Source organism: Gossypium hirsutum, chromosome D02, assembly GCF_007990345.1.
Source record: "Gossypium hirsutum isolate 1008001.06 chromosome D02, Gossypium_hirsutum_v2.1, whole genome shotgun sequence".
NCBI classification, from domain to species: Eukaryota; Viridiplantae; Streptophyta; class Magnoliopsida; order Malvales; family Malvaceae; genus Gossypium; species Gossypium hirsutum.
The window spans coordinates 5,275,082-5,419,260 of NC_053438.1; the positions used below are offsets into that span (position 1 = coordinate 5,275,082).

Here is a 144,179-nt window from a genome sequence, read left to right on the forward strand (position 1 = left end):
TGAACAAACAAGTGATGTTCACCAAGCAATAAGAAAATGTCTTCTGGGAGAAGAAAACTCTTCATTGTGCATGAGCATTTGGTATGACACCTTGGGAATGGGGTAAAGGACCAAAGAGCTTCACATTCTGTATCATTGAATTGTGATAGCAGAGGATCGAGAAAAGGCCAGATCTTCCTACCTTTGGGTTACAGCGGGAGAAAGATGGTTCAAATTTTGCATCCAGTGGATTGAACCTGGAGGTTTACAGTGGGGGGGCAGTCTGGTTAAGTTTTTCTTTGGATTTGCCAGTCGAGCAAGAAGGCGTTGTAGCACGTCAGCGATAAACCTTAATAAGCTTTTGCGTGATGATAACCTAAGCATCAAGAAATCACTTTCATGACATTTCGACATTCATTCAAATATCATTCATACACGTCTAGTTAGGACCATTTGATTCATTCTGGTCATCCTAATTACTAGACATAAATAGGTCCATCAAATGGATTATACAGGTCATGTTCCCCAGAGAACAGATCAATGAAGATAGCAGATCTTGCCTTCCTATATTGACAGCGAAGCAGATCGAATAAACCATAGTTTGCAATTTAAAAGATCAAAGCCACAACGGCGAATCTTACTTCCAGGCGATGCAGTGGAACAGATTGAAGCTACAACAGCGAATCTCACTTCCCCGACATTGCAATTTAAAAGATCGAAGCCACAATGACGAATCTTACTTCCAGGCGATGCAGTGGAACAGATTGAAGCTACAACAGCGAATCTCACTTCCCCGACATCGCAATTTAAAAGATCGAAGCCACAACGGCGAATCTTACTTCCAGGCGATGCAGTGGAACAGATTGAAGCTACAACAGCGAATATCACTTCCCCGACATTGCAATTTAAAAGATCGAAGCCACAACGGCGAATCTTACTTCCAGGCGATGCAGTGGAACAGATTGAAGCTACAACAGCGAATCTCACTTCCCCGACATTGCAATTTAAAAGATCGAAGCCACAACGGCGAATCTTACTTCCAGGCGATGCAGCGGAGCAGATTGAAGCTACAACAGTGAATCTCACTTCCCCGACATTGCAATTTAAAAGATCGAAGCCACAACAGTGAATCTTACTTCTGGCAATGCAGTGGAACAGATTAAAGCTACAACGGCGAATCTCACTTCCCCGACATTGCAATTTAAAAGATCGAAGCCACAACGGCGAATCTTATTTCCTCGGCAAGACTAGGCAAAAATTGGTCTTTCTTAGTCTTTGCTCTGTTATCGTTACAAGACAACGAGCAAAGAAGGGCAGCTGTACAGCCCAATTATTGCCCGGGCCCAATTAACAGAGCCCAAACACCAACCCACAAGCCCAATTACAACCCAAACCCGAGGCCCAAATTCGGAGCCCAATTCCCCCCTCAAAAAAAATCCAACTAGGGTTTCAGAAAAATGAAACCCTAGCCAAACCTAGCGCCGCACCCATCCCTCTGCCGTTCGCCTTGTCCCATCGCCACCCACCGTGCCTAGCTTCATCAACACCTGCAAAATGGCAGAAAAAGCCGGAGCACGCAACAGATAGTGCAAGGCAATAGAATACAACCAAAAAATACAATGTAAATTGGCTATAAAAGCCAAACAATATCTCTGTACATTTTTTAGAGACAGCATTTTGAATTCAAGAAAAAGAAAAAGCAAATCAAAAAAGGTTGACTCCAGTTATTTCTACTCTGTTCTCGTGTTCTTATTCATTTTATTTCTTTTATTTTTGTTTATTTTTCTGCAATCGTTTAATAAATAAAGCGGGACTAAAAGGGAAAGGGGAAGATACCTTACTGCTTCGGTGGGCTGGTGTCGGAACTCCGCCTTTGCTGTCGTCGGAGTCGAGCAAAAGGGGCGTTTCATCCCTTTTCCTTTTGGTCTCGCGGTTGAGAAGGCTTAGCCTTCGGGGACGCCGCAAAAGGGGGAGGCCTAAGGGCCGTTCTCGCGCAGCTCCGGCCACTGGCCATGGAGGCGGAGATGGTGGCCTGAGCTTTAAGGCCGAGAGGGGCACAGAGAGGAGAGCATTCGAGTTCTCTGTTCTCTTTTCCTGTTTCTTTTTTTTTTTCTTATTTTTTTCTCTTCTCATTAGAAAATGAAATGGAGGCTACCAGATTAGGGTTCTTTTTGGCCCTTACATGATGTGTGAAACGACGCCGTTTGGAGTTTGATCAGTGGCTCCAAAACGGCGTCGTATTGAGCTCTGACCCGCGCGGTGACCCGACCCAGGGGAAGGATCCGCGTGTTTTCTTTAAATGGGATATTTGTGCGCGTAGTCCCTCCGACTTTGTAGCGCGTTGCAATTTGGTCCTGTTTCGCTATTTCCTATTTTTCAATTTCGCCCCAGAATTCTGTTTTTGTTCTATTTTGACCCTCTGCTGCACTGCGTTTTGGGGCTTCGGGGTATTTATGATTTTGGTCCCCCCCTTTTTCGCGCATATTACATTTTGATCCTTTATTCCGTTTTATTTTTTATTTCAGCCCTGAGATTTCGTTCCCGTTTTGAATTAGTCCTATTATTATTATTATTATTATTATTATTACTACTACTATTATTATTACCTATTTATTTATATTAATTTTATTTAAACTTCTGGTACATATATATATTTATATATTTTACAACTTATGTACCTATCTATATATCTATATACATATTTTCATTTTCATAAATACATACATATTTATATATAATCTTTATAGTCCAAAATACACCTTTTTTTATATTTTTTTAAATCCGCATATACATACACATTTTCAATATATTTTTAGTATGTATATAAATTAACATATTTATTTGTATACATATGTATATTTTCATTAGTTTTAAACTTTAGTTTGTACATATATACTTTTTCTTTTATTTTACAATATATATACACTTACTTTTTATATGTATTTTTTTTATCTTCGTATTCCATAGTTTTATACACCTATATATGTACATATTTTTTTTATACATACGCGTATTTATTTATTTTATATAAAATATACTTTATATATTTTGTTAATTCATGTATACACATATTTTAGTTCATGTCTATATATATCTTTTTATACTTAATTGTATTTGCTATTTATTTATTTCATTTTGTTATTATTTTGAATGAATGATTTAACTTTATTCATTTTTTTATTTTGTTATTTTGTATGTTGTAAGTTTGATCGTTCATATTGATTGCTATAGCTTGCATCGTTTTTATATTTTCATGTTCATTATGATTTTGCCATGCATAAATAATGTAATTTGCTTTCACTATAATTTTGTGCTTTATTTTTACTCGATATAACAAAATTTATTTTTTAAAAATGGCATTTCGTGTTTGGATTCGAGAAAATCGTGCCCTAACTTACTGGGTTTCGATTTTCTCGATAAATCTAAATGTACGAATCTTTCCAAACTCAAATTTTAGATGACCTCGGGATTAAAAAATCACGTCCTAACTTACTGGTCGTGATCTCATTTTTAAATCCGAGATGGCTGGAATATCTTTTAAATAAGCATTTTTCATTCGCGTATCGAGAATTTGAGATATTGTATTCTAACTTACTGGATATGATTCTCTTTCTCGATTAACGTGAAATATATTTCTTTTTCCAAAAATTTTCATTTTAATACAAGGATCGTATTTTTAATTCTTTCAAGTTCTCAATTTTCGACATCAAGACATTAGATAATCAACTAGGTACCAATTTCTGGGCGTTACGAGGGTGCTAATCCTTCATCGTACGTAACCGACTCCCGAACCCATTTTCTAAATTTCGTAGACCAAAACCGTTGTTTTAATAAAATCAAATTATTTATTAAAAACAACCTTTTTCCAAGGTGACCCAATCACACCTCAAAAAGGATTGGTGGCGACTCCCTTTTTCATTTTCAAAACCCAAGTCGACCCCGTTTTTCAATCAAAAAAATGGTGTCAACAAAAAGCATTATTGGAAGTTTGGGATTTTCGAGGGAAATTGAGCCCTAACGTATTGGGTTCCGATTTTCTTTGTCAATCTTAAATGACCGAGAATATTTTTTATTCAAGATGCATAAAAATCATTTTTGGGAACTTAACTTGTTGTGCCCTAACGTATTGGGTGTGGCATGTTACTTTCTCGAAATGAAAATTTTTCGTATAAAATAAAAGTGATATTCAAGTTTGGGGATTATGAGGAATTGTACCCTAACGTATTGGGACTCGATTTCTTTACATGACTTGAACAATTGATTATCCTTTTACAAATTTCATCATTCAAGCTTATTTTAAAATCTTTTTTTAACTTTCGACACTAAGACATCAAATAGTCAATTCGGTACCGATTTTTGGGCGTTACGAGGGTGCTAACCCTTCCTCGTGCGTAACTGACTCCCGAACTTGTTTTCAAAATTCGCAGACCAAAATAATTTTTAGGGTGGGCCGGTCACACCTAAATAAAGGATCGGTGGCGACTCCAGTTTTGTTTTTAAAAAAGTCGACAACTAAATTTTTGTTTTCAAAAAAACGGTTTCGACAATGGGTAAATTATATTTTGGGGCAAAATTATAAAATAAACATTTGAAGATTAAACTATACTTCAAGTTTTTGTACTCTTCGTACATTTGAAATTTAACTTTTATATTTTTATTTTTAGGAATTTGGTACCTCTATTTTTCGAATTAAAAAATTCAAACCAATTGTTAACATCATTAAATTTTTTTTGTTAAATACGTTGGTGTGATATTTTTAAATAAAAAAAAATACTTATTTGGTAATCATATAACAAAAAATGGCATTGCAATGGACTTGAATTTAATAAATAAATTTAATGGTATTAACAACTCTTAAAATTTACATCTACATTTTGATCAAAGTAAAGTGTTTGAGCTAATAAATACATTGCAAAAGTTGAGATACCAAATTATATCAAAAAGTTAAAGTATAAAGATTAAATCTTAAATTCGAGTATATCAGAAGGATTAAAATTGAAAATTGATAATATTCTTATATAATGCAAAATAAAAGAGAGAGTACGGCATGTGTTTAATATAGGAATGCTTCAAAGAGCAAAAATTTAAAAGGTCGCAATATGTTCTAAGTTTTTGTATTCTCTTTATATTTGGAATTTAGTCATCATGTTTTTATTTTCAAGAATCTAGTTCCTTTACTTTTCGAATTGTGTCTTGATGCATTAAATGTTACGCTTTGACATAGCTTGATTGTGTTTATAGGTGTTCAAATAATGTTTTGTATTGGCGAAATGTTTGAGTATATTTTAGGTACCATTAGAGATGGTTTATATGCTTGAAAACGATGCATTTTTGGTTATTTACCATTTAGTATTGAGACATGAAGAACATGTCTCGAGACCCTTAGAATAAATTTTGTCATTTGAGACATTGTTTCTCAAGACAACTTGGCTTAAGTCTCGAGACATGAACACATAGAAGTTGAATTCATTTTGTCCTGTTTCAGGTCTCAAGACAAGGACCCCCTGTCTCAAGAATCCAAACATCAAAGCAAAAATAGTAAAATAAAGGAGGTCTGTCTCGAAATCTAGTCTCGGGACTTAGGAGCCTTGTCTCGATACATGGATTTCAATGTCCCAATACATGATAACATCAAAGTAAAATTTCTAAAAATATAAACTAGCCTGTCTCAAGACATCAATATGAAATTTGATGAATAGAATTTGGTGTCAAATCCTAACTCCGTTTTTAAACTAGCTTAAACTTGGGACCCTATTTAAGGAATCATCTAACATTGAATCATCATGTTTATATTGATAATGGTGATTGGTTGGTGATTATATGAATTATTGTCAAATTTTTTTTATTAAATTATATGAAATAGTCTGAATTTCTTCAGTAATCTAAAATAACGCCACACATTCAGATCCGGTGATCAGATCAGATGTGAAGTGTAACACGGACCTTCATTTGGAGTCTGAAGATGAACTTCAACATTGGCTTCATCTCCTAAAACAAGGTGACTTGGATTCTCAAACTCGTCACCAACAACAGTGGGGTATCTATAAAGAGGACAAGTGGAGTGTGATTGAAACCATATATGAATACAATCAACGTGGTAACCATGGTTATATTTTGGAAGCAACCTAGCTTTCTCTCCTTCTATAAGCTCAGACAAACAAATCTCACATTCAAGCCTTTCTTTGAACTCGTCTTGACAGAAAATTAACATTGAAGAGTGAAGCGAGACTTGTTGATTCGAGACCTTTAGTTGCATGTTGAGGGTGAGCAGTGTCTTGCCCTAGAGCAAACACGAAACATGTCAACCTTCCCAGTTCCTTCCTCTTCATTGCTACGTTAGAAACTCACACAAGAGACCCAAAAAATGCAAATGTCTCAAAATATTTTGGGTTACTTCATTTAAAATAAATTAAAAATGTCATATCAAAATTTCATTTAATATTTTACTATAAGTGATTAAAATAAATTAATTATATAACGTGAATATTTAAATTATAATTTTTATATTTTGGGTACTTCAATAAAATTCTTTTTATAGTTAAATGTTATCTGTATAATTTATTTAATCGGGTAAAACGAAATGATTGAGGACAACCACTCTTAATCCCTAGTATGGAGAAATATAAAGTATGGCAAATGGGTGTTTGGTTCACATCCACCTCCAAACCCAATGGGCTATCAACGATACCACCCTCGTTAGTAAAATTGTGAACACCCATCCTTTCAACTTTCCATTAGTATAGCCGAATCCATCCAACCCAAGGCCGACAAGAACCCTATCCATCTCACTTCCACCTTGAAGGTTCCCTTCCGTAGAGGTGATCAGTTTAGCTGGATCGAACTATTCATTATAATTTAATCTGGTCCTCAATTTTTTCATTTTTGTTTCTTGATCCTCGGTTTTCCACAAACAAACTAACCATTGAGTTAGATATATACAATTTAAAAATAAAATTTAAAATTTTATGTGATGGCTTGATAATCAAGGGTGTTGATTGCTTTAGGTATAATCTAGGTTCGAGTCGTGCTAGTCACGTTTGTTTATTCGGACTTTACCAATAGATATCTAAATAATAATTAAACAAATGAAGTTTCCTTGAAATATTTCTAAAATTTTAATTTGTATTATTCCTACTTGATTTTATTTATTATTTATACATTAAATAAAGGAAAACCCCAGACTAAGCAAACTGTGTAGTGAAGAGTGAAACGTTTTTACCAATCAAAATCGTGCGCAAATCTTAGTACGCGACGCGAGTAGGACGCACCGTCCACCAGCCGAAAGAATCACCAACCAAATTTTATGGTGAAGACGAGATTCTTGAAAAGTCTAAAATTTCTTGCGCAGCATAAACTCGGTCAAAAATCACCGACAATTTTAAAAGAATATTTAAAAGATTTTCTTTTTGGCACCTTTACCTTTTATGTAGACAAAAAGGGTATGATTTTGTTGCAAGTGACTGGATTTCATAAACAATATCATCATCTGACTTGTTTGAATCAAATTCTAATTTCTCCAACTATTTTAATGTTTATTATTCAGGATTTATCATATTATTATAATTTATTAAAATAATAGTTTTTCTCACCGCAAAATAATAGAACAATACATTTCAACTCACTCGAACTTATATCTCTTACCTTGATAATAATATCTTTATTAATCTTTAACATTATTATTGTTATCCCACCTTCACCTCACACGTTTATCTTTTATATAAAACCAAAAAGAGTCTACAATTAATTAAATATGGTTGTGTCTGGCTTTTCAAGTGACATCGATCACTATAGCAAAGGAGTGTGTTGGTAGTCGTAGTAGAAGAAGAAAACCTTCTGTTTTAGATGTTCTGATTTGACAAATTCTTTTGGTCACGATTTGTCAATAATTAGCATGGTTCTAGAAGCAAAGTACAGCAAACAATAAGTATCATTCGCTTTGCATTCCATTTCAATTTGAATTTCTTGATTATAAGTTAATATTTCCAAGTCAAATTGAGATTTCGGGAATTTCAAGATTTTATATTCAGTTTCGTCTTAAGAAATGATGGGTATCGTTCCTAATATTTATATCAAGGATTTTTAATATTATATCTCTTGAATTGAATAAAAAAACGAATATTTTATTTAAAAAATTAAGTAAAATTTTGAATCTCAGTATTTAAATACCAAAATTTGATCAATGTTTAGCTAGACAATAATTTAATCTTGGTTTTTTAGGAGTACTTAAAAAATTATGAAAATAATTTAACTTTAAAATTAATTATGAGAATGACTTGATTTTTACAATAGAGTTGGGCGTTGCCACTTTCTCAGGTGGCACCACCCTAAAATCCCCTCCCAAAAAATAATTTTTTTGGTGCTGCCTAACAATTTGGCGGCATCAGATTGAAATGTGTAGAAGCAAAACGTTGAGGAACCTGATGAAGAAGTAATTACCCTTTTTAATTGGCTGAAAGAAAGAGTGACGCAGGAGAGTATGTCAGCACACAATTAAACTTTTGGTTTATTTGCATGTTAGGTCTATCCCATTTTGAAATTAAATTTAAATAGCCTTAAAAGATATAAGAATAATAAAAATAAACCCTTCTCATTTAAAAAAATTTAAAAAATATATAAAATTCTCATTTAAATTACCCAATATGTCTCTCAAAAAATTTCCTCAAGTTTATCTAAATTCAAATATACTAGGGAATGAAGTGAAAATGTTTAAATTTACATAAACTTGAGGAAATTTTTTGAGGGATATATTGGATAATTTAAATAAGAATTTTATATAGTTTTTTAAGTTTATTGTTTTTTAAAAAATGAGAAGAGTTTATTTTTGTTATTATTATATCTTTTAAAGGGTTATTTAAATTTAGTTTCAAAGTTCAATTAGGTGCAACCATACTTTCATGAGGCACATTTTTTTAGCAAATTTAAAAAAGATAATTACTTCATTAGGTCTCTAAACGTTTCGCCTCTATATGCTTCAGTCTTATGCTACTAATTTATTAGGTGGCACCAAAAAAATTGTTTTTATGAACGAGATTTTAGGGTGGTGCCGCCTGGAAAAATGATGACACCAACTCTACTGTAGAAATTAAATCATTCCCATAATTAATTTTGAAATTGAAACATTTTCATAACTCTTTAAAGAATAATATTCCTAAAAAAGCATATAACCTTTAACGTCATGCTCCCTCTCTATCTATGTATATATGTCAAAAAATGAGGAGTTTGACAATTACTCTGTGTATAGATATAGCTTTCCCATAAAGATGTGTATGACATTTCAAGTCACATAAATTATAGCAAAGGCAGCAAAAGTACAAGAAAAAGAGTGTTGGTAAAATAATAGAAAAACAATGGTTGGATTCTGTATGAGTTGTCAATTAGTAGTATGGTACAAGAAGCAAAGTACATTAGCCAAAGAGAATCTTTTCATTTTAAATTCATAGCCACCAAGATGGCTAGCTACCTCCCATCTCTATATAAACACACTTAATTTGTGCTCTCCTATATCCCATATAGTTGATTGTTTTCTTGTCCAAACATTACTTAAACTTGCTTTCTTTCCAATAAAAATGGAGGGCAGAAAATTTGTTAGGATTGTTGAAGTTATAATGGTGGTGATAATGGTGGTTTTGAGTGGAATTTTGACTACAAACCCGATGATGTTGGCACTAGCAAGGCGGTTGAATGAAGAGGTGGTGGCCGTAGGTGGTGTTGGTCCGGATGACCATTCGCCTATTCCCCCGATCAGGTCATCTTGCAAATCCCATATTCCGAGTCCCACATGCCCTCCCTATTCTTCAAAGCATAGGTGAGTCCTCTATCTATATAAATAACTATTAATATGATATAATTTCGATTTAATTTTTATATATCACTAACATTATAGTACGTACCATTACATATATATATAATTTATTTGTTTCTTGGTTGGGACGCAGGTAAAATGGCAAATTGGGGTAGCAGAAAAGATCAAAAGATAACTAAAGTAAACAAGGTTGATGCAGAGTTGTGATAGAATCAGCTTGTTTCTTGATTATGTTTAAAGTTGAACATGTAGTTAAAGGATTAATGTTTGTTTGTCTGATATTTTTGAATCGTTGTAATTGTAGTGATTACGATTTAGTTGAAATAAAAACCCTTGATTTAAGAAAATAAATGAAAGGATTATTGTGTAAATTAAATTAAATTAAATTAAATTATTATATTATTTTGTTTCTTTAATTTTTGCCCATATATTTTGAGTGGAAAATAAAAAGCCAATTTTTATAGAAGGTTTATGTAACTTTTTTTAATTCTTTTATTATAATGTATTTTTAAGTGCTATTTGATAAACTAAAAAAATTAAGTGTTAAAAAATTAATATTAAATTCAATAAGTATTAAATTTTAATTATAACAATTTCTTTGAATATAAATATATTGTTTCATAAAGATAAATTTCAAATTTTGACAATAAAACATATAAAAAATTAAATATTAAATAACAAATCATAAAAATAAAAAATTTAGCAAAATCCAAACTAATAATCTTTATTTAAATTGTTATGATTTAATTTTTTATTTTAAAGAACAATATAATGTTAAGATAAAAAATTTAATGATTAATTGAATACATTCTCTAATCTCTATTAAGTGGTAAGTAATTTCCATAATTTATTTATCTTAATATTATAAGAAGCAATTTGATTATCGAATCAATTAAGTTATCAATTATAAATTTAACCGGTACAAAAACTTGAATTTTAAATATCATACATAACATTAAATAGAAATTATAATAGACCCCAATGTCAAGAAAATCAAGGAAAATACAATAGATAATACATTGACATATAAAGGAATGCGACCCTTATCCTTCCTTAATACCATCCCTTCAATTACTACATAATTCATGACGATAATGTAAAAAGATAGCATAATTCGAGACTTGTTGAACCGAGACCTTTAGTTGCATGTTGAGGGTGGGCAGTGTCTTGTCCTAGAGCAAACACGAAATATGTCAACCTTCCCAATTCCTTCCTCTTCGTTGCTGCGTTAGAAACTCACTCAAGAGTCAAGAGGCCCAAAAAATGCAAATGTCTCAACATATTTTGGGTTACTTTATTTAAATTAAATTAAAAGTTTTGACAACTAAAATGATAAATTTTTTAATGGATTACAATGGCATAGATAAAACGACAATTACGTAGAAAATTAAGATTAAAAATAAAAATGTCATGTTAGATTTTCATTTGATATTTTAACGCGAGTGATCAAAATGAACTAATTATATAATGTGAATGTCTAAATTATAAAATTTTTTATTTTAAGTACTTCAAATAAATTTTTTTATAGTTAAATCACTATCTATGTAATTTATTTAAACGAATAAAACGAAATGATGGAAGAGAACCACTCTTAATCCCTAGTATGGAGAAATAAGAAGTATGGCAAATGGGTGTTTGGTTCACTTCCATCTCCAAACCCAATGGGCTATCAACGATACCAACTTCGATAGTAAAATTGTGAACACCCATCCTTTCAACTTTCCATTAGTCTAGCCAAATCCATCCAACCCATGGCCGACAAGAACCCTATCCATCTCACTTCCACCTTGACGGGAACCTTCAGTAGAGGTGATTAGTTTAGCTGGATCGAACTATTCATTATAATTTAATCTGGTCCTCAATTTTTTCATTTTTGTTTCTTGGTCCTCGGTTTTCCACAAACAAATTAACCCTTGAGTTAGATATATACAATTTAAAAAAACTTGAAACTCTATGTGATGGTTTGATGGCCAAGGGTGTTTACTGTCCAAGGTGTAGACTGGATTTGAGTCACGCTAGTTGTGTTTGTTTGTTCGAGCTTTGCCTTGTTATTGTAATTTACCAAAAAAACTTGAATTCAAATCGATAATATCGTGGATAAAATTAAAATCAGTTCAGATAATAGATATCTAAATATTAACATCACATTCACTATTTAGAATGTAAAATTACCCTAGTAAAGGAAAGAGATTGTATGAAACAAAAATGTTACAATTATTTAATGCTATTTTGGTATTCTTTTTTCTGTGTCATTGACACATTATTTTGGTAAAATTTTTAACTTGAACTCCGGATTCTAGACCCTAGACCTTGCACCTTGGATCTAGGGTACAGGTCGAGAGTTCAGGTTAAAAAATTTATCAAAATGATATGCCAATAACATGGAAAAATAGATTAAAATAATATTAAATAATTGGTAAGAGATATGAAATGGTGTTACGTTTTTATTTTATATAATCCTTTCCCCCTAGTAAAATACGAGTTACATAACTAAACTTTTAAGTGAAATGCTCTTAGAAACGAGTCAATTCTAATGGGTAAGCTGAATTTTGGACTATTATGTATGCCTTTTGAACATATACTAATTACATGTTATGATAGTGATTATAATTATAATTATTCAAAAATATTTATTGTAATTGTAATTATGGATGGATGATAACAGGGGTGAGGGGCCAAAGGCCACAATTTTAAAAGAATCATATGTTGTGATGACTGAAGCAGATTAAAAAGATGTTCTTATCGGCACCTTTACTTTTTATATAGATATTGGATTTCATAAACAATTATATGACCTAACCTGCAGTTTGAATCAAATCCTAATTTCTCCAACTACTTTCAGCATTAGTGCATGGCAAAGCAATTTGTATTAACTATACTTAGTAATAACTTCACCTCACAATTAATTAATGCCCTAAAGTTGTGCCCGGCTTTTCGAGTCACATCAATCACTATACCAAAGGAGTGTGTTGGTAGAATAATAATACATAATAAAACCTTCTGATTTGACAAATTCCTTTTGGTCACGATTTGTCAATACTTAGCATGGTACGAGAAGCAAAATACACCAGACAAGAAGAATCTTTCCAACCTGCATCCCATTTCACTTTGAATTTCTTTCAAGGTTTTATTATTATTATTCACACTTTGTTAATAGTAACTTGTTCTCGTATACCTAAAAGATGACTCTATATTTTCACTTGTTGTTCATACTTTAGAGTTTCACTCTACCTACATAAATTTAAGTAATAAACACTAACATTAGTATTATTGTGCCCGAAAATTTATCGAAATAAAATATATAAATATGTTAATTTAGTACACTCAAATTCCCCTTACTTAACCTATACTTGTCCTCACATATATTCCATCATTCAATTCAGTCATATTTTTCTCAAAAAGATTATCATTTTATTGTCTCACACAAATTAAATAAACATATAAAAGATTGAAACATTTTAAAATAAAAAAATTGAAACATTGAATTTATTCATTAAATTTGTTATAAAAAGCAGATTAGAAAAAAAATAAAGGTTGATGGTAAAATGAAAAACTCAAAAATATAGATAAGACCATTTTGATAAAACATGCAAATGTTAATGATCAAATTTATAATTAAACCTTTATTAATTTTATATGGTGAGATTCCTTAAAAATGTCTAATAATCTTTAACGTCATGCGCTCTATCTCTATCTTTGTATCTATGGAGTCTGACATATGACTTTTAAAGTCACATAAACGACAACAAATGCAGCTAAAGGACAAGAAATAAATGTGCTAGTGAAATAATAAAAAGGTTAAATTATAAAAATAGTCACTTATTATGTTTTAATTACTTACATTATTATTTTGTTATGAAGTAGTCACTCTTTTGTTAAGCTCCATTACCTCATTAACGGTAATTCTATGTGGTAGTCTAAATGGGTTTTAAATGTCAATTTGAATGTCCAACTGGGATGAGAATAGTTTTTCAGTCAAAATAGGAAAGAAAATTAAAAGAATGAGGAGGCGAACAGTTTTTCTTTTCCAATTTAAGGTGTAATTAATTTATAATTTATAATTAATTAAATTTATTTAATTAAAAACCTATTCTCATCCCAATTAGACATTCAAGTTGGCATTTAAAACCTATTTGGATTGCTATATAGGACTACTGTTAGGGACGTAATGGAGCTTAACGGCAGAGTGACCACATCATAACAAAACGATAATGTAAGTGACTAAAACGTAACATTTCAAATATAAGTGACTAAAATGTAATATGAAGCAAACAAAAATAACTATTTTTGTAATTTAACCAATTAGAAAAATAATAGTTGGATTTTGTGGGTTGTCAGTAGAGGTGATCATGGGTTGGGCCGGGTTCGGGTCTGGCCCGGCCCGAAATATGAGCCTAAAAATTTGTCCAAGCCCGACCCAAGAGAAAATTGCTAAGCCCGAGCCGGCCCATATTAAATATATATATTTAATATATATAAAATATATGTTTGATTAAAAATAAAAAATATATTTTGATTAAAAATAATATATATATTTGAATAAAAAATATGTATTTAATATATAATTCGGGCTGGGCCCAGGCCAAAAAATTTTACCCGAGCCCGGCCCGTTTTTTAACGGACCTCATTTTTTTACCCAAACCCATATTTCGGGCCTATACTTTTACCCGAACCCTCCCATTTTTCGGGCGGGCTATCAGGCTGGGCCGGGTAGCCCAACCCATGATTACCTCTAGTTGTCAGCAAGTAGTATCGTAAAAGAAGAAAAGTACACCGGACAGAATATTTTCACTTTAAATTCTTAGCTACCAAGATGGCTAGCTACCTCCCATGTCTATAAATAACACCACTTTTTGCTGTCTATATCTCATGTAGTCAAAAGAAATTTCCAATATAGTTGATTGTTTTCTTGTCCAAACATTAATTAAACTTGTTTTCTTTCTAATAAAAATGGAGGGCAGAAAATTTGTTAGGATTGCTGAAGTTATAATGATGGTGATGATGGTGGTTTTGAGTGGAATTTTGACTACAAATCCGATGATGATAGCACTGGCAAGACGATTGAATGAAGAGGTGGTGGTCGTAGGTGGTGTTGTGCGGGATGACCATTCGCCTATTCCCCCGATCAGGTCATCTTGCAAATCCCATATTCCGAGTCCCACATGCCCTTCCTATTCTTCAATGCATAGGTGAGTCCTCTATCAATATAAAAGTATATAAATAACTATAAATGTTTAATATGATATACAATATACTTGAGAATTTGATTTCAATTTTATTTTCATATATATATAAATAATTTATTTGTTTCTTGGTTGGGACGCAGGTAAAATGGCAAATTGGGATAGCAGAAAAGATCAAAAGATAACTAAAGTAGAAAAAGGTTAACGCAAAGTTGTGATAGAAACAGCTTGTTTCTTGATTATGTTTAAAGTTGAACATGTCGTCAAAAGGATTAATGTTTGTTTGTCTGATGCTTTCGAATCGTTGTAATTGTAGTGACTACGATTTAGTTGAAACAAAAACCCTTGATTTAAGAAAATAAATGAAAGTATTATTGTGTAAATTAAATTATATTGTTGTTGTTGTTATTATTATTATTCTTTAATTTTGCCAAAAGGAATTATGTTTGTTATATAAAGAATATAGAGCACGTCACATAGCTGACCCGAAAGCACGTTATATATATTTAACTCGATATCCGACATTTCACCCGTTCTCCAGCTTTTCTATCAAGGACGCGTGTGTTCGCCACTCACTCCAGCCCGTGAGATATAGTCTAGCTAGTCATGGTTTTGCTTGTCCCCGTTCGCCCATATTTTCTGGAGAGTGTTTGAAGACACATGTAATCTCTAGAGAAGTAACGTGTCGCCATGTATGACGCCTAATTACCGTTAGCACGTCACGTTAATGGATTGTAACTTTTATATATATATATATATATATATGAAGATGAGCCTCTCTTAGAAATAAGCACCCAACAATGTTAATTAATTAGGGTAGGTGGTTTAGAAGGGCTGAATTCTCTTTATGAATGTGGTTTATATATATGAATGTGGGTAAGTAATTCCCATAATCTATTTATTTTAATATTATAAGAAGCGATTCGATTATCGAATCAATTAAGCTATCAATTATCAATTTAATCGGTACAAAAACTTGAATTTTAAATATGATACATAACATTAAATAGAAATTATAATAGACCCCAATGACAAAAAAAATCAAGGAAAATACAATAGAGAGTATAATATTGACATATAAAGGAATGCGACCCTTATCCTTCCTTAATACCATCCCTTCAATTACTACATAATCCATGACGATAATGTAAAACGATAGCATAATTTGAGACTTGTTATCGAGACCTTTAGTTGCATGTTGAGGGTGGGCAGTGTCTTGCCCTAGAGCAAACACGAAACATGTCAACCTTCCCAATTCCTTCCTCTTCGTTGCTGCGTTAGAAACTCACTCAAGAGGCCCAAAAAATGCAAATGTCTCAACATATTTTGGGTTACTTTATTTAAATTAAATTAAAAGTTTTGACAACTAAAATGATAATTTTTTTAATGGATTACAATGGCATAGATAAAACGACAATTACGTAGAAAATTAAGATTAAAAATAAAAATGTCATGTTAGATTTTTATTTGATATTTTAACACGAGTGATCAAAATGAACTAATTATGTAATGTGAATGTCTAAATTATAATTTTTTTTTATTTTAAGTACTTCAAATAAATTTTTTTATAGTTAAATCACTATCTATGTAATTTATTTAAACGAATAAAACGAAATGATGGAAGAGAACCACTCTTAATCCCTAGTATGGAGAAATAAGAAGTACGGCAAATGGGTGTTTGGTTCACTTCCATCTCCAAACCCAATGGGCTATCAACGATACCACCTTCGTTAGTAAAATTGTGAACACCCATCCTTTCAACTTTCCATTAGTCTAGCCGAATCCATCCAACCCAAGGCCGACAAGAACCCTATCCATCTCACTTCCACCTTGAAGGGAACCTTCAGTAGAGGTGATTAGTTTAGTTGGATCGAACTATTGGTCCTCAATTTTTTCATTTTTGTTTCTTGGTCCTCGGTTTTCCACACCCTTGAGTTAGATATATACAATTAGAAAAAAACTTGAAACTTTATGTGATGGTTTGATGGTCAAGAGTGTTCACCGCCCTAGGTGTAGACTGGATTTGAGTCACGCTAGTCGTGTTTGTTTGTTCGGGCTTTGTCTTGTTATTGTAATTTACCAAAAAAAACTTGAATTCAAGTCGATAATATCGTGGATAAAATTAAAATCAGTTCAAACAATAGGTATCTAAATATTAACATCACATTCACTATTTAGAATGTAAAATTACCCTAGTAAAGGAAAGAGACTGTATGAAACAAAAATGTCATAATTATTTAATGCTATTTAGGTATTCTTTTTTCCATGTCATTGACACATTATTTTGATAATTTTTTTAACTTGAACCCCGGATCCTAAACCTTAAAATCTTGGATCCTAGACCCTAGACCTTGGACCTAGGGTACAGGGTCGAGAGTTCAGGTTAAAAAATTATCAAAATGATGTGGCAATAACATGAAAAAAGAGATTAAAATAATATTACATAATTGATAAGAGATATGGGGTGATGTTACGTTTCTATTTTATATAATCCTTTCCCCCTAGTAAAATACAAGTTACATAACTAAGCTTTTAAGTTAAATGCTCTTAGAAACGAGTCAATTCTAGTGGGTAAGCTGAATTTATTCAGATGATTAACTTGGACTATCATGTCTATCTTGATCACAAATTTTTGTGCACACCTTGTGACACAAACGCCTTTTGAATATATACTAATTACATGTTATGATAGTGATTATAATTATAATTATTCAAAAATATTTATTGTCAGTGTAATTATAGATGGATGACAACAGGGTGAGGGGCCAAAGGCCACAATTCTAAAAGAATCATATGTTGTGATGACTAAAGCAGATTAAAAAGATGTTCTTATCGGCACCTTTACTTATATATAGATATTCTTGTGATTTAGTTGCAAGTGACTGGATTTCATAAACAATTCATAGATGACCTAACCTAATCACAAATAATACAAATTTGATTAACTATAATTAGAAAGTTTACAATTAATTAATGGCCTTAAAGTTGTGTTGGTAGAATAATAATAATCATAAAACCTTCTGATTTGAGAAATTCTATTTGTTAATAGTAACGCGTTCTCGTATGCCTAAAAGATAGACTCTATTTTTTCACTTCTTGTTCATACTTTAGACTTTCACTCTACCTACATAAATTTAAGTCATAAACACTAACATTAGCAGTATTGTGCCCGAAAATTTATCAAAATAAAACATATAAATATGTTAATTTAGTACACTCTCAAATTCCCCTTACTTAATCTATCTTTGTCTTCAAATATATTCCATCATTCAATTCAGTCATATTTTTCTCAAAAAGATTATCATTTTATTGTCTCACACAAATTAAATAAACATATAAAAGATTGAAACATTTTGAAAGAAAAAAATTGAAACGTTGAATTTATTCATTAAATTTGTTAAAAAAATCAGATTAGAAAAAAAAAAGGTTGATGGTAAAATAAAAAACTCAAAAATATAATTAAGACCGTTTTGATAAAACATGCAAATGTTAATGATCAAATTTATAATTAAACCTTTTTTAAATTCCTTAAAATTGTCATATCATCTTTAACGTCTATGGAGTTCTGACAATTAATCCGTCTCTACATTGACTTTAAAGTCACATAAACGACAAGAAATAAATGTGTTAGTAGAATAATAGAAAGGGTAAATTACAAAATAGTCACTTTTATTTACCTTAGATTACATTTTAGTCACTTATGTTTGAAATATTATGTTTTAATCACTTACGTTATCGTTTTGTTATGAAGTAATCACTCTTCTGTTAAGCTCCATTACCTCCTTAACGGCAATCTTACGTGGTAGTCTAAATGGGTTTTAAATGCCAATTTGGATGTCCAACTAGGATGAGAATAGTTTTTCAGTCAAAATAGAAAAGAAAACTAAAAGAAAGAGAAGGCGAACAGTTTTTTTCCCAATTTAAGGTCTAATTAATTTACAATTTTCAATTAATTAGATTTATTTAATTAAAAATCTATTCTCGTCCCAATTGGACATCCAAGTTGGCATTTAAAACCCATTTGGATTGCCACGTAGGATTGCCGTTAGGGACGTAATGCAGCTTAACGGCAGAGTGACCACTTTGTAACAAGAGGATAACATAACATTTCAAATATAAGTTATAAGTGACTAAAATGAAATATGAAGCAAACAAAAGTGACTGTCTTTGTAATTTAACCTATTAGAAAAATAATAGTTGGAGTTTGTGGGTTATGAGCTAAGTAGTATCGTAAAAGAAGAAAAGTACACCAGACAGAGAATACTTTCACTTTAAGAATATGGCTAGCTACCTCCCATGTCTATAAATAACACCACTTTGCGCTCTCTATATCCCATATAGTCAAAAGAAATTTCCAATATAGTTAATTGTTTTCTTGTCCAAATTAAACATTAATTAAACTTGTTTTCTTTCTAATAAAAATGGAGGGCACAAAATTTGTTAGGATTGAAGTTATAATGGTGGTGATGATAATGGTGGTTTTGAGTGGAATTTTGACTACAAACCCGATGATGATGGCACTAGCAAGGCGGTTGAATGAAGAGGTGGTGGCCGTAGGTGGTGTTGGTCCGGATGACCATTCGCCTATTCCCCCGATCAGGTCATCATGCAAATCCCATATTCCGAGTCCCACATGCCCTCCCTATTCTTCAAAGCATAGGTGAGTCCTCTATCTATATAAATAACTATTAATATGATATAATTTCGATTTAATTTTTATATCTCACTAACACTATAGTACGTACCATTATATATATATAATTTATTTGTTTCTTGGTTGGGACGCAGGTAAAATGGCAAATTGGGATAGCAGAAAAGATCAAAAGAAAATTAAAGTAAACAAGGTTGATGCAGAGTTGTGATAGAATCAGCTTGTTTCTTGATTATGTTTAAAGTTGAACATGTAGTCAAAGGATTAACGTTTGTTTGTCTGATGTTTTCGAATCGTTGTAATTGTAGTGACTATGATTTAGTTGAAATAAAAACCCTTGATTTAAGAAAATAAATGAAAGGATTATTGTGTAAATTAAATTATATTGTTGTTGTTATTATTATTATTATTATTCTTTAATTTTGCCAAAAGGAATTATGTTTGTTATATAAAGAATATAGAGCACGTCACATAGCTGACCCGAAAGCACTTTATATATATATAACTTGTAATAGCTCGATTTCGATCCTAATCGGAATAGTGGTTTCGAAACCACAAATCTGAGTCAGAAAAATTTTTAAATATTATTTTCTGTGTTTATAATTTTTGAATTAATATGTGTGAAAATTTCGTGATTTAATTTTACTGTTTGTGTGCTTAATTTGATAAAAGGACTAAACCGCATAAAGTGTGAAAGTTCTATTTTACAAGCTAAAGGTGTCTAAAAGCTATAGAATATTAATTGGAGGTCCCTAATGTGCAATTAGGCCTTGTTTAGGGACAAAGAAAAGATTTGGTCAATTGGTTAGGTAAAAATTTGGTGACTAAATTGATTTTTTTTATCATAAAATAAAGAAAATAGTGATATCATCTTTTCTTCTCCACCTTCACCACTGAAAATTAGCAGCAAAATAGGGGTTTGAGAGCTCAAAATTTTCAGCAAGCTTTTCTCCTTACAAGTAAGTGTTTTGATGATCATTCTTTGATAATTTTTGTACTTTTGGAACCCTTGTAGCTTGAGCTAGCTAATGAGGGGACTATTTTGCAAAATGGTTGGAAGTTTAGGGTTTTGCCATGTAAGCCTTTATGTTGGTTGCTGCATTTTTATGGAAGAAAATGAGTCTTAGTTGTTAAGTAAACAACTTTTGTGAAAGGTGTTACCATGAAAACACCTAAAAGAACCTTTTTTGTAAAGGTTATAAAATAGGTGTTAAATATGTGAAATAAATGACATGTATGGACTTATATGAGTCTAGAGAATATTCGGCCAAGCTATAGTGTGGTCAGATTTGGAATGTTTTGTATTTTGTGAAATAGGGACTAAATTGTAAAAAGTGTGAAATGTCAAGGGCAAAAGTGAAATTTACTTATTTATGCGTTTTTGACTGAATTGAATGAAATTATGTTTGAATAAGTTTATTTGAATATGTTTAGATCAAGAATTAAAGAAATCAGACTTGGATCGGGGGAAAACAAAAGTCATCAATTAATCGTTCCGTTCCGGTTTATCATTGTCCGAGGTAAGTTTATAAGAAAATAGATTATATAAATTCTAAATAAATGTTAGTTATGTATATGCTGAAATGAAAAAATGCAAATATATATATGTAGCCGAATGTGTTTAAGTTCGGGTAACAGAAATAGACGTGGATGTGATTTACCGATATTTAGCATTGAGAGTGCGAGTATGGAATATCTATGGCTATACGAATGGCACTAAGTGTGCGAAACTAAAATGACGATGTTGAATAACGGGCACTAAGTGTGCGAAACAAAAATGACGATGTCGAATAACGGGCACTAAGTGTGCGATACCAAGATCAATTTGGTTAAATAAGAGAGAGCACTAATTGTGCAACGTCATTATAGCTTCGACAAATTATTTAGCCCAAATTGTGCGGATCCAATGAATGATGAATGTGACATACAAGTACATGATATTACAAGTATGTAATAGTTAAATAGTATATGATATCAAGGTAAGTTGGTTATTTCATTTGTGATACAAATTAGATGATGCAAATGAAAGTATGTGTGTGTGTATTAAAGACTATATTTGGCCAAATGGTAAGTGTATGTGATATCACAATTATGTTTTTTTTATGCTTATATATATATGAATATGAATTGAATAATTCGGTTATGTGATATTGAACTATTAATAACATTGAATTGTTTATTTGCTTATGACTTACTAAGGTTTGATAGCTTACCGTGCATACGTGTTTGCCTCGGTTTTATAGATTTTGGAAGTTAGTTGCGGGATCGGGGATCGTCAACGAAATCAATCACACTATCGTCCGTTATCGATATCTATAAAAGTTAAACTTAAACTTATGGCATGTATAGTCTATTCTACTTTTTGGAATATATTTTGAACGATGTATTTATATATAATAAGCCATGCGAAAATGGCTTGTTTATTTTGATATGTATGGTTTCATGCTTGATTAAATAACATGGTTAATTGTTTGGATTGTGTTTCGAAAAAGGTTGAAATAAGGTAGTAAAGTTATTTGATATTGATTAGCTATTGAGATGGCTAATTAAGAATATGTTTAGTGTTATGTATGCCTAAATGTTAGTTAATACAAAGAAATTACGAAAGAGTAAAAAAAAATTTGCAATGGAACAAATTTTTTTTTTGGATAACAACAGTGATGTGATTTTGAAAAATTCACCGAGCATATTAGAAATGGAATTAGAGAGTGAATGAGGTATATAATTAAATCTTATTGAGTCTATTTTCTTATGAAAGAAACGATATAGGCAAATGAATTTTATATTATGAGATATTTGAATTTTAGTGAGACAGGGTCAAAATGATTTTAGAATCCCCTGTCCTGAATTTTGAAAATTATTAAAAATTGTAAAAAAATATTTATTGGTTGGAATTTATATTTTTAAAATTCTGAATGAGTCTATTTTCAAGAGAAACAAACGAGAACATCATCTGAATTCTGTACGATAAGATAATTAATTTTTAGTGTAGAAAGATCGAAGCTGTCAGATAGCAGAATAGGGGAACTTTAAAGAATAAACTGTACTTATTGGCTAAACCAAAAATTCTAAAAATTTTATGGTAAGAATATATATGAGTCTAGTTTCAGGAAAAATTTACAGATCTGAATTTCAAGTTTCGTAACTCAAGTTATAAATAAATTAGTGATTGTAATGCAAGCGGACAGTTTTATTGTGGATAGTGAAATAAATTGTTTTGATTGTTTAAGTATTCAGAATTTTTTTTTATGCTCCGAACTAGTAATTTAAGTCAGGTAATGTCTCGTACTCGACTTCGACGATGGTCTTGGGTAAGGAGTGTTACATAACTCGATATCCGACTTTTCACCCGTTCTTCAGGTTTTCTATTAAGGACACGTGTGTTCGCCACTTACCCCAGCCCGTGAGATATAGTCTAACTAGTCATGTTCTTGCTTGTCCCCGTTCGCCCATATTCTCTAGAGAGTGTTTGAAGACACGTGTAATCTCTAGGGAAGTAACGTGTCACCATGCATGGCACCTAATTTCCCTTAGCACGTCACGTTAATGGATCGTAACTTTTATATATATATATATATATATGAAGATGAGCCTCTTTTAGAAATAAACACCCAACAATGTTAATTAATTAGGGTAGGTGGTTTAGAAGGGCTGAATTCTCTTTATGAATGTGGTTTATATATATATATGCATGTGTAACAACTCGTTTTCAATGATGCCAAAAATAATGGTTTCAAGACCATAATTTCAACGAGTAAATTATTATTTTATTATTAATTTAAGGTCTTTGGGATTATATTAATGTCATATTAAGATTTTGTTAAGAAATTTTTATGTTTAAATGCCTAATTAAGTAAAAAGGACTAAACTGTAAAAAGTGAAAAAGTTGAGTTTTATTAGCTAAAGGGGTTAAATGACTTTGGAAATGAAGGTTAATGGACTTGAATGGTAATTATACCATATCTGTTGATAGTGGATGTACATAGATAGGTTTTAATGTAATTATGATAGTTTTTAAAGGTTAATTTAGTAATTTGGTAATTAAAAGAAAATTTAATAACAAAAGATGAACCAAATGTTGTCATCTTCATCTTTTTGTTGTTTTGAACCTTAAAATAGTCATTGGAGAAGAAGAAAATTCGGTCAAGCTTAGTGTTGTTGCATGGTGAGTTTTCAAGCCCCGTTTTTAATGATTTTTATGTTTTTGAGTCCGTTTTAGCTTAATCTAGCTAGCCCAAGGGTTAATTTGTAAAAATGTTAAAGGTTGAGGATTATACCATGAATGCTTTTGAATGTTTTTTGACGTTAATTGATAGATTATGAAATTTTATTGAAAAATAAACAAGGTTTGTTAAGTGATTTTTAATGAATATTGGAATTAGGACTAAATTGTTAAAGGTTTAAATCTATGGTTTTATTATGAGAAATGATGGTAATTATGAGTTGTATCAAGGTCCCTTGCCTCTATCGTTAACATGGATTTAGGTTAAAATGGTTAAATTTTAAGTTATGAGCTTAAGAATTAAATTGTAAAAAGTTAAAATATTAGGGGCAAATTGATAATTTTGTATAAATATGAAAGATGGACTAAATTGAATTCTAGAAGTACTTAATTAACTAAAATCATCTATTTAGATCAAGATAAATCACGTTCAAATTTAGATCGAGGAAAAACTAAAGCTTTGAACTAGTTCGATTAAACTACTATGCCCTGATTATCAAGGTAAGTTCGTATGAACTAAAATAGTTTCAATGTTGTTTAAATTGAATGTTAATTATGTTGTTTTAATGTAATTGAATCAATATACAATGTATCAATGCTATGATGAATTGACGGAAATCGAGTCTCAGTTGAACCTTAGGAATTCTTAGGATACAAATGACATGTCATTAGGGATTTCATGTTTCGGGTGTTGGTCTTGAATGTCCTATCGATGGCTGAGGTCTTGTATTTGTTTCGGATTCTCCACAACTCGTGTGAGCAACATCATGTGGCTTACATTTCAACCCACAGCTCGTGTGAGCATTAATGTAAAGGAAATGTTAAAGTTATATGTAAAGGCACACTTCGTATGAGCTTCTCGAGTATCCTATGTAATTCTAGATGGTTCAATGGGTAAAAAGAGAACGAAATGGTAAGTATGAAATTGCAATGAATCATGACATTATGGTAACATTAATGATGCAAAATGTTATGTTTATACATGGTAAACCACATATCTTATGGTTGATTTCATATATATATCATGAACAAGGATACTAACTTGTGAGTTTTATGATGTTATGGGCAAATTGGTAATCCAGTTCTGCCTCACGAATACGGTATTGCAGGAGGAATTGATGGAGAAGACCTCATTCGTCTTATAGAAAAGGTTAGAAACTCTTTATGCGACTAAGTCTCTAGCTAACCGTTTAGTGTTAAAACAACGTCTATTTACGTTTTGCATGAATGAAAGTGAGCTTCTTAGATATCACATCAGTCAATTCATTACTCTTTTAAATTATTTAAAGAACGTTGAGGTTCATATTGACGATGAAGATCAGTCTATGCTATTATTATACTTTTTACCCCCTTCATATAAGTCTTTCAGGGAGACCCTGATTTATGGCAGAGACAAACTCTCGTTCGAAGATGTGAAGGGTCATTTGTTAAGTAGAGACAAACTTGACAATGAGTTTGGTTTTAATAACAAGGCAAATAGGCAAGCTTCCGTTTTGGTAGCATCAAATAAACGAGACAAAAGGTGTCGCTATTGTAAAAATTTAGGTCACGTCAAAGCAGATTGTTATAAACTGCGAAATAAAAGAGCTACTGGAAGTAACAAGGGAGATGTAGTTGGTGCTAATTTGACCGATGAAAGCGGTGATGATTTCTTGTTAGTGTCAACAAACAATAACTCCAAGCTCATGTTTGAGTGGATTTTATATTCGGGATGTTCTTTCCACATGTGTCTCAATAGAGAATGGTTCTTTACATACAATTCGAAGGCTAGAAGTCTTCCAGTTTCTAAGCACAGATTCGACTCAGTTAATTCCCTGCATGGTTCAAGATAGGCCCGTGGCGGGCTTTGACAAAGTTGACATTGTGGAAATATGAGTCAATGTGGAGTTTTGTTGAGTATGACTCTTATTTTAGTCAAATTTGAGAAATAATATTTTAGTTAAACTTTGTTTATTTGTTTCAATCAAACTCTGATTAGTCTAGATTATTTTATTTTTATTTGACCTATGAATTTAGCCTATAAATAGACTCTTTTACAACCTTAGAAAATACACCTACTAGAGATTAGAACTCATAACACATTTAGAAAATTTTGTGTTTATGTTTTGAGGGTTCTTTATTTTAGGGTTTTTGGGGTTTAATTTTTATCTTCATCTTTTGTACTTTTCGTTCTTTTTCCATTATAGTAAAATTTTCTTTGCCCGTGATTTTTTATTCTCTTTGGAGCAGTTTTTCCACGTTAAATTTGTGTGTTCAATTTCTCAATTTATTCCGCTATTTTTTTACTTGTTGCTTAATCAGGTCGATCCCAACACTATTAGTTCTTGAAACTTCAAGTTTTAATTATACATATACATATAGATATATATATATCAAGCTTAGGATGTAACTTATAGTTTTGATACTAAAATATTATCTATATATTTCAGGGTTTGCATTATACCTTGTACTGCTTACATATGGATTCCACAAATATATCAAAGGATCAAGACCATTGGAGGCTGCTAAAGAGAAGAAATCTATATAAAGCTTCGTATAGTTAGGATTTTGTATATAAACTCATAATTGCATTATTTAGTGGTAATTTTGTATTAATATTTAATTAACTATTAAATTAATATCAATCTCAAACTTGTCCAAATCCAACACATACAAAGTTGCTATATTTCGACAAAATAGACTCTTTAAAAATCGGGGAAAAAAGTTGTAAAAAACATGAGACCTGAATCAATTATTTAAGGTGTTGGAATAAACTTTGTCTAAAAGTCGCCTTAGACAAAGTTTATTCTAAGCTTTTTAAGGTTGCCTTAGACGGGTTTATCCTAACCTTTTTTAAAGGTCGGCCTTGATTAGATCTTTGTCAACTCTTCAATAAAGGTTGCCTTATGTTGACTTATTTTCAAAAGTGTCGCGGCAGCTATGCCAATTGTATTAAAGACAACCTTTTCAGAAGTGTCGAGACACCTATGCCAACCTTTTTTGCGTCGTCTTAGGTCAAAAAAAATGTCACAGTAGGCCTATTTTGTTGTAGTGGATCTATTTATCTTGATATTATAAGAATCGATTCGATTATCGAATCAATTAAGTTATCAATTATCAATTTAATCGGTACAAAGAATTGAATTTCAAATATGATAAATAACATTAATTAGAGATTATAATAGACCCCAATGACAAGAAAATCAAGGAAAATACAATAGATAATACATTGACATATAAAGGAATGCGGCCCTTATCCTTCCTTAATACCATCCCTTCAATTACTACATAATTCATGACGATAATGTAAAACGATAGCAAAACTTGCCCAAACATTTTTCTCCAATCGGTTCCCGTGAACATGATTCTATAAACTCCACCAACAATGGATGCCAAATTCACTAACATTACTGTAACCAATGGTGCAACGAAAATGGTCGATGTCCGGAAATCGAATTTACCTCCCCGGTATAGCTTGATTTGTTCGTTGTCGGCGACTTTATTGGTGGTCAAGAAACTGGCTTTCCTCAAGTCAAATTTTTTCAATATAGCATCCAAGCTTCCATATAAATGGCATGTAACTGATTTTATCATCCATATCCTTTGTTCATTTATCCATTTGCTAATTGGCCTTCCGGTTACGACAACCTCATGTAAATGCTTAGATAGGGATGATAGGAAAATGAACAAGAATATACTAAAATATGGATCTGAAACCTATACGAATATATAAATGTGTCAAAATTTATATAAAACAAATTGTTTATGAAAAAGACATGAATGGTCGGTTATTCTCACCTCGGGATATAAAGGGATGCCATTGAGGAGATAAAGAGGAGGGATGGTGGCAAAGCACCAAAGGGGGAGGCAATAAAGAAGAGGGAACAATGAAAGCTCCGCATAGCCCATGCTGTGAAGGAAAGATGTCCTCGATGATCCATAAAAGAGTGGGCTAAACCTTGAGAGTGCTACATCGACCAACCCTGAACCCCATCTTGTTCCTTGTGTCAATAGGTCATTTAAATTGGTAGTTGAAGTTCCTAAGAATTGGGGCCTTGATGAAGATGATGGAGCAACATAGGATGATATCCAGCCTTTGCATTGCATGACGAACCCTGTAAGGAAATCTTCGGCTACTGAATCGTACAGAAAACCTACCTGATATCATACAAATTTTTACCCCATGTCATTGTCATTGTTGCAAGATTCAAAGAGTTTGAGATAATGAAGGGGGTTGTCGATTATGACACCTGAATTTATATAGGGAACTCAAATTGATCCAATCTGATTTTATCATAAAAAATAACGACTCAAATCCGTTCAATTCAGATTGGAATTAACTCAACTCAGAACAACCCGAACCTTAAACAACCCAAACTCAAAATAATTCGACTTAAAGAACCCCAGCTTCAAACCTAAATGAACTGAAGCCAAAACAATATGAACTTGAAATGACACATACAAACTTGTCCCGCTCTAAATGATATGAAAATTTTAGACCCTGAATTGACCAAAATTAACTTCACAGTTCACACATCCCATTCTACTAGTAAGATGTTTTTTAGAAGAAAAACTGGAAAACATTTCAGAGGTTGGATGCGAGACTCCACTCAACTGTTGGGATTCGAATCTTGAACTTGTTGAATTTTGTGTCAGAAATATTTTTTTCTTTGCTTGTGATCTATAGAGCAAAATATATAAACTTACCTCTTTACCCCATTTTGTATGATCTTCGTAAGAACAAGAAGCCAAAACTTTGGCCTCTTCCAGCAACATGTTTGAAGCTTCTCCATTATCATTTAAATTAGGCTTCTTATAGTCTTGACGAAGGGATTTGATGAACTCGTTGGATGGGCCGAAAGAATCCTTAAGTTCTCTAAGGTCAATATCTGTTAATTTTGCCCCCCAAAAAAGAACAATTTAATTACATGGTCCGTGAAAGATGTAAAAACAATGGATACCTTGAGTATAAAGAGTGAGCAAAGTGACCTTTTTTAATAGAATGGCAGCACAAGGCCTCCCTTTTAATATAGAAATTAGTACCAGAAAGTACTGGTCCTTTCAATCCATCCAAGCCAGGCCATAAAATCTGCAATATGCATTAAACGTTTTAATTTCATCATCATTTTAAGTTCAATCTAGATTTTGTGAATATCCGAGATTGTCGACATCCGTACCGTGTATGCTGATCGAACTTCACTGTCGTAGATATCGTTTTCGCTTATGTCACGGAATGCCTGAGGGAATTGCACAAATGCAAGGGAGGGAGACATCTCAGGATCAAAGTGGAAGCACATTGCTTGCCTAGCCGAGGTTGGGTCACTGCAGTACATGTCACAATCGAGCATTAGAATGTAAGGAGAGTTGCTCAACATTGCTGAGACCCGAAGCTGCATGTTAAGAAACAAGTCATTCGTCTACTCGTACTATCTTGCTCCGATTTTAATGCATATATGACCCTCCAAATATATGCAAAAACACCCGTATCAACACAAGTGCATAATGACACTCATGCTCAAATCCGAACATTATAAATAGAGAGATAGAGAGTGAATAGTACAAGGACATTGACGGCTCCAGCCTTAAAGTGGTGGAATTGAGAAGTACTTTTCTCACGAGAAACATAGACAAGGAGAGGCATCTCAATTGTTTGATCTTCCAACAATCCCTCTTTGGAATTTTCTTCCATTACCTGGAAAAATAACACTGACAACATTTCATATAATTTTAAAACTTATTTGTTCTCGGCCAAAATAGTATTATTGATATTAAAACTCATAACTCAAAATATTACAGGACCAAACATTAGGTAAAAACACTCCTCGTAGAATCCAAACCTTAATCATCAATCAAGCAATTCAAGCCACAAACATTCCAGACCTAAAATTTCTTGGTATTATGATTGTTTTACTCAGGTCAATACTAAAATTTATATTTATAGGTTAAATTTACGCTAAGATGATTCATATAATCACATTTATGAGATAACATTAAGAAAATATAAAATTCGAATCCTAACATCTATATTCTTTTTGTTATCTCGAACCGTCACTTATTTTGTACTAAAAAAAATCTACATTTCACATTAATAACCTTTCTCAAATTGTGACTTCCTTTGTACCAAAAAGAAAGTCTACATAAGTTAATTTATTTGAAACATAGTCAAGCAAAAAGCTATCCCTATAACTTGAGGTGGTCAATGAACCACTTGGGCAGCCCCCATTGGGTTAGCATAACATTGAGGTGCAATAAATTGCAGCCACAACTGTCTATACATACCAGTTTCCTTATCTAAAGAGGTTGAATCAATGTCATTTTCATTCTTTGCTTAAAGTCTTACAATGTTCAATCATTAAACTCAATCATGCCATATATTTTATGTACTGTACACGTGGGGTCAAATATACCTCAATGCAAGAAGGGTGATCGGTTGCAGTGTAAACACCTTTGTCCTTGAATTTACTTTCTTGTCCAGCTCTCCTCACACGTTCCTTGAACAACACGTATTGTTCCTACAATATTGTTTTATCGTAATTGATTACAATAACATCTGTTACATCAACAACAAATTAAAGATATTCGATTGTCAACATACCTTGATTTTTTCCCTTTCTACCATGAAATTATCGGGATATTTCGAGTCAGAATCGTGATTTTCGGTTCTCGAAAAATAAGCCTCGGGACACCTAGTCTTGATACCAAACCTCCTACAAAATGGAAGCCACCACCTTGCAAAACTCCAGGATTCCCTCATGGCATGCAAAGTTATAGCATAACCACCATCATCAGAAAGATAAACATGGAGCTTATCTGGTGGATAATCAAGCGCCATAGCTGATAATAAAGTGTTCATAACACCAATAGTAGGCTCCTTATCAGGTCCCGTTGTACAAATGAAAACATCGATGGCTGGAAGTTTGTCATCATTTGGCAACCTCTCCGGAAACACAGTCCGATAAACAGGACGCCAAATGTAAGCTCTTCCGAGAAACCATATGAAAGAAAGGAGCAATTCAGAGATAAAAAGTAGAAGCCAAGGGATAATTATGGGTGTGGGTTGATGGAACAAGAAAAAAGCCCTATAGTATATCAAGAAAGATATGGCGATTGAATGGAGGACTGCATGTGACCTGTTGATGATCATGGTGAGCTTGTTGCCATGGCAGATATGGAGTGGAAGAGAGGTTGAGCTTGAGCATGCCATGGGTTCTCAGCTCTTTTTGTTGCCTTTTAGGTGTGCAGTAGTGTGCTGGCTTTTGTTGCTTCATTTATAAACTGACTTGCGTGAGGAGAAAGTAACATAAAGTAACATCTGATAGTGTTTCTCTTGTCAGTTAATTGGCCTCCTAAGTTGACTAGATGTGGACATGGAGAGATAAGATTCATCTGTAACAAGTCAATCGGCCTCCTAAGTTGACTAGATGAAGAAAGGAGGGTACATCAAAGCCGGCTGCTAAGACATTGAAGCGTTAGAAACATGAGTGGGAGAGGCATTGAATCTATAAGCCAGAGGGAACAAAGATGCCCCTGACGAATCTTAGTAATCATCTTTTTGCTTTGAATGAAACTTTTGTATGGAAAAAAATAGTATAAGAATTAAAGGTTTTACTGGTTTTTATTTCTTTTTATTTATAATTATTTTAATCCTTACCTTTCAAATTTTAGTTAAATTATTTTTTTATAGAAAAAAACTTCATATTTTAATGATATTAACATGACAGTTCACGTAAAAATTTATGTATACTTTATTGTTAACGTTAATAAAATTTTCTATATCTTTATATGAAAATTGTTGAATTTTTAAATATTTTTAATAATTTTTTTATGAATTATACATGAGCTGCCATGCGAGTGACCACGTCAATGTTGTTAAAATTTTAACAATTTAGTCCTTTTTTTATAGAATTAAACTATTACAACCGCCGCAATGACGGAAAATTAAAATTGATTTGGACTAAAACTCACATGTGCAAAATGGCATGAAGAAAGACGTACATATGCAATTATGTATAAGGGTAAACTATACATATAGTCATTCAATTGTTAATTTTTTTTATTTTAGGCACCTAAAATAAAAAGCTTGTAAGTTAAGTACATATGTTACATAGTTTGATCATTTTGGTCACTACCATTAAAATCCAAACGTCAAGTTGATGTGGCAGTTAAAAAATTGATATAATAACAAATTTAGCCCTCAAATTTTACATGTTATATCAATTTAGTTTTAATTTTTAAAAATTAACCCTTAAAATTTACAAACGGTCTCAATTTGATCCTAATTCTAAAAAATTTCAAAAAATATATAAAAATAAATAAATATTTTCAAAAAATATAATAATAAATTTAAACATAATATTAATATTAAATAAAGGATAAATCACACCAACAGTCACTTAACTTTGAGTTAGCTGACAAAACAGTTACTCATGTTTCAATTCAGTCACTCAACTTTTTAAAAATAACAAAATAGTATCACCACTAACAATTTTCAGTTATAGACGTAACGGAACTACCATTTTTCGTTACAAACTTAACGGAGTTGCCATTTTTCATCCCCCTATCACTGCTATGTCATCCCTCTCCCTCTTCCATCCAATAATGTCTCAAGAGTCGGCAAGTGATACTCATTAGGGAACACCTGAACTACACAATCCATCAAATAATATTGGGGAAGATCATCTTTGCAATTGTCAACCTGTAAAAGAACCTGTAAAATCCTTTAATGCTACAGACCTCTCAATTTTATATTAAAGAGAGAGAGAAAAAACAGAGCAAAAAGAAGTAAAATTACCTGCTCTAAGACTCTTGGAAGAACTGTTTCTTTGTAAATCTCAAGGTCCACCCCTTCTATCTAATGAGAAAGTTCAATACAGAAGCATGAATTCCCCTTGAATGTGCATCAAGTACACTGATGTAGAGTTTATCCAATTGAAAATTTTAGATTATTGATATTACAAATTCTTGCTTAACAGAAATTGGAATTGAAGTCTTCAACTTAGGATGACCAAAGAGTATGAATAAATCACAAGCACCATGACACCTGCATGGCCAAAATTTATGCTCTCATGATATATTTTCACTTCTAGGCATGCATTTACTTTGGTGCATTGCATATTTGAAAAAATCTTGATAACATACATTCAACAAGCCTCAAGTTGCATTTGCACCCAAAGTTTATTCATCTCGGTGAAATTTTCCAGTATAAATTCCACAACATTCATCAGTGTCAGCTTCCATTAATTGGGGAGAGGGAAAGGGACGGAGGGAGAGGGTTAGCAAAGGGACGATAGGGGAGCGAATCAGAGTAGGAGGAGAGATGGTGGGGAAGAAGGGGAAAGGGAGAGAGAATCAGGGGAGGGGGAGAGGGAGGGATGGTGGGGAAGAGGGAAAGGGATGGGAGAGCAGTGATAGGGAGATGGAAAATGACAGCTCCGTTAAGTCTGTAACAAAAAATGGTAGCTCTGTTACGTCTGTAACAGAAAATAGTTAGTGGTGATTGTTTTGTTATTTTTTAAAAGTTGAGTAACTGAATTGAAATATGAGTGATTGTTTTGTCAGCTACTTTAAAGTTGAGTGACTGTTGGTGTAATTTACCCTTAAATAAAATAAAAATCCCCCAACCCCGTCCCTCTTCCCCTCCCCACCACCGTCACTCTCCCTTGCAATGATCGGACGATCGGAGCTGACCATTGTACAGCCCTTTCGGGACCACTTTTGGCCAAAAAATAATACCATGGAACTCAATATCCATTGAAATAAAAGGGTATTCATCGATCACTTGAGTGATTAACTCGAACTCTGATTCCAAATTATTTGATCATACTTCCCTTATCATTATAGGTTTCTAATCTGAATTTTCAAATTTTAATTTTATTATTATATTTTTTGAAAATATTTATTATATATATTGAATTTTTTAGAATTAAGATCAAATTGAGACCTTTTTTAATTTTAAGGGTTAATTTTTAAATTATGACTAAATTGATATAATACGTAAAAGTTGAGGGCTAAATTTGTTATTATACTGATTTTTTTAATTATCACGTCAACTTGCCGTTTGTGATTTTAAGATGAGTAATCAAAATGAGCGAACTATGTGATGTAAATGCTTAAATTGTATTTTTTTATTTTAAATGCCTAAAATAAAAAAATTTAATAATTCAATGCTATTTATATAGTTTACCCTTAAGCTAATAAGACTCAAACTTGAATACTAAATACCCAAAGCCTCAACTTATGAATAAATATTAAAATTTTATTTAAATATAATTAAAAATTAATTCAACTTTATTTATTTACACTCAAATTCTTTTTTGTCTCAATTTTTATTTATTTATATTTTCATTCAAACTTCATTATTGAAATGCTTTTCTAGATTTCGCCCTGTTTTGTCTCGAAATTTTAAATAATTTTTTTATAATATATTAGTTTTATAATTAATCTAAATACATAATTATAAAATTTAATAAAAGTAAGAAAAGTATAAAAATATTTGTAAAATTAAAATACATGCCACAAATTATTGTAAAATTAATAAATTATAATTAAAAAAAGAATATATATATTTATAATTGGGAGAAGAGAAGGATTGGAGCAGAATGAATATCATCTAAACCCCACTCCATCCAACCTGAAAATCTTATTAAAGAAAATTGACTTGTCTCACCTCAAAACTTAAATTTCGAGAAAAAGATTCTTATAAAATTGGGATGTATGGGGTATGAGGAATTCAGCATTTCTCACCACACCATAATTTCATTCCACCGTGACCATTATTTTTACATTGAAACTAAATCTATCTATAAGCCAACCAAAGTCGCACCTCATACCAAGAACTATTTTTCATATGGATGAAACCGAGCCCACAAGAATTATTGAAAATCTTGACCAAGTAACATGTGCCAAAACTTTAGGCTTTAGCTTTTCTGCATGTGACCAAAACAACAAAGCATTACATGCATTACAAAACCTCTAAGCACTCGAGCAAACCAAATACGAAAGCATAGAAATGACAAGAATTTAAATTGCAATCTCAAATGTGTTTAGACTTTAGAGTCTCATTTCATTTATCATAACTGCAAACCTATCAAATGTTAACTACACAGTTGAAACCATTCACCAACAACATGTGGTTAGAAGAAGTAAAAATAGATTTCTTCTCTATATATTTGGACTAAGTTCGAATCTTGAAGTCAACATTATTGGAAGGGTTTTACACGAATACCACCTCAACCTGAACAAGATTAGACTCAGATAATATCTGCGATTTAAATCCCATGTTACACAATATATAATAATATCAGGGTCCACGAAATTACAACCATGTTTCAACCGTAGCAATCCAAAGTTCTCTAGGTTAAATTTGTACAAATTTTGATGGATTTAAAAGCACCCTTAGGTTTTGGTAAAGGTTTCATTTAGAACTAATATCCCAGAATTGCAGTTGCAATGAACTTTTGATTAGCAAATTTGCAGGTTGAATATAAAGCAGTTACCAGAATCTTCTAGTCATTAGCTCTATGAACTTGGTCCGATGGAAGAACTCTGAGACGATTTTATCGGAGCCAATCTTCCAAAAATCAGGAACAGAGCTACAAATAACAATTACAAGAACTCTCAATAAAAGCAACAAAAAGAACTTGTGAGATGATATGACTAAGAACAAAAAGGAATGACAAAGATTTTCATCCAACAGGATATGGAATTCAAGTTACTAAGACGAGACATTGTTGTCATAGTGGAAAGTTGATGAAGACTTAAAGTTTCTGACATTTAGAAATGCAAGCAGCATAAGCATAAACACTAAAGATCATACCAAAAATACATATCAGCAACAAGATTCAAACTACGGCTAAACAATTGATCACATTATAACTTGGTCACTAAATACAACACACAACAAAGTGCTCGATACCTACCTCTAAGTCTAACCCACAGCAGCTTTACCCTTTTTCTTCTGCTCCACCATATACTCTTGAACCTTCTGAGCTTTCTTCCTCATACCTTCAATCATCTCCTCTGTTGCCTCGAGTATCTGCTTGGGCAAATGAGCCTCCAAGTAATCAAACCACTGCCTTAATGTCATCTTCTCCAAATCCACTTCTACCCTTTCATCACAACTTTCCCTAACTTCATTCTCCATTTCATCACAGCTCTCCTTAACCCCAATCTTAGAATGTTCTACGTTCTCTTCATCGTTTCTTACTTGAAATTCTTCGTTTTGCAATGGATTCAGTGCCTCCTCCTCCTTATCCACTTCTTCTTTTATGATAAGAGTGTCATCGTTCTCTGTCAATTTTGTTTCTTTTTGCTCTAATTTTTCTTCCTGCTCGTTCTTTTTCCTCCCACCACGGCGGCCTTTTCCTCGTTTCGCCGCAGCTTCCCGATTTTCAGGAACCTTTGGAATATCTAACCTGCAATTCTGGGAATCCTCATTCTTCCTACTCCTAGTAACCCTAACATTTTCCTTCTTTTCTAACTCCAAATTCTCTAATTCTTTATTAGAACTCCCTGTTTCGTTCTTCGCAGCCTTACCTCTCCTCGGCGGATTCTTCCTCCGGCTCTCGACTACCACCGCCACCTCCTCTCCGCTACCTCCACTGCCTTCGATTTTGATCAAGATCGACGTAGTCTCTCCCAGCTTCACCGTATCGCCGTCGTGGAGATCAAATGCAGTTTCCGTGGGGAGCACATTGGAATTAAGAGTAGTGCCGTTAGAGGATCCGAGATCTCGAAGGATCCATTTACCGGATACGGATTCGATTGTGAGGTGCTTAGAAGAAATGCCGGCGTCTTTGATAGGGAGGTTGTTGCCACGCATTACCCGGCCGATTCGGATGGCGGAACCGGGGTGGAATACGAAAGTTTCGTCTTTTCGTGGGCCCTGAACCATCAGTAAAGTAATCGGCGGTGGATCCATTTTTGAGGCTCCGGCCAGAGAAAGAGAGTGAGAAGTGGAATAAATTTGAATTGGGCTAAGGCGGTCTAATTTTTTGAATTTCCTTTTTATCTATCCTCTCTCCTTGTTATCCGGTTAGATGTGAACCCGGTTGAGACATCGGTTTAAAGTATTTTATAAAGAAAAAAAGAAGACGAATCAAATTTGGACACTTGTATTTATCATGATATTTGAGTTTTAATAAACAATATTTTTAAAGAACAAATAAAAAATTATTTAACATATATATATTTATCATTTTTCCATCAAACCTCTCGCCCTCCCATCATCTTTACAACTGCTCATAGTTCCAGCCAGTTGCTCAGGTATAATGGTTTGTCTGAAAATTAAAAGGGTTTAGACAAAAATACGAAGCCCGAAAAATGAGTTTAAGTAAAATTTAAGACCCATTTCTTATATGGATTGGGCCTTAGGTAAGAAAAATTTTTACCCGAGCTTGACCCGGCTTGAATATATTATATTATAAAAATAATTATATTAATTATATATATTAAATAATTATTATATATATTTATATTAAATTACTAACCTAATAACAATTAAACTCATCATCTAAAACATAAAAAAATGAACCTTATACAACTAAATAATTCAACAAAAAATATAAATTTTAAAAATTATATTTAATACAATAAAATATTATCATATTTATAATAGTGTTTTTAATATAAATACCTTTTAATATGCTAAAAAAATTTTATTTTAACGCTTTTTTAGTGCATTTAGTGTATTATATTTAAAAAATATATTTTTAAATAAAAATTAATATAAAAAATCAAATATGGACAGATCGAGTCAAACTCGAGTTTAGTTTTTTTAAATTGGGCCGGGCTTAGACAAAAAAGTAAGCACATTTTTCGCAACCTCATCTACTACACAATTCTCTTCCCGTGGTATGTGTCGAACTATGACCTCCCAAGGTCGCCGAATACCAACCTGAATGAGCTGTACCAGCGAACACTACGCTCCTAGTAGCGACATTAGTAACAAGCTTGACCTCCTTGTTGCAATCACTATTTATGATAAGTTTCTTATAGTTACCACGTCAAGCCTCCTCAATACCATCTACAATTGCCTAGAGTTCACAAAGCAGTACCAAAGCTCGCCCAATCCACTTGTTGAAACCAAGCAACCACCTCCCTTGTGAGTCCCGAATAACACCACCTAGTGCCACAACACTCGTGGCCCTGTCTACAACCGTATCAACATTAATTTTGACCACCCTAGATATGGTAACTGCCAGCTAAAGTCCCTTTCCAACTACAACCATCACCATACTTCAAGGTTGCAACATCTTTTTTTGCCCAGCTCCTACAGTGAGCGACCATGGCAGCCGTGTTACAACTCGACTGTAGCAAAACAATTGATTCGTCTGCTTCCATATTTTCCAACATACAATACCAAATAAAGATGACCACGACCCGTCATCTACGCGCAATCATAAACATTCAAAACATTACTAATAATCCACTTCTGCAAGCTACCTGAATAAAACCAAGTACGATGCACGAGGGGGACTAGCCTCAACCAGCATGCTCTCGTCAAGGAGCAATCACGCAACACATGCAACACCAACTCCACCAGGCTTCCACAAACACAACAATTAGGATCGTCAGCCATCTGCCGCTTGCACCGCTCCTCATTCGTTAATAACTTATCATGAAGCACCAGCCATAGAAAGTAGAAATTGTATCACCCTTTTTAGGTCCTGCAACTACCATACAAGCGGCCAAAACCCTTTTCGTGAGTCCTAACCCTAACCAATAATCAGCTTGTAAGATCTTGCAACAAAAAGGTTGCCCGATGCATTACCACGCCTCATGTACGTATCAGGCTCAAGATTCACATTTGGCACCAGCGTTGCAACAAAATAGTCCAGCATCACCGGGAACAACTGCCAATCAAGCTCATCCCATTTCCAGTGCTCGTCCTTATCCACCATCTCAACAACTGTAACATGCTCATAATTAGCCAGAAGGTTAACACAATGCATCAGAAGGGGTCCAATACCAGGCAGGTAGGCGCTCATTCATCATACCAAAACTTTATTGTTCATCCGTCAGCAATCGACCATACCAGCAGGCTCCGGAACTCACTCCATATTCTCATCAAACGGCGTTATAGATAGGAGACTTCAACTCGGCCAATGATCATCGAAAAAAAGCTCACACAACTTGTATTTCGCCCATAGGATCTGCAACCAGTAAACCTCCGGTTGAGAAATTAAAGCAAAGGCAACCTTGAAGAGAAATGCCTTATTCTGACTAGCCAACACCCTAAATCCAAGCCCCCTACTTCCTTTAGGTTGGTAGCAAGTTTCCCCCACTTTACAAGTGTCAGCTTGCGGTATCCTCCAATCGCCCCCAAAATAAATCCGTAGGCCATTTTCTTGATCTCCCTTCACACTCCAATAGACATAATCATAGTTTGCATAAAAAAAAGTTAAAGATAGCCATCAAAACAAACTTAGCTAGCGTGACCCTTTCCGCTAGGGAGAGCAAATGCACATTATAGTCGTTCAATTTCTTTGGAACCTTATCGAGCACAAATTGATAAGTAGACCGAGTAACTGAACTATGTAGAAGAGGCATGCCCAATTGTTACGAGGCTAGACCTTTTGTCTCGCAATTCGTGCGGCTTTAGGCGATCCATTTGCTCCAAACTCGCCTAAGTCAGCCTTTACGCCCAAGAGTGGGGATTCTTTTAGAACTCCTCTAAGGCACCAATTTGTATAGCAGAAGCGATTGTGCCAAAATAAGCTACAAATGAACAACAGAAAGCCAAAGAAAGAATACACACAAAGTGTTTGAGTAAATGCTCAAAGAATTCTATTACTCTTAAGAATTTAGCTTACAATGGATGAGTACAAATGAGGGGGAGGCTCTCTATTTATAGTTGAGCTCCCCCAAAACCGATGGTCAAGATACATTTACATCGACGGACCAAATTAACCATATCCCTTGATTTTAGGGATTTACAAGATATGCCATATCAAATCTAATCTAATATTTACAAGATATGATTCCATCTATCTTCTAAGATTAGTTACCAAAATTAGCCTAAGTTGCCATGTCTTCATTATCGGGCCAATCAGGCTTCAATCTGATAGGCATCTCCAATAGTTATTTGAATCGAGCCAGTTCTCGTGGGCTAAATATACCCCATCTAATCGATAAACCTCTATGGGGCGCATCTTATGCCATGGTCACGGGCTTTGTACTTTGGCTCGTGACATTTTCCCCCATCCATTCTCACAACGTCCTCGTTGCGACTTCTGAATGACACTGACTTGATTCACCTTGGAACTTTCTCATTGCCTTGGCTTTTTCCCAACTTGTCTTTTGATCGGGTTGTCCTTTGCTTCAGAACCTCTACCTCGACTTCCGTCGCCTCTTAACTTGAACCGTTGCACTCGTTGGTACTTCCCGTTGGCAAGAAGTATTCGCTTTAAATTGCCTTAATTTTGACTTGTTCTTACTGGAATCCCCTGGATTCTCACATCTTGGCTTCGTACCACCCATAGTCCCTTTGCCTCCTAGCTTATGAACTTTCAAAGGGCCCCTACGATCCTTCCAAGCCAACAAACCAGAATTCAAAACACTATCAGAGTGTTTGGAATGTACCTTACTCACAGCATTTAGTCATCCTGACTGTTTTTGCATCGCTCATTTTCCCTCGAAGCCCGATGCACAACCCACATTTCCCAACGGTGTCGGCTCCACAATTGAATCTGCAGGCTTCATATCGATCTCTTGTGCCACTAACACTTCCGAAGGGACTTTTGTAGCATTCCGTTCTGACAAGTTAATGTTTCTCCTATACGAAACATCTTCAACTAGTTGGATTGACGATAACACCTTAGTCTCAACTAGACGTGATCATGGGCTGGGCCGGGCCAAGAAAAAAATTGTGGCCCACGTCCTAGGCCCGAGCCTGGCCTGAAATTTTATCCAAGCTCGGCCCGAAAAAAATTCCTAAGCCCGGCCCAGCCCGGCCCCTTTTTTTAGTAAACACCAAAATTGTATAAAAAACCTACCAACAAGAATATCCATACATTAACCAATCAACATATTTAATTTTATAACAAAATATAAATTGTAAGCTAAATTAAATTTTCAAAAATTATAAAGGAAGTATCCAAAAAAGCAACCAAAGAAACATCATCCTCATCGTCCTTTTTGCAACCAATTTATTATATTCAGAAATGTATTTTAAAAATAAAAAAAATAAAAAAGTATTTTAAAATACTTTAAAATAAAAAATAAAAAATAAAAATATTTATTATATATTTATTATATAAATACTAAATGTCTAATGAGAAATGGGGAAATGGGAAATGTATTTTAAAAATAAAAATATATATATATTATAATTCGGGCCGAGCCGGGCCCGGGCCAAAAAAGTTTTGCCCGAGGCCTAGCCCGTTTTCTAAATAGGCCTTGTTTTTTACCCAAACCAATATTTCGAGCCTATATTTTTACCCGAACCCTCTCATATTTCGTACGGACTGTCGAGCCGAGCCGGGCTGCCCAACCCATGATCACCTCTAGTCCCAACCTTCATATCCCGATGCACCGGCACAATAATTTTTGTTGACGGACCGGTGACAATATGGATTTGATCGACCCATGGTTGCAAAGTTGCCTGAATCCTGTCAAGGAAGTTGAAGTCAAGCACATAATCGTAATAATCTAATTGGATTACCTCGAATTCTTCATTGCTCTTCCATTCACCGATTTGTAGTTTCACATCACGAACTACTCCCACAGTTAGGGCTTTCTCGAAAGTTGTTATCTTGATATTCTTATTCGATTTTCTAATCGACAGACCAAGCTTTTTCGCAGCCTTTTTCGATATGAATAAGTTTGATGCTCCAGTATCAATACGAGCACTCTACTTCTGACCCGCAATATTGATGTCCACAAACATCAACCATTTTTCACCATTCCTCTTCTTAGGAATGAGCACCATTGAATTGACCCTCGATGTCTTCCCCTCAATAGGCTTCGCCTCTTTTTTTGGCTTATATTTCTTCTTGATCGCCAAAATCATCGATTTATTCAGACATTTTCGCGCCATGTGTGGTCCTTGACAAAGGAAGCATTTTATTCTTTTTCCCTTGTCCCTCGGGTTGTTGGATCCCTGCTTTACATCTCGTGGTTTCCCATTGCCACTTGTGTTATCGGTACTGTTGCCATTATCGTCATGTCCCTCTTCATCTTCTTCATGGTTTCTCTCACTATTGCCCTTTCCATTGGGCTTAAACGACTCGAACTTGTCTTTCGTTGGACCAAGCTCAACAAAGTACTCTGCTTCAGCCATGGCTATAGTAAGTTCGGTGATTCCTTGCCTACGCAACTTATGCTTTGCCCACAGCTTTAACCCATCCTCGAACCAATAGAACGCCTTTTTCTTGCTCAAGTCGGAGATTTGAATCATCAACTCGCTAAATGCCCGAACATACTCCTGAACAGTGCCTTGTTGCGTGAGATAGCGCAACTTACCCTAAGCCCCCTTCTCGGTATATTATGGGTAAAACTGCTTCTTCAACTCTCTTTGAAACTCCTCCCAAGTCTCAATTACGTTCCCACCACGTTTCTCATCCGTGGACCTACGACGCCACCACAAGAGAACCACATCAGTAAAATAGATTGAAGTAGTGTTTAGCTTAATGGCATCATCCTCGATGCCCATCGCTCATAAGTATTGTTCCATTTCCCACAAAAAGTTATCCACATTCCTTGTGGATCGTGCACCCTTAAACTTCTCCAGTATGGGAACATCCATTGCTTATTATTTCGGCCTTGAAGATAACATCCCATTACTCAAAGCGGTTTTGTAAATCGTGAGCTCCCCCTTGAGCTCCTCCATTTCTTTCTTCATGGCTAACACCATATCCTCGAGATTCTCATCCCTCTCTGCCAGCTTTTTCGTAGTAGACTTGACTAATTCATTAATCTTTTCCGCATTGGCATCGAAAGAATCCAACAAAAAATCTCTAAGTTGCTCTTCCATTGAGTCAAACCCATCCGTGCGTCCCTCGACCAATTCAAGCGTCTCTTTCATGTTCCCTACGGATTTTTTGAGATTTACCACTCGATTTTCTAAAGTTGTCAGCATGTCCCTTGAGCGACTTACTTTTCTGGCCCTCCCACGGGTCTCCATTGGATCACTCTGACCAATAACTTCTTTCGACATCCCAACAGTGCCTTTGAACCAATAACCCGAATATCACTTGGTTTAAACCTACAGCTTAGATACCACTTGTCACGGTGCTAAACCTTTCGTCTCGCAATCCGTGCGGCCTTAGGTGATCCGTTTGCTCCAAACTCGCCTAAGTCAGCCTTTACGCCCAAAAGTGATGATTCTTTTAGAACTCCTCCAAGGCACCAATTTGTATAGTGGAAGCGTTTGTGCTAAAAAAAGCTACAAATGAACAACAAAAAGCCAAAGAAAGAATACACACAAAGTGTTTGAGTAAATGCTCAAAAAATTCTATGACTTTTAAGAATTCAGCTTACAATGGATGAGTACAAATGAGGGGGAGACTCTCTATTTATAGTTGAGCTCCCCTAAAACCAATGGTCAAGATACATTTACATCGATGGACGAGATTAATCATATCCCTTAATTTAGAGATTTATAAGATATGGCATATCAAATCTAATCTAATCTTTACAAGATATGATTTCATCTATCTTCTAAGATTCGTTACCAAAATTAGCCTAAGTTGTCATGTCTTCATTATTGGGCCAATCAAGCTTCAATCTGACAGGCTTCTCCAATAGTTCTTTAAATTGGGACAGTTTTCGTGGGCTAAATGTTCCCCATCTAATCGATAAACCTCCATGGGGCACATCTTGTGCCATGGTCACGGGCTTTGCACTTTGGCCTGTGACACAAGTAATTGCCTAGGTCATCTACCTGCTGAAACCCTAAAATAGTAGCAATCGAGTCACATTCCTCTTGCGACATATTTGTTAAGAAAAAAACGTTTGTCTTCTAAGCATTGACCTTATGCCCCGAAAACACACTAAATTGCTCAAGAATCCCTTTGACATCCTTCCCCAATTTGACATTAGCCTCACAAAATAACACAAGGTCATCGAACAAAAAGATATGAGAGATGCAAGGACTATCCCTACCTAAGTCCATCTGATTCTTACAATAATGGATGACAATAATATGATTTTAGGATAAAAAGAAACTAACGAAATTTTATAACTGAGATATTTTAAATGTATAAAATGAGGAAAGAAATATAGTGTTATTTATAGTAGAAGAGGCATGCATAGAAACGTAAACTACTCTATAACTATGCATAGCGAGGTTAAGATCAACATAATCAATATATTATCACTCAACGTATCATTTTAGTTTTGGTATTGATGAGAAGGGATTGTATGAAACTTTGATTTCACGTCATCCCTATTATTTAGGGAAACATATCAATTAGTAGAACCGTCGATAAAAGAAAGGGATGCTGTATATGAATCACTCACATATTCTTCTAAATTATATCTATCTGCAGGATTATTTTGGAAAACTAGTAAGGATATACAAGAACAAACAATTTTTATTGGAAACATTCCTTTAATGAACTCCCTCGGAACTTTTATAGTAAATAGAATATACAGAATTGTGATCAATCAAATATTGCAAAGCCCCGGTATCTATTATCAATCAGAATTGGAGCATAACGGAATTTCGGTCTATACTGGTACCATAATATCAGATTGGGGAGGGAGGTTAGAATTAGAGGTTGATAAAAAAGCAAAGATATGGGCTCGTATAAGTAAGAAACAGAAAATATCTATCCTAGTTCTATCATCAGCTACGGGTTCAAATCTAAGAGAAATTCTAGAGAATGTTTACTACCCTGAGATTTTCTTGTCTTTCTTGATTGATAAGGAAAAAAAATTGGGTCAAAAGAAAATGTCATTTGGAGTTTTATCAACAATTTTCTTTTGTAGGCGGGAATCTGGTATTTTCTGAATCATTGTGTAAGGAATTACAAAAGAAATTCTTTCAGCAAATATGTGAATTAGAAAGGATTGGTCGACAAAATATGGACCAGAAATTGAATCTTAATATACCTCAGAATAATACATTTTTTTTACTGCAAGATATATTGGCCGCTACGAATCGTTTAATTGGAATGAAATTTGGAATGGGTACACTTGATGATATGAATCATTTGAAAAATAAGCGTATTCATTTTGTAGCGGATCTCTTACAAGATCAATTCGGATTGGCTCTCGTTTGTTTAGAAAATGTAGTTAGAGGAACTATATGCGGAGCAATTAGGCATAAATTGATATCGACTCCTCAGAATTTGGTAACTTCGATCCATTAACAACCACTTCTGAATCATTTTTCAAATTACACCCATTGTCTCAAGTTTTGGATCAAACAAATCCATTGACACAAATAGTGCATGGGAGAAATTTGAGTTATTTGGGCCCCGGAGGATTGATCGGGCAAACTGCTAATTTTCGGATACGAGACATCCATCCTAATCACTATGGACGCATTTGCCCAATTGGCACATCTGAAGGGATCAATGTTGGACTTATTGGATCCTTAGCAATTCATGCCAGGATTGGTCATTGGAGGTCTCTAGAAAGTCCCTTTTATAAAATCTTTACGAGATAAAAAAAAAAGCACAGATGCTTTATTTATCCCCAAGTCAAGATGAATGTTATATGGTAGCGGTAGGAAATTCTTTGGCCTTGAATCAAGGGATTCAGGAAGAACAGGTTGTTCCAACTCGATACCGCCAAGAATTCTTGACTATTGCATGGGAACAGATGACGTGGAATCACAGTTTCATACATTCTTTTCTTTAGTATTGATATGTATTAGTATAGTTGTATTTTGATTATTGATATTTTTAAATATATATATATTTATAGTTTAAATTTTAATTTCTTAATAAATTATATATATCCATGTAAATACATTCTAATTACTCCATATAAATATATTTATATGCAAATATAAGTAGGGGTGAAGCCATAAAATTTTTTTGGAGAGACCAAATTTGAATTATAATTTTTTGAGAGAGCTAAAAATGTAATTTCGTGATTATATTAACATAAAATTTACAATTTTTAAGGGATTAAACTATAAAATTTTCATTTTTAGAGAGGCCATAATTAAATTTTAAATTTTAGAAGTGTCCGAAAACCAATTTTACATTAAATTAACTCAAAACTTTGCAATTTCTTGAGAGGCCTACCCTCTAGCTTCACCCTTTAATATAAGTTTTAAAATTATTAGAGTTAATTATACTGTACATCCCCAAATTATAAATTCCATTTTAAATTGGTCCCCAAACATTGAAACTTTTTAATTACATCCCCAAATCATTGAGGTTATATCAATAAGATCATTCTATTATTAAAACCATTAATTTAACTATTAAATGAAATATCAGATCTCATGTGGCATAACTTAAAATAAAAAGTTTAAAGAAAAGTAAATTATTAATTAATTAAGTCGGTATACATTAATACAAACCGCTATTGATCAAAATGCAGCGCAACACATTGGAATGTCTAAAACATCAAAATCTTAACCGATATGGTCAGTATCAATACGGTACCAAATACTATGGTTAAGCTACTAATTAAACTGTGATAAGTTGAATCAATATCGGAGGATGATCATCAACTCAATTTAATTAAACCTTGAACTTTGATTAGAAGAGAATTGGTACATATCAAAGGCATGATCTCGCCATGCACATGATGAGGTCAGGTTAAAAAGAAAATTCTAACCTCGTAATGGCTAGGTCACCTTGAATTATCACTCCACCCTTTAGTGAGCTGCCATACAAGCATCCTGATGAGGTATGAATGCCAATACTTACAACATTTTCCTTAGATGGAATAGAAGTAACCCAATTGCTATTTTAACTATCCTCGTCAAAACATCGGATTATAAAAGAATCATTCATGAAAGTTTCAATCATGACAATAGTATAGCTCCTAAGTTGATAATCATTGGTGGTGTAATTCTATCATGGACGGCAACAATATCTTAAAGAGGCAGCTACATAACGTGAATGGTGCAACGAAAAAGATGAAACACTTTCTTTGGGTTGAAAGTATTAGAGTTGTGTAACCCTAATTCCGTTTGATTTGGTTTGAAAAGTTTAAGGTGAAACTCACTTGTTAAAAAAATAAAATAGAGAGGCACAATTGAGAATCTTCGGCTCGAGTTGTGTGAATTTCGTATAGGACTGTACTTCTTCTATTAGACATTAATTATATAAAAAAAGGTTGTTTAACCCTTAAAACGTGTATAGTCAAAAACATCTTGTATTGTTATTTTTCAACATTAACGAATTTTTCCTCCTCTATCCGTGGTTTTTTTCCGATAAAGATTTTCTACGTAAAATCTGTGTGTTCTTATTTTTTATTACCTTGCGATAAATCCTATTATCATTATCGACGTATGGTATATCAAATAAGATATCAAAGAGTAACTTGGTTTGTACATTATCACATAATCAACTTTAGATTACTTTATTATATGTGTGTTTGTATTTCAATTATCTTTGTTCCTTGTATAAAAATGTAGTGAGTGATGAGATTAGTCCATATATCAAAATCAATCTATTTGATAAATGATTATGGAGTGTAATATTTTAAAACCTAAAAAGTTTTTGATATATTAACCATTTTGTTTTGGTAGTGAGTAAGATATATCATGTAATAATATATTTTATTTTTATTTTTAATGTTGTGTCACATTGATTTTATTTTATTTTGCAAGTGTCATATTAGTTGAATAATAAAATTACATATTCAATGGGTTTTGACTTAAACGTAAGATTGTTATTCTGGAAATTTTAATGTTTCAAGGTTTAAGTTACACCATATGTAAATTTGTGTATTTTGATTAGTTAATTTGAATTAAACTGTAGAATCATTGATAAGAATCATGAACAATAGATATAAATATATGACATATAGTACAAACAATAAATAAAACACTACAAACTAATGCATAAATGTCATTGCCTACAAAATAAGCCCCACTTGATACACAAATGCTATTGTCTACAAAATAAACTCAACGGAGGAGATACACAAATTGATGGTAACCATATCACTAAATTTTTTTGAAATAAAGTATAAATGCATTACCTTATTTAAATCTACAAGAGTTGCATCTTAGTCCACCATCATCAGATCAATTTAATAACCATCTTCGAACAACCAAAACACCATGGTCAAAGGATCCAAGAGACCCATTGCAACAGTAATGTATAAAATTAAAATCCTCCTCATTATTTAGAAGTTTCTCAATGGATATGGTGACACCTTATCTCAACAAATTTCCTATATTAATCAAAACACGATTAAAAGTAAAAAACTAAAATTAAAATCACCTTTACTTTTAGAGGTAATAGATGGAGTAAGATTTTTTTAAACAACCAACACATTTTTAAAGAAAAAGAGTGAAAAAAAAGTTATATGATTTTTTTAATTATAGGTTATGTAGAAATATATAATCAATGTAGTATATATAAACTATATCTGTTCACGGGCCGAGCTAAGGCTCATCCGAAAAGTGAGAGGATTTGAGTAAAAATATAGGTCTGAAAAATGAGCTTGGGCAAAAAAATAAGGCCTATTTAGAAGATGGGTCGGGCCTCATTTGGCCCGGGTTTAACCATATTCGAATATGCAAAAAAAACTATTATTTTTCTTGCTGCTTTTTTACTCTTTTTTGTTGCTATTTTCTTGTTATTTTTCACTATTATATTGCTACTATTTGTTATTATTGTTTAGATATTGTATAACTCTTACACCATGTTTAGTTGAGTGTATTGGCAATACACCCCTAATCGGTGGGCCCCACTTATTACGCCTCTAATCCGTTGTTTGGTTTAATGTATTGCTATTTCGAGGCTAAACCATTACTGACCTAATCGGTGAAATCCACCGATTTCTAATACCTCCTTTTTACTCTGTTTAGGCAATCCTTCAGTTTACCCTCTTTGTTTTACCCTCCCAGGCTTCACCTTTTATTTTCTTTTTCTTTACAACCGATTTGCTCCTTCTCAACCTTTTCTTTTCTTTTTGTATCATTATAGCTCCAAATTTTTGTTGTTTGATCGAATCCAAAATATTGATCTCAGCTTCGCACAAAAACTGTAAGTCAAATACCTTTCTATCAGCAGTTTATTTCTTTATCGTTTTCGTTGAATTTTGCTGCTCGTTTAGTTATTTTTTCAGTCGAATCCATGATGAGTTATGAATATCGGATATATGTTATCATTATCTTTATTTCTCGCTGTAGTTCCTTGAAATTTTTTTTATTTTGTTGAAACCAAATGAAAAGAATCAATGGAGGGGCTGATAAAATACCCTAAAATTGAACCAGAAGACAACCAGTTTCAATTCTTATCTTCCCAGGTAATTCTTATTATTTTTTCTTTCTCGTGTTAAATATCTGTTTGGTTGCATTGAAAACCAAGGAAAAGGAACTGGAAAGTTTGTAAATGCTGTTTCTCTGCTTTTTCTAATTGGGTTTAGCCCAGATGGTTGAATGAATAACCTTAACTAAGATGGAATACAATTTTCTATTGTTTATTCTTTTTTTATTTGAAAAGGGAGCATCTGTTAGTTTTAGTTTTCTTTTTGTTTTGGATTAACTATTATTTAGCTTCTCCAAGTAGAGGGTTGTTCTTAGTATTTCTTTGTATGACAAAATTTGAAGGTTCTTATTGGATGCCTGAGATTGATCGCACTGTTTTAGCATTGTTGCATTGTTAAGGATAGTCAGTAGCTGTTAGTCAAGAGTAGCTGTTAGTCGAAGCTGTTATACAATTGGTTCAATTGTAACTATTTGCTATCCATTATAGTCTGCTAAGGAGTTAATAGTAGCTGTTAGTCGAAGCTGTTATACATATTCTTGTATGAATAGCTATAGAGACTTTATTGTAAAGAGATCATCTTTGCAGATTGATGGTATTTCAATATCAGATGTCTTTCTTCTTGTATGTTTAGTGTGTATCTTGATATGCATTGATGTGATTTCCCAGTATTAGAGCAAAGTCATTGTTTAAATTGTAGGTTATTTAATTTGATATGGATTTTAGTATGGCAGCAAGTTTTATGTCGAAATGTACCTATAGGCTATAGCATATTTTGCTTCTTTTTTTTTCTTTTTGCTCGCATAATATGCTTATCTTTGTTCTTTTAGTTTGTGGAATAACTTGTTAATCTTGGTGAATGATAGCTATTTTTATTTTGATTTTTATTTTGTTATTGTTGTTTATTGGTTCAAGGAAAAACAATAGTGTTTTTTTTAATGATGGTGTTAGGATCTGGAAAAAGTGTTATGCAAGATGGAAAGCAGCTTAAAAGGTCTGAATAATTATAAAATTTATAAAATTTACAATTATATTTTATTATCAAGTTTTTGTTTTAAAGTTACATATAATTATAAAACTAGAGTATGAGGAGTATAAGTTTATCCATTTGATAGCCTTTGTGAAGGAAGGAGAAGAGTCTAAAATGTGGGAGGACTATCCTTATCTCTTAAATGAGTTGTGAAGTTGTCGAGAGAGTTATTTATAAAAGGTTTGCCAATGAGATGGCAAGCAGACTGCTAGCTAGAAATTCATGCATCTTTGAATCACCAATTCAATTAATAAGCTTAACTAAAGGAAATAAGGACTTTACATCCACCAATTCAAGCAACCTATATGTACCCTTTTACAGTCTGCATTGTTCCTTGTTTCAATTCATTACATCATTCCTTCAACTCTGCTATATATTATTACCGTCTCCAGATAACCAAACCTTTTACTGCTAACTTGTAAAAAAATTATGAAAATACAACAGAGATCATTGAGACATTGTTGAAGTTGGCTTGCATGTAGACCAAGAAGCAGACCAAGCTGTCCGAGCCATGCAAGTTGCAGCTGAAGCTTATGCTGCTGTTTTGTTACTTTCAAATAGATATTTTATTATTTGGTTAGATATGAACTAAGTTGTTGATATGCTTGATGTAATTAGGTGCTGATAGATTGATAAATCAGCTTTACCAAGTGTACAAGCAATGTTTATCAAAAAGTTACTAAGCCACTTAGTGGAGTTAGGTATGTGTTTAGGTAACATTTTCTTATTTTTGACCAGTTGATTGCTTGGTATATGTAATGGCATTGTGCCTTCATTCAAATGTAATGAAACCTTTCAGAAAATTCTTCTTCATTTGGTCTTTACTTAAGCATATTTATTCATAAAGATCTTGCTGTTTTTGTTTTGTTTGTTGAGCAAGATATCAATGCTTTATGCTTAAGTTTCTGTCAAAATTTCTCATTCTGTTTGGATATTTTTTATTTTTAATATTCTAAATTATTAAATAATGCATTTGTTAAAATAAAAATAATTAAATGCATAAAACTAATTAAATTATATGTTTAATTAAAATAATTAAATTATTTATTTCACTAATGATATTTTAGCACATTAAATATTATTGTGGTTTAAAAATAATAAAGTAGATTATATATTATTTTTATAGTATTATATATTATGATTTTAGCAAAATTCATGTAAGAATATTTAATATTAAGAATTTTATTAAATTATATTTAATAATAATTATGTTAAAATATGATTAAATTATTTATTATTTATATTAATAATCTTATTAAAATTTAATAACAATAACAATAATCGTCTTCCCTCTTTCATGCTGTTTGCTCTTTTTTCTGCTTTCTTTTTCTCTCTCAGTAGAGTTGTCATAGCCTCTATTTGAACCGAAATAAGCATCTCTATTGATTTTTCCATTTTTAGGTTCGTTTTCACCATTCTATCTTTACATGACGTCCGAGTCATTTTGAATTTTCTTTTATTTGTGGAGTTTTCAATCCATTGATCTTTTATTTCTATTTAGGGGGTTAATTGGGTCTTATTTGGATAATTTATTAATCTGGGTCGTATGAGTTGATTCATAAGATTCTGTTTGGTTCGTTTTTTTAGCTAAGATTATTGATTTTATTAAGATTTTTAATTAGTTTTTTTTGTTGATTTTGTATTTTAATTTGATTGATTGCGGTCGTTGATTCTGTCTAATTAAATTAGGCATTGTTTTTAAATATACAATTTTTTTGAAATTTGAAGAACTTTCAGTTGGTTTTCCAGTAATTTTGGTGATTTTAATTGTAAACGGACGTAAGAATTTTGATATAATTGTAGTTTTAAGTTTGGGTTTTAGGGTGCTTTGGTGAAAAAAATGGGTAGGGGGCATTTGATGCCTATATGGAAATGGTGTTTCTAATGATTTTATATTTGAAAGTGAGATTTAAGACTTACTAATTTTCAGTGGTTTCTTATCTCGGTTTTGGATTGTGTAGCAAGTGGCATTCAAGGAGTGTGCGAATCAGTTTTAATGTACCAAAATGGCTGGGGTTTCAACTGAGGAGTTTGGAGTGGGAGGGTCTGTGGAGGGGGTATCAAGATCAGGGGAAGCTTTGGTAGAGTGGCGGTCTTCCGAGCAGGTTGAAAATGGAACACCTTCAACCTCACCCCCTTTCTGGGACTCTGACGACGACGACGATGGTGGTATGCTTTTGAGTCCCTTTCATGTTCGGTTCAATGCTCTTTATTCTTTTGAATATGAGTTTGTATGTTGTATGTTTATTCTCTGCCGTTATAAAGTCTATCTATGTCTTACATCGAAACTTGTAACCTTTATATATAAACCTAGAGATTAAAAATCTTGGACTTGCATGGTTAAAAAATTGGCTTGCATTCAGTTTTGGGTAATCCATTGCATCCTTTTGTCTAGATATAGGGACCGGACTGAGGATTCTCCAGTGTTTATAAATTACTTAATATCATAATTTCAATTGGTGGATTAGGTTTGTTGAAACAGGTACGTAATTTTATAAAAGAGAGGTGAATATAATAACTTGGATGATGCTTGCTCTAGACATTTTGAGTTTTTTAAAGCACAGATTAAACTGAGCTAGCAGTTACTTCAAGAAGTATTTTTAGCTATTAGTTTTTTGTATTGTCAATTTAAGTATAAACTGTTTCTTGTTTTCTAAACTTCTAAAGGTGAGTTTAATTCTATTATAGGACTGAAACCTTCTGAATTATATGGAAAGTATACATGGAAGATAGAGAATTTTTCACAAATTAACAAACGAGAACTTCGCAGTAATGCGTTTGAAGTTGGCAGCTACAAGTGGTATGGGGTTTCAAATCATTTTGGTTGTTATGTTTCTATTTTGCTTGGTCAAATCCATAGTTGTCATTCTAGAATTCTTATTCTTTTATATCATATTGGAATGTTATGTGGTTTATATGTTCTCACGCACACAAATAGATAAATCTTTTAACTTTATATTGTTGGTAGAAAGAAACATGTCTTTTTAGCATGGCAAATTCACTATTTTTTTTATCCATTTACCATGGTTTACAGGTACATTTTAATTTATCCACAAGGCTGTGATGTTTGCAACCATCTCTCGCTGTTTCTCTGTGTTGCTAATCATGACAAACTTCTTCCAGGTTTAATATTATCTGTAAACTAGAAATTGGGTTTATCATCATTTATCTTCTATTTAGTTGTTGTACTTATAGGGGTCTTCATTTCTATTCTAAGACAGGTTGGGGTCATTTTGCACAGTTTACGATAGCTGTCGTGAATAAAGATCCAAAGAAATCAAAATATTCAGGTTTGTTGGCTCAAAAATTTTTTAATGGTGCTAATACAGATTGTGAACTATGTGTAACTTGTTGTTGGATTGCAGATACTTTACATCGGTTCTGGAAGAAAGAGCATGATTGGGGATGGAAAAAGTTTATGGAGCTGTCAAAAGTTTATGATGGATTCATAGAATCTGACACACTTATCATAAAAGCTCAAGTTCAAGTTATCAAGTAATCAGTAATTAATGACTATATTGCTCCCACTCTTCATTTTTCTTGACATGCCTGTATCAGGCACTAGTATTTGACATATATTTGGACATGGATATAGGGATATGAGTCTCCAAGAGCCCTCCAAATGCATGGAAAACTTAAAAAAATTAAACATATCCGTATTAGACACATACTTGTATCCGAAACTCATACCTAAGTCTGAGTAACATAGATTTATGGTAAGCAAACTTCTGCCTGTAGTGCTTCATACAATGCTTTCATGACTATTCCTTTCATACTGTTATTAGATAGCCTTTATGGTGTATAGCTAAGTCCTACCAATTATCTATGAAACAAAAAAAAAGAAGCTATCTTTGGCTCTTTACGATAAAGTTGGCTTAGTAATGATGTTATTATGGTTAGAGAAGGTTCCTTGCATAGAGTTGTTTCTATATTTTGGAATTATGTCATTATGGTATGTTACAGTCAAGTTGATGCATTGTGTTAATTTTGTACACCTGATTTAGGTTTTTTTTCATCTTGATAAGCAAATTTAATATTTTGTTTTGGATTTGTAGGGAGAAAGCAGACCACCCTTTCCGTTGTCTTGATTGTCAGTATAGAAGAGAACTTGTTAGAGTATATTTGACAAATGTAGAGCAAATTTGTCGCCGTTTTTTGGATGACAGACGACAAATGCTAGGGAGGTTGATAGGGGACAAAGCTAGGTGGTTAAGGTAAATGCATTGCACGGTGCTTTAATGACACATTACACATGTACAACACTGGATAGGAGTTTTAATTTTGTGCCATATCTGTTTTTGAAAGGTATGTTTGAATGTGCATTTCTTTTACAGGGCTTTCTTATGAATTGGTTTCTTTCTATTACCCTTGCCCGGTTTTCTGCTTAAACTTTCATCTTTGTTCGTTTTGCTTCAAATTCCTTCATACGTTATCAAAGGTGGCCCTGATAATATTTGACTTAGTGAATTTTTGTTTGGGCTCTTCATGTGTTAATGGCATATATTTGGTGATTTTGCTTCTTGTCATCACCTTATATCCTTTTGTTGCCTGTTTTCTCCAACCAATTGTTTGCAACTGTTGCAGCTTCCGTGCCTTCTGGTTGGGGATTGACCAAAATAACAGGCATGGAATGTCCAAGGAGAAAACAGATGTGATTTTGAAAGTAGTTGTGAAGCACTTTTTTACAGAGAAAGAAGTGACATCTACATTGGTAATGGATTCACTTTATAGTGGATTGAAGGCTCTAAAAGGCCAGAGCAAGAGCAAGAAAGTGAAGTCAAAAGTATTTGATGCTGAAGAAATGCCAGCTCCAATTGTTCATATTGAAAAAGATATGTTTTTGTTAGTGGATGATGTGCTACTTCTCCTAGAGCGAGCTACTTTGGAACCACTACCTCCAAAAGATGAGAAAGGTCCTCAGAACCGAACAAAGGTAAGCTTCTGAATATTGATGATAAGGTATAATGAGTAAGAACATTACATGGGTTCCATTTTAAGTCTGTTTTAGATTATTGAAAACATATTTAGTGGAATATTTTACTTCTATTCGCGCACATGATTTCTTTCTTAGTTTCAATGAGAATTGATGCTTTCTCTTCCCTATAGGCTAATGATGTTCCCGTGTGCTTCTCTGGGGAAGATGAAAGTTTTTGTTTTTTACATCAATAAACAAAGCATTCCCTGCATATTAATTTGATCTTTTTGGGGGTATGAAAATAGCGTTTTATTCAGTCTTTTCATTTATGTAGGACGGAAATTCTGGAGAGAATCTCAACAAGAATTCAATTGAACGTGATGAAAGGCGTCTTACGGAATTAGGTCGCAGGACAGTGGAAATATTTGTTCTAGCTCATATTTTCAGGTACCATATTTTATGACTTTGCATTCAACTAATACTGGCATCTGTCCTTGTTACTAGGATTTCCCACTATATATATACACGTAATTCATGCACATGGATTTAAAGTTTTTTTTGTTTCTCTTATCAAATAATGGACTCTAGGGAGTGTTATGTATTATTATCTGCTGAATAAGTTGCTCCATTTGGTTTGTGGAAATCATAAGAGAAAGAGAAAAGTGTTTTTTATGCGCTTGAAAGTTTTTTGAATGTACAGTAAAATTTTTTTCTGTGGACGTTGGACAGTTTTAAAGTAGCAAAAGGAGGGCAAATATTTGATAAGATCTGCTGTATAACTTCGATGGATCTTTTTCCTTCTACTTTTTCCAAGACATTTTCTTATTCATAGAATTGCAAATTTTAAATTATTGTTTTTTAATTATAGAAGGGTTAATATGTAAACTGGCCCTTGAAGTATACCCCTTTTCATGATTTGGTACCTAAAGGAAAAATTACAATTAGGTACTTGAATCTGTGTTCCATCAGCTAAATTACCCATTGTCTTACATAAATGCTGACATGGACTGATCGATCTATATTGTCCAGTGTCAAAGTTAATTCCACATTAGCAATTTGTTTCTAATCTTTAAAATAAAATATAAAATAGAATTTTAATAGGAAATAAATAATCTGGAAAGAGAAGGAAGAGAAGAGGAAGAGAAAGGAAGGATTACCTGGCTGTTGAGCTACCTTGGGCTGGCTAGATCAGTGGCAGGGTGAGAAAGTACAAAAGAAGGGAAATCTGGAAAATGAGAAACGAGGAAGAAAGGAAAGGGTGGAGTGGAAGAAGGGCTGGTCAGTTGCTGGTGGCTCCCTCTCACTTCTCTCTCCCCATATTTTTGAAAATAAAATATTTTAAATCCAAAAAAGGATATTATTTATTTTAAGGTTTAGGGTTTAAATTTCTAAAGTATTGATCTGTAGAAGTTACCATGTGTTGTGTTTTTATTGGTAAAAGAATGACATTCCATTAAACCATAAATGTTGGACTACTGTGGTTTATAGAAGTATAGTTTCAATACCTAATCTTACACTACTTATTTTTTCTATAGGTACCAAGTCTTGGAAAGAGGAATAGTCAGGGGACAATTTATATATTAACCCATAATAGGAATCACCTTGTTGTAAATTTGGTTTGAGCAGTTACTGATGTTCTACTTAGGATTTTCTTAATGCTTACAAAAAATCATTATGGTTCCTTATTATATATTTGTCAGCTATTGCTTTAGAATTTAGTTTACTAGGCAGTTCTCTTATGAAATCAATGTTGTAACTTTTTCATCGGGACTTGGGATTTTACGTTCTATCACAGGTCATCTCTATATCTGCATGATGTGTTTGGTCACCATGAAAACACTATCCAGGATGTCAGTGCTTTAGTACCACTGTATATTCTCTTTCAGCGGGAAAGGGCAATATATTATCTCATAAAATTACTGGTTAGAATAGCTCTCTCTAGAAATAGGGCATTATTTTATTTTCTGATGGTTTATGTGCACAAAGTTAGGTGGTGGTGTAGTTGGTCATGATTTTATTACCTTTTTTTGTCAGCTTATTGGAAAGTTCGTATTTTTAATTTTCAGTGATTAGAACTTCTGTTTTGCAATCTCCAAGGAATATTAATGGATGATACTTGGTACTTCCTCATCTGTACCCGTATATGCCCTAAATTTTTTTTCTTACATACAGCAATAAAATAGAAGCTGCCTATCAGGAGGCTATTGCTTTGAGAAGGCAAGAAGAACTCATCCGTGAAGAAGCTGCATTGCTGGCTGAAAGTGAGCAGAAGGCTAAACAAGGAGCATCTGAGAAGGAGAAAAAGTCAAAGAAAAAACAGGTATAAATCCTTTTGCTCTTTTTCATTTTTTTTTTATGGTTGAAGTAGATATCAGAATAAACACTCTCCTTTGACCACCTGAGCCAAACAAAAATTTTCGAATTCTATTTTTTTTCTGGTGATTGTCAGAACAATCCTTTGATTTACGTTTGGAAGCAATTTCAAGTATATATACATTTTACTTAGGGTGGACAATAAATTTGTAAAGTTTTTCTTCCTGTTCTGAATGCATCACATTTTCCTCTGTTTCATACTGCAGGCTAAGCAAAAGCGGAATAATCGGAAAAGCAAAGATAAGGGGAGGGAAGAGAAGGCTATTGTCGCAATTCAGGAAAAGCACCAAGAAGGCCAGCCTGAGGATGGGAAGGAAGCTTCTATGATGGTGGAGCAACAACCAGTGTGTGAAAAGGCTGATGTTCTAGGTGATGTTTCTGATGTCTCCGACTCAGTTGATGGTGCCATTGAAGTTTTTCCGCACGACTCAGTAGACAAAGAGGCTAGTCCTGTTAATTGTGATACAGATACTTTAGAAATTCATCCTCCCATAGGATCCAGTAGCAGTGGCATAACTGGACTATCTTGTGTACAAAATGGAGTAGCTGATAAGAAAAGCCCATCTATAATGGAAGATAGTTCATCAATGTGTTTAACAGACTCATTATCATCAGCAGTTATGAGCCCCTATAAAGGGAACTCATTTTCAAACAACCACAACAAAAAATCACCAAGCAGGTAAAGTGTTGCATAGGTTTCTTTCCATGCTTAAAAAATAATAAGACAAGGTATTTATCTCATCTGGCACTTCAAATTTGTAGGGGAAAGGATCATCAAAGTAAAACATCAAGTGACGGCAATATTTTGATTAAAGAATTTGGTAATCCTTCTTCTTGTCCTGCATTAGAGGCTGGGGACCGAAATGATGTTTCTCAAAGTAGTAAGGCTGGCGAATCCGTGTCTGAGGCTACCATTCCCTCATTATCAGATCAAAGAAAGTGGGTTGAGCGGGATGCTGTTAGGAAGGTGGTCTATTTATATATTTATGTTCTCATTAAGCTTTTAACTTTTGTGTTACTTTACAATTGTACTACTTTCTAGCTTTATCAACTACATGGTTGATATTTATCTTGTCAATGTAATAGGAAGAAGTTTTGCTGCAAAAGAAGCCAATCATTCAAGATCCGGTTGATTTGGAAAGACCTAAAGAGAAGACGACTGCTATACCATCCTCTCCAAGAAGCCCTCCCAGAAGTCCGCCACCTACTGCTCAGTTCAGGTCAGAATACAGGAGTTCTGGCAGTGTAGGTTCTATACCAGTTAGGAAGACATCATCAAATGGCCTACAACGGAGTGATCTACCTGCACCTTCTAGCACATCATTCCAAATGAATGGTTTATTGAAGTCCGAGACTCAGAAGCCTGCAACTTTGAAACCTACTGAAAAAGCTACGACTCCACAAGAACCTATGATGTCTAGGCCATCCAGTGCTCCTCTAGTTCCTGGTCCCAGGCCAACTGCTCCTGTTGTTTCTTTGGTTCAAGCAACTCCTTTGATTGCTCACACAACTAGTACAGCTGGCTGTTTAGGTCCCGACTCATCCGCAGCTACTAGTTATGTTCCTCAATCTTATAGAAACGCCATAATGGGTAATCATGTTGCTTCTAGTTCATCTGATTTTACTCATCCTAACTCCCCTAGCTCAGGGGTCAATCCATTGCCAGCATACTCGCAAACACCTCCCTTGGTATCTACACCAGTGTATATACCTCAGAGCTCCGATAGGATAGAGCCAAATTCTGTTCAATCAGACATTCCTTTTGGCATGGTAGATAGGAATATCATGCTGAATGCATCCCAGTGGATGGACAAATCTCAAAGGGATGGCACTAGAAGTATGCACTTGGATCATTCTTCATCTCTTAGTGAGATCCAAAATCTTAACTTGTATAAGTCTCTGTATAATGGATCCCGAGAACACTTTTCAAATGAGTTTCCATCCTGTACATCTGGACGTCAGAGCCAATGTGTCTTGGCAGACGAGTTTCCACATCTTGATATCATCAATGACTTGCTTGATGAGGAACACAACGTTGGGAGCATAGGTAGGACCGGAGGCTTCCATGTTCTTAGCAATGGGTCACATTTATTAAGCAGCCATTTTTCTTTTCCATCCAATTTGGGCATGTCAGGTGAGATGGGATCGTCATGTGGCTCATGCAGGTTTGAACAAGCACGGAGCTACCATGATGATGGGCTCCAGCACAGTTTTAAGAGCTCATCAGGCAACCATATTGATACACCGAGGGAATTTACTCCCCAAACAAACGTCCAACCTTACACCAACGGACAAATCGATGGACTGGTTCAAACTCAATGGCCGATGGCCTCAGCCCATTTATCGTTACTTCAGATGAGAAACACAAATGGTGACAGTTACCCTTACTACAATGCCAAGTATCCTAATCTGGCATGCGGTGTCAACGGGTATGCAACAGTATTCCGACCTTCAAATGGACAATGAAAAAGGTAATCAATACGGAGTTCGCCCACAAATTCGATTGTTACCTATTTGATGTAATAACGTGTTTGTTGGGTCTTAGATTTGGAGTGATTTTGTAATCTTCGCATAGGGAAAAAGAACATATTATAAAGTGTTATTGCTCTCTTTGCACCAAGCATTTCTAGTTTTTATTAGAAATGAAGCTTTGGCTCAGATTTTATGGTTTCAGTTTCCCATTCCCACTCAGCATCAACTGAATGTTAAAATGATTTGACAGTGTTTTTATATGCAGTGTTTTTCCAGATAAGATTTTCTCAGATTCGTCCATACAAAAGTAAAAATAAGAACCCTAGAATTCGGAGCTTAGTTCAGTGGTTTATGTTCTTTTAAGAGAGAATTTTACATGGCCATAGTTGACAGTTTTTATTTGATCAAAGAATACATGAACCGAAAGCATTAGTAAACCAGAAGATTGAAGAGTTAATCTTCTGGGTTGTGATCTATCTTTGCAACTATTGATTACTTTCATTTGTTAGTGTAATATATATATATATAAATGAAGCTTGTGTTGTTTCTTATGGGATAAATTTTCGTTTAGGGTTAATTTTATAGTACATCCTCAAACTATAATCTAGATTTTAAATTGGTCTCTAAATTTTAAAGTGTTTCATTAAGTCCTCAAAGTATATGTATTGTATCCAGTTAAGCCTTATCAACCTATTAGCTTAGATGAATGTTTGTTCAAATTTCATGTTGATTATATTTAAACGTGCAGATCAAATATGTATTTACATATGTGCTTGTTGTATAGACAGTTTGGATTTGATGGGTTTATTAGTGGTGTTGTATGTTTTTTTAATACATTATATTAAAGTTGTTAATGTGGTAGGCACACAAGTGTTTATAATTTGGTCTATGTGTGTATGTTTTTTTTTAAATATGCACAATATTAGATTAAAATTCACATTTAACAGTTAAATTGACGGTTGTGTTGACGGAAAGACTTGATTAATACAATTTTATATATTTACAATTCAATTAAAACGTTTGAAGTTTAGAGATCATTTTATGGAGAAAATTTGAAAACTTTTGATGGAATTAACCCTTATTATACTTTCTTATCAAAAAAATTATTTGGTTTTCTGAAGGCATAATGACAAAATTAACCTTTAATGTTTAGATTTTTTTCAATTTGATTCATATAATTTTTAGTTAAATTTGTCATTCAATTTTGTAACGGCCCAATTTTGCTCGGCCCCAAATTACAAACAAATAAAAATAAATTACAAGCCCAACCCAATAACCAAGGCCCAAACTACTAACCCTAAGCCCATAACCTTAAGTTTTCAAAAAATTTTAAAAAAAACCCTAGCCCCAGTCGCACCGCTCCTTGCCACGTCAGCAAGGACTCCTCCTGAAGACCCCCATTCCCAGAGGCCTGCTCCTCTACTGCCCTTGCACCAAAACGACAAAGGCAAGGGTCTCTGTCCCACCGTTGACCGCGCACCGCCACCTGCAAAGAGAAAGAAACAAACAGTAGCAGAAACATCAAAAAAAGATGAAAATAAAATAAAATGTAATCAATCGACTATAAAAGGCCTAAATAAATAGATTGTAAGGGGGGATTTTTTTAAAGAAAGAAAAATCAGATACAAACATTAAAAAAGGTGATTTACTTCGTTTTATTTTTAGATTCCAAGTAAATAAAAAATAAAAATAAAATCTTTTACCTGTCGATTCGTCTTCTATTGCCGTTAGAGACCATCTCCGGCACCCGAATACCTCAGAACCCACTAGGGTTCTGACGAGGGTTTGATGAAGTGGCAAGGCCAAGGTTTTAAAAAGTTATACTCGTTTTACCTAATACATATAAAATATTCAAAACCGAGGCAATGTTCATTATTTTTGGGATTTGAAGAAGTCGTGCTCCTAACTTACGGAGTATGACATTTTCCTAGAATTGAAATAATCGAATATCCTATTTAAAATAACAAAAAACAAGATTTAGATAACGATCAAACGACGATTGTCCTGGTTTTCGAGAACTAAATGCATCATTTCCTAACTCACGGGGCATGATCCTTCTTCTCAGAATAAGGCCTTTTCTATTAAATTTAATTTAGTTAAGTAATGTCTTAATACAAAAAGGGATCATGTTTTAAATTCTCTTCAAATTTTTAATTCTCGACACTAAGACATCAAGTAATCAATTAGGTACCAATTTTGCGCGTCATGAGAGTGCTAACCCTTCATCGTGCTTAATCGACTCCCAAACACATTTCTTGGATTTTTGTAGACTGAAAATCATTTTGATAAGTCAAATCTTTTATTAAAATTACGAGGTGATCCGATCACGCCTCATAGAAATAATTGGTGGCAACTTCATTTTTGTTTTTTAAAATAAAAAGTTGATAACCAAAAAAGGGGTTTCGACAAACTTCTTAAAAAAAAATCGAATTTGACCATCAATCTTTTAAAGAATTGAATTACTATTTTAAACAAAAATATTAAGTAAAATAATAAAATTTTAAATATCGATACTTCATCAAATTAATGGGTGAAAACTACAAAATGACGTAAATGTTGTAAAGAAACCAAATGTTATTAATTTCAAGACTTATTTTTATTATTTGGCGAGTTATAAGAGGAGGACAAAATCCTAACAGCAACGCAACTTTAACTCAAGTCATATTTAGGACGGTAAACACCTTGACCATCAAGCCAACATATGGAGTTCAAGACTTAATTTTTCTTTTAAACATAATCTATATTTTAATTAATATATACTTTTAACCTTGACTATAAGTTCCATTGAATATCCTTTTGTTGACACCATTTTTTGATGAAAACGGGTCGACTTGGGTTTTGAAAAATGAAAACGAAAGTGGGAGTCGCCACCAATCTTTTTTGATGAGGTGTGATCGGGTCACCTTTAAAAGCAGTTGTTTTTAATAAACAATTTAATTTGATTAAAACAATGAGTTTGGTCTACGAAATTCAGAAAAATGAGTTCGGGAGTCGGTTACGCACGAGGAAGGATTAGCACACTCGATACGCCCAAAATTGGTACCTAGTTAATTAGTTAGTGTCTTAATGTCGAAAATTAAAAACTCGAAAAGAATTTTAAAAATATGATCCCTCCTTATATCGTGTTATTTTAAAAATACTCGAATAAATCAAAATGGAAAATGCCTCCTTATCTCGAAGTAACAAGATGTTATATCCAGTAAGTTAGGACACGACACCTCATATTTTTGAGAGTAAACTTGCCTTTCATTTTCTTTATTTAAACCTCATTTATTTTAATTTTAAAAGGATATTCGATTACTTAGAATCAACGAGAAAAATCGAAGCTCAGTAAGTTAGGGCACGATTTTCTCGAATTTTCTAAATACGGAATATTGCCTTTACTTTCGAAAAATCATCATATCGAGAAAACCACGTGTCACATCCAATGCGTCAGGACACAACATATTGAAATCCCGATAATGAGTTTTTATTTATGTTTTTTATTAAAGAGCATTCTCGAGTATTTTAGATTCAACAGAAAATTAGAACCCAGCACGTTAGGGCGCAATTCTCTCGAAGATCCCAAGTATCGAGTATTGCCTTTATTTCCAAAATTTTCCTTTTTTACGAATTTGGGTAAAAATTGATGTGACGGAATAACAATTACGATAATGCGAGCAAAAATAACAAAAATAAATATATAAAAAAATCAATTATATACAATAACAAGTAAATAAACAAAATAAAAAACGAAAACATTTTTTAAAAATAATAATGGACACATAAATAAATAAATAAACATAAAGTAAAACAATAATAATAAAGAAATGAATAAAATTATAAACATTTTAAAAATGTATGTATGAATTTTAAAAAATTTAAAATACAAAAAAAAAAAACTATGTAGGTATATATATAATGAAAATATGTATGTCTATACGTATATATATATGTGTATGTATAAGAATTATAAAATATGAAAACATAATTACATATATATAAAGAACATGCGCATGTGTGTATATATATTACATAAAGACAAAAAAATATAAATATGTATATTATAAAAATAAAATAACGTAAGTGTGTACATACATTTATAAGTATATGAATTAAAATATGTAAATATATAAGTATATATATATGCATGTAGAAAATACGAAATATAAAAATATATATTTAAAATAAATAAAGAATATGTACATGTATATAAATTATAAAAGAATATGTATGTGCATATATAATGACTTAAATCAAATAATACAAATAAAAGAAAGATATTAGGTAAATAATAAATATATATATAACTTAAAATAAATAATAGAGGAACTCCCCTTTTCTAAAAAAAATAATTAAATGAACTAAAGGATGAAATTAAAATCAAATCAAAATCCGGGGGTCCAAACTGTAAATATATGAAATATGTGGTAAAGGGACTGAAATAAAAGGCGGCGAGGACATGGGGGACCTTTAGGGAGATATTCCCAATCCCAAAACGCAGTGAGAGTCTGCGCATGGTCCAAGGACCAGATTGAAACAGACGCCATATTTGCAGCCCAAATCTAAAAGAAATAAAGAGTTATATTGCACTTCCACGCAAGATGGAGGGACTAAATGCATAAATTACCCATTAGGGCAAAGCATGCACAATATCCCCCACCAAACGGCGCATTAATGGTTAATAAAACCCAATTTTTTTTTTTACTTTTCAGATTTGCTAGAACGAAAACTGAAAGAGTCTCTCCTTTTTTTTTTAAAACCCCTTTCTTTCAAACACCCAACTCTTGGGTTTCTTAACACCTGGAGCGCCACCGCCACAGCCACAAAGATCGACGGCCGACGATGAAGGAGAGACCCCCCGGCGGCACGGTCACGGCCAACTCCTATGAGTTTCTCCTCCCCTTATTTTTTGCTTTTGATTTTATAGTTATTTAAAATAGATTTGCAAAAGAAAGGAAAAAAAGAATAAAACAAACAAATAAATAAAAAGAAAAAAAACGAAGAGTAAATAACAAGGATTTAACCCTTTAAAATTTCTATTCTTTTTGATTTCTGATGTGGGTTCTTTTACAAAGAAAATCCCCCCTCTAAAATCCCCTCGATTCTCCTCTCCCCTCCCCCCTTTTTAACCAGCATATTGATATGGCTTTTACAACATAATAATAATTTTTTACTATTTGCTACAGTAACTCGTGCGTGGCCCCTGTTGCTTTTCCATAATTGCAGGTGGCAGTGGCAGACAGCTAGTAGTGGCGGGCCCAGGTGTGGCGGCTAGGGTTTTTGTTTCCTTTTTTGGCTGAGAATTGTTTACGTGTTGGGCCATTAGGCTTTTAGCTTTTTTTGGGGGGGGGTTTGGTTTGATTGTTTGTTTTTTTTTATTTGGTAGGTATGGGCCTGGGCAAAATGGGCTCGTACAGCTGCCCCTCTTTGCTTGTTGTCGTGTAACGAGAACAGAGCAAAGACTAAGAAGGCCAATTTTGCCCGGTCTCACCGAGTCTTGATTTTATGGTGCTTATATTCTTCAAGTAACCTCATTTCAGTCCACTGCGTCTTCTTGCTTTGATCCACTTCACGGCAACTTCAGATATGCCTTGTAGCTTCAATCTACTTTGTTACGACTCCATGGGGATGAGATCTGTGTTTTTAGTCTGCTCCACTACTGCTTAGGGAGATAAGACTTGATGCGATCTGCTCCACTATTGCTTAGGGAGATAAGATCTGTAATCTTCACTCTATTCCACTGTTGCCCAGGGAAATAAGATTACTGGCTTCAATGTACTCCACTGTAATCAGGGAGGTAAAATCTGCCATCTTCGATCTGCTTCTCTGCCAAATACAGGGAGATAGAGTCTGTTTTTCAATCCACTTCCTACCAATATAGGAAGGCAGGATCTGCTATCTTCGATCTATTTCACACCAATATATGAATACAAGATCTGCTTTCTTCGATCTACTTCCACCAATATGGGAAGACAAGATCTGCGTCTTCGATCCACTTCCTACCAATATAGGAAGATAGGATCTGCTACCTTCGATCTACTTCACGCCAATACATGAAGACAAGATCTGCTTTCAGCGATCTACTTCGCCACTAATATGGGAAGACAAGATCTGCATCTTCGATCTACTTCCTACCAATATAGGAAGATAAGATCTGCTACCTTCGATCTACTTCACGCCAATACATGAAGACAAGATCTGCTTTCTTCGATCTACTTCGCCACCAATATGGGAAGACAAGATCTGCATCTTGGATCCACTTCCTATCAATATAGGAAGATAGGACCTGCTATCTTCGATCTACTTCACGCCAATACATGAAGACAAGATCTGCTTTCTGCGATCTACTTCGCCACCAATATGGGAAGACAAGATCTGCATCTTCGATCCACTTCCTACCAATATAGGAAGATAGGATCTGCTACCTTTGATCTACTTCACGCGAATACATGAAGACAAGATCTGCTTTCTGCGATCTACTTCGCCACCAATATGGGAAGACAAGATCTGCATCTTGGATCCACTTCCTATCAATATAGGAAGATAGGATCTGCTATCTTCGATCTACTTCACGCCAATACATGAAGACAAGATCTGCTTTCTGCGATCTACTTCGCCACCAATATGGGAAGACAAGATCTGCATCTTCGATCCACTTCCTACCAATATAGGAAGATAGGATCTGCTACCTTTGATCTACTTCACGCCAATACATGAAGACAAGATCTGCTTTCTGCGATCTACTTTGCCACCAATATGGGAAGACAAGATCTGCATCTTCGATCCACTTCCTACCAATATAGGAAGATAGGATCTGCTACCTTCGATCTACTTCACGCCAATACATGAAGACAAGATCTGCTTTCTTCGATCTACTTCGCCACCAATATGGGAAGACAAGATCTGCTTTAATGACTTCGATCCATCCCATTGCAACTTCAAGGGTATAGGATCTGTTCCTTTGATCTGTTCTCTGGGAATATGACCTAAAAAATCAATTTTATGGTCCTATTTACGCCTAGTGTTTAGGATGACATGATCAGAGTGGATTAAATGCTCCTAACTAGATGTGTATGAATGATATTTGCAGAATGTCATGAGAATGATCCCTTTTTAAATGCTTAGGTTGTCATTACTCGAAATTTATTAAAGGTTCTATCACCGCCCCTTCTCGTTCAGCTGGTATCTTTGACAGAAAAAAAAAACTAAGGAAATAGTTGTAATTTAGACTATTCTTCCTCCAATGCTTCTAACCCTTAAGTTTGGTCAGTTCTAAACAATAGTCCTATTTCAGGTCCTCGTACTATTTAGAAGCTTTCAGAGTAATATATAGAACTCCTTCTGCTTGAATATTATCAGTCCAGTAATCATTTAATGAAAAATGCTTGGAAAAGATTATCAAGATGGACAAGATAAAATTTTGCTGAGAGCAAAGCTCGAAATGAATGAATCAATCAAGATAGCAAATTTTGCTGAGATATGATGAAAAAGATTATCACAATGAATAAGATGGAACTTTATTGAGAGCAGCTCTAAATGAACAAATAGCAAATTTTGCTAAGATGTAAATAAGATAAAAACAGGTGCCCTAGATATCGCAGCATGAGCTTCTCCGCACAAACTCTGTGTTTAGAAGTCCTAAAAGACTTTGTTGATGCCCCAAAATGTAGCATCTCTCCTTCTTGTTAATTCGGAGAAGACAAAACTACTCTATGCCTCATCTTTGATCGAAAATTTGAATTGCCCATTCCTGGGTTTTCAATTCAAAACCCCTTTGGTCTCAAGGTGCCCTTTGCGGGTTTTCGCCTTGGCCTCTCCTTTTTTTTTTTTAGGCAAAGTACCTCTTCACTGAATCCGAATTCACAGGATTGGGCAAGCTTTTGCCATCCATCCCAGTTAAAATTAATGCCCCTCCTGAAAAGGCCTTTTTTACTACATAAGGTCCCTCCCAGTTTGGCATCCACTTTCCTCTGAAGTCTTTTTGTATGGGAAGGATCTTCTTCAGTACCAAGTCCCCTTCATGGAAGTTTCTAGGACGAACTTTCTTATTGTAAGCTCGCATCATTCGTTTCTGGTACATTTGACCATGACGGATAGCTCTTAACCTCCTTTCTTCAATCAAGTTCAGCTGATCATATCGGGATTGGACCCATTCTGCTTCGTCTAACTTTAGTTCTGAAAAGACTCGGAGAGAGGGAATTTCAACCTCAATTGGTAGCACTGCCTCCATTCCATAAACCAAAGAGAATGGTGTTGCCCTGGTAGAAGTCCTGACGGACGTTCGATAAGCATAGAGGGTGAATGGCAACTTCTCGTGCCAATCTCTATAGGTCTCAGTCATTTTCCCCACAATCTTTTTGATATTTTTATTGGCTGCCTCCACCGCACCATTCATCTTCAGACGATATGGCGATGAGTTGTGGTGTTTGATCTTGAATTGACTACAAACCTCTGCTATCATGCTATTATTCAAATTTAATGCGTTGTCAGATATAATCTTTTCGGGCATTCCATACCGACATATGATTTCCTTCTTTAAAAACTTGCTGACAGCTGTCTTTGTGACATTGGCGTAAGAAGTAGCCTCTACCCACTTAGTAAAGTAGTCAATCACTACAAAAATGAAACGATGTCCGTTTGAAGCCTTTGGCGATATCGGCCCAATGACGTCCATGCCCCATATGGAGAAAGGCCATGGGGAAGTCATGACGTGAAGAGGTGATGGAGGCACATGATTTTTGTCTCTGTAAATCTGGCATTTATGACACTTCTTAGCATATTTGATGCAGTCTCCTTCCATGGTAGACCAATAATATCCAAATCTCATGATCTGTCTGGCCATTGTGAAACCGTTAGCGTGTGTTCCACAAATACCATCATGGACTTCTTCCAAGATCTGCTTGGCCTCCACAGCGTCCACACATCTTAACAGCACCTGATCTTTTCCTCTTTTGTACAGGATCTCTCCATCTAAGACGTAATCACTGGCCCGCCTCCTCAACATTCTCTTGTCATTCTCAGTTGCTTGGTTTGGGTATTCACGATTTTTCACGTATCGCAATATATCCTGATACCAAGGGTTGTCGTCTTTTTTCTTCTTCTTCGTCAATGTTACAACAGTGGGCTGGAGCATTATAAATGCTCATCTGTATAGGCTTCACATCCTCTGGTTTATTTACTTTGATCATGGAAGCCAATGTAGCTAAAGCGTCGGCCATCTGATTTTTGTCTCGTGGGAGATAACAAAAGGTGATGTCGTCAAACTCAATCAATTCTAGGACTATCCTTCGGTAACTAATCAACTTAGGGTCTCTTGTTTCCCATTCCCCTTTGAGCTGATAAATTACCAATGCCGAATCCCCATATACCTCAAGTACCTTGATTTTGCATTCCATAGCCGCGCGGATTCCCATGATACATGCTTCATATTCCGTCATGTTATTTGTGCAATCAAAATCTAGTTTACTAGTGAAAGGATAATGATCACCGTTTGGAGATACCAAGACTGCCCCAATCCTGTTGCCCATGGCATTTGAGGCTCCGTCAAAATTTAATTTCCAAGTATTGCCTTCTTGTGTGCTTGCTTCAGTAGTTTCCACATACATCAGATCCTCATTTGGGAAATCAAAGTTCAAAGGCTCATAATCGTCCAGGGCTCTACTTGCTAGAAAATCTGCTATCGCGCTCCCTTTTACAGCCTTTTGATTCACATAGGTTATGTCAAATTCAGATAGTAGAATTTACCATCGGGCCATCCTTCCGTTTAGAGCAGTTGACTCCATCATGTATTTCAGAGGGTCTAACTTTGAGATTAACCAAGTCGTATGGTACAACATGTATTGTCTCAATCTCCGAGTAGTCCAAACCAATGCGCAACATAATTTTTCAATTGGCGAATATCTCGTTTTGCATTCAGTGAACTTCTTACTGAGATAATAGATCGCTCTTTCTTTTCGTCCTGACTCATCATGTTGGCCGAGCACGCACCCCATGGAATTCTCAAATACTGCCAAGTATAGTATCAGTGGCTTGTCAGGGCAAGGTGGCATCAGTACTGGGGCGTTGGACAAGTAATGTTTAACTCTTTCGAAAGTTTTCTGGCATTCCTTATCCCATACACCTGGATTGTGTTTCCTAAGAAGACGGAATATGGGGTCACATTTCTTAGTTAATTGTGAAATGAATTGAGCGACGTAATTTAGTCTTCCTAGGAAACCCCGAACTTCTTTTTGAGTACTTGGCGGAGGTAATTCTTGTATGGCCTTAACTTTGTCTGGGTCAATTTCAATTCCCTTTTCGCTGACTAAGAATCCTATCAATTTTCCTGCTCTAGCCCCGAAAGTACACTTGGCTGGGTTAAGTTTTAGCTGGAACCTCCTTAACCTTAGAAACAGTTTTCTCAGAACTTGCACGTGTTCCCCTTCTGTTCTGGATTTTGCGATCATGTCATCAACATAAACTTCTATCTCTTTATGCATCATATCATGGAATAATGCTGCCATGGCTTGAATGTGGTCTTTTCCCTGTCTTCAGAAAGCATCTTAATTTGGTTGTACCCGGAGAAGCCATCCATGAAAGAGAACAGTGAGTATCCGGCCGTGTTGTTTACCAAGGTATCGATATGAGGCAGTGGGAAATTATCTTTTGGGCTGGCTTTGTTCAAGTCTCTGTAGTCCACACACATTCGCACCTTCCCATCTTTCTTAGGAACAGGGACTATATTGGCTACCCATTCTGAGTACTTGACCACCTATAAGAAACCAGCATCAAATTGCTTCTTAACTTCTTCCTTTATTTTTAGCAAGACATCAGGCCTCATCCTTCGGAGCTTTTGTTGGACTGGCTTACATTCTTCCTTTATAGGCAATCGGTGTACCACGATATCAGTACTTAACCCTGGCATATCTTGGTAGGATCATGCGAAGACATCTTTAAACTCTTGAAGCAACTCAACAAGGTCTTGCCTTGTTTCCTTGGCAATGCAAGCGCCAATTTTTACCTCTCTGCCCTCTTCTAAGATCACAACTTCTACTGATTCCTTATAGGGTAGAATTTGTTTTCCTTCTTCTTCCATCATTCTTAACAAATCCAGAGATAAAACGTTGTCTTGGTCACCTTCAAAATCTTGAGGATCATCTATACTCATGTCTTGTTCAAATAGAGACTCTAAATTAGTAACAGCGTCGCTCATCTCGTTGATATCTGAAGACTTGTTATTGGAACAAATGGAGGCCCAAATAAAAGAATCTAAGAATACTTATATGCATAGTATGATTATAAAGGGAATGAAAAGAATGAAAGAATATTTGCTCAAGATGAAACTGAATGATAAGTTTTCACTGAAATTAGATTTTGGACATGTGCCTTTTACAAAAGATTCTTATCACCCCTGGTTCAGGGCAACAAGTGTTCTGAATATTACTCTGAATTAGTTCTAAATGTTACAGGGATCTCTTCTGCAGTCCAGTTGTTTAGAACGCCTCTAGGGATGTAGAAATAAGTCCATCGATATATTCAAAGAATTCTAATTCTTATTCATCTATCTGGCTCTGTACTAAAGTTCTGAACTCAATACACTTTTGGATTTTAGGAAATTTATTGTATGCAATGAAATGTAATGTTAATGAATAAAAAGATGCTTGCAATGAAATATAATGCAGATACATGAATGCAAAAAGAGACGTTGATTCTTGATTCAATTCTATTAGAACAACTTTACTAGAAAACAAATCTCTTTACATAAAGCGGATACATATACGGCTTTGCCCTCATATGCGGAGACATTCGATCATTTTCTTCGTTCGAGCGTTAAGATAAGTCTCACGAACTCTTCAAAAGGGACGTATCTTATATCTCCTTTTTACTCAATCCGGGTCGTGACTCGTTGCTCACTAAACCTCATGGTGCTCGTTGGCTTCTCTTTTAAAAAAGCTCAGCGGCTCTCGAATAATCCTTGTCACATTAAATTCTCGGGCCACGGAGCAATGGTTGTGTGGTCCTCCATTACCATCCTTCTCTTATCATGTTTTCTTGGACCATATTCGGACAACCGTATTATTATCCACTTTATCAAGAAACCCATTTCCTTATGACAAGCTCTCTATTTTAACAACCGAACGTGAATCAACACCTCTTTTTATGATGAAAATGCAATGCAATCATAAAAAAAAAAGAAAACAAGTTAGTACAAAGCAAAAGCAAGCAAGAGTAAATGGAACACCTATTCGAGTGAATACTAAGGGTTCGAAGTGGTTCTACCTAGGGTGGGCTCCTAAGGTTCACTACATGTTGTTTGGTTCTAAAGCGAGGGTACCCAAACCGGCAGATTCCTCGATCCTCACCATTATAGGCTCATACGGACTGAGTTCAGTTCAGGGGAATACATTTCCCTATGGCCATGCGGAGATGAAAATCTCACGAAGACATAGGTACGGATGTATCCCGAAAGCGATTCACTATCCCATGCGGAGGTGAAAACCTCACGAAGGCGTAGTTTCTCACTCCCACTTAAAAGGGTATGACCAGCGGTCATGCAATGCAATGTGCAGAGGTATAAAATAAAATACAGAACACGATAAAAAAATATAACTCAAAACAAAAGAGATGCAATGAGAGGATCGTAAATTTAAATCGAATTTTCCACTTTCGACAAAAAGACAAGAAATAATCAACACGTGGCTTGACTCTCTTATTTTCCCCAGCGGAGTCGCCAAGCTGTTGACACCATTTTTTTTGATGAAAACGGGTCGACTTGGGTTTTGAAAAATGAAAACGAAAGTGGGAGTCGCCACCAATCTTTTTTGATGAGGTGTGATCGGGTCACCTTTAAAAGCAGTTGTTTTTAATAAACAATTTAATTTGATTAAAACAATGAGTTTGGTCTACGAAATTCAGAAAAATGAGTTCGGGAGTCGGTTACGCACGAGGAAGGATTAGCACCCTCGATACGCCCAAAATTGGTACCTAGTTAATTAGTTAGTGTCTTAATGTCGAAAATTAAAAACTCGAAAAGAATTTTAAAAATATGATCCCTCCTTATATCGTATTATTTTAAAAATACTCGAATAAATCAAAATGGAAAATGCCTCCTTATCTCGAAGTAACAAGATGTTATATCCAGTAAGTTAGGACACGACACCTCATATTTTTGAGAGTAAACTTGCCTTTCATTTTCTTTATTTAAACCTCATTTATTTTAATTTTAAAAGGATATTCGATTACTTAGAATCAATGAGAAAAATCGAAGCTCAGTAAGTTAGGGCACGATTTTCTCGAATTTTCTAAATACGGAATATTGCCTTTACTTTCGAAAAATCATCATATCGAGAAAACCACGTGTCATATCCAATGCGTTAGGACACAACATATTGAAATCCCGATAATGAGTTTTTATTTATGTTTTTTATTAAAGAGCATTCTCGAGTATTTAGATTCAACAGAAAATTAGAACCCAGCACGTTAGGGCCCAATTCTCTCGAAGATCCCAAGTATCGAGTATTGCCTTTATTTCCAAAATTTTCCTTTTTTACGAATTTGGGTAAAAATTGATGTGACGGAATAACAATTACGATAATGCGAGCAAAAATAATACGAGCAAAAATAACAAAAATAAATATATAAAAAAATCAATTATATACAATAACAAGTAAATAAACAAAATAAAAAACGAAAACATTTTTAAAAATAATAATGGACACATAAATAAATAAATAAACATAAAGTAAAACAATAATAATAATAAAGAAATGAATAAAATTATAAACATTTTAAAAATGTATGTATGAATTTTAAAAAATTTAAAATACAAAAAAAAAACTATGTAGGTATATATATATAATGAAAATATGTATGTCTATACGTATATATATGTGTATGTATAAGAATTATAAAATATGAAAACATAATTACATATATATAAAGAACATGCGCATGTGTGTATATATATTACATAAAGACAAAAAAAAATATAAATATGTATATTATAAAAATAAAATAACGTAAGTGTGTACATACATTTATAAGTATATGAATTAAAATATGTAAATATATAAGTATATATATATGCATGTAGAAAATACGAAATATAAAAATATATATTTAAAATAAATAAAGAATATGTACATGTATATAAATTATAAAAGAATATGTATGTGCATATATAATGACTTAAATCAAATAATACAAATAAAAAGAAAGATATTAGGTAAATAATAAATATATATATATATAACTTAAAATAAATAATAGAGGAACTCCCCTTTTCTAAAAAAAATAATTAAATGAACTAAAGGATGAAATTAAAATCAAATCAAAATCCGGGGGTCCAAACTATAAATATATGAAATATGTGGTAAAGGGACTGAAATAAAAGGCGCCGAGGACATGGGGGACCTTTAGGGAGATATTCCCCATCCCAAAATGCAGTGAGAGTCTGCGCATGGTCCAAGGACCAGATTGAAACAGGCGCCATATTTGCAGCCCAAATCTAAAAGAAATAAAGAGTTATATTGCACCTCCACGCAAGATGGAGGGACTAAATGCATAAATTACCCATTAGGGCAAAGCATGCACAATATCCCCCCCACCAAACGGCGCATTAATGGTTAATAAAACCCAATTTTTTTTTTTTTTACTTTTCAGATTTGCTAGAACGAAAATTGAAAGAGTCTCTCCTTTTTTTTTAAAACCCCTTTCTTTCAAACACCCAACTCTTGGTTTCTTAACACCTGGAGCGCCACCGCCACAGCCACAAAGATCGACGGCCGACGATGAAGGAGAGACCCCCCAGCGGCACGGTCACGGCCAACTCCTGTGAGTTTCTCCTCCCCTTATTTTTTGCTTTTGATTTTATAGTTATTTAAAATAGATTTGCAAAAGAAGGAAAAAAAGAATAAAACAAACAAATAAATAAAAAGAAAAAAAAAACGAAGAGTAAATAACAAGGATTTAACCCTTTAAAATTTCTATTCTTTTTGATTTCTGATGTGGGTTCTTTTACAAAGAAAATCCCCCCTCTAAAATCCCCTCGATTCTCCTCTCCCCTCCCCCTTTTTAACCAGCATATTGATATGGCTTTTACAACATAATAATAATTTTTCACTATTTGCTACAGTAACTCGTGCGTGGCCCCTGTTGCTTTTCCATAATTGCAAGTGGCAGTGGCAGACAGCTGGTAGTGGCGGGCCCAGGTGTGGCGGCTAGGGTTTTTGTTTCCTTTTTGGCTGAGAATTGTTTACGTGTTGGGCCATTGGGCTTTTAGCTTGTTTTTTTTGGGGGGGGGTTTTGGTTTGATTGTTTGTTTTTTTTATTTTATTTGGTAGGTATGGGCCCGGGCAAAATGGGCTCGTACACCTTTACTTATCAAATAATCTCAACTTCAGTTATTTCAACTACATGACATCATCTTCCAAATTGCCTTGCCCCCTTTGGTTAAATAGGAAAAAAAGTTCTCTTTAGCTCCGTTAAAAAATTGAACCATTCAATTTAATCCTTTTCGCTAGTGAAGGAATGGAAAAAAATTCCATTTTAAACCCATCCAAAAAATTAATAAATATAAATCAAAACCATTTTAACTCAACTTTTAATTTTAAGTTACCAAAATTTCATAATTTTATCTCCACCACTTAAAAAATTTCCTGATTTTGTCCCTATCCGAGACAACAATGCAAGAGAGCAAAATCCTTGGTATTAAGTCTAAGTAGCCACCTCTCCCTTTCCTTTCTTATGACCCATTCAAAAGAATAATTTTTTATTTTGAAAATTTTCAATTAATATAAAACCATGAATCAAGTAGTCCAAATCTTTCGACAGGTAAATATGAAAACAAAATTTCTCATGAGAAAAAGAAATAAAAAATTAAATTTCAAATGTTGGAAAAATACATGAACAGAAAGCATTGTTAAGCCTTTTGGAAACCAGAAGCATTGAAGAATTAATCTTCTTTATTATTTGTTTGGGTTTTGGTCTATCTTTGCAACTATTGTTTAAAAAAATATATGAAGCTCGTGTTGTTTATTATGTGATAAATTTTCTTTGGTTTTTGTCAGCAGCAGCCCAAAGAAAGAGATGATATATGTGGGATGCAGTTTAGGGTTAATCTCATCATACATCCCCAAATTATAATCTAGATTTTAAAATATTTTATCGAGTCCTTGATATCATATTCAATCAAATCCTTTCACCAATTTAACTGTTAGCAAAATAGCACTTCAAATATGATGTTGAACATCTTCAAAACACATAGATCAAATTGTAAATTTGTATACACCTCTTGCAGGGATAATCTGAATTTGATGTGTTAAAAACATAACCCTCAAATTTATTGTCATTGTATACTTTTTTAACATGTTAATCAAAGTAGTTCATGAGGTCAGTACATAAGTGTTTATAATTTGGTTAGTGTGTTTATTTTAGTGTGCTCAATGTCAGATCGTAACTGACATTTAACACTTAAATTGATGATTAAATTAACCGAAAAATTTGATTGATGTAATATTAATACTTTAAAAACTTAATTAAAACGTTTTAAAATTTAGAAACCAATTTTTGATATGCTCAATGTTGGGCCCGGCAATTTTTGAACACACATACGACTATGATGTTTATTAGGTGCATTGGAGCTCAGGTTCAATCTTTGTCAGATATTTGTGTTTTCTTACATCTTGATGGGGTAGTGAATGTGAGCACAGGATACGCATCCGCTGGTGGTGTAGTGCGAGATCAGGTTGGAGATTGGATTGTCAGGTTTAATCTTAATTTAGGTGTTTGTTCGATCTTTGATGTTGAACTTTGGAGTATTTGGAATAGTTTACTCTTGTTATAAGAAAAGTGGTATGTTGAAGCTTTAATTTAGACAGATTGCTAGGAGGCGGTTAGTGCTATTCAAGATGTCTATTTGGGGTATCATATTCGGCATTGATTCAACGAATTAAGCATGTAAGAGCCCAATTTTTCCTGGGCCCAATAATGAAACAAAAAAAAAATAGTCCATTTATAAGGTCCGAGAGCCCAAAAAAATTATGACAAGCCCAATTACAAGGAGGGGCCCAAAATCCTAATCTTTCAGCAGAAACCCTAGTTGCCCTAGCCCCCTGCCGCGCTACTCCCCGACATGTCAGTGGACACGGCACCCGAAACCTTTCTCCTTGCACCAAAGCGACAGTTGCAACCTCGTTGACTTCCACCGCCCCTGCAAGAAACACAAAAAAGGAAAAGAAGCAGAAACAAGCAATTGAAGAAAAATATATATTGTAATATTATTTCGGTTATAAAAATCGATCTTTGTAACAAGAAAAGAGGGATCGAATACATTGAAATAAAAAACGAAATCGAAATACAAAAAAAATATCAGAAGAATCGAAATAAAAATACCACAAAGTTCAAAAAGGTAACATTTTATTTATTATTATTATTTTATTTTGATTTTTCTTTTTTCGAAACAAAAATAAAAAAAAAGAGAGAACTTTACTTGTTTTGCGTCGTCGCTAGAGGTCCCTTCTGACTCGAGAAGCCTCGGACCCTTTAGGGTCCATGGAGGGCCTCGTCTGAGAGAGTAGAAACCGAAAGGTTTCTCTCCTTTTCTGGATTTTGGCTAAGTTTTGGGTGATTCTGACTCTAGATCGGAGATCTAAGCGGAAAAAGATTTTGAGAATTTTATTTTTGGTGATCTTCGGCCATCGGAGGGGGCAGTCTCCGTCGTCGGTGACAGGCGGCCACGGCGGAGATTCGCAGACCCCGTGGCTGGACTCGAAGCCACTTTAGAGAAAAAAGGAGAAAAAAGCTTTTTTTTTTAAACAGGCTAAAATGATTTTTTTTCAAAATTTTAACTTATATAGACATATCAAAATGATGTCGTTTTGAACTTAACCCAAAAACTGACCCGTTTTTCCCTAGGAACCGCATGTTTTTGAAAGGAGGGGACATTTTTAGATTTGGTCCTCTACTTTTTTCATATTTTTAATTTAGCCCTACTCATTTTATTTGTTTTAATTTTTGCCCCATAATTTAAATTCCTGTGCAATTTAGTCCCCTGACCCACTGTGAACCCCTTGAGGAGTGACACGTGTCAATGTGATGGGGATAATTTCCATTTGACCCCCTAAAGTTTTCTATCTTATTTTAGTTTAATCCTTTAAGTTCCGTTTCTTTATAATTTAGGCTTTTAGTTTTGTTATATTTTTAATTTAGTCCTTTATTTCCCTTTCCTTTATTTTTTTCTTGCAATTTGTGCTTTAAGTTTTGTTTGAATTTTAATTTAATCGTCTATTCATTTAATTAAGTCCATATATTTACTTTTTTCATTTTTTTACAGTCTAATTTTTCGATTATTTTATTTTGATCCTTACTTTTAATTATTAATGTTACTAACATTATTAAGTAATTATTGTTGTTAATTGATATTAATTTTGTTAAAATTCGCTCAAAGAACCAATATTTTATGAACGTAATTCTATTATTATCATGCATTTTTTATATTATTTCATTATTATTATTAGATAATATTATTAATTGAATATTTTTTTATTTTTTTTCATTTGAACTCATTATATTATTGTCATTTTTATTATTATTTATGTTATTTTACTGTAATTTTCTCCATTATCGTACATTGTAAACAATTGCTACATACATCCGTTTTTCAGTATAAGCGCATAAAAGAAAAAAGACTAAGGCGATATTCTTTATTTTGAGGATTCGAGAAATTGTGCCCCTAACTTACGGGGTACGATTTTCTCCTCAAACCAAAATAATCGAACGTCCCTTCTCTTTTTTGGAAGAAATATAATTAAAAATATATAAGATTTGGGGAATAATTAAAAATGAGCATTCTTATTTTTGAGAATTTGAGACATCGTGCCCTAACTTACGGGGCGTGATTTTCTTCCCGATTAACTCGAAATACGAAGACATTCTTCATAAAATTTGATTTAATTTCTTATTTTTGGGAATTCGAGTCATCGTGCCCTAACTTACAAGACATGATTTTCTTACATATTAACTTGAAATACGAATGCATTTTTCATAAATTTTGATTTAATTAGCGATATTTTAATCAAATAACATCATGCAAAAAAAATGGATCGTTCTGTAAAATTTCTTCTAATTCACAAGTCTCGATGTTAAGACATCAAGTAATCAACTAGGTACCAATGTTGAGCGTTACGAGGGTGCTAATCCTTCCTCATGCGTAACCAACTCTCGAACCTATTTCTCGGGTTTGTAGACCAAAAATCATCGTTTTAGTAAATTTAACCTTTTATTAAAATGATCAAATGCAAGGTGATCTGATCACACCTAAATAAAAAAAGATTGGTGGCGACTCCATTTTTATTTAAAAAAAAAATAAAAAGTTGATTTCAAAAGGGTTTCGACAAAGCAGATATTACAGTATAGGGAACATTGGATAATTAGACTAGTCTCTAGGGAGAGAAATCAATTTGCTGATTGTTTAGTTAAAATATTTTCTGTTGGGATTAATGGTATGCAGAGAATAACAGGTGTAACAGGTGTACCTAAAGAGTTGATTGAATTTTTTGAGCAAGACAAAGCTGCGGATGGTTTTGTTCATTATCTCATTTTTTATTCAACAAAAAAAAAATAGAAACCAATTTACAATTTACAACGTTAATGTGAAAACTTTTGGTGGGATTAACCCTTTAGTATCAATAAAATGCAATTAATTTCTGCATTCCCATGAAACTTCCTAAACCCATGACATGAAAATCTGTTTGACTAAAACGAATTGGTGAAAACTACTAAAAAAATATTTCAAGACTTTTTCTTTTAAAAATTAATATATACTTTTAACATTGACTGTGAATTCCATTGAATAATTTCAGAATTCGATTATTTCAACTACATAACATCAAATTTTCAACATTTAACCCTTTTTCAAAAATTAAATTATTCAATTTCATCTTTTTAACTTTTGAATGAATGAAAATTAGAATTCACTTTTAACCCTTCCAAAACATAAATAATGACACAAAATTTTTAGCTTTAAAATTTTACAATTTTATACTGACTCCTTAAAAAAAATTTTCTGTCCCATAATTAATTAGACAAATGCATGAAAGCAAAATCCTTGCTATTCAAGTCTAGGCAGCCACCTTTCCCTTTTCCTTTCTTATGACCCATTCAAAAAAATAATTTTTTTTTTGAAAAGATTCAGTTAATAAAAAACCATGAATTCAACAGTCAAAATCTTTCAGAAGATAAATACGAAAACAAATTTTCTTTGGCCTTATATCCATATTCTATAAGCCTAGAATTCTACTATAAATACCCATCACACCTACATGAAATGTTTCATAGTTTATAGCTTTGTAAATTATATACGCAGCCCAAAAAAAGCAATGAGAGTTCTCATTATTGCTTTGGCATCTCTTTTTCTTCTTGCTTTACAATTTCATGCAATTAGTGGCACTAGATTATTGCATGAAGAAACCATGTTAGTGAACACGAAACTTGATTTACAGTCTCTTCAAAAGGGCCCGGTTCCTCCATCAGAGAGATCCTCTTGCACCAATATTCCCGGTGGAGGTGGACCACCGTGTCAATTGAACGAAATGCATTACGCTGCTACCTTTCCTCGTTCCGCAGCTTATCCGCTTCCGGCGCTTCAATTCGGTGTTGCCACTAATCAGAAATGAAGCTATTGGAACCGAACAAAAATTCTTATGTCACGATTCAGCTCTCTTCATGATTAATATTTCGTGATAAGCATTCGTTTCATCTACAACCTTGATGAAGACTGCACGATTGAATGCTTTATTGGGATCAAAAACTTGAAGCTAGGGTTTTATTTGCCAATTGAATTCTAGAGAATGATGATTTTGGACCAAAAAAATTTTCAGGTCCAGAAAATTATAGCTTTATTATTATTTATAAAATTCTTTATTTCAATTGAATTTGGATTTAATATGTATAGTAATGTTTGTTTATTGGAATGCAATGAATTCAATTTGTTTTGTACATCTTCAAAGGGTTATAAAGCAATTAAAATTTTCATTCTTAAAGAATAAAGAAGGGTTCTCTCTAGAAAAATTAATGCTCTCGTGTTCTTGTTCAATGACTAAAGTTTATGTTTGTTTACCAAGAAAGTGGAAGAAAACCAATAAAATAGAATATAATAATATTTATTTGTTAGTGGCTGAGGTTGTGGATTGTGGGTCACATGCACATGCATGCTTCCTTATAAGAGTGGAATCTGACTAAGATGAGAGCTAATAGTTTCGATTTGGATTAATTAAAATTGTGTGCTGAAAATATTCATGAATTAGGGGATCTTTAATTTTGTGTTTGAAGTTTTTGAGTCTTGCCTAATTTTGTGGGCTGTTTTTCTTTGACTGCATAGCTTGTCAACTTAAATTCATTTTTTATACTTAAATGATTTCAATTTTTTAAATAATTGAACCCGTGTCAGATAGGTGTTTAACAATAGCTTTAATTATCACGTCATACAAATCAAAATTTATCTTCATTTTTTTTATACAATGCCTATAACTATTCATACCCCTTTCCTAACCCTTAAATAGTATTTTAAACACATTTTAACGTGCTTACACCCATATTCTCTTAAACTGATAACGATGTTTATATCAACTGTTCATTCGACCTTTTTTCCTAAAATCTTAGATGTAAACTGATTAACTCAATTCAATTTACTTACAAGTTTACCCTCAATAATTCTTCTATAAACAAATTATGTACTCTCTCAAAGCATACCTTTAACCTAAACAAGTCAAGTAAAGAGTTTTCCTCATATAACTGTGATTTTTCTTAATATCAATCACTTTTAAGATTTGATCTTTTATATAAAGCAACTTGAATTGAAGTGAAGGTCTTTGATTTCATCCTTATTTTATTTGATTGTTGCAATTGGACTTCAATAACAAGATAGTAATAATCCTTAAAATAAATCCACACAAATTTAATAAAAAAAATGCCAACAATTTATTTTGAAAAGTAAAAGAAGAATTTATAAATAAAGAAAACAAAATGTCCCTACATTATTTTATTTTTTTTATCATCCACCACCTAAAACGATCAACAAGTGTTAGATACATTGGTAAGGTATGTTCATTTTTTAAGGGAAGATACAAATTTAAACATTGAAGATGATATTATTAAGAGGGATAATCACAAAACCTGAATATAAATCATAAAACAGACATAGAGAATAAAAAATAAATCAAGCACCCAGTTTTGCCCAGCGACAATGTTAGCCTTTGGGCCGGCTATCACTCGCCTTTTCCCCCTCCCATCAACCTTTTTTTTATTCTTCTCATTTATTAAACTTATCTTCTCTTTTTTTCAGTTTGCAAATCTATATTGTGGGTATCTTTGTTATCTTCACAAGTTGTGATGGACAAAGGACGGTGTCTGTCGTTCACTAAAACTCCATCAGCCACCAGAAGTTTTTCTTGGAAAGCGGGTGACTATTCGTAAACTTCTTAATCTGTTTGAGAGTATTTCAGAATAATAAATGATTTCATAAGTTGATTTGGACTCGTGTTGTCTTAAGTTCTATATGTTTTTTTGTTTGTTTTTCCATTGTTTAACAAGTCTTTAGTTTTAGAAGTTTTTTGGTTCTTGTAGCACGGTTTTAGTCTCGCTTATGCATGTAATCTTAGTTTATAAGTGATTTTAGGGATGATTTTGTTGTCGTCCTCTCTAGTTTGGTGAATGCTCGATTCTTTTGTCGATTTTCGCTCGTCGCTTTGGACCATCCGGGGTTGATTTCCTTATCGTATTAGTACTTGCAATCACTCTAGATACGTTGTGCTTGAGTTGTGACAAAGCTAATTGTCAACGCGTCATAATGTTCTTGATGCTGAGGTTAAAGCTTTTGTTGTGTTGATGGAGCTTGTCTTTCACCATTTACGATGAGTGCTTATTATTATTTTCCCTAAATTAAATAATTCCATTCATTAAATGAATTAATAAATTTATCTTTAAAAAAAATTATTAACCACCTAAAAAGAGATTAGCTTCTTACCCCTGGAATCATAAAAGAAGAGGAAGAGACAGCTTCTACTAAGTCCACTCTCAGCCAAATTGTCAGTTTCCCCATTGATTCCTCAACATTAAATTTAAAGAAGTTTTCACCTATTGTCAAAAATAAATTTTTAAGCAAAATTAAACTAATAAATTTCACATAATGATAAATTTAGTCCTCAATGTTAATTTTTTTTAATTTAGTAACTATTATTATTTAGTTAAATTTGACCTTCAATCTTTTAAAAAGAGTTGATTAAAACATTAATTTGTAACGATGTTGAAATTACAACCCACTTAGCAATCTATGTGTACTTCATGCTGTCATGACACTATTTCTCTTATATGCCATGTCAACAAAAAAAGTAAAATTATAAAAATATTCAAAATTATATAAATAATTCATAAAAATTCAAAAAATTAACATGAAGTATACGTGGATTGCCATGCAGGTTATCATGTTTAAGAACTTAATGTTTTAGCTAGTATTCGAGTTAAAAAATAACAATTCAACTCTTGTTAAAAGGTTAATGGTCAAATCTGATTCTTTTTAATAATTTGAGGGTTAGATTTAGCTTAAAAAAGAATAAGAGCCAAATTATTAACTAAAGATGTAAACATTAAGGGCTAGATTTATCTTTATGCCTATAAATTTTTAAGGACTCAAAATATAATTTTATTATATTATTAATTCATAATTTCATAGTTTCTAAAAAATACTAAACCACAAATTTACCGAGGCTAAAAAATGGTTAAAAGAATATGTTGAAATTGAATTTTGGTTTTGATTGAATATTATTTCAACTATCAATGTTATGGACGTAATACTATATATATAGTAGTTTCAAAGAAGTTTCATGTGAATGAACTTAAATCCTAGGTCCTCAGTTGTTTGGTAAAACAATACAAAAAAAAGTCTAATCTTATTTTGGTTAAAATATGTAATAAGTCCCTGTATTTTTCAAAAAATTGAAATTTAATCTTTATACTTTTATTTCTAGGAATTTAGTCCCTCTACTTTTTAAATTTCAAAATTCAGGTTCAATTGTTAATAATAATATTATTTTTTGTTAAATTTAGGTTCATTACAACGTCATTTTTTTAAATATGACTACCAAGTGAGTACTTTTTTTTTATTTAAAAAGATTATACCAAAAAGTTTAATAATAAAAAAAAACTTAACAGCGTTGACAGTAAATTTAAATTTTGAAATCTGAAAAATAGATGAATTATGTTCCTAAAAATAAAAATACATAAACTAAATTTCAAACTTTTGAAAACTATGGGGACTTATATCATATTTTAATTCAACGGATATCAAGCAAAATCTTCATATTCATATCGTACGCCATCAACTACATTCAACATTCTTCAAGTCTTGTTTCCTATATAGGGTTGAAGTCAAATTTCATAGTTTGAGAATTCGTAACTTTTTATTTGAAAAATGTGTGCTAATTTATTGGTCTAGTTTTGACTCCAGTAGTGCCCATACTTTTTGAACTTTTGAAAGTTAGTCCATCTGCTTTTAATCCTAAGAATTTAGTTTATGTTCTTGTCTGATTTTTTTTTTAAAATAGTATCCAGTTGATACTACTAATAACCTACTTCTGTTAAATATGAATATGTGCTATTAAAATTAAATTTTAATTTTTTAATAAGATATTTAAAAACTAAAATTTAACATACTCAGATTAAATAAAAATCCTAACACATTCATCAATTAAACTTTGCTTTTCAAATAAAATAAGTAGAATAATTTTTTTGAAATAAAGTAAAAAGACTAAATTTCAAAAATCTAAAAAGTACAAGGATTAAGAGAATAATTAAACTTAATTAATTCGCTTTAATTGAACACCTTTTGGTTACTGCTACAGATTCTTTTTTTCTATTTAATTTAAACGAAATTGTAAACCATATTAATTTTGGACTAGTCTCATTCAAACAAAATCAACGTTGAAATTTTACAATGATTGTTTTAACAATATTATTATAGATTCTGATATTTTTTTTACACAATACTTAAAATCAGGGACGGATCCAAGATTTTACTCCAAATAAGGCAAAATTTCTAAATCTGAATAACTTTTTTTTTAACATAAAAAAGTGTCGGTTATTATTGAATACTATTTTTTTTCTTATCAAACAAGTCAATTTAATGTTTTTTAAAAAGTATGAACGATTTAACTGTAAAAAAATTAAAAGAAAAAAATCACATTATATAAAATTAAATATTTTTTTTCAATAAGCAAAAAAAAAAAAACTAATACTATACTAAAATTTCATAAATATCATTATAATTTTAAAAATTAAATTAAAAAAACTTGGCCTTAGTTCTATTTCTCTATATTTCTTTCCATTTACCGAGAGGTCTTTTGCGTAATAAGCCAAGAGTAAGATAATTTGTATTTTTTTACTCTGTGCTCTCAGTCTCGGCATTAAACTCTTTTTTTTTCTCTCAACAGTGTTGACACCTTATCAAAGGAAGATAATTCCTTAGTAAGACCTACAAATCAAAATATACGAAAGTCAGTAACCATTAATGTTTGACTATGAACCAAATCAATTAATTATGAAATTTAGCTTTAAAGTCCATATTGAACCTCTAAGTTTAGTCTTTCAAGGCTCATCATATATTAATATTTGATTATTATTATTATTAAAATTATACAATTAAAAACTAAAAATTACTTTGTTAATATAAGATACAACCTTATGGCTTAAGAGACGAAGACACCAAATCTAAAATACATGATCATTTATATATGAAATTTTGAAAATTCCAAGGGGGCAACCGCCCCTGGATTTATCCCTATGTAGAACTACTCATAGTCCCTCCCCAACCTATAAATAAAATGATAATGCATTTTATCACATTTGAACCCACGTCCTCCTATATTGACAATAATATCTATGCCAATCGAGCTAAGACTCAATCAACAATTTAATTGAATTAAAAGCAATTATTAGATATATATATAACAAATTCAATAAGTACAGCATTGGTTAGCAAAATTCAAATTAATTTCTTTTCTAATTATTTCAGCAGTCAAAGAAAATGGGTGCTGCCATTGTTGATGTCTTGGTTATATAATAGCAATGACTGCATCTAATTAAAAGGAAAAAAGAAATTGAATATGAGATTAATTAGAAATTATTAAGCAAAGACAGTGGCTGGCGCCAGGAAATTAAAGAAAATATATAAAAAAAAACTAGAAGCTAAATTATTCGGATTTTCTTATGTTACTGAAAAAACGTTCATATTGTTTATGTTTAACATGTGTTAAATTAACCAAACAGCTGTGATTTGGGTTTCTGTCTGATACTTAAATAATACGAGTTTAAGTAATATTATCTTCTTTTTCCTTTTTTAAATAAAGGGTTAATTGTACCAGCGGTTTTCAAAATATAATTCGAATTTTAAATTGATTTCAAACTTGATAACATTTTAATTGAGATTTCATCGTATCAATACGTATTAGTCAAACATATGCTTATAATTTGATTCACGTATTTTAGATATACTTTACATCAAATTTGAATTGATATTTAGAGTCTAAATTTTTGGTTAAGTAAATTAAAAAAACTAATTTAAAATCTAACACGAAATGAAAGGAAAAAGAATTCAAGACATTATGGTATAATCAAGGTTGTAGTTACAGTTTCCAGCATTTCAATGAAACACTGTAGCTTTACAAAAAAAAAAATGAAGAACCTGGCTTTGCTCGTTGCTGCCATTATTTCTCCATGGAAACTGTAGAGGATGGGTTGGCTCGTTCGAGAGAAGTTTTCGAAGTGTCGTTCATTGGGCAGTTAGTCGAGTCCCTAACAGCTGAAGGTAGGTTGATCAATAATTATTCACACGCACAATATTAATATCTCTCCTGAGTCTTGCAGGTACACCAATCAAGGCATTCTTCTCCGTGAACTGTACATGGTTTTTCGCGGAGGCTGGAGACAAAACTTGATACAAGGATAATACTTTCAATTGTTGGAGGTTTGGTTGGTTGTCTAGTGGATTATATGCCCTTAAGTTGGTGGCTCGAGTCTCCCTACGCTTAGGTTGCTCAATAATTATTCATGCACATAATACGAGTCTTGCATGTAACAATCAACTGAGGCGCCCCCTTCGTGTATCTTATATAGCTCTCCATGGGATTGGGGACAAAACCTTAACATGGGGACACTTCGATTGTTGGGGTTCAGTCAGCTGTCAGGTGGACGACAATTTGAAAATTTCTCCCAGAGGAGCCGACCCTCAACAGAAACAACACTAGCAAACTTCATAACGTCAATGGGAAAGGTCGGCGGCGAACGAAAGAGGCGCCGGCTGCGTTGATTTCTTTGACGGTGCAAAGGCCCGCGCCGCCAGGGATGTTGGTGCAAGGCGAACCAGCAGATGGTGGAACAGGCCCCCTCGGCAAGGACTCAAAATTAGGCACCATTTTCTTGAATAATTGCTCCGTTAATCCCCGAGGCCTTATTGCAGCACCAAAATCTGCAGTAAACGAAAGGAACAGGATGGTAAATACAAGCACTGCTGCTGATCTTCTTCCTTTCAGGAACCCCATTTTCAATAATTCAAGCAGTATTTGTTTGGGGTTTGTATGTTTGCTTTGGGGTTGGTGTATACATACATATATATAGTTGCAGAATTATGGAAGTTAAATAAGTCAAATTCACTATTTGACTTTGGCGGCGTTTGATTAACGATATATATGGATTCTTCTCTTGACCTGCCTTTACTGCAAGAATTTTCAATATAAACAATATAGGTTAAATTTCACTATCAGTCCCTTTATTATCTGTATATTATTGATTTAATTCATATACTTTAAGTTGATCAATTTAGAGTAGATTTGGATGGGCGGTGATTGGCTCTATTGAAATTAAAATCAACAATAGTGATGAGATTAAATATTGTGGCGGTGAAATTAAAATCAATAATTGAATGTGTTTGAATTCAAACGCTATTATGATGATAAAGTGGGAGGTAGAAAGTAACCATGAAAAACACTAGAATAAATTTTGTAAATAAAGCATATTTGGATTATTTATTGTTTGTTCTAAATTACATTTTATTAATAAAATATTTAGCTAATAATATTCAAAATTTTAACTTTTTTAAGATTCAAACTACTATACTGTATTTTAAAATTTGGACATAAAAAAATAAAAATAATAATTTATCAATAAAAAGAAGAATGTCCCGCAATTATTATTTTATTTGTGGAAGATCAAGAACATTTTATTTAACATGAAAAATGATCCCAATGATTTAACGATTATTCCTATTATTTAAAGGTTGGTCTTGTTGTGTGTTCATTATGATTTTAGGGGGTTTAAATGTCCTTTTAATAATTTATATTTTTTTTATAATTTTCTATATTATTTATAAGTTTTTATGAATTTTCATAAGCTTTTAAACATGTTATTATATGTTTTATTAATTTTAAAAAAACTATAATTTATTAGAATATATTATATATTTTTATAACATTTTTAAGTTTTTATATATTTTTATAATTTTCTATAACTTTTATAAGTTTATATAAAATTTTAAGATTTTAATATATTTTTAAATATTTCTAATAATTTTTTTATAATTTTTATGTGAAAAATATAAGATTAAATCATATAAGTTGTTAGTGTCACCATATGATTGGTCCGTTAATTTATTTTCACAAATAATATTATCAAAGATGGAAATCATTAATAGAGGGACTTAATTGATTTTTTTGGTTTGTGGGGGGTGAACTGGGTGTGAATAGTACAGGGGCTCAATACTGTACTGTATTTTAAAAATTGGAGATAAAAATTTTAAAAATAAAAAAATAATTTATCAATAAAAAAGAGAATGTCTTGTAATTATCGTTTTATTTGTGAAAGATCGAGAATATTTTATTCAACATGAGAATAATCCTAATAATTTGACTAACTATTCCTATTATCTAAAAGTTGATTCGGTGTCGTGTGTTCATTAAGATTTTAGGGGTTTAAATGTCCTTTTCAATAATTTATAAATTTTTATAATTTTCTATATTATTTATAAGTTTTCATCAATTTTTATAAGCTTTTAAATATGTTTTATTAATTTATAAAAAATATAATTTATTAAAATTTATTAGAACTTATATATTTTTATAATATTTATAAGGTTTTTTTTGGTTTTTTTATAATTTTCTATAAATTTTTAAATTTTATATAAAATTTTAAGATTTTGTATTTTTAAATATTTCTAATAAATTTTTTTATAATTTTTATGTGAAAAGTAAGATTAAATCAGAAGTTGTCATGTGTCACCATTGGATTTGTTTGTCAATTTATTTTTACGGTCAACGTGATTAAAGATGGAAACCGTTAATGGAGGGACTTAATTGATTTTTTTTAGCTAGCGATAGGGGCTAAACTAGGTGTGAGTAGTGCATCGGCTCAATACTGACTATGCTTTAAAAACTGGAGATAAAAATTATAAAAATTAAAAATAATAATTTATCAATAAAAAGGAGAATATCTCATAATTATCGTTTTATTTATGGAAAATAAAAAATATTTTATTTAATTTGAAAATGACCTTAATGATTTGACGGCTATTTCTATTACCTAATGATTGATCTGGTGTTGTGTGTTTATTATGATTTTAGGAGTTTAAATATTTTTTCAATAATTTATAATTTTTTTTTAATTTTTATAAGTTTTTATGAATTTTTATAACCCTTTAAATAAGTTTTTATTATTTTTAAAAAATTATCATTTATTATATATTTTATAAAATCATTTTTAAGTATTTCTCATAAATTTTTATAATTTTTATGTGAAAAATATAAAATTAAATAAAAAATTGTATATGTTATTATTTGATTAACCTGACAATTTATTTTAACGGTCAATATGATCAGAGATAAAAATTGTCAATGAAAAGACTTAATTAATATTTTTATTAACGCGAGACTGAATTGATTTTTTATTTTTAATATTTTAAGGGTTTTATGTACATATATTTATTTAAACATTTTAATTAATGAAGTAATTAATAAACACTGATTGACGCGACATTAAAGATTAAAAAATCTAGCCGTCGCCTGTTTTTCTTCCAAATCTAACCCTGTCTCTTTTTCTTTATTACTGTTTTATGAGTATAACAAAATGTTTCCCCAAAACTGAAAATTGCGGCTCTTTTTAATTTATTTCATAAATTTAAATATTAAAATTACACCTCAACTTTGATACATGAAGCTTTGATCGTGGTTCAAAAGTATACATTTTAAAAAATACATACATCAATATAATTTTATATTGGATACATATAATTATTTGTGTATGCAATATATAAATATAAAATAATACCATATCAATAATTGTGTTAATAATTTATGAGAATTTGATCAAATCAAAATTTCATGTATAAAATTACACGTTAAATCAGAGTTGGTGTTTAATTTTAAGTTTTATCCCTAAAATTTATATTATAAAATTGTTTTGCATATTAATGAAAATAATCATGTTATTTGACAATAGTAAATATTGATTTTATAATAATATTTTATATTAGTTTTTAAAAAGAAAGTAAAATAGTTGCAAATTTTGTAATAATTAAAAAAATTAAGAGTTATAAAATATATTTAAACAAATAAGATATAGAAAATCTTCCTTTTATGCTTTAATTGCAAGTAAACCGTTTAGTGTAAAATGACACTTATGTAAAAGATGGAAAATAGTGTCAAGTATTTGCTGTTTCTTAATTCCTGCACATAAAAAATAACATAGAAATGATAAAAGTTGTAAACTAGGCAGTCCAAGTGAATAAATTGACCCTTACCAGTTGCTCAAACACATCACACTGTTGTTTCCCAATGAGTGAAACTTAATATAAAAAATTGTGAAACACATTGTAATGAAGGTTTTGTGTAATTTTAAAGGAATTTCATGACTTGGAATTTTAAAATTTTAGTTGTAAGTTTAACATTAGTTCCGATATTCACTCCTTATTCTTTAGTATGATTATAGCCTCTATGTCTTTTGAATATCGAAAATTCAACTAAAACCACCTGGCTATTTTATAAATATCATGTAAAATTTCAAAAATTACTAAAAAATAACAAAATTAAAAAATATATACTAAAACTGTAAGTTATACGTTGTAGAAAACCTAATAGCAAAGTTTGACCGATAGTATATCAGCTAGCAAACTTGTTGGGCATACACTTTATTCATTTATTAATTTATTTTAGTGATTTTATAAAATGCAGGCTGGTTGAAAAACGTAGTTTCTTATTTAATTTGAAAATCAAGTTATCCACGAGTAAAGTGTTTTACTTTTCTTTCTTTCTTTTTTCCATCAACGAGTATAATGCAGATAATATAATATTCAATTTTAAAATTAGCAAGTTTCATTTCTTCAATATTATTAAATAATTCAACTCATGTTGAACTTTAAATTAAAAAAAAAATACTTAATTTCAATGACCCATTTTAACATCTTTAATTATATATTGAGTTTAGTGATGAATTTTTGCATTTAATAAGGCCTTGACTTGCATTTTTCAAGTACCTGCTTACGTGCCTAATATAAAATATCTTTTGACCTATGGATTAAAATTTTTAGGGTTTTGGATTCCACGGCAAGAAAAGAAAAGAAAAACACACAATGTGAAGAATGAAGATGTAAAATATTGCTTAATTAAAATTCTTGACGATGATTTTTTGTCGATTCAGACGTTGTTATTATTGTAGCAATAAGGAAGATGTGGGTTTGAGTATGTTACTGTAAATGTTTAACTTTTAATGTTTGATGTATGTTTGAGTATGTTTGACCGGGAAGTAAAGAAGGAATGAAGAGAAAGAAACAAAGTGATGAAAGAGAAGGAAAAGGAAAAAATGGAAAGAGAGAAAATAATTAAAAATGTGTTGTTTTTATTTTCATTTACATATTTGTATATATTAATTTATTATATGTTGATGATATTCATATTAATTTTTATTTTATGTATTTTTGTGTTGTATTTCAATTAGATATCAAATTATAAAAATATTTAAATAATTTTTCTCGAGAAAAATAATTTTATCATTTTATTACTTTATTTTTAAATGATATATTTAAATCGTTGTTCCCCACGAAGTAATTTAGAATTTATTGTATGTTAAAATTATATATTTTTAATAATATATTTATAATGATTGGTTTAGATGTTCACTCATTAATTAATTTAAAATCTGCAACTAATCATAAATAAATAATAATTTAAATCTTATAATTCAGACAAGTTTAAGGAATTTTAATTTATTGAAATGCATTTTAAAATTAATTAAATAAGTTGATATTAAAAATTTGAGAAATCATAGCTTATATATATATAAAAAAACTCTTGAATGAATTGAATGTGATATTATACGTGATGTTTGCCAAGAATATATATCATTTTCTATTGTGCAAAAGGAACAAAATTAATTTATAATGATGACGTGTGTTGCCCATAACTTAATTCATTTCTTAGTTTTAGCAATGGGATGATTTGATTTTTTCGATTTTTAAATAGAAATTAAATTAAATCGTTTGATTCAATTTTTTACTTTTTAAATTCATAAGTTAAAAATTATAATATTTAAAATTAATAATTTCCATTTGATTCAATTCGGTAAAACGGGTTTTAATAAATTCGAGTTTTATTTGTGAAGTACACTATTTTGAGCCCAAAATAAATAATATAAAATTGTAAATTAATATATTTATTTTCAGGACAACTATAATACATTCTTCGAATTTATTTACATAAAAGATAATTAAATAATTAAATCAAACTCACAATCATTCATCAATCATTTTATGTTAAACTAATAAGTTAATAAAACATTCAAAGTTATTAATGGTAAGATAAATAATTAAGTCATGGAAAAATTATAAAAATAATCACTTTTAGTCATTTTAGTCACTTACGTTATCATTTTGTTACGAAGGGGTCACTCTATCGTTAAGCTCTGTTACCTCCCTAACAGCAGTCCTACTTGGCAGTCCAAAACATCCAAGTTGGCATTTAAAACCCATTTGGACTGCCATGTAGGACTGCCATTAGGGAGGTAATGGAGTTTAACGGTAGAGTGACCACTTCGTAACAAAATGATGACGTAAGTAACTAAAACGTAACATTTCAAATATAAGTGACTAAAATGTAATTTGAAGCAAACAAAAGTGACTATTTTTATAGTTTACCCTTAAGTCATTTATATACATATATTTAACCATTCAAGTGTTCCATAACATATGAACATCACTAATAATTTACACTAATAACTAATTTCATTTAACCTTAAATCCTTGAAACCTATTACAAGTCAACAAAAAAGATATTCAAGTAAAAAACTCATAATATAGTTATAAGTCAAAATATATTTACAAGTGTGAATATCACTAATTTACCACTCTCGAGACTTTCCATATCCTCAATTTGCTCTTCAATCTGAATCGGTACAGGTGAAGACCTTACTCGATTTTGTGCACAAATGAGACATTCAACACTTTTTGGAGTTAAAGAACTATGAAATGGATCAAGAACTCGACCTCTAGTGCTGAATGCGGATTCTGAAGCTACTGTTGACACGAGAATGGTTAAACTATATTGAGTCATTAAAGAAAGTATAGGATAAGTCTTCTATTCTTCCACCAATCTAGTACATCAAAGTTTTTGCCATCAGCTTCTGTTTTGTCCTCTGAAAATCTTTCCTCTTCATATCAGCTCCCTTCCTTTTATATTTTGACCTGGAATAAGCAACCAAATCAACAGACTCTTCACTCTTTACTCTAGAGACGTTAGATTCAGAACAAACAGTCGATTCATCTTTAGGTATACCGGTAAACAAACTATAATGATCAAACAATTCATTTAAAGTTTGTTTCACTATTTCACACAATTGTTTAGCTTTTTCACCATCATAAACCTCCCCAGTCACAAAGATTGCACAATCCATCTTATATCTAGGATCTAAAATCACATGAAGGAATAAAAGTGGATTAAGATTTTTAATGTTTCCCCAATATTTGTGATACTTCTCCCTCATATTCGCAACCATCAAATTTATACTTGAGTTTGGATAATTTACCTTGTCATTAATCTTCATTCCAATGCCAAAAACAATATGAAAATAATGATTGCTAGTCACATATAGAACCGGGTAACTTTATGTAATAAAATGCTTTCAAAAAGGGCAATAAAGCATGTGCATGCTCCCAATCTAAGTAATAGGCACTCCCTTCATTTTTGAACCGTGAAGCTCATCCCTATACTTAGAGTCTTGCGATTGATTAAACTATCTTTCTCGATTTTTCATCGAAACTTTTGATAATCTGGATGAATCTTGAAATTCGTTATTAATTCTTACGTAAATGTCGTTTGAAGGACCCGTTTTAGATACCTCGGATCAAATTTGAATGTGAGGAATGTCGCTCGAGATCTTGGTGATAGGTGTGTGTTCTTTTACAAGCAAATCGAGGCAAACCGTGCCTCAGATTAGGGCCACACGGGTGTGTGGACCAGACGACCCTTCACACAGTCATGTCACCCTAAAACCCCAGGATATTCGATTCTCACATGGCCTAGAACCCTTTACACGGCTTGACCTCACGATCGTGTCTCCCCTGTACCTTGATTTTGTAATTTCCACACGGTCTCAATCTGTTACACGGCCTGACCACACGACCGTGTAACATCTCTACATGGTCTATTGCATCCCACACGACCGAGTGCCCCTATTTTTTAGATTTTACAGTTTTGACTAGAATTTTATGTTTTGTTTAGTTTAGTCCTTAAATGGTTCTTGAACAATTTTTAATATTTTTTATTCAATTGAGCCCCTGATGATATGAATAATGTTAGAATCCATACTCTGATTGAATGAATTATTAATACATACATGCATGAACTATGATTAATGTATATATATGCCTATCGTATCTATATTTGTGATTATACGTACAACATGTCTTATTCTTACATTTAATTAGAATCAAAGATAAGCATGTTTTGCTGCTGTAGTGATTAAATGAGAGCATATTTATTACTGTCACATTGATCTATTGAAAGCATATTACTCGTTTCTGCTTTATCTATTATAAGCATGACATATTACATTGCATGGGAAGAGACATCTTGAAAATGAGGAAGTTCTAGCAGATCGATAATCTACAAATTTGGTGGTTTACCCACAACTATCCGATAGCTTATATTTGTAATAATGTTGTGTACTCACAATTGTCAGGTAGTGTATTAACCTGCAACACTGGTAGTTCACCCATCCATCTAGTAGTTCTTATCTGCAAATATGTTGTGCATTCACAACCATCTGATAGTGTATTAACCTGCAACTTATGTGGTTTATCCATAATCCGGTGTGCAGGGATGGATGAGTTTTGGGGAACTCTTACTATGGTCTGTAGCGGTGGGGTAGGATCTTTTCTATTAAATTCGAAACTGTGTTGCATTCACAAAGTATGCGCAAACGATTCTGAGATTTCTGAGATGGTAAATATGTATATGTGTATTGTGTTGATCTGATATTTCGATATTCTAAAATTTCTGTTGTGAATTATTCTAGGTGATGTGATTTTGTATGTTAGTCGGTTGCACTGGTTTTCTTGTGATGAAACTCACACTGAGCTTCATAGTTCATTCCTTTTTAATTTTCATCCTTATAGATAACCCACTAGGTTAGGACAAGGACACAACATCTGGAGGGTCTTGGCTCGGTTTTTAATTATAAAATTATTTTAGGCTCAATATTTGATTTATTTTATTATTCGAGGACTCTAATATTTTATTTTGAACTGTGGCATGAGACTTAGGATTTAGGTTTTTATTTTACAGCCTGCATGTCATTTAATTTGATTTTAGGATATCAGAAAATGAATATTAACTAATTATGCATGAACTTCGGTTCTTATTAAAAATACAAACTATTATTACTTTACGACTGCTAAATTATAATTAAGAATTTTGAATAATAAACAAATCAGTAATTATCTAAGTTTTCTACTAAAGTAATCAAATATTTTAATATGACTGCTTTAAAAACTCCAATAGCTTACTCGGCTATTTCGGTGGCTAATGTAATCTTCCGAATTTGGGCCTAACATCTAGGTCGGGTCGGGAAGGTTACATTTAGTGGTATCAGAGTACTGATTTTCTAAACTCGGATTGAGGAAATTTGAATGAGCTTGCATGCATGCATTAAAGGGGTATTTTGGGAAAAACCATGTCGCAAGATTTTTGGCCAAATATTCAACTAAGTTCTTCTCCAAACTTCATATTGGGATTTTGGACATCCTAATGAGCTGGTTATGAAGAACTTGGACTTGTGATCCTTTTTCCCCCAAAATTGGCTCATTCAAGCTTGTAAATGTGATCCATTGCACACCAGCTTCAAGAATTGGTTTCTTGGACCAAGAATTTCAAGATTTGAAATCTTGATTTTCTTCATTCTTGAAATCTTGATTTTCTTCATTCTTGAAATCATGAATTTCAAGATTTGAAATCTTGATTTTCTTGATTCTTGAAATCATCAAAAATAGTAAAATTGGACCAATATTTAATTTCTTAAATTTCTTGAAAACAAGAAAGTGAATATTGGTTTTCTTTTTTCCTCGTATGTGCTTTTAAGGCCTCTATAACGAAGTCTTGGATAGTCCTGTTCAATCTTGCTTTGGTTTTCTTTGCCTTTGACCTCGTTATTGAGCCTTAAGGTAGCGTAAGCACATCACGTCCATGGACTTGAAATTTGGCCTTGAGACTCGCATTTGGTTCAACTTTAATCCTAATATTATTAGTGGTTTCCTTGATTCTTATGGAGTAGATGATTAGTATGATTGTAACACCCCCAACCCGAATCCCTCGCCGGAACCGGGTTACGGAGCATTACCAAATTTACAGATAAAACAGACATAAATCTCAAATATTTTATATCACTGAAACATGACATGAAAGCATCATTTTAATCCAAATTATAAACTTTCCAAAATTAATCTTATAATTTCATTTACAATCAAACCACAAAATAACTATTATTTAGACACTCTAGGTACATGCCGACACAAAGAAATAAACATCACCATATTTGAGTTCGGGATTGTTGTTGGATGCCGAATTAGCGATAAAACTTGTGAACTTAACCTGCGCACGGAAACAAACCGTACGCTGAGTATAAACTCAGTGGTATTTCTATAATCCAAATATTTAAAAATAAAACAATAAATATGTATAATAAAATGTTAAGCACAATTGAACATTTAAAATCATACGATACTCAATTATCATCACTTGCTATATATAATAGCTTTCCACATTCAATTCATGAGTATATAACTCGTGTATTCCATGTATTTATAACATATTTCATATTCTGTTTTCAATTCACTATCGTTTTTCACATTCTATTTTCAATTCACTATCTCATATTCTTAGTTTTAGCCAAAAGTAGATTTTATAGAACACACCAGATATACGGAACAAATACAAAGGTGCATTATTATGCACTAATGACCAGAGAGCACTAAAGTGCTATACAGAGAGCACAGATGTGCTAAACAGAGAGCACTGACGTGCTAAATATCAGAGAGCACCAACGTGCTAATAATCAGAGAGCGCGCTAAAGTTCCTTAATGGCATGCCACTAATATCCCAGTAGTTCTAAATTCCATCTACTTGGGCATTAAGGCTAAATTTTATACATAAAAAAATTTCAATTATCATATTTGCACAATTTCACATTTACACATATATATTCATAATATATATTCCAATTTAATTCAACCAATATAATTTCATCACATACCAAAACAATCCATTTCAATTGTAAAACACAATAATTCTCACCTCAATCACTTACCATAACATTTAATTAAAAATACAACAATTAATAACTAGATTCGGATTATAGAAATACAAACTAGGAATTCCAAGCTATTCGATGTCGACTATATTTTCCCCCCCTTTTAGTCGAGAATTCTGATACGACGCTAGCTACGAAATTAAAACAATTAAAAATCATCAATACAACACCATTCAATCTCACATTAAATATTTCAATTTTTACTCAATATTTTCCTAAACTTCCAATTTAGTCCCTGAACCGAGACTAACTTTTATTCTCAAAACTAATTTCATATTTTCATTCCATTCCCACTTTAAACTAATTTAATTCTCTAATTTCACCATAAATCTCTACTTTTGCAATTCTCTCAATTTAGTCCCTATTAATTCAAAACTTATGTTTTATTTTACAAATTAACCTTTTACTAACTTCTAACTTGAAATTCAACCAATTTAACCCCTAATTCATCAATTAATCCAACATGAACAACATCTAAAAATTTACAAACTTTCAAACTTTCAACTTAAATCAAGTAGTATTTTGTTCTAGGATTCCAAAAACTCAAAAATTACAAGAAAATGGATTAAATTGACTTACCAAATTAACTTGAACTTTGAAACCCCAAATTTCCCTTTTTCTTTTTCTTTCTTTCTTTCTCCCCTGTTTCGTTTTTCAAATCTGTTTCTTTCCTTCTTTTCTATTCTTTTATTTCGTTTACTTTATATATATATAAAATTATAATAATATAATATAACAACATACTTATTAATTAAATAACATAATATATAATATATATTTTAAATTAAAAAAATATCTTAGATATTTCTTTTGTTATGCCGCCTCAATTTTAGAAAATGGCCTAATTGCCTATTTGGTCCTTTTAACTTTTCTTTAATCTTTAATTAAACTTTTATCTCTATTGCAATTTAATCCTTTTTAATCAATTAACCATCGAAACATTAAAATTTCTTAACGAAACTTTAATACTACCCTAATGACACTCCATAAATATCTATAAAAATATTTACGGCTCAGTTTATAATATCGATGTCTCAATACCTTGTTTTCGACCCAATTTACCTAATAATTTCTTTTAAATCACAAAATTCACTAATTGAAAAATATTTCTAAAATCACGCTTAACTTATAATTATTAATTAATAATTTTTTCTAACTTTTTCGTCGAATTTAGTAATCTCAAATCACTGTTCTAACACTACTGAACATTGGGCTATTACAACTCTTCCCCCCTTAAAAAAATTTTGTCCTCGAAATTTCTCACCTGATACAAGTCATTAAGTCAAATCTTTCTTCCACTTTTTTTTTAATTGATGTCCATAAAAATTAATCATAACTCATATTATTTCCAAACTCATATCAAAACTCATTTTAGAACTTGATACTATGCCTGAACTTAACTGAGTAGCTCTGATGTTCTCCTGCCATCACTTTTTCACTAGTAGTATAACTACCGAGAAATTTCCAGTAATCGTCTATCAAAACATAACTGAGAAACCCGGATTATCAAACTCTGGCTGATGTTTTTGACATGGTTGCATCTGTAACTTTCAACTGATCTTTGTTTCCCTTTTTCCATAAAAGCGTCAAGCAATATCATTTTACACAACTACAATAACTTCAACAATCGACACGACTTTAACCTATAATAACATTTCCCGATTAGAATTGACCTGATAGATATATTTCTGTATCAAGTCTTCTAGAATCTGAATTTCTCATTCTGACTGTCCGTCTATTTACCCATGAATGCACAAAATTTATTCTCGATCTTGAGAATAGACTCAAATGCATAACAACCAGTTGCCTACGGATTATCCTTCATCCTTTATCGTAGCAGAGCCATCTCCTGCAATCTATGAACCTGGACCTGAACCATCTTATCTAATACCTTCGAACGAAGATCCTGGAAACCCATCCAGCCAGAAGAAAGCAAATAATTTAAACCCATTGTGGAGACCCAGAATGTACTGATTCCATCACTGATTATAACTCATTTAACTTTTCAATGAATAATCCACTCTGATTAGAACAACTGAGTCGATTTTATCTATTAGATAATAACATTTCAGAATAATCCATTCTTCTTATTGTCAAAACATTCCAGTTATACCATAGACCATAATCCTCCTGGAATATCAACCGAAAATTACCACAAACTGCATTAACTCAAACGAATTATGACATCCCATTATTGACTTGTTGATATAATTCAGGATTACCTGAGAAGTGAAAACCAAAATACAAGTTTGAGCTCAACCTTCCAACATCTACTCTTTTCCGATGTCAACCCTTGTCACAAGAACTAGAAAGAGATTATATGTTGTAAGGCCATTTCAATTATAATTATCGAAGCTTTGAACTATACCGAAGCCAAAACCATCAAATAGATTAAAAACTATAGTGCTATAATAAAACTGCCGTTTCAACCTTATAGATAAAACAATATCTCAACATCACTAGTGCACTCCAAAATAGATGAAGAAAACCGAAAGTAGTCCCAATAACAACTAGTGCAGTAATACAACTTCTATAATCTGAGATCCATATCACTGAGCTCCCATGATCGATCTAGAATTTATAATAGTAATAAATATAATTACCTCCGGCCAGTGAATATCTTTTACAGACGAACCATGGTTAATAAATGAGATTAGACCATAGGAATAATAAGAAAACCGAGATAATGAAATCCAAGATGTGAAGATATACTAAATTTTCGAGAATAAAAACCACATTGAATGATAAAGAGATCGATGATATCCCAGAGAAAATCCAAAAGAAGAATATCGCTCGTATGCACTAGAAATAGTTGTGATAAAGACAATATAAATTCCATATATGTAATTCGGAGCTTCAACCAGTAGAATTAGAAAATAACTTCATATGAGTCTTATCAACAAATCTTCTATCGAACATAATAGATTAGAAAACCAAAGAAAGATAGAGGAATCCCGATCATAGATCAACCAGACTGATAATAATTTCGTCTAACATTATGATTAGCCAACCTTGCTATATGATAAAAATCACATATGAATATGAATGATTACATATACCTCTGAGAATAAATGAACATATAGAATACCCAGAAGATATCACTATAAGATTGTAACACCCCTAACCCGTATCCGTCGCCGAATTAAGGTTACGAGGCATTACCAAACAAAACACAACCATCTCAAAATCAATACATATATATTATATATATTTTTTAAATATAATAAACTTAGTCTAATATAAAACAAAATGCAAAATATTAAACTTCTCTTCTAACCATTTTTAATAAACAAAGACATTAAAATCTAACTAATAAAGACATTACGAACTAGCAAATCCATAAGGAAATAAACCATTTTAGTATGACTATTATAATCATATACAATACAACAAAGTACGATCTTCAAAACATTTATCTAGTCTATACATGCCATAGTTAGAATTTAAATATTTTAAATACCGAGATAATAGGTGATGAACTTGCTGACAATCCCCGAGCTTGAAGCTTGATCTTTAAGTCTATAAAATAGAAAGACATAAGTAAACAAAGTAAGCTTTTATAGCTTAGTAAGTCTATAGCATACAAAAAATATATTTATAAAAATTATAATATTTCCTGGTACACTTAATGAATTCACAAACACTGTATATATTAACAAATACTTATAGATAAATGCATACATAATTATCAACAATTAAAACCGAGTGTATATACACTTTAACATAAATAGCCGATTGCATATATATACATATGTTTAACAAATTTTATAACCGAATGTGTATACATCTTTATTACCTGCATACATCCGAATGCACATATGTACTTATCATGTGTATATAATTGATCATACACATATATACCAATCACATTTTATATTCATTTGTATATATATATACTCATTATGAATTTATACCTGAATATATAGCTAATACATACATTCGAATATATATACATATTCTTCATATACATATAAATGAGTACATATATATATCTCAAATGCATACATAAATAATTATCAAACACAAAGGCTCAACATATATATATTTAACAACCGCATATCACCATATCCATTTATAAATTCAACAATCGCATATACCTAATGTACATATGCCTTTATTAATTGTATATACCGAATACATACAATTATATTTAACCAATGCAAAACACGAATGTAGTTGTATACTCACCAAGCATGTAGAAACTGAATGTTTATGCATTCATCGATTTCATATAATCAAAATCATAGATATATCAATTGCATATTCTCACATAATTTAAACAGATTCACCGGCACTTAGCGTGCTAGGTTTTAAAACCTGATTCGGTACACCGGCCTTTAGCCTGCTAGACCTATAGTCCGAAATGTATCACTGGCATTAAGCCTGCTAGATGTAAAGTCTGTATTATTTCACCGGCATCAAGCCTGCTAGACGTAAAGTCTGTATTACATTCAATCACTTTATAATGATCCAAATTAATAATTTCATATATTCACTTCCATTCAAGAACTTTTACATGAATATACATACATAATCGAAACTTTCACATACATATATAAATTTCATACTTAAATTCATTACAAGAACATATACACATAATCTTGCATAATCAAACCTGATATATAAATGTTATACATACCTTTGATTTATACCAGTAATTTATACATATACAACATTTTTACTTTAACTAAACTCAAAAACTTATATATATACATATATATATTCGAGTATTATACATACATATATATATACATATCTTTGACTAAATTCAAGACTTGTTCATGTATTCACATATATATATTTGATCTATCGTATGTATATATATATAAATTTCTTACCTAATTTCAAGAAAAGAACTTTACATATATATATTCATGCTTATTCGAACATCACCTATTCTTGATTACATTTCATATCTTCAATTCAAACCATGAATTTATACAAGATCATACTTGTATATTCAAACATGTTATATATATTATCCACACTTCAAAATTTATTCAACTAATATACTTTAAATTATAGCTCAACATAAAATACAATTAGTATGCATGTATAAATATTAACTTAATAACTTTTAGTTGCTAATAGACTTACCTCGGACGGTGAAAAGTTGAAACTAGACGATTAATCGACAACTTTAGTTTTTTCCCGATCCAACTCTGATTTCTTCGGTTCTCGATCTAATTATATTTAAAATAAGCTAGTTTAAATATAATTACATTCAATTTAATCCAAAAAAAACATAAATGGGTAAATTACCATTTTGCCCCTAACATTTACACTTTTTACAATTTAGTCCCTATTGGATAAAACACAAAATACACAAAATTTGTTCACAACATACAAGGGTCGAATGTACCTATTGTTCATACAAGTCCTCACATTTCATTTATTTCACATTTTAGTCCCTCACAAATTTAATTTCACAATTTAACTCTAATTACTCAATTTCACCAAAATTTCCAATACAAAACATATTAATCTAAAATATATCTTTCATTATTCATCATCAAACATCACATAACACAAATGTTCATCAGTGGCACAACTCAAAATATTCATCAAAATTAAAAATTTAAACATGGGTCGGATAGTATTCGAAACAACGATATCAAAAACGTAAAAATTATTAAAAACCAAAGTAAAACATACCTTGAATTAAACTTGATAATGACTGAATATCTCAAAGCTTTTAAACCCTATTTTCTTTTCTAAGTTTCGGCAATGAAGAATGAAAATAATGGCTTCAATTTGATTTATTATATCATATGTTAATTTAATTATTAGTTTACTATATTAACCTTTATTACAAAATATATAAACCTTATAATATAAGGTCATTTTTGACCATTATCACCCACTCACATAATAATGGGATTTTTACCTATTAAGAACTCCATATTAACAAGACATTAGCAAATTAACACTTTTCACAATAACTAGCCAATTTATCATTTTACGCGATTAAGTCATTTTTCTTTAATCAATCACTCAAATGACAAAATTAAAACATGAAAATTTCACACAATTAAATCCACACATAATAAACACACAGAATAATATTAAAATATTTTTTTGACTCGGACTTGTGGTCCCGAAACCACTATGTCCGATTAGAGTCGAAATCGGGCTGTTACAAAGATACTCGACTATAACAACTGCATTCAAATATCTTTGCAATTTCAATACTATCCCACTGACTACTAAAGTCATCAATGATCTCACATTATCCCAATCAATAAAAAATAATTCAAAATAAATTCTGATTAACCCGTTCTTTAAATTCCATACTCGAATAATTCGATTACTCGTGAATAACTTCTTCCTTAATAATGACATTGCGTATCCCAAATAATCTTTGGAAAATATCTGATATCTTTTCTAGAACTCTCTTTACTTGCTATCCCATCCTCAGCTCTGATCGCACTATTATTCATTCAATTATTAAACTCTTCAATATCACACTTGTAAACTTAATGAATATAAATCTTGTAAATTCCATTGTACAGGTGAGGGGGTGAAGGTCGTAAAGCCTCAGAATTTGACTCTCATATATACACACGTATAACATAACGTTTATCATCAACATAATCATCATAATCATTCGACATTTTCAATTATAAAACAGAAACAAACAAATATATCAGCATCCAATCCCGACTCAATTCGGCTTAATTATGGCATGTACCTCTAAACTCAATTCTGAACTCGATTTAGTCTGAGAATCGGCTAACCTAAAAAGCTCTGATGCCAATAAATTGTAACACCCCCAACCCGAATCCCTCGCCGGAACCGGGTTACGGAGCATTACCAAATTTACGGATCAAACAGACATAAATCTCAAATATTTTATATCACTGAAACAAGACATCAAAGCATCATTTTAATCCAAATTATAAACTTTCCAAAATTAATCTTATAATTTCATTTACAATCAAACCACAAAATAACTATTATTAAGACACTCTAGGTACATGCCGACACAAAGAAATAAACATCACCATATTTGAGTTCGGGATTGTTGTTGGATGCTGAATTAGCGATCAAACTTGTGAACTTAACCTGCGCATGGAAACAAACTGTACGCTGAGTATAAACTCAGTGGTATTTCTATAATCCGAATATTTAAAAATAAAACAATAAAATATGTATAATAAAATGTTAAGCACAATTGAACATTTAAAATCATACAATACTCAATTATCATCACTTACTATATATATTTATAACATATTTCAAATTCTGTTTTCAATTCACTATAGTTTTTCACATTATATTTTCAATTCACTATCTCATATTCTTATTTTTAGCCCAAAGTAGATTTTATAGAACACACCGGATATACGGAACAAATACAGAGGTGCATTATTATGCACTAATGAACAGAGAGCACTAAAGTGCTATATAGAGAGCACAGATGTGCTAAACAGAGAGCACTGACGTGCTAAATATCAGAGAGCACCAACGTGCTAATAATCAAAAAGCACCAACGTGCTAATAATCAGAGAGCGCGCTAAAGTTCCTTAATGGCATGCCACTAATATCCCAGTAGTTCTAAATTCCATCTACTTGGGCATTAAGGCTGAATTTTATACATAAAAAAAATTTCAATTATCATATTTGCACAATTTCACATTTACACATATATATTCATAATATATATTCCAATTTAATTCAACCAATATAATTTCATCACATACCAAAACAATCCATTTCAATTGTAAAACACAATATTTCTCACCTCAATCACTTACCATAACATTTAATTAAAAATACAACAATTAATAACTAGATTCAGATTATAGAAATACAAACGAGGAATTCCGAGCTATTCGATGTCGACTATATTTTCCCCACTTTTAGTCGAGAATTTCGATACGACACTAGCTACGGAATTAACACAATTAAAAATCATCAATACAACAGCATTCAATCTCACATTAAATATTTCAATTTTTACTCAATATTTGCCTAAATTTCCAATTTAGTCCCTGAACCGAGACTAACTTTTATTCTCAAAACTAATTTCATATTTTCATTCCATTCCCACTTTAAACTAATTTAATTCTCTAATTTCACCATAAATCTCTAATTTTGAAATTCTCTCAATTTAGTCCCTATTAATTCAAAACTTATGTTTTATTTTACAAATTAACCTTTTACTAACTTCTAACTTGAAATTCAATCAATTTAACCCCTAATTCATCAATTAATCCAACATGAACAACATCTAAAAATTTACAAACTTTCAAAATTTCAACTTAAATCAAGTAGTATTTTGTTCTAGGATTCCAAAAGCCCAAAAATTACAAGAAAAATGATTAAATTGACTTACCAAATTAACTTGAATTTTGAAACCCCAAATTTCCCTTTTTCTTTCTTTCTTTCTCCCCTGTTTCGTTTTTCAATTCTGTTTCTTTCCTTCTTTTCTATTCTTTTATTTCGTTTACTTTATATATAATAATAATAATAATAATATAATATAACAACATACTTATTAATTAAATAACAGAATATATAATATATATTTTAAATTAAAAAAAATATCTTAGATATTTCTTTTGTTATGCCGCCTCAAGTTTAGAAAAATGCCTAATTCCTATTTGGTCCTTTTAACTTTTCATTAATCTTTAATTAAAATTTTATCTCTATTGCAATTTAATCTTTTTTAATCAATTAACCATCGAAACGTTAAAATTTCTTAACAAAAATTTAATACTACCCTAGTGACACTCCATAAATATTTATAAAAATATTTACGGCTCAGTTTATAATATCGAGGTCTTGGTACCTTGTTTTCGACCCAATTTACCTAATAATTTCTTTTAAATCACAAAATTTACTAATTGAAAAATATTTCTAAAACCACGCTTAACTTATAATTATTAATTAATAAATTTTTCTAACTTTTTCATCGAATTTAATAATCTCAAATCACTGTTCTAACACTACTGAAAATTGGGCTGTTACAATGATAAGAACATGGATAACATTGTTGTTGAATTAACTAAAGGATTGATCAAAAAGTGGCTTGAGCTAATTATTTCTTTTCTAGAGATTTAAGTTGTAGCTATGCTATCTTTTACAAGGTAGCTTTCTGAATTTGTTTGCCAACCACTCACAATTCTATTATGCATAATAAACTTGCCCGATTGTTGTTTTAATTAGGAACAATTGTGCCATTCAATCTCGAAGAATATATATTCAAAATTATAGTGAAGATTGCTGAGCCAAAGACTGATCATGAATTTCCACCATTTGATTCTCTTATCTCTCAAATTCTCAAAATGCAAAAGAAAGTGAAGAAGAAGAATGAGACTTTTAAAGGTAAACGTAAGCTACTCATAATTAGCAAGAAGATGCTCTATGTGAGGTTTGTTAATAATATTTTTCTTATTAAGAATTCAAAAGTTCTTGACACATCTAATGTTGCAACAATAGATACAACACCATCTAGCCAACCATGGGTAGCAATTCAAGGACAAGGTAATTGATCTCCTCAAGGCTGAAATTAATTTCATCAATCAAGACATTCAAAGGTTGCTGTAGAAGAAGCTCATGATGGTTGGCCTTCTATACGATCTACCAAATAACACTCGGAGTCATTTTGCATCATTTCCAAAGAGGGGAAGAAGCCTTTGTAGACATCAACAAGGAGTTATTTTGATGAACGTTTGAAAATTGTTGAACTTGTGTTTTGTAATAAGTAGGATGCTTGATGACTTCCTGCACAATTATGCTTTTGATTATGATTATTTGATGTCTTTTGCATATTTAGTTTTTGAAATTATGTTGCTTTATGCCTTGAAGATGCATGCTTTTACTCTTTTACTTGGTGATTGAAAAAGCTGAGTTTTCTTGATTATATGGTGATTATTGTTAAGGGAAGCATGTTATATGTTGAATAAACTTAAATGAAAAGTCAAGAGTTATGTTAAATGAAAGGTCAAGAGTTATGTTTTTTTAATGGGTTTAAATTAGTAGTTTTTTTATTTAGGAGAATGAAAGGTCAAGAGTCATTGATTTATGCTATTATTAGATTTTAATATTTTTAGTTTTTTTTATTTTAAAGGGTTAACTATAATCTATAAATAGTTTGTAAACATTTGATATAGAATGTGAACAATTTTACAATTTGGTATCTGAGCTATGGAGAGTGTGACCAGTAATGTGCCACTGCCTCGACTAACAAAGGTGAACTATGAGAATTGGAGCATCCAAATGAAAGCTCTTCTCGGGTCTCAAAATGGTTGGGAGGTGGTCCAAGAAGGTTTCGTAGAACCGACAACTACTGTGGGATATACGACGACTCAAAACAAGGCGTCGAAAGAAATGCGATCGAAAGATAAGGCGGCATTGTACATGCTATTCCTAGCTGTTGACGAGTCAGGCTTTGAGAAGATTGTAAGTGCAACAACTTCAAAAGAAGCGTGGGACATTTTAGAAAAAGTGTACAAAGGAGCCGATCGAGTTAAACAAGTCCACCTTCAAACTCTTTGCGGTGAGTTGGAAGGCATGAAGATGAAGGAATCAGAAGGTGTCTCCGACTACATCACGCGTGTTCAAACCGTGGTGAACCAACTCAACTGAAACGAAAAAGCGTTAACCGATGCACGAGTTGTGGAGAAGATTTTGAGATCATTAACTGACAGTTTCGAGAATGTTGTATGTGCCATAGAAGAGTCAAAGGATCTAGCAATGCTCACACTCAATGAACTCGCCGGTTCTCTCGAGGCACATGAACAACGTAAGAAGAAGAAGAAGAAAGATGAGACATTCAAGCAAGCACTTTAAACCAATGCATCACTCAAAGACGAAAAGGTTCTCTATTCTCAAAGTTTTCGAGATAGAGGCTGTGGTTGTGGAGATCGAGGAAATGGTCGTGGTGGAAAAGGCCGCGGTCAAGAAGGGAATTATGAGGAGAAGGAGCATTCAAACCAACAAAATTGGAGTGGAAGAAGACGTGGTCATGGAAGAGGCAGATGGTCGAATTATTCCAATGTCAAGTGCTACAAGTGTGGCAAATATGGTCGCTATGCGAAAGATTGTAACTCAGTTAAGTGTTACAATTGTGGTAAGGCGGGACACTTCGCGAAAGAATGTCGCGTCTCAAAAAAGGTGGAAGAGACAACCAACCTAACCACGAAAAATGAGGAGACAAAAGAAGGTTTTCTCTTGATGGCACACAACGAAGTCAACAACAACAACAACATGGTATGGTACTTTGACATGGGTGCAAGCAACCATATGTGCAGGCACAAGCTTAAGACCCCTAACCCTTATCCGTCACCAGATTAGGGTTACGAGGCATTACCGAACAAGACACAGTTCAGCACAGTCATTTATCACCTTTCATACACCAAAGAATAACGATACATTTATAACATTATCAAACTTGAATATCTTCAATTCACTTATTTTAAATTCAAATATATAAATGATAATTACAATTCAAATGAATCATACCTTACTAAACATGTATCACAAATAAACACATTTCAAAATTCAAACTAATTCAATTTAAACATACATCAAAGCTCAATCGAACATATTCTATAATTAACAAATTCGAACCAAACTTGTATACATCAGAGTCATATTAAGTTATATAATACTTTCAATATTCGATTTCCCTAAATCCATCGTATTAGTGATATTTTCATAATTAAATCACATTCAAGCATATATCTTCACTTTTCATATACAGAAAATATGTCAGTACATAATTTCACTATCTAAATATCAAACATTACATTTCATAACTTCTGTATATGTACATAATGAAATCAATATGTATACAACTTAATGTCCAATCACATATACAACATTAGTAACATTATATTATGGCCGTACATACCTTTGATGTCATTATATTATACACATATGACCATTTCAATGAAATCATTCAATCATAAACTATACACCCTCAATACAAATCAACTTATCCTTTAATCGACTAATCCAATAAATTTATAAAAGCTAAATTCAAACTTGCATTACTCACTTAACTATCATTACTCGAATTTGTATGTATCTTATTCATAAATTTTAAGCCTACTTTAAAATCATTTATATATATATCATTTAAAATACCAAAAACATGCATATTTATCTATTACAAGTTTGTGCATATGAATACACCATTTTAGCCATATCCAAAAATCCATACAATTCATATAATTTTACAAATATAAAATCGAATATTAAGTCCACTTGCATAAGTAAATCGTACCTTTATTAAATACTCCACATTCCTAATTTATTTCATAACAAATTGACATCCATAAATAACCTCATAAATTGTACAAGATTTAGCCATTAAATCATAAGTCAAAATATGCCATTTCCTAATCAAACCATATCGATTCAAATAATAAAATCTTACATATCAATTCTCATTTTCCAAACCTATATCCATACACCAATTTATAGCATAAAACACACTTCCAAAACAGGTATAGATCCTGACCAAATATACACATATTCTTCCATACCTTATAACCGTACATACATATGCACATTACTAGTTTCTTTCAAATCAATTTATTAATGCAAATATACTCTTACAAACCAAATTTAACTGTCATTTCATCTATGATTTACTTAGCATTTCACCTATATGCCATAACCGAGTTCACTTAATTACTAAATTACATAACAATACCTTAACAAAGCATATCAAACAAGATTCACATATATTTACTTATAAATAAACCATAGCCGAAACACCAAGACAAAACCAAACATATCACACATATCATATATATATATAACACATAACCAAGATTAATTAAGCTTGAATATCATTTACCTCATTACCGAAGCACATGACTAAAACACCATAACATATATATACCAAACTCACTTCACTTATATGCTTTAACTAAGCTCACCTATGGCAAATTATTTACCACCTTCTTAACAAAACATATCAAACATAATTCACATAAATAAATATGCCATAGCTGAAATACCAAAATCAACATATCTATCACTTGATCAAAAGCATAAAAACCATCCTTAACAAAATAAATAAGCCATTTTCGCATGGCTTATATTTACAACCCAAAAATCAAACATATTAACTAGACTATACATGCCATAAGTTTAAATTCAAACTTAGTAAAATACCGAAAATAGTCGATAGTGTGATAGACTTCTCTGACGATCCCCGTGCTCTTAACCAACTTCCAAATCTATAAAATTGAAAGCGATTACACACAGTAAGCTATTAAAGCTTAGTAAGTCATAAGCAAATAAACATTTAATCATTTGCGTAAATTAAGCTAGAAAATTAGTAATAAACCATTATAATTTCACATATAATTCAATTTATGAACTTATATATCAAAACTTATATAATTTGTAATAACTTCCCTTTTTACCGAATAATCAATTGAACATTAATATAACCAATCATCACTTTCCTCAATGCACATGTACATCAAAGGTCGAATACATATATATTCAAATATGCAATCACATAATTTATATTTCACATAACTTCATATCATCAATTCAAGTATACAACTTACCTTATTTTCAAATAGGTAATCAACTATCACATACCTGGTCACTTAGCCTAATTTATACATTCGTACACAACTTATCTTTGCCCGTTGAACCATTCGAAATTAAAAAGGATACTCGGATAGTCGGAAGACTCGTACAATGCCAACGCCCCAGACGTGGTCTTACATGTAATCACATATCGATGCCACTGTCCCAGGCAGGGTCTTACATAAATCAAATACAATACCAATGTCCCAGACATGGTCTTACACGTAAACACAAGTCGATGCCAACATCCCAGACGTGGTCTTACACGAAAACACGTATCAAAATCCTATGTCATGACATATGTATCCTAACTATTCCTAAGGCACATATGGGACTTTCGGACGTCGTAACTCAATCGAAACGAATTCAAAAACATAGCTGCCAAGCTTGTACACATTCAGCTAATACATATATTTATTCACATATTCATTTCAGCACATATAATTCACATGTAATTAAAATTGACAACGTCTATTTGCTTATAAACTTACCTCGGATATCGACGAACGGAATAGACGACTATTCGATTATTTTTGTTTTTCCCCGATCCAAATCTATTTTCTTTGGTTCATGATCTAAACATATTCAAATTAAAATTATTTAAACACAATTCCATTAAATTTAATAAAAAAAACATAAATGAGAAATTTACCATTTTGCCCCTGACATTTTACACTTTTTACAATTTAGTCCCTATTGCATAAAACACAAAATAAACAAAATTTCATAATACCCATGCTTGGCCGAATATCACTCTAGCTCATCTAAGTCCATACATTTCATTTATTTCACATTTTAGTCCCTCAAAAATTTATTTTCACAATTTAGTCCAATTTACTCAAATTCATCAAAAATCCAAAGACAAAACATGATAATTTAACACATATATTTAATATTTCATCATCAAACAACAAAAATCTCAAAAACTCATCAATGGCACATTTGAAAATCACTATCAATTCACAAAATTAACACATGGGTTTTGAAGAACTCGAAGCAACGATCTCAAAAACATAAAAATTATCAAAAACTAAAGTAAAACATACCTTGAATCAAGCTAGATAATGCCGAAACCTAAAGAAAACATGGATGGCTTCTTTCTTTTCTCCATTCGGCTAACAAAGATGAAAATAGCCATCTTTTATGTTTTATTTTATTATAACTTAATTTATTAACTAAGTTACAAAATTAACCTTTTAGTAATAAATATTTATAACATATAATATAAGGCTACTTTTGACCATTGCCACCCACTAACATTAAAATGGCCTAATTGCCACATAAAACCTCTATTTTATAAAGACAACAACAATTAAGCACTTTCATATTTAATCCTCAAATTTTTACTTTACGCGATTAAGCCATTTTCTCAAATTAAGCACACAAACAATAAAAATATTTCACGAAACTTTCACACATATTTAACGCAGAAAATAATATTAAAATATTTTTCAGACTCGAATTTTTGGTCCCAAAACTACTGTTCCGATTAGGGTCAAAATGTAACAGCCCAATTTTCAGTAGTGTCAGAACAGTGATTTGAGATCACTAAATTCGATGAAGAAGTTAGAAATATTTTTGAATTAGTGAATTTTGTGATTTAAAAGAAATTATTAGGTAAATTGGGTCGAAAACGAGGTATCGAGACCTCGATATTATAAACTGAGTCGTAAATATTTTTATACCGAAAGAGAGGGTCACTTGGGATTTCTTTCAGGAAGAATTTCGTAAAAAGTACATCAGTCAGAGGTTTATTGACCAGAAAAGAAAGGAATTCCTGGAATTGAAACAAAGCAATAGGACGGTGACCGATTATGAGCGTGAATTTGTCAGGCTCAGTAAATATGCTCAAGAATGTGTGTCCACAGAGGCTATCATGTGTAAAAGGTTTGAGGATGGGTTAAATGATGATATCCGACTGTCAGTGGGTGTCCTAGAAATAAAAGAGTTCGTTATTTTAGTTGAGAGAGCCTGTAAGGCAGAGGAGCTATTAAAAAGAAAAGGCAAAGTTGAGACAGAGACACAAGATACAAAGAAGAGACAGATGAGCAGATCATTTCAGGCTACATCCAAGAGGCCCAAAGAGTTTTCTACCAGATTTAGCTTTTCGGCAGGGCAATCTAGTCAGAATAGAGGTAGCAAATTTAAGGATCCGAAGGCTCAGACCACATCGACTACGAGTGTAGGTAATGTCAGACAGGGTAGATCACGGTGTCCACGGTGTGGTAGACTTTATTATGGTCCTTGTCGGGCAGGCGAAAATGTTTGCTATAAATGTGGTGCTCCAGATCATTTTGTACGAGAATGTCCAGAAGTGGCTAGCCGAGAGGTAACACAGAGTGCTAGATCCGGAAATGCTCCTACTAGAGGCAGATCACCGAGGCAACTAGGAGTAGGAGCAAGTAACAGAGGTACCTCTGGAGATTCAATTGTGAGACCAGATGTTAGAGCCCGTGCAAGGACTTATGCTATTCGTGCACGCGAAGAGGCATCCTCCCCCGATGTGATTACGGGTACATTTTCTCTACATGATATTAATGTCATTGCTCTGATTGATCCGGGTTCGACTCATTCTTATGTTTGTATGAAATTGATGCCTAGTATAAGTATGCCTATAGAATCTACAAAATTTGTGATTAAAGTATCGAATCCATTAGGCAAGCATGTATTAGTAGATAAAGTATGTAGAAATTGTCCTTTAATGATTAGAGGCTACTGTTTTCCGGCCGATCTCATGCTATTGCCATTTGATGAGTTTGATGTGATTCTTGGTATGGTGAAAGGTGCCGGATATTTACCGATCATAAAAGCTTGAAATACTTCATGACTCAAAAAGACTTGAATTTGAGGCAAAGAAGATGGTTAGAATTGCTTAAAGATTATGAGTTAGTGGTTGATTATCACCCAGGTAAGGCAAATGTAGTTGCTGACGCTTTAAGCAGGAAACTTTTATTTACATTGCAAGCTTTGAATACCAATTTAGCCATGTTAGATGATAGTTCTATTTTAGCTGAATTTAGAGCTAAACCGGTATTTCTTGAAGAGATTTGTGAAGCTCAGAAAGATGATAATGAGTTACAAGCTAAAATAGTTCAATGTGAGTCAGGCATAGAATCAGATTTCTGGATTGGTTCTGATGGTTGTTTGATGTTTAGAGACAGAATTTGTGTACCAAAGAATGATGAGCTTATTCGAAAGATTTTACAGGAAGCACATAACAGTTCTTTATCTATTCATCCAGGCAGTACAAAAATGTATAATGATTTGAAGAAATTGTATTGGTGGGTAGGAATGAAAAGAGATATTTCAGAGTTTGTTTCTAGATGCTTGATTTGTCAATAGGTAAAGGCCGAACATCAGGTACCCTCAGGATTATTGCAACCTGTGCTAGTTCCGGAATGGAAATGGGACAGAGTTACTATGGATTTTGTGACAGGATTGCCGTTAACACTGAAAAAGAAAGATGCAGTATGGGTTGTGATTGATAAGCTAACTAAGTCGGCTCATTTTATCCCAATCCGTATGGATTATTCACTTGACAAGTTGGCCGAGTTATACATTTCAGAGATAGTTAGACTACATGGAGTGCATTATTGATGTTGAAGTATTGTTCTATCTATATGGTTGAAACGTCAGTTCTATTATGGCATTATGGTTTTTAATCTATCTGATGGTTGTGGCTTCGGTATAGTTTAAAGCTTCGATGTTAATGATTGAAATATTTTTATTATATATAATTCCTTTCTAGTTTTCGTGAAAGGGGTTGACATCGGCAAAAGTGTAGATGGAGGAAGATTGAGCTCAAACTTGTATTTTGGTTTTCACTTCTCAGGTAATTCTGAAATTATGTCAACAAGTCAATAATGGAATGTCAAAATTCGTTTGAGTTAAATGCTATTTGTGGAAATTTTCGATTGGTGTTCCGAGAGGATTATGATATATGGTATATCTGGATTGTTTTGACAACAAGAAGATTGGATTATTCTGAAATGTTATTATCTGATAGATAAAATCGACTCAGTTGTTTTAATCAGAGTGGGTTATTCATTGAAAAGTTAATTGAGTTATAATCAGTGATGGAATCAGTACATCTTGGGTCTCCACAATGGGTTTAAATTATCTGTTTTCTTATCGCTGGATGGGTTTCCAAGATCTTCGTTCAAAGGTATTAAATAAGATAATTCGGGTTTCTCAGTTATGTTTCGACAGACAATTACTGGACATTTCTTGGTAGTCATACTACTAGTGAAAAAGTGATGGCAAGAAAACATCAGAGCTGCTCAGTTAAGTTCAGGCATAGTATCAATTTCTAAAATGAGTTTTGGTATGAGTTCGGAAGTGATATGAGTTATGATTAATTTTTATGGACTTCGATTGAAAGGGGTGAAGAAAGATTTGACTTAATAGCTTGTATCAGGTGAGAAATTTCGAGGACGAAATTTTTTTTAAGGGGGGGAGAGTTGTAACAGCCCAATTTTCAGTAGTGTCAGAACAGTGATTTGAGATCACTAAATTCGATGAAGAAGTTAGAAATATTTTTGAATTAGTGAATTTTGTGATTTAAAAGAAATTATTAGGTAAATTGGGTCGAAAACGAGGTATCGAGACCTCGATATTATAAACTGAGCCGTAAATATTTTTATAAATATTTACGGAGTGTCAATAGGATAATATTAAAGTTTCGTTAAGAAATTTTAATGTTTCGATAGTTAATTATGAAAAAGGATTAAATTGCAATAGGGATAAAAGTTTAATTATAGATTAAAGAAAAGTTAAAAGGACCAAATAGGCAATTATGCCTTTTTCCAAAGTTGAGGCGGCATAAGTATAAAAATCTGAGATTTTTATGTGTTAAAAAAATATTATATTATAGTAATGATTATGTTTTATATTATATTATCATTAATATATTATATTATATTATATATATATATATAAAACAAAAGAAAGAATAGAAAAAAAAGAAAGAAAAGAAACAGAATAGAAGAGACGAAACAGAGAAAGAAACAGAGAGCAAAACGGGCAGAGAAGGAAGGAAAGAAAGAAAGAAAGAAAGAAAAAGAAAAAGGGAAATTTAAGGTTTTAAGGTTCCAAGCTCAATTGGTAAGTCAAATTAAGTCTTTTTCTTATAATTTTTGAGTTTTTGGAATCCTAGAGATAAATACTACTTGATTTATGTTGATATTTTGAAAGTTAGTAGATTGTTAGACATGAGTTATGTTGAATTAATTGATGAACTAGAGGTTAAAATGATTGAATTTTAAGTTAGAAGTTAGTAAAAGATTGATTTGTAAAATAAAATATAAGTTTTGAATTGATAGGGATTAAATTGAAAGAATCCCGAAATTAGGGATTTATGGGGAAATTGAAGAATTAAACTGAGTTTATAGTAAGAATTAAGAGAGAATATAGAGTTAGAATGCAAAAATAAAATTAGTATTGATAAGAGATTAAATTAGAATTTGATGTTGCCATAGAAGGAAAAAAATGTTCAGAATGTTATAAAACATAAGAATAAGAGATGAAGTTTAATTTCCGAGCCTTGGGGCAAAATTGTAATTTTCAAAAAGTTAGAGTCGAGGGCTATTTTAATAAATTTGAATATTAAATAAGTTAAATTTGCTATTATAGATCAAGAAGAACGAAATTCGGGAGTAGATCGGGGAAAAGAAAAAGTAAAGGACTAAATTGTAAAGTTTAGTCACATTTTGTATCAAGGTAAGTTTACAGTAAATAAATGCAATATTCTTTTATTTTACATTATTATTGTCAATTTCTAGCATTTATATATTTATGTTATGAAAATATTTAAAGTCGAATTTAAGGTGAAGTGACAGAGGAAAAGTGTTAGAAAGCCCCGGTTGAACCCTAGGAATGTTAGGATATTAGAGTTGACATGACAGAACAGAAATGAGCCATGTAAGTCCATATTAGAAATATGGCTTTGGAGACAGGATTGAGCCATGTAAGTCCATATTATATATGGCATTGGAGACAGGAATAATTCATGTAAGTCCATGTCAAAGACATGGCATTGGCAGGATATTGATAGACAGGAACGACCCTAGTATCCTTAGTATTCCGAGTGGTTCAACGGGTCAGAATACGAGTTAAATTACAGTGAATTAACAGCAAAGGAAAAGTAGATTATATTTATGAAAACGGAAAGGTCAGGTAAGAAAGAAGGTAAGGGAATAAAGAAGAAGATAGAAATTGAGAAGTAAAGAAATTTATGATGTTAGATGATATTATGCATAATTATCCATTATGTTGAATGTTGTGATTTATTTGCTTGTAAGCTTACTAAGCCTAGTGCTTAATCTCTTTATTTTCTTCTTCTTATAGTACTTATCTAGCCACTTGGGGATCGAAGGAAACGTCGGAGGCCGATCACACTATCAAAGAAATAACTCGGTATAATTAGACGTTTTGTTTTGTGTATGGCATGTATAGAAACTTAGCTACTTTTGGTATAATATGAACAATGAGTGATGTGTAAGTAGTTGATGATGTATGGTTATTAAAATGATTAAGGATGAAGGTGTTTGTTGTTATGAAAGATTAGGTGATAAATTATGCATGGATATCATGAAAGGATAAAATTTTGCAAAGAAACAGAATTCAGGCAGCACAGTGACGTGAATTTGAAAAATCACCCAAGATGGTATAAAATGAATTAGAGGGTGAATGATATATGGAATTAAATCTTGTTGAGTCTATTTTCATGGAAAAATAACGGTGTAGAAAAAGGAAATTTATATTTTAAGATATGTGAATTTTAGTAAGATAGGGTCAGAACTGTTTTTGGAGTCCCCTGTTCTGAGTTTAGAAAATAATTACAAATTGTACAAAAATGGTTATGAGTTGAAATTTACATGCTTAGATTCCTTAATGAGTCTATTTTCTGTAGAAACAAGTAAGAACTTCATATGAAAATCCTACAGTGAGAAAACTTATTTTTAGTGACTAGAGGTCAGGGCAGTCAGGTGGTGAAACAGGGGAGACTTTAACTAATAAACTGTACTAATTTGCTGAACCAAAAATTCTAAAAATTTTATGGTGAGTAGATATATGAATCTAGTTTCAGGGAAATTTACGGAATTAAATTTCGAGTTCTGTAGCTCAAGTTATAATTAATTTAGTAACTGCTGCGCGATTGGACAGATTTGCTGCGAATAATGAAATAAATTTTTAAACCTAGTTTTTATGCTCCGAATTGGTAAGATAAGCTAAGTAATGCCTCGTGCTCGACTCCGGAAACGGTCTCGGGTAAGGGGTGTTACACAAAATCAGGCTGTTACACAAGCACCTATTCAAAGAGATGCAAAAGGTTGAAACAGGACATGTGTCATTTGGAGATCCGTTAAAGGTTGAGGTAAAAGGCCAAGGTACCGTTTGTTATTTATAACAAGATGGGTTAGTTGGGTTAATCCAAGATGTGTATTATGTATCAAACCTCAAGAGCAACATTTTGAGTATGGGGCAACTCATGGAAAAAGGTTATTCGATATTTATGAAAGATCGGGTGTTAATCTTGAGAGATAAGGAAGGGCGTTTGGTCACTCTAGTTGAAATGGAAAGAAATCACATGTACAAGTTAAATTTGAAAAGCGTTCGAGGAAAATGTTTACGAGTCGACGTTGAAGACAATGCGTCGCTGTGGCATCTCCGTTTTGGCCACCTACATTATGGTGGTCTAAATGAGTTAGCGAAGAAGAACATGGTGCATGGGCTACCACACATGGACTATGAGGGAAAATTTTGTGAAGAATATGTGTTTGGCAAGCATACGAGATTTTGTTTCAAAAGAAAGCAGAATATCAGGCTAAGCAACTTCTCGAATTGATTCATACTGACATATGTGGACCAATCACCCCCGAATCTTTTAGCGGTAAAAGGTATTTCATTTTTTTATCGAGGATTTCTCACGAAAAAACTTGGGATTATTCAAGAAGTTCAATTCGAGGCATTCGAGGTGTTCAAGAAGTTCAAAGTGATGGTGGAAAAAGCATCTGGTAGACACATCAAATCTGTACGATCTGGTAGAGGTGGCGAGTATACTTCGACGACTTTTATGGAGTATTGTGAGGAGCGAGGCATAAGACGATTCCTAACCACACCGTACTCTCCCCAACAAAATGGTGTGGCTGAGAGGAAGAACCAAATTATTCTCGACATGGTTCGATCAATGCTCAAAAACAAGAAAATGTCGAAGGAATTTTGGGTGGAAGCTATGTAATGTGCCATCTATGTGCAAAATCGATATCCACATACGAAGTTGGATGATCAAACACCACAAGAGGCTTAGAGCGGACAAAAAACATCAATTTTTCATCTCAAAGTATTCGGTAGTGAGGCCTATGCACATGTGCCGGATCAGCAAAGAACGAAGCTCGAAGACAAAAGCAAAAGGTTTATTTTTATTGGGTATCATGAGAAAACAAAAGATACAAGCTACTCGACTTGATAAGTAAGAAGGTTGTGGTAAGTCGTGATGTAAGATTCAATGAAGCAAGCAAGAGAGATTGGAATAACTCAACGGAGGTTATCATCAAAGATGGAGGATCATCAATCGCTACACCAACAATCATACCGACAAATCCTGAAACTACCAATGATGAAGATGAACCGCAACAACCCAAAATGCGAAGTTTGCAAGATTTGTATGATTCAACAAATGAGGTACATATTGTATGTCTTTTGGTAGATTCTGAGAAAATAAGTTTTGAAGAGGCGGTGAGAGATAAAAAGTGGCAAACTGCTATGGATGAGGAGATTAAAGTAATTGACCGCAACAACACATGGGAGTTAACGGAATTGCCGAAAGGAAGTCAGCCCATTGGAGTGAAGTGGGTGTTCAAAAGAAAGATGAATGCTCAAGGTGAGTTAGAATGGTACAAGGCGTGACTTGTTGTAAAGGGATATAAGCAAAAAGAGGGGATCAATTATGACGAGGTATTTGCTCCTGTTGTAAAAATGGAAATAATCCGATTACTCTTTGCACAAACGGCTCAATTTAAATGGCCGATATTTCAAATGGATGTCAAGTCGGCATTCTTCAATGATGTGCTCGAAGAAGAAGACTACATCGAACAACCACCCGGGTACATGAAAAATAGAGAAGAGAAGGATGTGCTGAAATTGAAGAAGGCACTTTACGGGTTAAAGCAAGCACCACGAGCATGGAATACTCGTGTCGATACATACTTCAAGGAGAACGGGTTCAAACAATGTCCTTATGAACATGCCTTTTACGTGAAGAAGAATGGAGGTAATATGTTATTTGTTGTTGTTTATGTCGATGACCTCATTTTTATGGGGAACAATGGTGAGATGATACTAGATTTTAAGAGAAAAATGACACAGGAATTCGAGATGACAAATTTGGGTTTAATGAAGTATTTTCTTGGTTTGGAGGTTAGACAAGAAGAGACAAGTATTTTTGTGTCACAAGAGGCATATGCAAAGGAAATTTTGAAGAAGTATAAGATGGCACATTGCAACCTATGGAACCAGGTGTAAAACTCTCGAAATTCGATGGAGGAGAATGAGTCGACGCGAGCAAATATCGAAGTTTGGGCGGAAGCCTTTGCTATATCACTTGCACAAGGCCTGACATTTCGCTAAGTGTTGGCATTGTAAGTCGGTTCATGGAGGAGTCGATTTATTCACATTGGAAGGCGTTGAAGCGAATCCTATAGTACATTGGAAGGTGATTGGTGCGGAGACTTAGACGATCGGAAAAGTAAATCGGGATATGTGTTCTTTATGGGTAACACAGCGTTTGCTTGGCTTCTAAAGAAGCAACCAATCGTGACACTCTCGACATGTGAAGCAGAATATGTGGTAGCATCTTGGTGTGTGTGTCATGCTATATGGCTCAGAAATTTGTTGGGCGAGTTGGAGCAACAACTTGGTGCAACTGAGATATGAGTTGACAATAAATTAGCGATTGAGTTGGTAAAGAACCCAGTGAATCATGAGAGAAGCAAACACATTGACATTCGTTTTCATTTCATCCGAGATCATGTAAAGGAAGGAAGTGTGAAATTAGTGCATGTGGCAAAACGGGACCAAGTCGCGGATATCTTCACAAAATCGCTACCGATGGTACTCTTCGACAACTACAAGAAATTAATCTGCATGAAGGATGGCAGAAGCATTTAAGTTTACAGGGGACTTTTGTTGAATAAACTTAAATGAAAAGTCAAGAGTTATGGTTTTTTTTAATGGGTTTAATTTAGTAGTTTTTCATTTAGGAGAATGAAAGGTCAAGAGTCATTGATTTATGGCTATTATTAGATTTTAATATTTTCAATTTTTTTTTGTTTTAAAGGGTTAACTATAATCTATAAATAGTTTGTAAACATTTGATATAGAATGTGAACAGTTTTACACTATATCCTATATACTTATCTAGTTCTTATTTATTCACTAATGTATTGGTTGGAAGATTGGTGGAGCATTGACTGTTGCAGAACTCCGTTGCATTTAATGCTGCAACATGAGATGCAAAAGCAAAAATGCAATAAACAATATATATCTCTTTTTGTAAATAAAGAACCACATAAAAGTATGTACGTAGTCATTGACAAATTGGTAACTAATTTAGAAAGACTTTAAAGAGTGTGAGACATACAAAGACTTTTCTAATCTAAAGTGATCAATTGACCAACAAGGGGAGTTCTAAAAGCCTTATCACATTTTCAATTCAAAGGATTGGTTGCATGTAATTCAAAGTTTAAAACTCAAACCTCATGATAAAGGCAGTCGAATAGCTTAGTTTTGTATGAGTTTTGAGTGTGCTTATTAGTTAATCTTGGGAACATATAGTGGGTATACTTAAAGGCTTTATGGGAGAGTAAAAGTCTACTTATATGTGAGATTATTTAGAGAAGAGTGAGTGCAAATAACTGTATACTATGAGGTTACTTTTTTTTAAATTTGAAAGTAGTTTTGAGTTTCGAATATCAATAAAATATATTTCAAGGTATTTCTAGACTTAATCTTAGAAAACGACATTAGTTTTTTTAAAATATTTAAAATTTAAAATTTCTTAAAAGCATGCATAGTATGGTTTAAAATTTATTCAACACCTAAAATACTTAGGAGATTCTTGTTGAAGTTTTAGAGGAGGTGAAAGAGTTATTAAAACTAGGGTTTAGCTATAGAACACTATTTGTATGTGAATTCAATTAATTATGATATGATTGCAAATAATGACATTGATTTTACATTATAAATAATTTAATTGATACTTTAAAATCATGTTTACAATCAAATCAAATATTATAATCAGAATGAATCATTATAAGCATAGAAAGTTAAAATTTCAGAGCCCCAACATTACGATTAAACCCATTTTTGATTGGAAAATTGAAAATTTTTTAATTAAAAAAATAAACTTCTACATGAGAATATAAAAATGATTTGGAAAATATGATTTTGGAATCATATTATAGTTCTGTCCATATTCAGTATTCACATGTTTGTTTGGAGAATGTATATTCACATGGTTGGCCTTCCCTTTGACATTATTGCAAAAGAGGGGAAGAAAGTTCTTAAAATTATTATTGCATATTTGACTATGTGCATATTTGGTTTTTGAAATTATTACTGCAGAATTTGCTTATCATTTTAGTACAAAAATTCTTTTATCACTTTGTTACTTCAAATTTTCAACCCTTTATCAATTTATTCCAACCATTAACAGCTCAGTGCATTACGATGCTGAACTTGTATTTTCTTTTGAATAAATTCAAAAAGAAAATAGGAAAAAATAACAAAAATAAATTTAAAAATCTTAAAAATTTTAAAATTTAAGCAAATATAAAAATGTTCTAGAAAATTTAAAAAATATCATTTATTTTTTAAAATATATATAAAATAAAAAAGAAACACAAGAAATCCCCCTCCCCAAAAAGCAAAAAGACAAGAAATCTCAATTTTTTTTTAAAATCAGAAAAAAATATAAAATTTCTAGATATTTTAAAAATATATTTTCCTTTTTTTAATATATAATAAGTGAAATTTTCAGAAAAATCTCAATTTTTTTTAAAAAAAATCAGAAACATATCTATAGTACACAAAATTGAATGTAGATATAAAAAAATTCGCATTTTTGGAGAATAAAAAGAAAAAAATATTTAAAAAACCAAAAAAGTAAAAAAGTAAAACCAAAAAAGTTTATGGTAATGAAAAAACATTTTTACTTAAGTATATATAACATATTATATATGTGTATATATACTATAAATGTAAATATAGTTTTCTCCTTTTTTTTAATGTTCATTCATTTTTTTTGTATTTTATATATTTGAAAAAACAAAAAGTACAAATTTAAATTTTTGGATTTTGTTTATATTTTTCCGTCTTATTAATTTTTTAAAAGATTTCTCTGAAGTTTTTTTTAACTTTTTTTGTATTTTATATTTTAAAATGAAAGTATATATATATATTTAAAAAGGAAAATATATTTTTTAAATTTTCTGGAAGTTTTCTGTATTTTTCTGATTTTTTTTTAATAAAGATTGAGATTTTTCTGACTTTTTGCTCTCTCTCTCTCTTTTTTTTTTTGGATTTTTTTGTGTTTCTTTTGTATTTTATATAATTTTAAAAAGAAAGTATATTTTTAAAATATTTGGAACATTTTTATATTTTTCTGATTTTTTGAGATTTTTCAGCATTTTTGCTATTTTTTTGAATTTATTCAAAAGAAAATACAAACTGGATGACGTGGCACACTCATCATCTTTTTTAATAATGTTTACTGGGGTAAATTGATAGAGGGTTGGAAACTTTAGTTATCAAATTAATAAAAAAAATTTCAGATATTAAATGGATAATTAGATGCAACTTTGGGGGAAGCAAATAGTGCATTAACCCTTTCCAAAATTACATTGTTTTATACCTTGAATATTGATTGGCCATAATTTGATATGGTAAATTAGGCTTCCTTGGTATATTTGAGGAGCTTGTTTTCAAGCATAGTAGTATCTTTTCTATAGTTTTCATAGTTTTTAGGTTTTAACTTAAATAAGTATTAATGTATCATTTTTACTTATTTTGAGATCTAAATTGGGCCAATAATGCCATTGCGGCCGTAACATATTATTGAGTGTTATAGGGATGCGTTGGAGGTCGGAACCGAGCGAGAACATCACCAAAGGAGAGGGTATTACGATATCCAACCCTTGGAATCGCGATACCTCCAACAGGCCCCAAGGATGGAGATAACCTACATTGATATCATGATATCCACTCTAAGGTATCACGATATCCATATGCTTTGGCAACCCCCATTTCAAGACTGCCGGTGATATCGCAATAGCCACATCGTGAGGGGACAAAATTAAGAATGTATTTTCTCTAGTTAAGAAAAATGCCAATAGAACTGTAAGTCACCTCAATTCCCAGGAAATAACTCAACTTTCCTAAGTCTTTGAAGGAAAATTGAGAGTCCAAGGATTGAACAAAGCTGTCCAAATATTGTTGGTTATTCCTAGTGCCAATGATGTCATCCACATACGCTAAGACATAAAGAAGAGTATGACCTGTCTTTTTAATGAAAAGAGAAACATTTGACCTAGACACAAAAAAATTAGCACCTAACAGATACTCTCTAAGCTTGTGGAACCATGCTCCAAGGGCTTATTTGAACCCATATGTGCCTTTTTCATCTTGCACACCAACTGTTGATTGCCCTGGTGCTACTCAAAACCTGATGGTTGTAACATATAAATATCCTCTATTAGATTTTCATTCAAAAAGCATTATTGATGTCTACTAGCTTGAGTTTCCAGCTAAAGGTGACAACCAAGGTGAGAACAAATCTAATGATTATTGGTTTGACTATAGGACTAAAGGTCTCTTGGAAGTCAATGCTTGCTTCTTGCAAGCCCTTGACCACCAATTTGCCTTTGTACCTTGCTATAGAGCCATTTGCATTTCTTTTCAATTTAAAAATCCATTTACATCCTACAACCTTTTTGTTTACAGAAAGAGGAACTAAGTCCCAAGTTCGATTTTTGAGTAGTTCATCAAATTCCTATTATGTAACTTTGGTCCATTCTTTATTGGTGAAGGCCTCTTCAATGGTGAATGGTTTTCTATCATACACTTCTGTTGAGAACACTTTAGGTTTGAAAATCCCACTTTTAGGTCGAGTCTGCATAGGATGGTTGTTGGATCTAACAAGTAGTATAGGAAGACTGAGCATAAGAGTTGCATCTTGGGTACTTGATTCAGCTGGACCACCAGAACTAGAACCAATTGAATGCAATATAGTTGAAGGAGAAACACTAGAAATAGGTGATTGTGCTGAAGGAGAGGGACTGGCATCAGAGCATCTGTAACACCCCTAACCCGTGTCCGTCGCCAGATTAGGGTTACAAGGCATTACTGAACTTAACATGATTATAGACAATTATTGAACAATCTTAAACATGCAAGAACAATGCTAAATATACTTACTGGACAATTCAAATTATTACATAGTTGCATTCCTTATCAACGCAACCAAATTTAATCAAAGGTATACTCGAATATAAATAATATATATATACTCATTTAATGAAAAACTTAAGTTTCATATAGCAATTTATACATATATATTCGTGTCAATTTAGCAAATCTTATATACATAATTATATTTCTTATCACCTATATACTTGAATCAAACAAATTTCAAGACATTCTATATGAATATATATATATATACAAATATATATAATATTTACTAATACAGGTCCAGTACATAGCATTTTTTTTATTCAACCTTTGCATAAATTTATAACTCAATAATTTAATATTCTCTACTCACTAACTGCATATATACTTTCAACTTTATTATTCTCATATTATATATTTAACAAGTCAAATATACTTTTAAGCAAAGTTCATTATTTAACAACAACCATTATTTAACAACAACCACCCCATCATTAATGTCAAACATTTTGATAAATCACCATTATACATATATATATATCATGCGGATGCTAAATTAATATGTGAAACATTTTACGTAATATTTACTATGACCAAGCCGAACATGCATATTCAACCATCGCCTTATTCCAAAATATTATAAACTTCAAGGCCAACTTTAATTATCAAGTATATATATGTATATAAATACTAAAACCGCATATGCACACACGTAATTATCTATACAAATATCATTTACCAAAGTTTTTATTTCATCACCTTATAAAAATGCATGTCATACCCCATTTTAACATATATACTTGCATATAGAATCCAACTTCTCAAGTTTAACTTTTCATTAGCATTCAAGACCAAATTCCTCTCTAAAATAATGTATACTTTCACCTATAACCATGTTATATATATATTAAGCTCATACCTAGTTCGAATAAACCACACACACAACATTTATTTACCTTACAATTTTCCTATAATGTCAAACCAAAACCAAAATGTGCATGGTCTTTAATCCAATCCAAAATCGAGTAGAGCAAGCTAATTAAGCCATATTCGCATGGCTTTAATACAAATATACTCTCAAAAGAAACAATTTCAAACTAGTCTATACATGCCATAGTTTCAAGAAAATTTCAGCTTAAAATACCGTAATTATCCAATAGTGTGATAAACTTTACTGACGATCCCGAACTCGTAACCACCTCAAAATCTATAAGACAAAATAAATAGACACAAACGCATACAGTAAGCATTTTAAAGCTTAGTAAGTCAATAGCATAGATAAAATTTAACAAATAAAATAAAAGAACAATTAAATTATTTATAAGGATATTATACATCTCTTGGTTACACTTTCAATTCCATATACCTTTCTATTAATCTAAACATACCTTAATTCATCCATATATAAATATATATATATATAAGCCTTCGTTATGGTAGCTTAGTTATCAACTAAGCCAATTTACATCTCTAAATAAAATTGGTAACTTATAATATTACAAACACTTATGATATTTCATTCCGAATAGACAACTTACCTTATTTCCATTCATTCATTTAATTAATACATACCTGCAGATATAATTCATTCACATGTCCGACTACATTTAAAATTACATTAACAAGAACTTTCTGAACACACGTTTTAAATAAATTCACCGGCACATAGCCTGCTAGGCTTAAAGCCTGATTCCGTACACTGGCATGAAGCCTGCTAGATGTATAGTCTGAATATTTCACCGGCATTAAGCCTGCTAGACGTATAGTCTGAATATTTCACCGGCATTAAGCCTGCTAGACATATAGTCTGAATATTTCACCGGCATTAAGCCTGCTAGACACAAGCCTGAGAATCTCAAATACAAAGACGCTCTTTCGTATAGTTATTTATAATTACATAAGTCTTACTCAGTAACTGTATATCCGTAACATTGAATTATATTCGATTCTTCACAATAAACTTACATTCGGACCACATAGGTATAACTAAAAAAAAACATTACATTCAGCACAAATGTTTTTATAATCTATGTCCGAACCCTCTTATACCTATAAAATTCATACATTAATTTTCGAGCTCAAGAACATGAATATACGTATATAACTATGTTCTAACAATACGCACAAAAATATATGTAATTCATAGTATTTAAATTTTATTACAAGAACTTATAATATACTTTAGAACCATATCTTTAACTCATAACTTAAATTCAATCCAAAGAATTAAGCCTTACATTCGAATATACACATCTATGTATATTTATTCCACCATTTGTTTCGAATCATTGAATTTATAGCATATTTAGCTAACATAAATGAAACGTAAATCATTAACATCAACTTATTAATATTAATTCTTATATTCAGCTATAATATATAGGTAAATTACAAAGTTTTATTTAATTTACACATTTTAAGTTCTAACTTATCATATGTGTGGTAAAAAAATGTATATATATATTCAATTTAGATAAAATTTACTTGCTAATTGACTTACCTCGGATATCGGCGGACACGATCGATTACTCGACTACTTTCGTTTTCCCCTGATCCAATTCCGTTTTCTTCGTTCTTGATCTAAACATATTCAAATTTAACCTTTTTATTCATCAAAACATTCAATTAAATCCAAAAATACATAAATGGGAAAATTATCATTTCGCCCCTAACATTTTACACTTTTTACAATTTAGTCCTTTTTGCACAAAACACGAAATACACAAAATTTGCCCACACTATGCTAGGGCCGAATATTCATAGGCTTCATACAAGTCCACACATTTCATTTATTTCACATTTTAGTCTCTCAAAAATTTATTTTCACAATTTTAACCTTAATAACTCAATTTCACTAAACATTCAAAGACAAAACATGTTAATCCTTTACATATCTTTCATATTTCAGCATCAACTATCACAAAGCTCAAGCATTCATTAATGGCATATCTCAAAATCACCATCAAATTCTAAAATTAAAGTATGGGTCTTGTAGTACACAAAGCAACGATCTCAAAAACATAAAAATTATCAAAAACTGAAACCAAAACATACCTTAATTTTGCTATGGAAGTGCCGAAACTTTAAAAAGCCATGGAAGGTTTCTTCATTTTCACTATTCGGCTAAGAAAGATGAAATATTCATCTTTTCATTACTTATTTTTAGTTATAATATTATAATTTACTTAATGACTAAATTAACCTTAATTAAATAAATTATAAAACATATAACTTAAGGGCAATATTGACCATTGCTACCCACTATCTACTAAATGGCCTAATTTCCAATTAAAACCCTCATTTTTGAAAGACAACAACAATTGGGTGCTTTTAAGTTTGACCTTCTAAATTTTCATTATACGCGATTAAGTTATTTTATCAAATTGAGCACTCAAACGATCAGATTTTTATACGAAATTTTTACACATATCAATTCACATACTGCAAATACCAAAAATAATTTAAAAATATTTTTTTGACTCAGATTTGTGGTCCCGGAACAACTTTGTCCTATTAGGGTCAAAATCGGGCGGTTACAGCGTCCCTCAAGAATAGTTGACTAATGAGAAGGTTTCAGGCTATTGGGAGGACACCGAAGGCACAAAAGACTCCTAATGGACTTGAGTTAAGTTGAGAAGGGTCCTAGCTTGTTGAAGGAATTAAAGGGACAACAAATCACATCAAACACTATATGTTTGGAAACAAAGATTTTACTAGTGTCATCAAGACACTTATAACCCTTATAATGTGAACTGTAACCAAGAAAGGTGTACTATTCGGGTCTGAACTACAACTTATGATGATTGTATAGCTTGAGATAAGGAAAATAGGAGCAGCCAAACACCTTGAAGTGCAGATACTCAGGTCTAACTTTACAGAGCTTCTCATGAGGATTTTGACCTTACAACACACTAGTCGAAAGTCTATTGATCAAGTGCACAACATGAAGGAAAGCATGAGACCAAAAATGAAAAGGTAAGGAAGCTTAGGCCAAGAGAGTAAGAGCAGTCTATACAATATGCTTGTGTTTCCTTTTAGCCACACCATTTTTCTCTGAAGTGTGTTGGCAAGTAAGTCTATGTTGGATGCCTTTCCTAGACAGCCTCTTTGTGAAAGTAAAAAATTCTCCTCCCTAGTCACTTTGAAACATCTTAATGGTACAACCAAATTGAACTTCAACATACTTTTGAAACTGTAAGAAACAATTTCTAACTTGTGCATACTTTTGAAACTGTAAGAAACAATTTCTAACTTGTGCTTGAAAGGATATAACCAAGTGTACCTATTGTAAATATCTATAAAGGAAATGTAGTACAAGTAACCATTTGAAGTCGTATGTGTTGGCCCCCCACAAATCTAAAAGTACTAACTCAAAAGGAGAGGAGTACATTGTTTGAGAAGTAGGGAGGGGAAATTTATAACCCTAATTAACATTGAGGTCGAGTGTGAGAAAATCGACCTCCACTACCCTTGACATGGTGAGAGATTCTACCACCTCCTCTAGGATGATGTTTATAACTGTAACACCCCTAGCCCGTATCCGTCGCCAGATTTGGGCTACGGAGTATTACTGGAGCACAATATTATATAATGAACATTTTATCATCACAAACAAATCACAACAATATCATATAAAATCATACATACGGTCCCTTTTACTAGCCCTCGAGCCCTTAAAATGACATTAGAAACGAATCGGGACTAAATCGTAAACATATGAGTTTTTTTTTAAAAAGACAAAAATTTTTAAACTGCAGGGGTCACACGGCCAAGGGACATGCCCATGTCTTTGGCCGTGTGGGCATTCGAAATAGGGACATACAGCTGTATCCTAGCCCATGTCCGTACTAGTGTAACTCACTGACTTGGGTCACACGTCCAAGCCACACGCTCATGTGTCAGGCCGTGTACCCTTCGAAATAACCCCACATGACCGTGTGCCAGACAGCGTGCTAGGCCGTGTAACAGCCTAACTTGTAACCCTTTTAAAGCTACAGGGGACACACGGCTGAGATACACGCCCGTGTGGAAAAAAATAGGCCATTTTCAAGCCATTTTTCTCCCCCAATTTCCTACCACTTGGACAAGCCAAATACACATATAATCAAGCATTCAAAACTCACTTAACATATGTAATTTCAAGCCTAAACATTATAGGAATAAAACATTCAACCAATATGCCAAAATGGCACCTCAATTTCAACAATTACACTTGCCTAACCACCTATCAAAATCATTCATCATTCAAACTACTAATTTGAACAATTTCAATATCACATTTGCCATAATGTTCAAATACCAAATCTAAGCACAACAAACACCATTTTGGGCCATTTTCACATCCACCATACACCTTACCAATTTGACTTAAAACCAACCACACTCAAGCAATCAAATTTAACCATTAACCACATAATGTACTACCTCAATCCATACCAACCAACAATTCATAAAAGATCATAATAAACCTCATCTCATTTCCATCATTTTAAATACCACCACTTCAAGATAACTATCATAAAAAACACCAAATATTCATAGCATACCAACTAGATCAATAACCAAAAGGTCATATATACAAGTCACACATAATGGCTAAATTCATTAAACAAGACACCTATACATGCTATTATAACCATGGCTCAAAATCATCAAAATCTACCAATTTAGCCGATGGATAGTGCGATGGATCTCCAACAAACTTCCAACCCGAACGAGCTTTCAATTATCTAGAAACAAAAATGAAATAACACGAAGTAAGCATGAAATAATTAGTAAGTTTGTATTTCATAAACAAAGCTTACCATTTCAATATATAAGCATAAAAACAATTTGAGATAATCCAACATGACTTAGCATTAGCCTAAGCAACAACAACATTTCAAGTTAGATAACAACATAGCTTAGCAAATCATCTCAAAACATCATAGCTTTTGTGCACACTACTTATAAGCATTCATACTTTCATGCATATGGCTAAGCATATTTAGAACATTATCAACTCATACCTTTTCATACTTTCATAGCATCACTTATCGAAGAATTTGTTGAACCTTCCCTTTTTCATACCCATTGAACCACTAGAATAATATTGGATACACGAGAATCTCGCACACTATGTGCCAACATGTGGTCGAAATCACTACTATCTCATATCTCATATAAATGCTCTCTCTTAAGCCATAAATAGGTCTCCTCACATAAGCTGTCAGTCAAGACGTAGCTACACGGTGTTGCTCACACAAGCTATCAAGTAACCGCAACACATGCCAAAAACTTAGCCACCGGTAGGACGTACAGGACCAGCACCCAAAACACGGTAACCCCTAATGATATGTCATTTGTATCTTATATATTCCTAAGGTTCAAAACGGATCTGAAAGTCACCGAAACTTCATTGGATATTTTTTTAGAGTCGTAATATCAATATATATAACATGGAAGCATTTAATTTTACCATAATTCAATGCTATTTAAATTAACGAACTTACCTCAAACACCAATAGAGAATTACTATCGATTAATCCAACATTTTTTTCTTTTCCCCGACCTAAATTCGTACGTTCCTATTCTTGATCTATATAATCAAATTTAGCTAATCCAAATTTCATTCTATTCAATTTAATCCAAAATCATATTTTGGCAAAATTATGCTTTTGCCCTTAAAATTTTGAATTTATTACAATTTAGTCCCTAACTCATAAAAATGAAAATTCATGCAATTTAATACCAACCCATGCTAACCGAATATCCATTAAGTTCCTAGAAAACCCTATATTCCATTTATTTCACATTTTTACCATGAACATTTTTCTATTTTTCAATTAAATCCCTAAATGACAAATTCATCAAAAATTTCTTTACAAAAGTTGCTCAACTATCATCAAACATTCTTTTTCATCCATCAAACGTCAAAAACAACTAATATACATTCATGGTAAAACCCTATACTTTTAATAGTTTTGCAAATTAGTCCCTGGGCTAGCTAGATTAAGCTACAACGACTCAAAAACATAGAAATCATTAAAAACCGAGTAAAAATACACTTACATAAACTAGGTAGTGTTGACCGAATGCTTGGATGCTTAAAAATTGTGATTTCCTTAGGTTAAAATTCAGCTAAGGAAGAAACAAGGATGATAACCTTTTTTATCATTTTTACTAACTTAATTTATTAAATTACTAATATAACCTTTACTAAATACATTAATGGTGTCCAAAATTTTCCACTATTTAAATTAATGGTATAATTACCATTTAAGGCCACTCATGTTTTAATTTCATAGCAAATTGACACCTTCTTCTAATAGAACACAAGTTTTCCACTTCATGCGATTTAGTCATTTTTATCAAATTAAGCATGCAAAGGATAAAATTTCTTCACGAAATTTTTATACGATGCTACTATCATGTTTCATACCTTAAAATAATAAAATAATTTTTTGATGTCAGATTTGTGGTCCCAAAACCACTATTCTGATTTCACTAAAAACGGGTTATTATAATAACCCTAACTGTAGGTCTTATTATAGCCATTCAAAGTAGATTGCTTAGATTGAGTGTCACCATTGCCTTCTACTGACTCACCAAATTGGCTTGGAAAGGGACATCATATACAAAATCCAACCGTCTTGTTTCACAATCAAGAAGCATTTCGGTGAGAAGATCAATTGATACTCAAGTTGCTGATGCCACAACTTGTACTGGCTCATATTCAACTGAAAGACTTGCCAAGATAATGCTGACTTGCTCTTGCTTAGATATCATACTGCCAGTTGCAGTTAAGTTATCACACATATTTTTAATCTTGAAGAGATATTCTTTGACAATGAACTGAACCTTCTTTTGAGAATACAAAGCATGCTTTAGACTAGAAACCTTGACACTAGACTTAGCGACTTCTCCAAATGGTTGCCTAAAAATCAAAGCTAGTATGTGCACTAGTTAGATACACAAACTCTTCATCACTTACAGTGGATAACAATTTGAAAGATAGAAGCTTGTCTTGCTGTCTATGCATTAAAAAATCTGAATTCTCAACAAAATAACCATCTTTACCTACCAAGAATTGAGGAGTAGTAATAGTGCCCAAAACATACCCTTGCAGATCATATCCTTCAAGAATTAAGAGAATTTGATGTTTCCATAAAAGAAAATTAGTCTCTCCAAGTTTGACAGTATCATGTTTTGGAAAATGTTGAATTTTCCTAATGCTGGTAAAAGAAACTGACCTTGGTTCAGTTTGAAGAGGATTCACTTACTCTTCTCATTTCCTGGAATTACCTCTGGAGCCATGAAAAAACTAGCAAACTTTTAGCAACTCTAAAAAAATCACATCTCGCATTAAGAAACCATAGCTCTTGATACCATGACAGTATACAGAACCAACAACCAAAGATTAAAGGGTATATTCATTTCATTGATGAAGACTCTAATAATCCAATAAGGACCGAGTCTTCTCTTTATACAACATTAAGCTGGCGAGAAGTTGAGATTAGTACTAACAACTCTCCGAACTGATCTTCAACTGCTTATCAGTTGGAAACAAAAACAGTTACAACAGTTAACAGACTTAATTGACTAACTGACATTAACTAACTTTTAACTACAATAACTAACTACATTGCAGAAGCATTAATAGCTAGTAGACTTACTTAGGTACACTCCTTAACAAGTGTGTTTATTAGTAGTTCATCTTCGAAACATATAAGTTTTATAGGAAAGTAAAAGTTTATTTGTATGTGAGGCTATTTGGGAAGAGTGAGTGCGAAAAATTGTACATCATGAAGCTGTTTTTACCTTAAGTTTTTGGGTAGTTTAGAGCTTTAATCACCGTGTATACTATGATAATTGTTTAATAGATTTATTCTTTGAGTTAAGCTCCACAGAGATAGAATATTTATTCTAATTACGTAAACAATTTTGATTTTTAACTTTCCTTTTCTATTTTGTTCCAAAATTTTGTTCAATCAAGTATTACAACATCTATTTCAACAACAAAGTGTAACATTTGCAAATCAATGTGGAATTTCACAAAAATTCCTTAATTCTTACAAACACACATTTTTTTTTCTTTTAAGCAGTGCTAGATGTCGACAAATCTAAATTTAATTTTAGCTTTAGGGAAGTGATTTTACATATATTCACTTATCGAACTTTTGAACTTGAAAAAAAATTGAGATCTATATTGTTGAAAAACATGAATAACTGATATTATCCTATAAATGTGCCAAAACAAATTGTAGATGCAATTTTTATGTTGAGAATATGAGAAAAATGTTTGGAGACAAATTTTAATTTTGTTAACTTTGAAAGTTACGTTAGAATTTTTTTAAAATAAATAAATAAGAAAAAATCTTTTACCCTTTTCTTCAACAAAATTTTGAGTTTTGACTTAATCAATAAAACATGCTTCAATGTATTTCTAAATTTAATCTTAGAAAACGAGATTGATATCCTTAAAAGACAAGATTGAATAAAAAAAAAACATTTAAAATTTCTTAAAAACATGCATAGTGTGGCTCAAAATTTATTCAACACCTATAATACTTTGGAGACGACTTCTTGAAAATTTAGACTTTTTTTTAACAACGCATCTAATTAGGTGAAAGACCTAGTAAAAATATCTTAAATTCTTTTGTTAGTCCTGTAATTTATGAAAGTTGCAGATTTAGTTTCTAAACTTTAATTTGATCAATTTTAGTTTTTGTACTTTTCGAATTTTGAAATTTCTATCCTAGCCCAAATAGTAGCAGTTAAATTTAATTACTCGTCATTTACTATACGTACAATTGCAGATTTGGTCCATATTCTCCGATTAAATCATTCTAAATTATGAAAGTTCAGTTTTGATGCAAATAACAACCATTAATCTATTAATTGGATTTTTAGGGAGTCATATATAGAAATAATAAGTTGACATGGCATTACACATATGATAATATGTTTGCCGCATCAGATTTTAGAAATAGTTCATAACTTAACTTAATAAATTTAACAGCTATCATTTGGTGAGGGTTGAAATTTCAAATTTTGAAAAGTATAAGGAATAAAAACGATCAAATTAAAGTACAAAAATTAAATTTACAACTTTCGTAAAGTATAGAGACTAATAGCAAAATTTAACCTTGAAAATATGATTTAGCTATAAAAATATTCTAGAAAATTGTTTCTTATTTATTACTTAATTAATTTAGAAATGAAATAATGAATCAGAAATATTTCATCTGTATGTATTTAATTAATTATGATATTATAGCAAATAATGGCATGAATTTTACATTATAAATTAAATAATTAATCCTATAAATCAACTCAATTCAAATTAATTCTATAAATTAATTCAATTCAAAAAAACACTATGATTTTGGGAATTATATTGAAGTTATTTCCATGTTCACATGTTTTTCCCCATATTCACATGCTTACTTTTTTTAGAATATATTCTCACATAACTATTGGGAAACGTCATTTTCATTTTGTTCACAACTTTTGGTATTGTTGAAAGCCAATCATAAAAATGATTCCACTTTTTTACTAAAAATTTCATTGAATAGTACCACTTTATACACTTAGGGAAAGGTTAAAATATGTTGTTAGTCCCTATGTTTTGATATATTTAATATTTAGTCTTTATACTTAAAAAAGTTTAAAATCAAGTATTTTTTCTCATTCAAATATCTCACCCTAGTAACTAAAGTTGTAAATATTTTTTGTTAAAATTTGTCAATTTAAAATTTTGTAAGTTATCCTCATATAACGTGGCATATGATTGACAGGAAATTAATGACGATAATAGTTGGACTAGGATTTTTAAATTGAAAAAGTAGGAGGATTGAATTTTTAACTTTTAAAGTATAGGGCCTAAATCTCAAATTCTATACAAATACAAGGACTAACAACATATTTAACCTTGTGAAAAATACATATAAGTAGTACTAATGCTACTTTATATATTTGAATAGCTGGCAAAACAAACCCGAGCACTAAAGCCTGCTCATGTCGATCCGAGTCCGAGAAAGTCCAAACCCAAAAAAGATCGAGCTCGAAAAAGTTTGAGCCTGAGACCAAGAAATCTAAGCACTATAGAACCCAAGCTTGAGAAAGCCTGAGTTTGTAAGAATTCAAGTCTGAGACCGATTTGGCCTAAGCCTGACATAAATCCAGCCCAAAACTAAAACAGGTTCGAATTTATAACTGAATAACCATAATAAACATTAATAATTAATATAATATATAATATTACTTAAAATAAAAATAAATGATAATTATTTATTTTATGTAAATATATTCATAAGCATTACATATTTATATTAAAATTCTATTAATAGCAAATATAATTGATAATAATTTTTTATGTTAAATTATAAAATGAAATGTTTTTTTAAAATATTAATTGAATATAAAATATTTTTCATACTATAATTATATATGTATATAAAATATTTAAAATTATTAATTATGGAAATATATAAAATTTGAATTTAATGATAAACATAAAATATATAATGACATAATATATTAATTTAATAATATGATAAGCAATGTTATTCTTATCACAAATGATGAAACGTGAATTATTATACAATACTAATAACATTACTAATAAATTTAATTTTAAAGTATATTTATTTTAATAAAAAAATCTATAACAATATAAATAAGAAAATTTAAAAGTTGTTTCACAATTAGAGGAAAAAATGAAATGATCTAAATAAAATATATTAATAAAAAAGATATTATAAAATTTATAAAGTCATAGAAATGTATAAATCCAATTTTTAATATAATTACATAATACCAAGCCACGTTAAGTCCAACTCCCAAGTTTCAAGTACGAGTAACATCCAAAATTTGAACCTATCTTTTTATTAATTTTTAATTTGGATTGAGTTTATTTTTGTTTAGGTTGAGTTTTGAATAAAGTTTAAATTGGGCTTAAGTTTTGATTTGGGTTTAAATATATATTATATTTAATAGGTGAAAAGTCAAATAATTCAGTTTAAACGATTCTAAGTTTCAAAACCGAAACCAAACTGACAACACTAAATTAACCAATTACCTAACTCAACCTTAAACCGAAACCACCCAAATTGAACTAAAAAAATTGAATTTACCAACTGATTTAATTGAATTGGCTCGATTTGGTTGATTAAGTCGATTTTAATCGCTAAATATAATAGGCGTTATACTATTACATAATATAATAATATAGTATATAACTATTACTAAAACTATTAATACATATATAACTATTATATTATAGATTATAATAAAAGTAATAGTATTACATAATATTATAATGTTTAATCATTATGCATATATATAAATTATTAATATATTATATAATAGGAGGGCTAACTTTCAATGTAATACCCCAAACCTGACCTAGAAGTTACGATTGAATGTCGAGGAATTACATTAACTTGTTTAAAAACCTTTGTTTCGATCGAACTAAAAACGTGTTTTGAAAACATGAAATTCTGGCAAAACTCTTATAGATGTTTTAGAAAAAAAAATCAAAGTTCAAAAACACTTAATTAAAACCAAGAATTCGAATTCAAAGTCGCATGTTTTGAAAGTACTAACGTGGCCAAATTCTGGCAATATCACGTTCGCACATATCTATATTGACAAATTAAATGGAAACCAAAACAAACCTAGAAAAAATTTACAGTCCCCTAAAAGCCTAAATTAAATAATTATGAAGACCACCAATTTTAATTTAATTGATAAAACCATCCGAGCTCCTGCATGCTGTCCGACTCTAATTTACCGATTACTTGAAACGTCAGAAATAAAACAAATGGGTGAACTATAGAGCTCAGTGTATAGCTAAAACTCAAATTGAGATTACACAGATTATAATATACAAAATAGAAAACCATAGAAAATTTCATAACGATCAGTCAAACAGAATTGAGTATGCATGATTATGCCAATGCAATATTTTTCAAAAAATCATAACGCGGAATTTTCAGAAAACGTCATACCCAACTCGGCTACACACCAAAATAGAGTTCTCCCTCGAACTCATTTATCCAAAACACACCAATAAAGTCATCCCGGGTTGCCCAACAACAATGACCCGCCACCCCGAGTTGCCTGGCAACGATGGCTTATCAATATGCAGTTAAACTGCCAAATCAAATATATGTGGTCAAGCCACTAAATACGCAAATCATTAAACTGCCAATACAGAATCTTCCTCTTTTAACATTACCCCAAACCCTATGCAATGTGTCATGGCGTGCATATACAAAATCAAAATGGTGAGCATGTAAGACATGCTGATCTACAGTAACAGAAACTGATGGCATGAAAGTCCATGCTCTACAAAATAGATTTGTTAAACCTTTTAGAAACACATCAGTTTTGCTATGAAATCACATGCATGGTTACATAGCATATTCAAAAATACAAATTAATAAAATCATACATAATACAAACTTATACAAACATAGTGAACTAGAACATACCATTAGAACTACCAGTATCATGACATGCAAATATATATTACAAATACCCTAAACACATCAACACAAGCATATTCATTGACACCTTGTTTTCAGGTCTTAATTAAGTGGTTCGGACCCTATGAAGAGGTTAAATATAGTTCACGAAAAAAAATAGACCAAAATGAGAATTTTCAGAAAATGGGCATACACGGCTGTGCGGTGCCGACAATCCCAATTTTGACTTTCGCCGATCGTTGATCTCTCGAGTTTTTGTTACACACCTTACTGATTTCCAAAGCAAGCACCATGACAAGACACTACACCAAAACAGGCTTTTAGCGGCACTTAGCAAAGCGCCGCAAAGAATGCCGCTAATGACTACGTCGGTAACTTTAGCGGCGCTTTTTATAATAAACGCCGCTAAAGATCAAGACCTTTAGCGGCGTTTTCTTTAAAACGCTGCTATAGACCATGGTCTTTGCGGCGCTTACCCCTGAAACGCCGCGATAGACCATGGTCTTTAGCGGCGCATACCAAACAAACGTCGCTATAGACCATGGTCTTTAGCGGCGCTTATCCAACAAACACCGCTATAGACCATGGTCTTTTGCGGCGCTTACCCAACAATCTATAGCGGCGCTTAGACAAGAAATGCCGCTATAGACCATGGTCTTTAGCGGCGTTTCTTGCGTAAGCGCCGCTATAGACCATGGTCTATAGCGGCGTTTGTTGGGTAAGCGCCGCTAAAGACCATGGTCTATAGCGGCGTTTCTTGCGTAAGCGCTGCTAAAGACCATGGTCTATAGCGGCGTTTGTTGGGTAAGCGCTGCTAAAGACCATGGTCTATAGCGACGTTTGTTTGGTTTGCGCCGCTAAAGACCATGGTGAAATAAATTAGTTGAAAACTTAATATACAATTACAACAATAATAATATGTTTAAAATAGTTGAAACATATAATAAGACCAATATTATGATATGATATTACATATAATTAAATAATCGTAAAAACTTACTATATTATAATCTATAAATATCTTCATCCGTATCCTGGCGGACCCATTGACTGTGTGTACTAGTACTAGGGATGTTTTCGTTTAAGTTTTGTTCTGGAAATGGCAAAGTTTGTGTTCTGTCGTCAATGCCATCTCTACTTCCACTGCCCATGTCAAACAAGTCCTTAGGGATGTTACGGAGTACAGCGTACCAACCCTCATCAATTGGATCTTTTGAGTAAAAAACTTGTTTGACTTGAGAAGAAAATACGTACGGCTCATCAATCAATTGTTGTCGTATATGAATCAATCGAGTGAAGTTCACCATTGTGAAACCAAATTGATCTTGCTTAATTCCACGACCAGTATTAACATCGGCCCAATCACCTCGAAATAAGACAACTTTCCATTTTCCGTAGTAATCCAACTCAATTATATCAGTAAGAAGTCCGAAATATTCTACATTTCCCTCGACAGGATTGTTGTCCCTAGCACTAGCATAACTAGTAATTGAGGAATTAACAACTATTCCACAATTTTGCGTTCTCCTCAATCTCTCGCGATATTTTGTATGAAATCTGAATCCATTTATGAGAAACGCACTATATCTTTTAACCACCCGATTTGGACCTTGAGAAAGCCATTTAACTTCGTCGGTCACGTTCTTCCCACTCCAAACCTATTGTATGAAAAGTCAACTGAGTAATTAAAAATGTTATGAGACAAGATTATAATTATGTCGATGAAAGCTACAATTGCATACCGTTTCGGTTAACCATTCATGGAAAGATTCTGTGAACAACTTATTGATGTCTCAAAGTTGTGTTCTTCGAGAGCGCGAACGAGATCTCAGTATTTGTTTGTACTCACTATGTAAAAAATATGTTCAGCTTGTTAGAAGATAAACAATTTTTAATTGATGAATATTTATCAAATTTCTAGAACTTAATTGCGTAAAGGTTCCATTGATTCGTGGTGAAACAGAACATACTGATGTGCTTGTACCCACGAAAAACCATCTAATTCTGCAATTTCCACTTTGCCGATAGGTTCTCCAAAACTTTGGAACAAATAAGTATCGGGCAAGTTATGATCCGTAAGTCCAACATTTCTATTTGGTATGTTCAACCTTGTTTCGACATCATCCAAATATCGCGAACAGAAGGTCATACATTCCTCTGCTAAGTAGGCTTCAGCAATCGATCCTTCTGGATAACGCTTGTTGCGGCAGTAAGACTTTAATTTGGATAGGAACCTAAACACGATATGCAACATTATGAAAAGTTGTACTTAAAGGCATATAGGGTTTACGGAAGGAGAGTTTTTAAAATAAATTAACACCTTTCTATGGGATACATCCATCGGTAGAAAATGAGTCCGCCAAGAATTGCTTCTCCCGGGAGATGGATTATCAAGTGAACCATAATAGTGAAGAAAGAAGGTGGAAAGATTTTCTCCATGTTGCATAAAGTCAATGTGGCTCTATCCTGTACCTTCTGAAGTTCTTGAACATCCAAAACTTTGCCACAAATGGCTTTCATTATATTAGATAGTTCAATTATACAGGATGTCACCTTCTTCGACATACAACATTGTAGAGCAACTGGCAGTAAATCTTGCATCAAGATGTGATAGTCATGTGATTTTAGCGAATACAGTCTTCGATCTTTAACACTAACACATCGAGATATATTTGATGCATACGCATACCTTTATTTCCTTCAACACCATACAGAACACTTCTTTCTCTGTCCTCGACATCAAAAAAATAGAAGGGGGCAACCGATATTTCCAATTAGGAAGTGGATTCAGATGAAGATCAGGTCGAATTCCCATTTGGACTAAATCAAGTCGACTCTGAAGATTGTCTTTTGATTTTCCATCTACATTCAAAATTGTACCCACAATGTTCTCGCAGACATTTTTCTCAATGTGCATGACATCAAGATTGTGTCGTAAAAGCTGATGCTCCCAATAAGGCAACTCAAAAAAATACTTCTTTTTTTCCACAAGCCCGCCTCATTGGGATCATCCTCTTCATCAGAGTCATCATCAGCTTCATCATTTGATCTTCTATTTATTTGCGTGTTTACCGGGTGGTTCATCTTTCCATAACTGAAATTTACATCTTTCAACATGAACAAGATATCAGATCCACTTGTCTACGAAGGAGCTTCTCTGAACTCTTTGGTACCGTCAAATACTAAACTCTGAAATCTAAATCTATGATTTTTCGGTAACCACCGACGATGCCCCATGTAAGAGAACTTTTCCCATTGTATAACCATTGCGAACATGTTTGTGCAGCACAACAAGGACACACATAACGACCCTTTGTACTACAACCGGATAAATTGGCATAAGCAGGGAAGTCATTAATGGTCCACATCAAAGCTGGACGTAAATTAAAGTTCTCATTTCTCAGTACATCATATGTCTCGACACCAACCCATAATTGTTTTAACTCTTCAATAAGTGGCTGTAGATAAACGTCGATATCATTCCCGGGCCCTTTCTCTCCAGGGATAATCATAGATAAGATAAGGGAAGATTGCTTCATGCAAATCCACAGAGGCAGATTGTAAGGAACAAGCACTACTGGCCAAGTACTGTACGCAGTGCTCATGATCTTGTAAGGATTAAATCCATCAGATGCTAGGCCAAGCCTCACACTCCTAGGATCGCTTGCAAAGGTTGAAAATTTATTGTCAAATGATTTCCAAGCTAAAGAATCTGCCGGATGCCTTAATAATCCATCATCGGTTCGTCCATCATGGTGCCACGTCATTGACTCTGCTGTCTTTGACGACATGAAAAGCCTTTGAAGCCTTGGTATCAGCGAAAAATACCGCAAAATCTTGACCGGCTTCTTTCTTGGTTGTGCATCATTTTCATCGTCGTTCCCATCTTCTGTGTTTCTATTTATCCAATGGGATTCGCCGCATACATGACAGCACTGTTGGTTTCTCCGATCGCCCCAATACAATATGCAGTCATTCGGGTAACTATGGATTTTGTTGTACCCAAGACCTAAGTCTTTTATCATTTTCTTCATATCTTTGCATGACTGAGGGATTTTTGCAAACGGAAACATTTCTCTCAAAAACTCTAGCAGCATTGTCAAAGAGTTCCCGGTCCACCCTCCCAAACATTTTAACTGAAAAAGACGAACGCAGAAAGCCATTTTGGAGAATTTTGATCCCTCATATAGTTCTTCGTTCATCTCATTAAGTAACGCATAGAACTTCGCCGCTTCTCCATTCGGCTCTTCATGAGGTACACTTGTTCCCCATTCGGTAAAAGCATTTGCACCAACATTACAATCATCAGATGCCACAAAATCGGCTGGGAACGACTGAAAACTATGACTGTGCATATTAAATGCATCCCGCAACATACCTTCCATGTCATCCCCTCCAACGGATTAATGGTAAGCAGGACCAGGATAAGATACGTCCGTCGTTGAAGAAGAAGTACTAGGCGGGCATTCTCAATGGAAAAACCATTTTTTATAACCCCGAACAAACCCATCAACAACTAGATGCTCGTATACAACTTTACGATAATGTCAGTTTATGTTGACACACTTGTTACAGGGGCAAAGAATCATGTTCTCTTGGCTTGCATATTGAAATGCAAAATTCAAAAAAGTTTGTACTCCATTTCTATATTCGTTGCTTACCCTTGACAAATTCATCTAAGACCGGTCCATTTCTTAATTCTTGCAAGTTTGATTTTCAGTAGAAATTACAAGGGTAAGTTGTTAACTTCATTGGTATTATTTCACTATGTAAGTTATCATATGATATATATTTATGTTATTATGTCGTATTATATAAGTTATGTATTAAAAATATTATGTATTAATAAGTTATGTAAGTTATGTATCATTTTAAAATATATATATTAAT

General features: G+C 32.4%; 3 protein-coding genes and 5 long non-coding RNA genes across 12 annotated transcripts; 5 read left to right on the forward strand and 3 right to left on the reverse strand.

Annotated features, from left to right (window-relative positions):
- Positions 1 to 19,328: 19,328 nt before the first annotated feature.
- LOC107927658 (uncharacterized) lies at positions 19,329 to 19,998 on the forward strand. The gene is made up of 2 exons (XR_001692490.2): positions 19,329 to 19,624; positions 19,753 to 19,998. It is a non-coding gene; the product is annotated as an uncharacterized lncRNA (long non-coding RNA).
- A 488-nt stretch (positions 19,999 to 20,486) lies between these two features.
- LOC121214461 (uncharacterized) lies at positions 20,487 to 22,099 on the forward strand. The gene is made up of 3 exons (XR_005910064.1): positions 20,487 to 20,574; positions 21,050 to 21,135; positions 21,859 to 22,099. It is a non-coding gene; the product is annotated as an uncharacterized lncRNA (long non-coding RNA).
- A 4,856-nt stretch (positions 22,100 to 26,955) lies between these two features.
- LOC107927704 (cellulose synthase-like protein G2) lies at positions 26,956 to 31,152 on the reverse strand. The gene is made up of 8 exons (XM_016858810.2): positions 30,412 to 31,152; positions 30,224 to 30,328; positions 29,377 to 29,508; positions 28,994 to 29,206; positions 28,806 to 28,905; positions 28,524 to 28,705; positions 27,615 to 27,974; positions 26,956 to 27,533 (listed from the first exon to the last, which is right to left on the reverse strand). Exons 1-8 carry the CDS (start codon positions 31,018 to 31,020, stop codon positions 26,982 to 26,984), a joined length of 2,253 nt encoding a protein of 750 aa, XP_016714299.2. The 5' UTR covers positions 31,021 to 31,152; the 3' UTR covers positions 26,956 to 26,981.
- Positions 30,910 to 31,434, forward strand: LOC121214462 (uncharacterized). Its single transcript, XR_005910065.1, has 2 exons — positions 30,910 to 31,050; positions 31,151 to 31,434. It is a non-coding gene; the product is annotated as an uncharacterized lncRNA (long non-coding RNA).
- A 2,926-nt stretch (positions 31,435 to 34,360) lies between these two features.
- On the reverse strand, positions 34,361 to 36,858 carry LOC107927648 (FHA domain-containing protein At4g14490). 2 transcript variants are annotated; one of them, XR_001692489.2, is made up of 3 exons: positions 35,735 to 36,858; positions 35,312 to 35,407; positions 34,361 to 34,741 (listed from the first exon to the last, which is right to left on the reverse strand). XR_001692489.2 is itself a non-coding variant. In XM_016858756.2 (2 exons), exon 1 carries the CDS (start codon positions 36,733 to 36,735, stop codon positions 35,743 to 35,745), a length of 993 nt encoding a protein of 330 aa, XP_016714245.2. In that variant the 5' UTR covers positions 36,736 to 36,858; the 3' UTR covers positions 34,949 to 35,407; positions 35,735 to 35,742. The 2 variants fall into 2 exon arrangements, 1 of the variants encoding a protein (XP_016714245.2); XM_016858756.2 differs by lacking the exon at positions 34,361 to 34,741 and having other exon boundaries at positions 34,949 to 35,407.
- Positions 36,859 to 51,474: 14,616 nt separating this feature from the next.
- Positions 51,475 to 60,215, forward strand: LOC107927780 (TNF receptor-associated factor homolog 1b). 4 transcript variants are annotated; one of them, XM_041088149.1, is made up of 13 exons: positions 51,475 to 51,596; positions 52,157 to 52,364; positions 52,884 to 52,995; positions 53,230 to 53,318; positions 53,417 to 53,485; positions 53,561 to 53,690; positions 54,251 to 54,409; positions 54,780 to 55,128; positions 55,445 to 55,557; positions 57,283 to 57,430; positions 57,690 to 58,162; positions 58,246 to 58,450; positions 58,570 to 60,215. In XM_041088149.1, the coding sequence occupies exons 2-13, from the start codon at positions 52,202 to 52,204 to the stop codon at positions 59,947 to 59,949; spliced, it is 3,390 nt and encodes a 1,129-aa protein (XP_040944083.1). In that variant the 5' UTR covers positions 51,475 to 51,596; positions 52,157 to 52,201; the 3' UTR covers positions 59,950 to 60,215. The 4 variants fall into 4 exon arrangements, with proteins under 4 accessions (XP_040944083.1, XP_016714382.2, XP_016714383.2 ...); XM_016858893.2 differs by lacking the exons at positions 51,475 to 51,596; positions 52,884 to 52,995 and having other exon boundaries at positions 52,237 to 52,364; positions 53,413 to 53,485; positions 58,570 to 60,156; XM_016858894.2 differs by lacking the exons at positions 51,475 to 51,596; positions 52,884 to 52,995 and having other exon boundaries at positions 52,286 to 52,364; positions 58,570 to 60,156.
- A 14,363-nt stretch (positions 60,216 to 74,578) lies between these two features.
- Positions 74,579 to 75,329, forward strand: LOC121214463 (uncharacterized). The gene is made up of 2 exons (XR_005910066.1): positions 74,579 to 74,748; positions 75,050 to 75,329. It is a non-coding gene; the product is annotated as an uncharacterized lncRNA (long non-coding RNA).
- Positions 75,330 to 126,635: 51,306 nt separating this feature from the next.
- Positions 126,636 to 128,962, reverse strand: LOC107927712 (uncharacterized). The gene is made up of 3 exons (XR_001692495.2): positions 128,872 to 128,962; positions 128,318 to 128,397; positions 126,636 to 127,024 (listed from the first exon to the last, which is right to left on the reverse strand). It is a non-coding gene; the product is annotated as an uncharacterized lncRNA (long non-coding RNA).
- Between the last annotated feature and the right edge of the window lie 15,217 nt (positions 128,963 to 144,179).

Bases quoted from the DNA above. Each gene is read 5' to 3' on its own strand.
- LOC107927648 (XM_016858756.2), bottom strand. From the start codon at position 36,735: ATGGATCCACCGCCGATTACTTTACTGATGGTTCAGGGCCCACGAAAA.
- LOC107927704 (XM_016858810.2), bottom strand. From the start codon at position 31,020: ATGGCATGCTCAAGCTCAACCTCTCTTCCACTCCATATCTGCCATGGC. The intron at 30,329-30,411 runs GTATGTTGACAA...ACAATATTGTAG, and splicing joins TAGAAAGGGAAAAAATCAAG to GAACAATACGTGTTGTTCAA. The intron at 27,534-27,614 runs GTGAGAATAACC...ATATTCGTATAG, and splicing joins GCATCCCTTTATATCCCGAG to GTTTCAGATCCATATTTTAG.
- LOC107927780 (XM_041088149.1), top strand. From the start codon at position 52,202: ATGGCTGGGGTTTCAACTGAGGAGTTTGGAGTGGGAGGGTCTGTGGAG. The intron at 52,996-53,229 runs GTATGGGGTTTC...CATGGTTTACAG, and splicing joins GAAGTTGGCAGCTACAAGTG to GTACATTTTAATTTATCCAC. The intron at 53,486-53,560 runs GTTTGTTGGCTC...GTTGGATTGCAG, and splicing joins AAAGAAATCAAAATATTCAG to ATACTTTACATCGGTTCTGG.